Source organism: Eulemur rufifrons, chromosome 4 (assembly GCF_041146395.1).
Source record: "Eulemur rufifrons isolate Redbay chromosome 4, OSU_ERuf_1, whole genome shotgun sequence".
Classification (NCBI taxonomy): Eukaryota; Metazoa; Chordata; class Mammalia; order Primates; family Lemuridae; genus Eulemur; species Eulemur rufifrons.
This window is the reverse complement of record NC_090986.1, coordinates 64314479-64458657: the sequence shown is the minus strand read 5'-3', so window position 1 is coordinate 64458657 and position 144179 is coordinate 64314479. Positions and strand designations below refer to the sequence as shown.

Here is a 144179-nt window from a genome sequence, read left to right as displayed (position 1 = left end):
AATCTGCCAGGGGATTCTGGGAAAGATTTTGCTTCCTGATAAAAAAGAAAAGAAAGAGCTCCTTTTCCCTTCCTGTCTTTGGATAGGTGAGAAGACATGAGGCCCGGGGCTGTGGCAGCCATCTTATAACCATGAGGAAAAATCCAAGAGAACTGAAGCAAGGATACGCCAGTGTCTTGACATCATCAAGCTGCTAAACCAACCCTGGAAATACCTCCCTCCAGATTTTTTATTATGAGAAGAGGAGACCAAAGTCTTAATATCTGAATTATTTTTAGTCAAGAATTACGCTGTTTTCAACCAAAACAAGTTCTGATATAGCCTATATCTCATGCTAAGAATTTGGGATTTTAGGTGCCTGGGGACCCAGGAGAAGATTTTAAGCAGCAGAATAGCCTCTCTCTGACAACCATTTGGAGAAAGGCAAGAATGAAGGCAGGGGACCAGTTGTAACCACATGGCATTATAACCCTACCTTTACACAGCTTTCACTGAAATCTGTTGCATTCTCTAACAATAAGGGGTGCATATTTTTAACATTTTAATCACCTGCTATCTTAGTTCAAGAACAGACCGTGCTGCTCTGCCAAACACTACTGCCCATAGGTGAATGGTCTGGGACAAATGAGGGGGTGTGGGGCAGCTCCATTGCCCTCGGCACAGGGCTTGCAAGGTTGCTCCAGACTTTGCCTTTCCCCAGGTGGTGGGAAGAGGAACGAGAGAAGCCAGAACAAACATCTTTAAGTGGAAACCTGGAAGTTAAACACCTTATGTCCACTTACATCCCATTAGCCCAAATTTAGTCACATGGCCATTTATAGCTGCAAGGGAGTCTGGGAATCGTGGTTTGGGGCTGGAGGCCAGGCGCCTAACTGAAACTCACATAGCTCTATTTCTAAAAGGGAGAAGGCAAAAGTGGATATTGGGAGATATATTGTTTTACCACTAATCACAAGTATAGTTTAAAGTAGTTTTTTTTTTTTTTAGATTGGGCATCAGATTTCCTTAAAATTAGTCAGTTCTTTCAAAAGTAGAACAGATGATGTAAGACTTTGAAAAGTACATATTTGAAACAGTTCTCATTTCATTGCTTAAAGACTGTTATCACCGATTCAATGATACACAGATTGACTTGGGCTCGGAATGTAGAGCAGGTGTCAGGAAGAGAAAAACATACCCTGTTGCAGGGTCAAACATCTCCAATAAGCAGCAGAGGGGGCTGAGGAATGTGACCTGGCATCGGACGGTGCTGTCAATGTCTACAGAATCATGATAACATAGAAAAGAAATGCTGAGAGAAGACATAACTTACCTCTCAGGAAAATTGAGCTCCCAAAATATAATTGAATTCTGAGTGTAAGGGATCCCATGGTGGGCACATCCCTGCACCAGGCCTGCAGACTCGCCGAGCACTCACTGGTGTCTGAAGTGAATGGCCATTAACCTGTGGCTTGGAAAGGAGAAAAAGAAGAATAAGAAATCTGGGCAGGAAATCCAGGCAGAGCAATGACGGCTTACTAAAGAGCTATTGCATTAAGTTCCATTCTCGCAGCTGCAAGAAATCACGAGCTCATCAAGAGAAAACTAGGAAAGAGTTGATCAGGTGGCTTGCACTAGCAGAGTAACGCCATCCTTCCCGATACAGATCAGTGGTCCCCAGTCCCTGCAGTGAGGCTGCAAGTCTGCTGGTGTCCAACTTTAAGTAAAGGATCTAATTTAACAGAGGAAGCAATCCCGGTGCCATTAAGCCCAATTTAATATTTATTTATACCCAAGGGAGCAGGGGCACTAAGTAGTTTCCTCTCCTTGAGTGGATACATTTGTAAGAGCGTTTTGTAAATTATAAATCATCATGCAAATGCCACAGAGATGTATGCATACATACCACATACATATTAATATGGATTAATACTCTCCAGGAGCACCGGGGAGTTTCCTCCACTTGAAAGGTTCTATGAGATATTAGATTATAATGGTGCTTTGTGAATCCTGAAGCTCAACACACATATAACAAGCTGGTGTATTTGATTTGGCTTTTGTAATTGAGAAAGGCAGCATATCCTACACTGAGCCTCGGCGTCACCGTGCAAGAAACACCAGGGCCCCAGCAGAAGCCAACGCCCACAAAGCAAGGACTCTGAGCCCCCGATGGAAACCAGGCTCTTTTATCATTCTGATACATTACACTCTTAAAAGTAGCCCAAGAAGCTATGATTCATTCCTTCTTGTGTTCTGACAGTGTTCTGACAGTCCAAAGGAAAAGATAGTAAGGTTTTCCTTACCTTTCCATTTAGTGAGGTATTACACGTACCCCCAAATTTAAATTAATGATTAATAACATTGAGATCAAAGGCAAACCGAACAATCCAAGAGAATCAAGTCTGACAACATATTGACTATTATTGTCTCTTTCCATGTATAACCCAGGGACTCCCCTCTCCCACTGCCAAAGCAGTGAGATAAAAGGAAAGAAGTCTAGAAGACAAGCAATAAAAGTGCTTACAGCACACTGTCACCAGACTGTCTCAGAAGTGACAGAGATATCGAAATAAAAAAAAAAAAAAAAAAAGAAGTGTAGGTGCAAAGCATCACTGTAAACAGTCTTTTCCACAAAAATAATCACAATAAAACTCTCCAAGTAGCAAAGAAAGATCAACCCTGGCCAGCAGTCCATTCATGTCAAGCAATATTAAATGCAGTCAAGTTTGGGTGTCACAAGACCACAAACCACTCCTTAGAGTTCACTATTACAGCGCTTGGTCCTGAACTTTCTTAGGCTTCACTGTTACGCACTCTGTTTTCAAGGACTCCACCACAGTGGCCGCTTTGGGAGGCTGACTGAAGCCAGCTGGTCCCTTCACGCTGCCTGACTACATGTGCCCTAATCGCCAAAGGGTCTGGCCTCTCCTCCTTCCTTCCAGAATCGCTGAGACCCAGCAACTCCACCAGGCATCTGGGGCCAGGCCCTCAACTTCCGTGTGTGACTTTCGTCCAACACCAAACTCCCTCGCGCTGTACAGAGACTCCTCAACCCCCTTCTCAGGCCTGAGGTGGCCTTTTGTCCACCAGAGCTCATACCAGCAATTCTGAACCACCACCAATTAATTCAGCCAGAATGTCACCTTAGCTCATTAGTGATCATGCAATTATTTGACATGTTATTGCATTCTACCTTTCACTCTTAAAAAACTACTGGAAAGTAAGGATTACACTGTTGCTATTAGCGCCCTAGCAATGATCTTCACCAAACTGATGTTGGGGCTTTTCTTCAGCACCATTGCCTCCACTGTCCCTGGTCGCTAAGGGTGCTATCCTCTGTTTAGGGGTGCTGACAAGTGTCCTGGGCCATTAGACAAGGGGTACCCATATATGGAAGTCCAGATAGAGTCCAGGTCTCAGGGCCAGAGCAGGCACCACCTCTACATTGACAGGAAGAACAGTCACTGCTCCCTCAGCTCAGGGCAGGCAGGGCTCCCTCAAAAGTCAGTGGAGGGTCTAAGGCGTTGGCTTGGCCACGTGTGGCTGTCTGGTACCCACAGTGCACCAGGCCTGGGCCATCCCCAGATATCGGCCACCTCCTTTCCTCTTCACGTGGTTCCTTCAGGTTTGCTGCAGAAAAATGGCCCCAAAGACGTTCTCATCCTAATCCCTGGGGCCCCTGAACATGCTAGGGTACATGCAGTGGGGGAGTAAGGCTGTGGGTGGAGGTAAGGGTGCCAATCAGCTGACCCTTATATGGAGGGGAGCCCAGTGGAGTCACAGCAGGTCCTTTAAAGTGGCAGAAGGAGGCAGAAGAGAGTCAGAGAAATCAACTCCCTAACAGAAGCAGGGTCAGAAAGATGTCGTGTTGCCGGCTTTGAAGATGGAGGAAGGTGCCATGAGTCAAAAAAACAGGGACAGCATCTATTAATAGAAGGTGGAAGTCTCCAGAAAGAAACACAGCCCCGCCAGTGCCTGGATTTTAGCTCAGTGAGACCCATTTCGGAATTACCGTAAGATCATAAATGTCTGTGTTTTAAGCCACTAAGTTGTGGTAATTTGTTACAGCAGAAATCGAAAACTAATAGACCATCAATCAGCCATTTCTTTCCTTTGTTCCTCTGTGACAATATCCTTCTCCCTGAGCATGTGCGTGTGTGTCACCCGATGGCAGGGGAGGCAAGTGAGGCACAGTGGGTAATACGCCAAGGGGTCCTCTTGGTTCTGTAGCAACATGAAGTACAGGCATCATAAGTTTTATATGCTTGGAAGATTTGACATACCAAAACTGGCCAGTGAAGATTCACTTCAAATCGGAGGTCTTAATCAAAACCTTAATCTAACACACAGCCAGGCTATTTCATCAATGTTTATTATTGATATAAACTTTTATTCTTTTTGAGACAGGGTCTTGCTCTGTCACCTGGGCTGGAGTGCAGTGGCATTATCATAGCTCACTGTGACCTTGAGCTCCTGGGTTCAAGCTATCCTCCTGTCTCAGCCTCTGGAATCGCTAGGACTACAGACACACACCACCGCACTCAGCCAATTTAAAAAATTGTTAGTACATAGTATAATAGATTTTTACAAAATAGTGTACATTTTTAAGTACATCTAATTGAAATTTGTTGAATTCGGCCTTATTTGATTACAGCTAAATTAATGCAGACTTCCAACATGAAAAGGTTCCACACTCCTGTGCTAGGATTACAGGTGTTAGCCACCATGACCAGCTACTGATATAAACTCTTAATTAAAGAAACAGATGTGTATACTTCTTTAAGATAATAAAATAACTTCCTCTCTCCCCCTCATCCCAAACGCCAGCCGAATGAGTAAATACAAGGAACATTCCCATGTAGGCCAGAAACAAGACGTGAAGACCTTCCATCTTCAATTACTTAACATCATTCTGGGGTACCAGTCAATGCGATAAACCCGTAAAAAGAAACTGGAGGAATAAAAATTGGAAGGAAGAAAACAAAATTGTAATTATTTGCAGATTATAAGATTGTTCACATGACAAAACTAAGAGATCAAAATGAAAAACTATTATAAACAAAAAGGACTCAGTAAGGGGGCTAGCTATAATTTTAATGTATAGAAATCAATAATCTTCATGTATACAACCAAGCAATAATTAGAAGGAAAAATGAAAGAAACGACCCTATTTACAATGGCAACAATTAAAAATTCCCAGAAATAAACTTAACCAAAAAAAATGACAAAATGATATGGAAAGAAAACGTTAAATTACTACTTAAATCACTAGCAATTCCAATTCAAAGAATTTATCCCATGGACATACTTGCATATATGAGAAATAACACATGCATTGAAACACTGTTTATAGTAGGAAAACTCAGGACAGAACAGAGGACTCGAAGAAACAGAAAGGCCGTCTGTTCTTAGCTAAGAAGTTTCCACACCATAAACATATCATCGGTTCTCCTGAAGTTGGTCTATAAACCTAACATGATTCCAAGTAAATAACAATAGAATTTTTTTCAATGGACGAGTTGATTCTAAAGTTCATATGGAAATGCAAATAAGAATAGCCAGGAAAATAATGAGGAAGAAATGTCCCTACCAGATATTTAAACATAAAGCTCCTAAACAGCATGGTACTAGTACAGAAATAAATGGACAGATCAAAGACACTGGACTCAAATAAAACCAGATACATAGAGGAAATTATTACATCATAATAAAGATGAAATTTCAAGTCAATGTGGAAAAGATAATGTCAGATTAACTGGATAGTCATCTGAAAAAAAATAGAGCCACACTTCATATCTTACACCGAAATAAATTCCAAGTGTTTCAAATATTTAAATATAAAAAATAAAGTGAAACCATAAAAGCTGAAGAAATCACAAGAGAATTCTTTTATAACCCAAGAGTAAGGAAACCCCAACTATGACATGAAAACCCAAAACAAACAAACAAAAAAAGCAGATAAGTTCTCTCACATAAAATTTAAGATTTTAAGATTTTTCAAGACAAGAATCATCACAAGCAAAGTCAATTCAAATGGCAAACTTGAGGGGACAGCAGGGAGCACTTGTAATTTCACATCTCAAAGGGCTAATTTTCCTAATATACAAAGAACTCCCACAAATCAATAACAAAAATCAATAGAACAAAAGAAAAATAGGCCACTCAGAGGTAAAAAAAAAAAAAAAAAGACATGAAAATGTGCCCAATTAAAGATGAAATTAATGTTGCCGATCAGCTGACCTTAAAATTGGCGTGAACCTGACATAATCACAAAAGTCCTTAAAAGTGGCAGAAGGAAGCAGAAGAAAAGAGTCAAAAAAGAGCTGTGGTGACAGACACAGGGTCAGATAGGTGCATTCACAATGAAAGAAATGCACATGAAAAAGCACACTTAAATGCCATTTTTCTAATCTCTTAGACTGGAAAAGATCAAAAGTTTTAAGACAGACTTTGTTGGCAAGAATATAAGGAAAGAACACTGTCATACACTGCAGGGCAAAATGAGCTAGGACAAACTCTACAGATGCCAGCTTAGCAGTATCTAATAAAAGTCACATGTACCCTTTCCATATCAATTCCAATTCAAAGAATTTACCCCACAGGCATACCTGCACAGAGGAGAAATAAGGCATGCATTGAAGCCTTGTTTTGTAAACTAGGAAAACTCACAGATGAACCAAATGTCTGTTAATAGAGTACTTAGTTATGAATTCTGACAACAAGATTGTTATGCAACTATAAAAACGATGAGAAAGATTTTTATGATGAAGAACGATTTCTGAGATATATTATTAAATGAGAAGAGTGAGGAGCAGAATAATGCCTGTAGCATGCTTGCATTTATTTTTTAAAGGGGAAAAAAGACCATAACACATATAAATAGTAAATAATTTAAATACAAATATGAATATGACCACATACATCCATAATTGTTTGCATGGGTAGAATTGAAATACAAGAAACCAATACTATAGGTGTCTCGGGATAACAGAACGGGGTGTTGGAGACACAGGTATGGCACAGAGTCTTTTCCATGTGTGTGCTTTTGTGTCCTTTTAATTTTGCAAGCTTATGAATATAATACTTTTTCTAAAAATAAAATATAAAGATTGTGCCTAAAAAAGAGAACATATTAATTAGGTTTTTATTATTTTTGAGCCCTCTAAAATCAGAGCACCTCCTCTGCCCAAAGGTCTCCTAAGTCTACTCTTTCATTTTCTCACAATCTTTTAGCAAGTTTTCGGGAACATTTTGTACGAAGAGGGAACAGCCTGCACATCAGTGTCTCAGATTTCAGTCTCACTCCCAAATACAAGTATCTCCCCCTTCCACGGAGCAGTTTCCCTTGGACCCTCACCAGAGGTGGCTTTACTGAGAAAGACCCCTCACATGCATGGGGCCTTTCCTGGCAACATGTTCATGTGGTCAGATACTTTGGTAAACTTGCAAAAGTGAGATATTTTAGCCATAAGTTGTTAACACTAATGACGCCTCTTTCAGCTCCAATTTCCCCTTCGTTCATTTCCCCTTATTGGAATGTGGAGAGTCTGCAAGCATTTTGGGGATCCCACTAAGATGGAACAAAACTGGGGATACTCTTAATTTGGGTCTAGGAGATACGCTTATGTGTCCTTTCGCAGTCTGCCCCAAGTTAAGTCGTGGCTGGGGTCACAGTGCTAAGAATGGCTTCCAGGAGAGCCCCCACCAGACTACACTGATCACTCGGCTGCTGGCACGAAGACACAGGGCGAGGGGGAATCCTGGCGCTGCAAAGTATCCTCTGGCACCTGGCACTGCAAATACCTGGGTGGTGGAGGAGAAGCAAGGTGTGAAGGTCTCAAGCCAGAAGCTTGTCTGGAGAAAATCTTTTCAATTCCCAAACATGTAAAAATGTAAGCAGAGCATTCAGTTCAGTTAAAGAAAAATTAAAATGGAGGCCACAGTTGAGGTATACCCCAAGGCTGATGGGCCATAACCACATAACCAAAACTGAAGTCATTCTGATTTCCTTGAAACGCTATTTCTAATCATAAACACAAAACATATGCTTTCTATCCTTCTCAGCACGACTTAGTGAAATTAAACCAGTCAGCTATAGACAAATCAGTTTAAATAGCTCTATTTGCCCCGAATAAAAAGTTAATATACAACAGCCAATCACAAAAAAGATCAAAATACTTCCTCCTTTATGCTTTATAAACTGTGCTTTAACTGTTGTAAGGTGAGCTTCTCACTACTTGGTTTCAAGTCCACTGGATAGAGATATGTACTTTTTTGTATAACAATAAACTTTCAAATTTTTCCTAACTTGATCTGATTTTATGTCTGACACTTCTTCTTTGATGCCTAGTCAAAATAGAAGCTCTCTTGTTAGGAATATACTCAGTGACAAAACATACACAATTATAAACATCATTCATTAATCTTTCTTTTTCTATGGTAATTACATTAAATAGAATTTATTAGAATTCCTGTGTCTGTAACACACAAACCTATAGCTAATACCACAAATGGTTTGTACTTCAGTATATGAAGTTACATATTTTATGTATCCTGACTATCAACCATGCTTGAGAAAGTCTGAGTTATCTTTCTAGTCTCTCTAGAGAAAATAATATTACAAAATCATTGTTTATAAGAAGTGGACAAAAAACCAAAAAAATTAAGCAAAAAGTATTATGGAGTTGTGTCAGGTGCTTAGTTCATTAAAGTATTAGGTTATTTTTCTAAATTTTGTGATTTTTGCACTACTTGGCAGATATTTCCTGTCTGTAACTTGTTGTGATGTCTTTACTCATTCTCAGTATTAATATTTTCCTACCTAATTTATTTTAATATTTTCTATCCTTCTTCTAAAAGATGTCCCCCAAATTATGTAAACCTGGACCCATACCAGGTACTATCAATTTAAAATTTGAACTTGTCAGTCTCCCATATAAAGATTAGAACTAGCAGAGCAGGGTGATTTTTATACTATACAGGTTCTTTACACTAAAAAAAACTATACAGGTTTTTTGTTTTTTTTTTTTTTTGAGACAGAGTCTTGCTTTGTCGCCCGGCTAGAGTGCAGTGGTGTCATCATAGCTCACTGCAACCTCAAATTCCTGGGCTCAACTGATCCTTCTGCCTCAGCCTCCTGAGTAGCTGGGACTACAGGTGTGCCCCACCAAACCCAGCTAATTTTTCCATTTTTAGTAGAGACAGGGTCTCGCTCAGGTTGGTATACAGGCTTTTTATGCTAAAATTTAAAAAAAAAATCCTACTTTTTTTTATACTAAAGACTCTGACATCCAAATCAGACCAGTAACCTGAGCCAGAGAAAATGCTGGAAACAAAGCCCTGTCTCTAAATCCCCCATTAACTCTCTTTTAAACCTTTGTCTCTTTGGGGCATGGAAAACAATAATAGGTTTTCCCCCAAAAAATCTTCCCAAACCTCAGTCTGTTAATCCTCAAGCGCTATCATTCTCCCAACATGCTCAAGGCCTCAGTGAACATCTCATTTCACATCTTAAAAGTGGGGAATTAATTATCAGACTTCATTCAGTCAGTGATAGAACCTCTGCTAGTGACACTTTGCAGTCTCATCTGGAGGACTTGAAATTAACCCAGCAGGTGCCAGGCAGCTCCTGAATTCTCAGGCAGCGGATGCTGTGCTGCTTTGAGTTTGATTATGTGGGAGGCCTTTCCACCTACTGGCTGTGTTGCAAAACCCAATCTGTCTTAGCAGGGCTTTTCACTTGGTAGCTTTTTTCAGCTCTTGAAGGTTTGGCTTTTAGCTGTAAGCTGAAATCTATGAGAAAACCTCAACAGACAGTAATAGTAGAGGTGACTGTTGCTTTTCTGTGCATTTGAGGAAAAACTTTCCTCTTATATTCTGGCAACTACGGGACTGCATGGTTCAATGCTCTCTTGCAGAGGCAACCTGCTGCAGGCAGCATAGCTGGCTGTCAGCCTCTGCCCCTGCAGGGTGCAAAACAGCTCACAATAGGCCATGATTTCCCCGGGCTACTCCCAGTGACTGGGCACAGTGGGACTTTAGAGCCAGGGCATTCCTACCCAATGTAGGACCCTCTAATGGGCAGTCTTCGCTCTGGGGCTTGCCATTGGCTGGCCAAGACTTTCTCACAGCTGCAAACTCTCAAGCTCTTCCTACCCACTCTTCCCTCCATCCCTCTCCTCTCCCAGGTATTAGACCAGCATCACAGTCTGATGGTTCCCTGCTCTTTCTCCCCGTGTTCTTCCCAGGCACTTCCCCCGTGAATCTCCTGCACATCTAACTTCATCTTAGCATCTGCATCTCAGAGGACTCAAACTGATGCACCACCCTAGGACAGTTGAGTCATGTGAATAAAAGGGAAAAAAGTTAATGCTATTGTTTTTGCAGATAAAGAAAGAAAATAAGATTTACAGGGCATCTTTTAAGTGTCAGGTATTGCTAGGCATTTTTAAATACATTGTCTCATTTAATTCATAAAGATAAGCATTATTATTCCCAGGTTTTTGAAAATATAAGTGAAATTCTGGTTAGCAAAGGGGCTGTGGACGCCCGTCATTTACAGAGCTGCCAGCTTGGCTTAGCTTTTAGAGATTCTAGATTTGGAGTCAAGAGGCAATTTATATACAGTTTTCATGAGCTTAGGGGAAGGAATAATAAATGCATTATTTTGAAGGTTGTATGGGAGGAAAACTATTACCTTCAGTGATCTTATGTCTTTCCGTCATCCCAGCCCCTCGAAGACAGGAAACCTGCCAGGGGGCCTTTTCCTGACTGACACGTCTGCTACTCTGGTTCTGAGAATTCTCTGTCAAAGTCCAGACTGAGCCTGAATCTACTTGGAATCTCAGTCTTTTCACTGTAGCTTCAAATCTGACAGCAAAAGTTGTATCAAATTGTGGCTGTAGAACATCACAGAATGGTTAAAACAATGTGTATGGTAGAGCTCCCTGGCCTTTCTCTTATAAAAAGAATATGCAATCAAAATAGTAAAAAATGGCTTCAAAGGCTGGATATATTAATTATAATATTAATTATAATTATGATAGCACCAGCTGCTGGAACAGATAGACCTTGACATCTCACTGGTTTAAGCCCATAGAAGCTTGTTTCTTGTTTCGTGAAGGCCCATGGCAGTGGTGGCAGGGCAGATGGTGGGGTCCTTGGCCACACGCAGCCCAGACTCTGCCATCTGGATGTCAGCCTTGGCTGTCGACATCCAGGTCACACGGGAGGAGGAGGCAGAGAAGAGAAGAGAAGAGCTTGCATCTGCGTCTCTGCTCACAGCACAGCCATCGATGAGAGACAGGTGCACGTAGACGCAAGGGGGGCTGGGCAAGGATGCAGCACAGTGTGTGGGGGACACTGGCCATCTCCGCCACCGCAGGCAGTGTCACCTAGTGTGACTATAAGCTTGGTTTGCCCAGAATGCTCCAGTTTGGGCACCAAAAGTCCCATGTCCTGGGAAACCTCCTTGGTCCCAGGCAAACTGGGACAGTTGTTATCTGATTAATTGAAAATGAATTAATGATTAAAAACAATGATTTAGAAAGTGGACAAAACTGCTTTTACATGCAATTAAGTTTTATAGATGGTACAAAAACCTGAGCAGGTGATCAGAAACATTCATTTTCAACCAATTTTTTCCAGGCAGAGAATTCACTAACAGCGAAATGGAAAATTTTAAGAATTCATGAAAACATCCACCAGCAAGTGAAAGAGTCTGAAATTGGCTAAAAGTAAATTGCAAATAAAATAGTATCAAAACAATAAAATCTGAAACTATTAAAAATCTTCAATATTCTAAAAAATGAGCAAAAATGCTTAGGAACACACAAAAGAAAAGATTGCTGAACTTCCCATCTGGCAAAATAAAATTATCAGTATCTGGAAACATGGTAATAATTCGTTTTGACCAGGTCACCGTTTTGGCCAGTGTGTTATTTTAAGTGAGGTGCTTTGGCCAGTGTCCCCACGCATTTGTTTTGTACCACTTCGCCAGCCGGTTCTGTGTTACTCAAAGGGTGGGTGCTGAGGCTCTGAAGAGAGAAGCTCTCCCGACCCACCCACAGGTGTCCCTGCCTTATCTTGTCCCCAGCTCTTTGCCATGGTAACCTCTTCGTGCAACTCTGCCTCAGGAGGTCTCGTTTCCACCCATATCATCATTTCTCTCAAGCACTAAGACCACGGGTTCCCTTTGGGTCTCTGCTCCCACACTCCGAAATCTCTCACTCCAAAAGGTAACTCAAAGCAAAGCAAACCTCAGAAGCACCAGCTCCCATGTTCTCTCCAGACGGAGAAGATGCTGCGTTGATTACCCCCCCCACCCCCCATACACACCACTACTAATCTCTCCCTCCCATCTGCTGACATCGTACTTCCTTAGGGCTGCTTCTGTGAGTGGCTTTCACGTGACTTCCCTTTTGCTCCTCTGTGAACTCCTTCAGGAATTCCACGTTGCACTTTCCTCCTCTCAGGAGCTCAAAAACTGCATTGCACTGAATGGAAGTTTGACTTCAAAATGTTGGATGAGGAATGGATCCGCAAACCTCAGTCTCCTGATAAAATCAAATTACCTAGGGAGACTGGAACAGCTATAGCATTTGCATTTAAACAATTTGGCAGTTTCTGCGAGAAATTTGAGCTCTAGAAGGCTACACGGACAAATCCATAAATTCTGCCTCTCAGCTTCAGCTGTTGGGAACCATAAAATTTTCCTTCTTTCTCCGTGGCCTTTCGGTGTTCAGAACACGGACTCCCGCTCCATTTCCCGGGCATCGGGGTTCGTTTGCGTAGGTCATTGCTGAGTTAAAGAAAGCGAGTGGGGCTGAACCAGCTTTTGCTTTTCACAGCTGTGAATCACAGCTGTGAGTCCCCGGAGAGCTGAAATAACAGTACGGTGCACTAATCCAATCTGTGCGTTTCCCGGGGGCTGGCATTACTGCAAATGAGGTGAACACCGTGGATGAAAAGCTCCGAGGCGGCTACAGCACTGTGGCATGAGAAGTGATACAAAACCACGTCTAGGGCGTAATGAGGGGTTGTGAGTAGAGGGGAAGGTAGCCAGAGACTCAGCGACTGTACTACTATAGCCACTATATATACTACTGCATATATACCATGTATACACACATAGAAAATAGGTCTGTTATAGCCACTATATATACTACTGCATATATACCATGTTTACACACATAGAAAATAGGTCTACTATAGCCATTATATACACACACATGTATTATATACTATAGCCTTTATACATCCTAATATGCATGGTGTATACAGTGTATGTGTGTGCATAAATAACTACTCCAGCCATGACTACAGCTGCTCCCTGCTATCCTGAAAAATCTACCCAGTGTTCAGCTCCCTGCTCTCACCACACTGGCCTCTTTCAGCACCTTGAGTGTGTCACGCTGTGTCTAAGCTGAATTTTACAGACAAGCCCCTTTCTTACAGCCTACCCAGCCATGACGGGAGGCAAGCTCCTCTTGCAATACCAAATGTTAAAGCGGTCGCTGGAGTGGTATATTCAGGATAAGCCCTTTTTAGTATATCAGTAAGTTTTGCTGTTATGGGCTAAATTGTGTCGCTCTAAAATTCATATGCTGACGTCCTTACCCTCAGTACCTCAGAACTTGACTGTATTTGGAGATAGAGCCTTCAAAAAGATAAGGAAGTTAAATGAGGTCGTTAAGGCAGACCCTGATCCAATATGACGGGTGTCCTTATAAGAAGAGGAGATTAGGATGGAGACTGGTACAGAGGGAAGACCATGTGAGGACCCATTGAGGAATGTGGCCATCTGCAAGCCAAGAAGAGAGGCCTCAGAAGAAACCAATACTTCCAACACCTTGATCTTGAACTTCTAGCCTCTGGAACTGTGAGAAAATACATTTATGTGGTTTAAGCCACCCAGTCTGTGGTTCTTTGTGATGGCAGCCCAGGCAGACTAAGACGCTCAGACAACACATCAAACACAAGTCTCTCAAGACCTCTACCTTGCACAGAATGTTCCATTGCCCTGACCTAGACTTGGCTCTACTCGGCTGAGGGACACTCAGCTGCTCCATCTTGGGCCAGCTAATCTGCCCTGGCAGATAATCCAGACTGGTTAATCTCCGGTACCTGGCAGCCCACTTCTGTGCAGTGACCAAATATTAAGAGGTAGGGGTTACTTGGGGCTCCCTTAATCCATGCTGACTGCCTGTTTCTGTGTATACAGGGCATGGAAGGTTGAAAAGTATTAAGAACCTTAACCATGAACTTGACTCATGCTCACTGTTACTGGCACAGCAGGTTTCCACGGTTACAGACTGGATGCCCAATCCTATCCTCAAACATAATACTTGCTTTCATCCCTGTGTCCTGGAGCCAACTCGTGGATCTGCAGTTTCTCAGAGAGAAAAGCTTCTCATGAGACTGGTCAGCTGTCCGATATCAAGGCCTTTCATGGGGATCAATCAACAATTATTTATCAGTTACTGCTGGCACCGTGGGAATTTCAAAGAAACATTCTACTCAGTTCCTGCCCTCCAATGGTGACTGCATGGTTGGGATGGGTGCCATTTAAGATCTTCCAAAGTTAAATAAAAATAAAAGAGCTAAGTAACAGAACCTATTCCCGAGTCTGTCTCTGGTTAGCTGTGTGATCTAAGCAAATTCAGGGACCTCTGAGTCTCAGGGGCGTCCTTGGCCCAGTGAGGGTAGGAGTATCTTCCTCACAGGGTTACTGAGAGAATGAAACAAAATAGTATACGTGTCCAACTAAGGACTTGGTACCTAGTAGGGGCTCCTTTTTAAAAAAAGGGAAATCAACAAGTGCAGGCCACACATGCAACAGCAGTGAGTGGGAGGTGGTCACAGAACCTTGTTCCTACATTTGTCCCATATTTACTGAGCACCTAGTTTGTGCCAGAAACCTATAATAGCTCCCTGTTGGGAACACAAGAAAGACCAGGTCATAAGAGGCTCCCCGTCAGGTGGAAGCAGACAGGTAAACGAGCAGTTGGAGACCAGTGCTGAGAAGGGCAAGAGGCTTCTAGAACCCTGACTCATCAGGCCATTCACTGAACAGACCAAAATGATGCCATCAGGCTGGGGTCATTTTGACACACACACACACTCAAAAGGATTTATTGACGTTCCCACTTCACTTTGCAATGAGATGTTTTGCCCATAATGGCACCAAGAGACCCAGGTAGATTTAGATCCATTTTCAGGTTTCCAGAATGTGATAGATTTTTGCTTTCTATTTCCTTTTCTACAGAAAATAAAAAAAAATATGAATGTCTATGATGATTCAAAATATAAAATAGTTACAGGTGAGTAGTCTGTTTTCCCTAAAGTCCTAATGTTTATCATGTGCCGATGTTCTCACGCAGGTATGGCTGCACGTTGAAACCTCGGCAGCTGACCTGGGGGGTGAAGAGGAAGGAAGTAGATCTGAGCAAGGCTGGGATGGAGTCTGGGCAGACACCTGTCTGCACGAACCAAAGCAGGTGGAGAATTGGGTCCCATCTGCCACTGTCATTCTTCTCGGGGGAGGGGGTCTCTCTGGGCAGGAACAAGACCTGAAGTCATATGGGGATAACACTGTAGTTCTCTGTGGTCTGTCTGAATTCAGGTAGGGCCCCAAGCAGATACAAAGCATTTCTGGGGGTTCTCCAGAGAAACAAAACCAATGGGAGATAAATACCCACCCCCCCCACACACACATGTACATACATATTGAGGGAGATTTATTATAAGCTGATGGCTCACATAGTTATGGAGGTCAAGAAGTTGCCCAATCTGCTGTCTGCAAGTTGGAGACCAGGAAAACCAGCGGTATAGTTTTAAGGCCTGAGAGTTGAAGAGCCAATGGCATAGGTTTTGGTCCAAATCTGAAGGCCCAAGAAACAGGAACACCAAGGGCAGGAGAAGATCCATGTCCTAGCAGGTAGAGAGCGAATTCAAGCTTCCTCAGTCTTTTTGTTCTAGTCAGGCCCTCAGTGCATTAGCTGAGGCCCACCCATGTTGGGCCACCCAGTCTCCCAATTCAAATGCTCACCTCTTGAGGAAACACTCCGAGAGACACACCCAGAAATAACGTGTAACCAGGTATCTGGGCATCCCATGGCCCAGGCAAGTTGACACATAAAATTAGTCATCACAGCTAGGTACATGGTCATCACTCAGACCAAGCACAGCCAGAATCCAGGGTTGGCCACTGGTCTCAGGGGTTGGGGATGGACCTGTACCTGCTGTGGAAGCACCAGGACTTCTAGGAACAGGGAGCACATAGCAGAAGTGGGGGGGGGGGGTATTAAAGATAGCAGTAGCTACTGTTAGTTGAGAACTTATTCTATGCCACTTTCTGTGTGTCATCTCCCCTGAGCCTCACAGCAACTCTTACAGGGCAGATCTTTATTACCCTGGTTCTACAGATGTGGAATTGGAGGCTTGGAGAAGTGAAGAAGCAGTTCTCATAGCAGTAAGAGACCGGCAACAAGCCCAGGTCAGACTCCAAAGTGCATGTCTTTAACCTCTGCTGTCTACAGGGGAAGCCCTTGGGCGTTCAGCAAACCCTCTCAGGCTCCCAATAGCACAATTAACTCCAGGCCTCCCTCACTGAAGGGGAGAGATTCTTCCTGTCTTTACTGCCCTGGGCAGCACTGGCGTAAGAGCCACGTGGGGCAGAGTCCACAGGTGCCTCCCTCGGTGCCGTCACTGAGAAGGGCTGGGGCAGGCAGCCCCAGGAGGAATGGAGAACCTATTCCATGCCTCTCTCCTAGCTGCCCGTGGTATGCCAGCAATCCTTTGTGTTCCTTGCTTTATAGAACTTCACCCTGATCTCTGCCTTTATCTTCACGTGGCCTTCTTCCTGTGTGTGCTGTCTCTGAATTTCCCCTGTTTATACGGATGCCAATTGTACTGGGTTAGGGCCCACCCCAGTGACCTCATCTTAACTTGACTATTAATACATTTGCAAAGTCCCTGTCTTCAAATAAGGGCAACAGCAGGTCCTAGGGCTTAGGACCTCAATATATCTTTTGGTGGCAATGCAATTTAACCCACAACACCCCTCTTCACCATGCCTTTGAGCAGTTGGTGCTCCTCAAACCCAGCTGCCCATTAAGTATTAAAAAATACTAACATCTAGACCCCATCTGCAAGAATTCTGATTACACCGGGAGGGGGCCTAGGTATCAGTAGTTTCTAAAAGTTCCCTCAGCTGGGCGTGGTGGCTCAGGCCTGTAATCCGAGCACTTTGGGGGGCTAAGGTGGGAGGATTGCTTGAGGACAGGAGTTCAAGAAGCAACATAGCAAGACCCCATCTCTACAGAAAATAAAAAATTAGCCGGGGGCATGATGGCGCATGCCTGTAGTCCCAATTAGTTAGGAGGCTAAAGCAGGAGGATTGTTGGAGCCCAGGAGTTTGAGGTTACAGTGAGCTATGATGGAGCCCTGCACTCCAGCCTGGGTGACAAAGCAAGACCCAGTCTCTATTTAAAAAAATAATAAAAAATAAAAGTTCCCCCAGGTGATCCAAAAGCATAGCTAGGTTTCAGCACCTCCGTCCTGGGAGTAAAACAAGGTAAGTGGCCAGGGACTGCCAGGTAGTGCCCTCAATGGGAGCGCTGTGCCCCCCGTTATCATCCTGGGGAGGGGCTGAGTGGCCTCAAGGAGGGCACTGGATTAAAACACCTGCTCTTTGGAGCAGTATTAAATGATGGCCCCCAGTGTCCTAGCATGAGGGATTCCAGGGTTTTGTGCTTTTCAACAACTAAATTAAAAAAAATCATAACAAATCTTTCTGTCCATGAAGATACATTTGCCTCGGCCAGCCCCAGGGAGAGTCCTGATGACTTTTTAGAGCATGCAATTGCCTGCCAAGCCAAAAAGCCAAGGGTTTGAAGCCACATTGAATATTACGGAGAAGACGGAGGCTGACTAACCTTGCTGCAAGGTAAGACGGGCGATCCCAGCCATGTCTCATCCAAGGCAAGAGAAAAGCAGTGAAAATCCACACTGTTGTGGCAAACTCCTTAAACATGTAGAGGCCTGATTGCGAGCCAGTCAAAATAATTTTGCTCTATTTTTAAACACTGTTGAAATGAAAACTGAATTAACATGGGCTCAAGTTTGAAGGGGGGGAAGAAAAGTCACCAAAATCCATAATGAACTGACAGGCTAATTAATGTATCTGAACAGAGGAAGGAAACCATAGAAACAGATTAGAAATCATGTGAGTTTCATTCATATGAGGGAGAAAGCAATTGAAATATTCTTACGCAAATTAATTAAATTTCTAATGCACCCAGAATGCGTGTTGTTCTAGCTTCCTGCTGAGTCCCATGGGAGAGGCTAGCATTGCCTCCTGACCAATAAGAATTTCTATTCTGAAAATGTGTTTTAGAGGCAAGAAAGAAAAGACCAGCCCAGCGTGCAACAGGATCATTGTCACTGGGCCTCCTTGGGCTTGAGCTAACAGGACACTCAAATTCAGGTCCCAGCAGAGTGCATCACACTCACGGAGGGGTGGGCGCCATGGTGAGGCTCAGCCCACCCTGGCATTTTCTTTCTTCCTAGACCCTGTATCCCCTACTCCAGCCTGGGCAGGCTCATATGATACCCCGGGAATGCCCACACTCCACGGGATGCCAAAGCCGGGATGCCCAGCCCATGTCAGAGCAGGGGGGTGGCAGAGCCTTTTAGCTTCCCTTCCATCATACCCCAGAGGCAGTTGCCTGCCTGGCCCGTGCTGAAAGCTTAGCCCCGTGTCCGAGCTGAAGTGAGCAGGGGGCCTTGGAAGAATCATAATTTTTTTTTTTTTTTTTTTTTTGAGACAGAGTCTCACTCTGTTGCCCAGGCTAGAGTGAGTGCCGTGGCGTCAGCCTAGCTCACAGCAACCTCAAACTCCTGGGCTCAAGTGATCCTCCTGTCTCAGCCTCCCGAGTAGCTGGGACTACAGGCATGCACCACCATGCCCAGCTAATTTTTTCTATATATATATTTTAGCTGTCCATATAATTTCTTTTATATTTTTAGTAGAGATGGGGTCTCACTCTTGCTCAGGCTGGTCTCGAACTCCTGAGCTCAAACGATCCGCCCACCTCGGCCTCCCAGAGTGCTAGGATTACAGGCGTGAGCCACCGCGCCTGGCCTAAATTTTTTTAATTTTTAATTCTTATGAATACATAATAGTTGCACATATTTATGGGGTGCATGTGGTATTTTGAGACAAGCATTCAGTGTGTAATGATGAAATCAGGGCAACTGGGATATCCATCACCTTAAATATTTATCAATTCTCTGTGTTAGGAACATCCCAATTTCACTCCCCTAGTTATTTTGAAATATACAGTCAATTATTGTTAACCATAGTCCCCCTATTGTGCTACCAAATACTAGATCCTATTCCTTCTATGTAACTGTATTTTTTGTACCCATTAACCATCCTCTTTATCCCCCTCTCTCTGCTACCCTTCCCAGCCTCCTGTAACCATCCTTCTACCTCTGTCTCCATGAGTTTAATTTTTTTTTAGCTCACACATATAAATGAGAACATAAGATATTTGTCTTTCTGTGCCTGTCTTATTTTACTTAATATGATGTCCTCTAGTTCCATCTATGTTGTTGCAAATGACAGAATTTCATTCTTTTTATGGCCGAATACTATTCCATTGTGTATCTATATACACCACATTTTCTTTACCCATCCATCCACTGATGGACACTTAGGCTGACTCCATATCCTGGCTGTTGTGAACAATGCTGCCTCCTTTCCTTTGAATATATACCCAGCAGTGGGATTGCTGGATCATATGGTAGCTCTATTTTTAGTTTTTTATGGAACCTCCATGCTGTTTTCCATAGTGGCTATACTAATTTACATTCCCACCAACAGGGTACGAGGGTCCCCCTTTCCACATCCTCACCAGCAACTGTTATCGTCTGTCTTCTTCATGATAGCCATTTTAACTTGGGTCAGGTAATAATCTCATTGTGGTTTTGCTTTGCATTTCTCTAATGATTAGTGGTGTTGAGCATTTTTTAATATACCTGTTGGCCATTTGTATGTCTTCTTTTGAGAAACATCTACTCAGATCTTTTGCCCATTTTTCAACTCAGATTATTTGGGTGTTTGCTACTGAGTTGTCTGAGCTCCTTATATATTCTGGGTATTGACCCCTTGTCAGACAGGTGGTTTGCAAATATTTTCTCCCATTCTGTGGGTTGCCTCTTCACTTTGTTGGTTGTTTCATTTTCGGGACACAAGCTTCTTAGCTTGATGTGATCCATCCAAGTCAGAAGCAAGCACTCCTCCTCAGGGCTCTGCAGGCCTGCTTCTGCCCACCTCTGGGCTCCAAGTACAGCCCGTCTCAGCCCCTATGTTGTCTCCTGCAGACTGTCTTGTCTGTTCAGGTCCATCCCCACCCAGTTTCCACGTGCTCCATCCCACAAGCAGGTCTGACAAGGCCACTCTACTGCTCAGACACTTCAGGGATGGAATGCCTGTCTCTGTAAGGAAACGAGACCCTCATCCAATCAACCCCCTGCCTTGTCTAACATCGCCTCTCCTCCTGGAAACCTTTCTGCCTGACACTCAGCCCCCATCAGGCGCCCTTGCCATTGTACTCCTGGAGGGCCCCAGGCGTAACTCAGCACATGATAGAAGTGCAATGTATGTGCTGCCACCCTCACCCTCAGACTCGAAGCTACTACAATGTCTTGATTTTTTTTTTTTTATGTCTTGATCTTTGTTAACTTCTAGCACCTCGCCTAATGTCTTAGCCTGAAATTCTTGCTCCAGAAACAATAGTTTTGGAGGAATGAATGAATGAATGAATGAATATATGCATGAGTAAATTCATAGTTTTTGTTACACTTAGCTAATTTCAGGTCTATCTTCTCCACAAAAATTCTAAGTTTTTGAGATGAGAGATGGTGTCCTAGTCAAATTCATTTCAGCTTATATGTGCCAAGGAGTGCAGCAATGCCTGTCCCATTCCACTTCCACACGATTCCCGTTGCTGTGCCTTGCAGTCCTGGAGCACTCAACAAATATTAGATGAAATGACACACTGTCTTGAGATACTGTGATTGGTACAGATGTGGCTGGTGTCCTTGAGGACCCTGTCTGGGCTGGGAGTCCCTTGCCTAATGCCAATTATTATAGAAACAGCCCACATTCTAGTATTAAAACTCCACTGCTATTCATCTGGGGATTTTTCCCCGAAGTCACAGTCATAGGCCCAGTTCCTGATCACAATTTACCCAGAGAGCTATTCAAATCAGCCCTCCCTTACTGCATAGCAAGCAAGACCCAAGACTCACAGGGGGACTGAGTCTCACCAGCTGGGTGACCTTGGTCAACACCTCTAGTTAACGTTCTCCTTGCACCTTTACTTTTCTGCCATGACAGTAATTATATTGCTTTTTATGCTATTATTTGTGTGCTGATTATACTCCCAGGACTGCAACTCCCTAGGAGGACTGGCACTATGTGTATCTTTTTCCCTGCTAACTCCCAGCACCTGGCATGGGGCCTGGCACATGGGAGTTGCTCAGTAAATATTTGGTTAATGAAAAAAAGAAAATGGGAGGGAAAGAAAGAAAGAAAGGTGCATTGGGGAGGAGGAGGAACAGACAGACAGAGAAAGACAGAGAGACAGAGGGAGAGACAGAGAGAAGACAGGCAAGAAGGAAGGAAGGGAGGAAATTTTTCTTACCTCTGTTTCCTCATCCATAAAAATGGGCCAATAATTCCTATCTCCCTGAGTTGTTGCAATGATTAAATATGTTAACTATTTGCTCCTTTTTTTGTCTTCCCATAGCCTCTATACACACTATTATTACAGAACTTAACATACATATTTATTTGCATGTCTGTCTGCACCTTAAACTGTGAGCTTCTCTAGGGTAGGGGCTGTTTCTTCTTTCACCTGGGTAATCCCTGCACCAGCCCCCTGGCACCTGGAATGTAGTAAGCACGTTGCACCTGCCTACGTGCTTCCTGCCCTCTCCGGAGAGCTGAGGCCTGCGGGGCACCCACCAGTAGGGCAGCTGGCAGACGGCAGCACCAGCACCTCCCGGTGGAGGTGCCCAGCCTGGCTAGCCCCAGCTGCTTCCCTTAACAAGACAGAATGAATACTCTGCCCAGGCCTGCGGAGGGGAGCACATGGGGACAAGCAAAATATAAGGACCAGTGGGGAATCAGAACAGTGTTGCCGTTGTGTTAAGAAAAAAATGCCAAGATTCATTAGCCCACCTGCTAGTTTGCATAAATTTGCATCCCAGACTCAACCCATCCTCGTCTCAAGTGCATTGTTGTGTGGTCAAAGCTCCCCTATTTGGTGGGCCTGGCCCACTTCACTCTCACCCAGGGTCCTGTCGCACCAGAGGGTCCTGTCGCTGCAACCGGGGCTTAGTTTGCTCAGCCCTGACCCTCAGTGCTGTGATTGCGGCTGTCCCTAGTGGATGGAGGAATTCCTAGTACCTGCACTGGGTTCTTTTTCTCCCATATCTTGCCTGTTCAAACCAGTTTGCATTCCCAGCTTCTACAATAAATAACAGGAGGGTCAGCTGGTCCCCCAGGCCTTACTGGCAGGTGGAAGGACCTGGAGGTTTCAGAAACTGAGATTCACCACCTGCACCATCCCTTGCTGTGACGGTTAATTTTATGTGTCAACTTGGCTGGGCCACAGGGTGCCCAGATATTTGGTCAAAGACTATTCTGGGTGTGTCTGTGAGGGCACTTCTGGATGAGATTAACATTTGAATCAGTAGATTGTGAAAAGCGGATTGCCCTCCCCAGTGCAGGGGGCAGGGGGTCATCTAATTAGTCAAAGACCTGAATAGAATAAATGGCTGAGTATGAGGGAACTTCTGCTTGATCGCCTTGAGCTGGGACATTGGTCTTTTCCTGCCTTTGGACTCAAACTGAAACGCTGGCTCTTCTAGGGTCTTGAGACGGGCAGCCTTCAGACTGGAACTTACACCATTGGCTCTCCTGGGTCTCCAGCTTCCAACTGCAGGTCTCGTGACTTCTCAGCCTCCAAAATCATGTGAGTCAATTTCTTCTGTGTTTGTGTGTGTGTGTGCGCGTGTGTGTGCATGTGTGTGTATACGCACACATGTGTGTGTTGGTTCTGTTTCTCTGCAGAAACTAATGCACTCGCCAGTGACAATACAGTTGGACAACGGACCCAGGCCCTCCATCCTGCCTTTCTGTACCCCCTTGACGGCGAGATAGGGAACCAGCAGGCCCTGCTTGATAAGGAGTCATAAGACCCAAACCAAGGTCTCCGATAAACAGGAGGTGGTGGAAAAACCGGCCAAAACCAGCTAGAACCAAGATGGCCACAAAAAAAAACATCCTTGGGTTACCCTCACTTCTTATTATACTTCTTATTTAGCATACTAAAAGAAACTCCCACCAGCACCATGACAGTTTCATTTAGATACAACTTGAAGTGCATTTGTTATTTGTGTTTTACAGATTGGGAAACTGAGGCTCAAAGACATTAAAAAAAACTGGGCCCCAGGCCATTCAGTGAGTAGCAATGTGGCGGAGCCCGGAGTGAGTCGTGGAAGGGTGGCAGAGCTCCTGCTCGCTGACTGTCCTTGCAGCCTTGCACAGTTCGAACGTCCTGCTTGCAGGGCCGTGGCTCTTGCCCGCCTAGTGGCCCCACAGCTCACACCTGGGTCTCTCGGAGAAGAAGCCCAGCGTAGCCGGCACCTATCCCTGACTCTGGGCTCCCAGCTAACTCCTGAGTTTAGAAACCAGGCATTAGTCTCCTAATCCCCACAAACCCCTCCCGCTCTGTGGAATCTGGATAAACCCCAGGCCTGAGAGATACAGGGCGGAGGCCAGTTTCCCCAACGTGATGGGCAGGACGCAGAGCCCCAGGGCCAGCGAGGGACAAGAGGCTGCCTCTGGCAGGCAGGCGGGCAGGCAGGCGGCCCATAGCTGCCCACCATACCCCAGCTGCTGGGCCAGTCCCCTGGAGCCTGGAATGAGAAGCCAGAAGATCCCACTTTACCATGAATCCACCTGGGCAACCGAGGGCAAAGCTTCTAAATTATTCTAAATTATTCGCTTTTTCTTATTTGTTTAATGGTTGAAGTACCTGCTCTTTTCTTATCTCATAGGGAAGAAGTTTTTGAGTAAAAAGATCTATGTAGTACTTTCAATTTTGGGGCACGGAGAGTGGAGTGATAAAGTGTCTGTTAAAAAAGTCATTCTCCCTCTGTTTCATTCTTTAATCTATTCATTTGTTCCATAGGTATGTATTGAGCACCTTCTGTATGCCAGACTCTATTCTCAGAATTGGGAATACAATTGCAAACAAGAAAAACTTCCCCCATCCTCATGGAGTGTAGTGTCCAGAAAATTCAAACCCAAACCACCAGTAGTCAATACGGTGAGACCCCCATTGTTCTTCTGAGTGTTTTTTGTAGCTTTTTTTAATGGGAATGCTCCCAAACGAAAGCAGCAGGACCTTGTTTCTAGGATGGCAAGCCTAGTGTATTGGAAAATACAAACTCACCAAATACACATTGAAGCAAACAATAGGTGCCAAGGGGTAAGCCACTGTCTCGTCTGGGACATGAATAAAACCTGTTTGCTGTGCTTGAGACTGGTAAACAAGCTTTTCCACCAAAAATGTTCTTTTGCTTGTCAACATGTTTTTCTCAAAAGTAAGGAAGTAAACATGTTTACCCCATTACCGATAAGCACATGGCTACCTCCTTCCAAGGATGAAAACAGCTGTACCCCAAAATCACAAACATATTTTGGACTGTGCAGAAAAATCGTGGCATATATTGGTAAGTTGTGGTGTAACTGGGAAACAGCTTTTACAGCCAATGACATGACAGCTTGGGTAATTTGGGGGACAACCGATACAGAAGAGGCAACCACACACCATCAGCCTGCGAGGCCAGCCAGGGGGCCCGGCCTCCCCGCTCAGCAGGGTCCCGGGGTGTGTTGGTGACGCCCTATACCTCCTCAGGGTGTCCTGAGCGGGCTGCGGTTCCCCATGCGTTGTCCACGAGGGACTCCTGCCCCGGGGGAGGTGGAGACCACTGGATGGAGATGGAGTGGCAGCCAAAGCTGTGAGGGAGGCTGGCCGGTCCCCGACAGGTGGCACACGCCCTCCACAACCACCCCCTCTTGCTGCACCCAGGTGCCCCTTCACTTGTTGAAGGAAATAAATGCAGGAACCTCATTTGAACTAAGTGGTGCTCATGTGTGACAGCTCCCACTCCTTGATATCCTGAATCTAGGTTCTTGTTTTGACTCAAGGTGTAATTCCTCAGAATTAAAAAAAAAAAAAAAAAAAAAGCAGTTGCATCATTACATGCATTGCCAATCCCAACAAAGAGGTTCTGGGGCGCCCGCCATGCTTGAAAGTTCCCATGTTTTCATGACTCATCAGCTTTAGGCTCTGTTGGGGTGGGGCTGCTCCAAGGGGAAATGCAGTGAGCCTTGAGGGTGGGACATTCTCCCCAAGGCGATAACCTTGTGAGAGGCCCTGACTTGCCTACCAGGGCCTCCTTCCCTCACGCCCTCATCCAGGAGGCCAGAGGAACTGACTGGCTTCATCATCCAAAGGGCCAACCTGCCAGCCTTCTGGGGAGGCCTCGCCAGGGTTGGCCTTCTGTCTGCAGCCCAGCACCAGCGCTCCCCTTCCCGACTGGCTTGCTGGATTCAGAGCACTGGAGCACTGAATCTGTGTTTTTTTTTGTCATCGCTATTTACATAGGCATTGTGTCTCTGGCTTGTGCATCCAGAACATTCCAGAATGGTGCTAGCCTTTGTGGTTTCTCTGTGCGGCCTCTCCCGCAGCACTCATACTCTCTTCCCTCCCCCATTCTGCCACCAACCGAACTGTATCGCTGTCACCGTCACTATCACTGTTGTGTTGAACATAGAAATATAAATAAAATTTAAAAATCTGGACACCCTCCCTTGCCTCCTCCCACTTCCTGGTCTCCTGTAGGGTATGTTCACAGAATGTGCACTCTGGAATCCTACGCCTGCTTGTAAAATACCCCTCACCTGTCACTTCTGCCCGCTGTGCTGTCCCAGCTGCAGCCTGGAAGATGGATGTGTGTCCTCACTGGTACCTGAGGGCAGGACATTAACCCTGACGTCACAGAGCCAAGGGCCTGCGTTCGAACTTTGAGCTTTTGCAAAGTGTTCTAAACCCGCTTTAATTGTTGCTCTCCCCATCTCTCTCTTTCCTTGTTTCCCTCTTCTCCCCACCAAAAAAAAAAAAAAGAAAAGAAAAGAAAAGAAAATAGTGATCTCTTGCTTGTAGAGCTTGAACATAGAATTAGAATTGATTGTGTTGATGTATGGACAAGGCATCCTGCCCCCAGGCCTTCCCGGACGTCCTCAGGGGCTGCCCAGGGACCTCTCCCCAATCCCTCCCTTGGGCAGAATTGTTTAATGCCAGGAAGGGAACAATTCCCCAGCCTTCCTCTGCTCACTCCCACTCACAACCCCCTGCACAGCTTCTTAGTGCTCGTGATTTTTTTCTCAGATTGTGGCCTCCGTGTGACCAGTAGCAGACCCTTCTAATGTGGTTGGCTTGGGCCACAAGGACAGTGTGTGGGAAATGAAAAGGACACCCAGGAATGACAGCCGAGGCAGCAGCCAGCCACTGCCCATGGCACTGGCTAGGAGCTCCTTCTCCAGGCTTCAGGGCTTCAGGCTGCCTGGGTATGTCTGTGAGCGTCAGTCTCTCCTCCGTGTATCAATTCCACCTGGTGGTTTGCCCACATCCTGTAACCAGAGGACTCCTGTGCTTGGTGGATTCACAGGAGATTCTGGAGTTTCCAGAGCTGAGCCAGAGAGCCCTTTTGAGACAGTTCAGGCTACTTCAGGGATGGCAAATACATTTCTGCTCATGAACCAACTTCAATACATTGGAAGGGGCTCCCTAGGGTCTTACTCTGAGAAGCCCTGTAGGTCACGGCCACGCTCATTGGGAATGGCTATTGTAATAAATCAGTGATGCCCATGATGGCATGGCGAGGAAGGAGAAGCATGTGCCCCGTGCCTGCAGCCCCTGGGATGGTTTCCTACTAACCACGCCTGCTAATGCTGCAACGTGAGGCTGGCTTAGTGAGGAACTGCCTCACCTGTCTAGTTATCCAGCCTGGATGCCAGAGAGGAAAAATATGGGACAACCCAACTCTCTTTTTTTTTTTTTTTTTTGATTGTTTAAATCCAACTGTATAGAAGTGCTAACTATACAGAAATATATGAGAAAATGATACGGAAAGCAAGATTTAAAGAACCAGAACATCCAAACACAGCTTAGTACCTTTTTTCTATTCTCAATCTTAGTTACTTCTGTTTAGTTTTCTCTGTTTTTAGGATTATTTTTCAAGCTAAGTAATAATTTCTTTGAACTCCTCCCAAAGTCTTGGAGCCGGAAGACTTTTGAGGCAGAAGTGCTATTCGCACTGGTTCTGGTACCAAACCGGACTACAGAGCAGCTGAACTGGGCATCAGAGCTCATTAGTGCAAACAAACCTGCAATAGGTCCTAGTCTTTGCAATGTCCCCAAAGCACCTCTGCTATGGCCTGAACGTGCCCCCCAAATTCATATGTTGAAACTTGTCAATGTGATAGTATTATATTAAGATGTGGGGCCTTTATAGAAAGTGATTAAGAAATGAGAGCAGAGCCCTTATAAGTGGGATTCGTGCCCTTATAAAAGGGCTCAAGGGAACTAGCTGACCTCTTCCATCTCTTCTGCCCTGTGAAAACACCAAGATGGCGCCATGTATGAGGCATACACGCATCCTCACCAGACACGAAACCTGCCAATGCCTTGATCTTAGACTTCCCAGCCTCCAGAACTGTGAGCAATAAATTTCTGCTGTTTATACTAGCCTAAGGTATTTTGCTATAGCAGCAGGAGTAATCTAAGATACCTTCCATCTCTTTGCCTTATCACTTAGTCTCTTAATTCTAGTTCACAGCACATGTGAGCTTCTCATACCATATCTATATTTTACACTTCTCATATCCACAAATCCACTCTTCCCAATCAGAACAAAAATGGTTCATGGTGGCACCATGCACACAGACTCCTGTGAGTTCCCCCAGGGTCTTAGAGGACTACTTTGCCTTTCATACCAGAGAGTTGAAAAATTCAATAAAGAATGGCCCTTGTGGATAAGCACAAAGACAGCAACTGAACGGAACTTGCCCAGGCATCCACTTCCATGTCCCTACTAGCCCCGGGTGTACGCTGGATGGTGGAGACTGTGCCGGGGGGATGGTGATCCTGGAGGGCCTGGCCGCCTGGCCTTCTGCGACACCCTGTCCACTCAGGAGAGCCGCGGGAAGGTGTTGAACAAGGCTGGGGGTGCCACAGCATACCACACCTTCACCCTCACCAGGAGGGCCTGGAGAAGTTCAAGGCCCGGAGAATGGTCGTGCGGGTGGCCTGGTCGACGAGAAAGCCTCAGCCCAGGCCCTCAAAGAGGGCAGAATGCGAGGGGCAGCCCTCCATGTACAAGAATCAGAGCCCTTTAGCTTTGCTCAAGATCCACTGAAAGATGCGCCAATCTCATCTGTGCTCCCCACGCAGCTTGGTATAGTGAGCAGGCATCACTAGAGATGAGGGAGACAGCTGCCACTCAGATCCACCCAGCAACCAGGTTGCATCCCAGAAAGCTTGAGAAACTGTGTCAACAAGGAATTCCTTGTCACATCCACGCCTTGGTCAGTAATAGACCGGCAAGCAATTCATCCCGAGCTCAAAGGTGCCACATACAGATACCCACCAGGCATCACGGCTGTGGCTCTGGGAGGCCTTCCGGCAGCCACGGAAGAGATCACCCATGAGGCATCCCAGTGACACAACCTGCCTACAGTGGCACAAGCTTCTCAGGCTCCCTCTCCCAACTGGCCCCCAAAACAAGGGGATAAGCGAGAGCACTTCAACCAGCAATAGCAGAGAATGCCAAAAGGTAATAACAAACTTCGGACCGAGAGATGGTAAAAACTAGATGAACTAAGACAAAAGGAATTCGATGGTCTTTTTAACTGATTCTGGACATATGCATTATTGATGTTGCAGTGTTAAAACTACAAAAGCTAGAAAAACTGAAGATGTCCTTTGCCTACGGAAGCACTGAAAGACTAGGACATGATTTATTAATGACCAACTTCTGTTACTGTGTGTTGAGTTTTTCTTCTGTGCATCGAATCACAATGAATAAATAGAGCTTTTTCCTTTCTCAGTCCCTTGGACACGGCAGGTCCTGAGCACCCTGCTCTAGAATGTTGTATTCAAAAGTTCCAAATATCAAAATAAAAAATATTAAAAGGAAATCCCCATCCTATGACTCTAGTCCTTTTGATCTACAAGGGCTGGTTACCTCTTTCTGCCAACGGAAAGATTAAATTACTACAAAATGAGGAGCAAACGCTTTGCCTGTGTTAGACATCCGCGTGCGTAGGGCTGAAGACAGTACAGGCTCCTGCACAGGGAAGCGTCTCTCACATCTGAACTGCATCCCGAGTTGGTTGTAGGCTCAGGAATACCCTCCGGTGATGCAAAAATATGTTTATGTATTAGGTTTGACAAACTGTACTCAGGTACATTTTCTCAGTTTCAGATCCTCAGCTATTTTGAGTGGGAAGTTTTGAACTAAAAGGCCTCAAGAAGAATTCATGCCCCATTTCTGTTATGTCTCAGGAAGCACTTTTTATGGTAACTTGTCAGATTGTCTATGAACAAATCCACTGTTTCAGACATTGATAAAGTCTTCTTTTTTTTCACAAAATATTTTATACAAGAACATTTCAGACATACTAGATTGGCTGATTTTAACAAATCCTGTTAGGTTTATATTACATGTCCCATTCATAGTCTTTTATGAATCATTGCCTTTTTGTTTAAAAAGACAGCCTATAGCTTATTTTGAGTCTATGTATAGGTACATTCCTGTTATTGTGACCAAAAAAAAAAAAAATTAAAACTGTCCCAAACAGAAAAATAATGTCTATCAGAACAATGTTTTGTTTTAGTGTAAGTTACTTACTGTATTTGTTTATTGTAAAGGTGGACACTTAGTATTCAGTGCAATTTTCAATAAAAAGTAATTAAAACTTCTGTTAAAAAGACATAGTGTTTATGAAAAGACATTAGGGAACATAATGAAATACATAACATAAAATATGTATGTAAATCTAAAATGCACGCACACAAAGCAATATATAATTTTCAAAGCATATTCCTAAGGGGAAACAAAATAACAAACAAGGGTGGGGCGAGTGGCCCGGTGTGACAATGGCGCATGACCTGAGAAGGACTAACTCAACACTCTGCCCCTGAGGTAACAACAACGGGTTACAAGTTAGGTTAAAAATTCACTCTGAATTCAAACCCAGAAACCTTTGTTACGGTTTCCAACCTCTTTCTTGCAAGTCATCTAAAAAGGTACTTTTGGATAAAAGAGCACAGATTCACATTCCAGCCAGTCACATAGTGAGTCCTGAGGCCCCTTCCTATGCGAGCATGAAAGGGACCTCAGTGGTCCTTTCTAGAGATGAGGAGTGAGAAGCTGAAGTCTTCAACCTTTCCTCCCTATCCGATGCCATGCCGGGTGTTTTATGGAGGCTGCCTCCTTTCATCTTCACTCTGACAGGCAGGTATCATATGCCCATTTTGCTGAACAGGTAACTAAAGCTCAGAGCAGTTGAGCAACTTGCCCGAGATATACAGTTATTAAGAAGCAGTTATTTTAAGCCAGGCCTATGTGCTGTGTCCAGCACGCCATGCTGAAAGGTACTGGAAGGTAGAGAGGCCCAGCGGCTCATCTAGAGCCTGTGCCCCGGGTACCTATGAAGAACTTGAGGGCCATGTTGCACCAGTCAGCTGTGACAGCTGGAAGCCCGGAGGTGGCTCTCTCTACCTTTTCCTTTCCAGAAGGACAGGTGGAGGCCCACCTGCACCATTTCCCGTGAAGGACTTGCCGGCTTTGCCCAACTGTGTGGCACCATGTGCTGGGCTTTCTTGAGATGCTCTCTGGCTTTCTCCAGTGGTACCTGGGGACTTCCTTCGATGGCAACCATGTTCCATCAGTGGGCATGCTCTCTTCCCACAGCAACACCTCAAGGGCAGAGCTACAATTGGAGACTCTCTGTACCACCTGAGACAAGCAGCCTATATAACAAAGAGAAAATGCCTATGTATTAATTATGTTCTAACTGAATTAAAATGCAATGCTTCTGTCCGTAATATTAGTTTGGTATACCTCTGGGTCTGAGTGATTTGTTTATGCCTCTAAGAAATCAGCAAAGGAAAAATTAAAAATCATAAATTAAAAATGTGCTGTGCCTCCTAGCAGTCTGTCTACAGGTGATTCATCAGAGCATCCATCCCTGGCACATGTGGGCAGAGAGAGTGGACACACACCATGAGCCAACAGTCTGGGCTGGCCACCAGATGCCTTGGAATCCCACAGCCAAGAGAGTTTTCAAGAGACCCAATACCCCAGCTCCTAACAGACACCACCAAGATTGTGATGAAGAGCATGAGCCTTGGAGTCAAAGTGACCCTGTGTTCAAACCCCAGCTCCACCTGGTGGAACCTTAGGCAAGATGTTAAGTCCTTCAGCCTTAGTTTCTTCACCAGCAAAATGGGAATAATAATACATTCCTCATAGGATCATTTGGAGGACTCATTGCAGTTGTGAATGGAAAGTGTCTAATGGAGAAGCTGGAACATGGTAAGTGCTTGATAATGTTCACTATTTTTGTTGTTATAATTATGAATAAGTATGTCCAAGAATAGAGCCTCCCTTAGCAGTATAACCAATTTCCATCCTAGCAAGGTAGAAACAAACATGACGATCTCTGCTTGAATCATCAGAGACCCAGGTTCACAGCTGACTACACAAAAGAAAAATCAGTTGCAGTTCATCTTTCATTCATTCACACTTTGAAACCTATATAGAATATATTTCTTGCATGTTAAGTTCCCTTAGCATTTTTCCTTGAGAATGTTTCTGAGAAGCAGTTTAGAATGGTACACACTTAAAAAGGAATGTTTGTAGAAGTCATACAGACAGCCCTTTCTACCATCTGGGAAACCTTTTTGACAAGCATCTCTCTGCCCCCACCACTGACAAGGACTGAATTGGCTTCTGATCAAATAATTCCGGCCACAGGGAACTCACAACATTGCAAGACAACCCTCACAAGTTACTTTCTTCTTAACGTCATCAGCACTGACATCTAAGGCATGTACTCAGTGGACAAGACTCTTAGGTCCTGTAAGATCTGAGCCCAGCTTGCTGGTTCACTGCCATGTCCCCAGGACCTAGCAGAGTGACTTGTAACCCAGCAGGCAATCACGAGGTATTTGTTGGATGAATGTATGAATGGAAGGATGGATGGATGGATGGATGGATGAATAATATGCCCTCTCGGGTGCTATAGAATAATTTAAACATATTGATTCCCCAAATACACTTTGGCTTCAAGTCCAAGACATTAAATAATGCACTTACATCTAAATTAAAGATTTGGGGAGATCTCATGTGAGACAGTTGTAGAATTATAGAACTGTAACTATCCTAAGACCTATAAACTATCTCAGTCCTGTGTGTTAGCAACAAAACTCTTTAAAGGGCAGTTGTCAGGTGAAAAACAGCCCATTAATTTTCAAATATTAACATTAACAGGTACCTGAGAGATAAATACGGAAAATTGCATTCATTTCCAAATGTCTTCTTCTTTTCTTTAATCTTTAGCAACATATAAGCTACTGGCTATTTTGAACTTCATACAGGCCTAAGACCTTAACAGAAATGTATGTCATTCTGAATTGGTCACAAGGACAGACCTTTGACAACCTACTCACACTTTGCAAAAATGTGCCTTTACTCGTTGACGACATGGTCTCTTTCTCAAATTAGTCATTGAGCTTATTAACTGTTGTGTCTGAGAACAAGATTATTAATGGTGCTCATATTCCATATAAATAAATGAGTACATTCACTTTTATTAATAATAAATACGGCAAGTCGCCCTGCTCCAAACTAAATGTGCCGTATCTTGTATTGCTTTCTTTCTCTTTGGAAGAATTTCGTTTGCTGCAAGTTTCAAGTCATGCCCAATGACTGATTTATTGTTTTCTTCACAGGAGGAGGGGGAAGCATTAGGTACCTGGTACCCAGCAAAAGCCCGATAAGCGGAGTTATCAGTGGAATTCCTCACTGTGACAAAGGGCTGGATGAGGGGTTCCTTGCTGGTACAACCAGGTCACAAGCCTAAGAAGGCTTGACGGGTGTGGCTGGCTCCCTCCCCAGGCCCCTGCTCTGTTCCTGATCTGGGCTTTGCTGCCCTGGGCCCGGCTGCTTCTCCTGGCTCTCCGCAGGACCTCCAGGCTGCAGGAATTTGGACCGGGTGGTAGAGACATCGCCGGCAGAGACGGCGATCGCCAGCTTCCTCTCTGCGCTGTCTTGTGATTCAAAGCAGATTCTGCTCCACTTTTTTAAAAGGGGGGCACATTACTGCTGGAGACCCACAAGAACAGGAGCGAGCAAGGAAACGTGCCACAGTCAGATACGACAGCCTGTGAGTGAGAAGCCCATCCGAGGTGAGCCGTCGGGGATTTGGTTGTGGGAGCCCAGGGGCGTCAAGGTCTGATTGCGAGAGGTTACAGGAGCTGCCAGAGCACTGGGACTTGAGGCTTTCACAAATGGCCCTGGCCTGGGACCTGCTAACCCCAAGCACACACACAGACACACACACACACACACACACACACACCATGTATCAGATCATCCAAGCACTGCATTTGTGTTCAGCTGCAGGGAGGAAGGGTTGGAAAAAGAGGATGCTTTGCTTTTCCGTCTTAGGTCTGTATCCAAAAATAAGCACCGTCAAGCCCAGTGGCCTTGCTTACAAACTCTTTAGGAAGTGACTTTGGACTAGGCCTCTCTCACATCAATCTGGTGTGATACCACAGTCCGACCACTTAGCAAAAATTGCCACTGGCTGCGTGTGTGGCATAGTCACTGCAGACACGTTTTATTTTGCCTTTCTCTTCTTGCCTTCCTTTTTAGCTAATGCTCTCTTCCTTGGAAGGGTACATTTCTGTGGTAGGAGCTGTCTTTGTGAAGAGGCCCTTTTTCATGAGAATAATTCACATCACAAGAAGTCTGATATCCTAGGTACGATCAGCTCGTATCAATATTTTAATGCACATAGGTGTTCTCAATATCTTATCTACCACTCATGCAAGACCGGGACTCAAGTCGCAGCCCTGTTTCTTTCCCCATGTGAAGGAGTCACTGGGCCTCTCAATCATCATCTCTGTAGCTGAAAGATAATAACAGTGACCCAGTGATATTGTTGGAATGATTAACGGACAACGTATGAAATTCTTTTTAACATGGTAGATAATTATTTTTTATTATTATTATTCCTGATAGACATGGCACAGCTATAAGCTAGCTAAATACTAAGAAAGATGAGTAGGATTACTTCTTACATTTTTCCCCCCCAACATAATGGTTTACTTCTGATCTGACCAGGGCCTTGCCAAAGTCACACATCTAATAAGTGACAGACGCCAGTCCTCCAGCCCACAGTTTGGCTTTCAAAAGGATCACAGTGAGTATTTCGAATGCTGACACAGGAAACAGCAATGTGGCCTGGGCAGGTGGGACTGGGAGTGGGTAACCAAGACAGCTCAGCCCTGTCCAGCCCCTGAAAACAGAGCCGGGCATCCTGGGCATCTCAGTCCTCCGGGGGATGCAACCCTCTCACACCGGGCACCGGCATCCCACCTCACCTGCATCCCTCCCCTCTGAACTGCAGGAACATGCCAGCCTCCATGCCGCCCCTCCTGGTCACCCTCTTCCTCTTTCATTGCTGCTTCCTCCGAGGAGACGGCCACCTCCGGGAAGGCCTGACATTGCTGAAGACTGAGTTTGCACTTCGCCTCTACCAGAGCGTGGCAGCAGGTAGAAATGGGACGAACTTTGTCATCTCTCCTGCTGGCGTGTCTCTCCCCCTGGAGATCCTGCAGTTTGGAGCTGAAGGGAGCACTGGCCGGCAGCTGGCAGATGTCCTGGGGTACACCGTGCAAGGTAAGGGCCTGCTCACACTCACACTCACACTCGCACTTGAACTCACTTTCCTGCTCAGGCTCCCTGGGAGGTGGGGAGCTCCCAGTAGCATGCACAGGGAAGGGTGACCACCTGGTAGGGCTGCCACAGAAGGCATTCAGACTTCGGAATGGTGGTTACCCTTGATTTGTAAGGTTCCCTTCTAACCTCACGGGTTCCCTGGCAATGTTTCAGTTTCAGGCTGGAGTGCGATGGTGTGATCATAGCTCACTGCAGCTTCAAACTCCTGGGCTCAGGCGATCCTCCCGCCTCAGCCTCTCAAAGTGCTGGGACTATAGGCACACAACACCACACCTGGCTAACTTTTTTATTTCTTAAAGAGACAGGGTCTTGCTTTGTTGCTCAGGCTGATCTCGAATGCCTGGCCTCAACTATCCTCCTGCCTCGGCCTCCCAGAGTGCTGGGATTACAAGTGTGAGCCACTACGCCCAGCCTCACACACCCTTTTATAATAGTGCTTCCTAGCTGCCAGGCGGTAGTTGAAGCACCTGCCAAACATGAATTGAATTAATTGTCACAACTACCCTATTGGGGCTGCTAATTTTATTATCATCCCTATTTTGAGATAAGCCAACAGGCTTGCAGAGTTCAGGCAACTTGCTCGGGGTTCCACAGTCCGTGAATGCCAGGGCCAGGGCTCAGCCCAGGCTGCCTGGCTCCAGAGCCCATGCTTTTGACCAACCTGCTTTTGTAAATCTGTGACTTCTAGCTACTGCCAGATCTGCCAGCTTACTTCTATGGATTATGTATTTTACAACAGCTCTGCCAGCAGCAGCCAGAGTCTCTCGAATGCCAGGGGAAGCACACGGGGCATCAGCTCAATGCCTGGCTGTAGTACCAACCTACCAGCTCCAGGCTGAGACAGACACTCACACATGTAATTTTTACCTTTGTAGACAAGAATCTATGAACCCAGAAAATTCAGCAAAAAAGGAGGCTATGAGCTCCACGGCCCCATGTTCATTCCAAGAATGAAGCTGTCCCGAGCAGGGTCTTCCCACCCTGTGGGCAGGCAGGGCAGTGAAGCCCCACTACCTACAACTGGGTGACACTGAGCGAGGTTCCTGATTTGTCTGGGCCTCTGCCCCACATCTATTAAATGGGACAACAACAGCACTGAATTCTCAGGGCTGTAGAAAGCACTGGAGAGCACTGAGTGCAATGTCTGTGAATGCAGTCAATTTCAGTACTGTTCATTCTGGCAATGCACACTCTGGAGGGTCTAGGAAAGCTCTTCCCGTGTGCAAATGGGCATGGCCAAGCTAGGCTCAGATGAAAGATTTCACACAAAAATTTACTTCAAGCCAGTTTACTCTGCTGTTTTAATGTTTCCAGCTGAAAGAATGCTGGTCCCCCTGGTGCAGAGAGAGTGGCAAGATAGAGAGGGGAGCTCTGTGACCATTCCTAAGGTCATGCTACACTATGAACCAGGAAAATATGTCAATTCTCTTCTGCAGACAGTCAACATTCTACAAGAATGTGATCCTAGAAATACATATGACCTTCCTCAATAGAGTAAAACCTGATTATGTTTTTCATTCATTTCTTTTCTCACTACAATAAGAAATACAAGCATTTAAGTTAGGTTGTACTTTGGGAGATCTATATTCTGAGTTAGTTTTTTGCAGTTGTGGATTTTAGGGGCCAGCTGAACCAGTTTTGGCAGTAGAACATTTGTGGACAAGTGACATGTGCCTGATACTGTGGTCTGCAGCCTGGTGGCTGGGGGCCCTGGCTGGGGTGCATTCTGCGTTCCCCTGCCCCTGCCAGAGGACATTAGTGAGGTAACGCGGGGGTCTGCTGCTGCCTCCTGGCTTGGCCTCTGCAACATGAAGGGTGTCAGAGTGGACAGATTCCGAAGCAAGTGACAGATTCATCCCAATGAGAGCGGGCTGGGGCCAGAAGGCACAGGAAGAGGTATCCAGCATTGTGTCTCACAGGGAGGGTTTATGGGCAGCCGCAGGGCTGAGCCTAAGAGGGAGGAGAGGTGAGGAGGAGGAGGGAAGGCCGAATTCCAGAGACAGCCTGCACGGCAAGAGGATGTCACTTCTGGAAACACCCAGCTTGCATGTGTCAGGGGTGGGAGGCTTGGAGTACTCAACTGTGTCCAGACTCGCCAGTGGTCAGGAGGCCTTGTTCCAGCTACGGGATGCCGGTGGGAGGATGGAGGGTCTAGCTTGTGAATAACAGCTGAAAACAAAATCCACGATTGATTATGGAGAGAAGGAAGCCAGCTCCTGTATAAATAGAGAGTAAATAAATAGAAGTCCCGCTGCCACCCAAGAAGGTGGAAGCTGTCGCCTCTCTCAAATGCTTATTATTTCCTCAAATTCTTGCAGTTCCTCACTGACATTAATGATGAGAGCTATCTGCTGGGTCTTAGGGAGCCAGGGATGGGAGGAGTTCTCACCTTTCCTCTGCATTTCTCAAACTGAAAACACAGTTCTGAAAGAGGCTGCATCCAAATGTCACTCGGGCTCATGACATGCAGTTGTGGGGATGGATTTAAGGCCCCTGTATAAAATATATTGACAGTGCAACATCCCGGCCACAGCCCATCATTGTCACTTACGACATTGCACATAAATCTCTTGACTTCATATTTGAAACCCCGTCACCATGCACATTGGACCTGCTGTTTTCCCAGCCCTAGAATCTTTACCCTAGAACTCGTCAGTGTTCCTGAATGAGGAAGTTAGCAAAGAATAGTCTCTAGTCATGTACAGGGTGTAGACTGGGTTTTTCTTTTCCTTTTTCTTTTGAGACAGAGTCTCACTCTGTTGCCCAGGCTAGAGTGCTGTGGCGTCAGCCTAGCTCACAGCAACCTCAAACTCCTGGGCTCAAGCGATCCTCCTGCCTCAGCCTCCCGAGTAGCTGGGACTACAGGCATGCGCCACTGTGCCCAGCTAATTTTTTCTATATATTTTTAGTTGTCCCGCTAATTTCTTTCTATTTTTAGTAGAGGTGGGATCTCGCTCTTGCTCAGGCTGGTCTCAGAACTCCTGAGCTCTAACGATCTACCTGCCTCGGCCTCCCAGAGTGCTAGGATTACAGGCATGAGCCACCACACCCGGCCTGGACTGTGATTTTCTGTTTGACTCCATCACAGCCTCATTTCTTTCAGATCTGGCATGGTTTCTTCCTGAGTTTTAGTCTGTGGATCCAGTCTGAATCCTGAGCAGATTAGCTATGACATTCCAGACTAAATGTGGTGGATGAACCTTGTGAAGCAAGAGTGGAGCTGCTGGGGTCCCTTTGCAATGCAATGAGCCGCCTTCTTACTCCCACCATCGTCAGCTTACCCCAATTCCTTTCTCACAGACCAAAAGGTAAAAGACTTCTTGCACACTGTGTATGCCACACTACCCAACTGCAGCCAGGGTGCCGAGATGGAGCTGGTCTGCAGCCTTTTTGTGCAAGTGGGAACGCCGCTGTCCCCCTGCTTTGTGGAGCAGGTCTCTTGGTGGGCCAACAGCAGCCTGGAGCCAGCCAACCTCAGCGAGCCCAACAGCACCGCCATCCCCGCCAACGCAGGGGCCTCCAGACAGACTGCAGGTAAAAGACAACCATCCACCTCCATGAGGCTAAGGTCAGAGGGCTGCAGAGGCAGAGTATCACCTGTCACATGTCAGAAGCCACAGGTGCTCGATAGCAGTGGCGGTTTGTTCTGCTGGGAGACTCCACCCTTGAGTGACATGTTCTGTGAAGCAGCCACAGCTGATCTGTGGCTCCCTTGTGCCTCTCCTCCCACCATGACCCTCCCACACACACGTATACACGAGCACGCGCACACACACACACACACACACACGAGCACACAGACACTCAGAGGTGGCTCCCCGAGCCTCCCGTCTCCAGGTGGACCGCGCAGGCTTTGTCCATGCAACTGTCCCCCCAGGTGACTTCCCACTGAGCTCTGCTCTCACCTGCGATGAACCCCTGGCAACGGCAAAATGCAGCGGGAGCCAAAAAAGCGGCTCCTCGGGAATTTAGGCCAAGGAAATAATTCAAGAGAAGAAAAAGTCATATGCAATGAGATGTTTAGCCCAGTGTTATTGAAGAAAAAGACTCATTATACAAACAGCCTAACTGTCCAGCAATTAGGGATGACTCAGGGATGCACAGCACCCGCATATTATGCGGTTGTGATTATTATCAAAGATGATGAAAATCGTTAATATTTACTGTGTTTAATTAATTTATTTAGCACTGCTCCAAGTTTATTATCTCAGTTCACCTTCACACTAATCCTAGGAGGTAGATACTAGTACTGTGCCCATTTTACAAATGGAGAAACTGAGGCACAGAGGGTTCAGCCTCCTGCCCAGGGTCCACAAAGCCAGGATTCTGCCCAGGTGGTCTGGCTCCAGCGTCCTTGATAATTACAAAAGCTACAAAGATATGGAGAATATTCAAGACCCAATGTGTTTAAAAAACAGAACAGAAAGTGATATGTATAGTATGATTGAACTGAAAATGATAAGCGTGGATAGGAGTGCAGAGTTAAGACCCTGAAATTAAGATTTTTTAAATAAGGTTCTCTTTCTTTCTCTGTTTTACCATATCTTTTTTATTTATTTATTTATTTATTTTTATTTTTTAGTTGTCCAGCTAATTTCTTTCTATTTTTTTAGTAGAGATGGGGGGTCTCACTCTTGCTGAGGCTGGTCTCGAACTCCTGACCTCGAGCTATCCAACCGCCTTGGCCTCCTAGAGTGCTAGGATTACAGGCGTGAGCCACTGTGCCCGGCCTACCATATCTTTTTAATTTTTTTTAAATGTTTAATTTCCTGTGTCAGCTTCTGGTGCCACTCAGAGCACAATGGGGAGCCAGGCTGCTGGGTTCAAACCCCGGGTTTCTATCTGGGGTAACTGGGTGGATGGTGGCTTCACTCCTCAGGAGTATGTGACCTTGGCCGACCTCTCTGAGCCTCAGTTCCCTCATCTGTGAAATGGGGAATAACAATAGAACTGCTGGGAGGAGGTGGTGGGGATTTGTTAAAGCATGTAGAGCAGAGCCTAGCACAAGGTATGTGCTTATTAAACACATAAAGGGCTGGGACATAAACTGTCCCTTTACGAGTGGATGGTCTGCTCCTCTTCCTGGTTATGCATGAAATTTTAACTGCAGCCCTCCAAACGCCATGCCCTGAACGTTGTGTAGCTAAAGGCTTAGCAAGAGATGCAGCTCAGCGGTAGGGCAGTGGGCAGGCTGGGGTGACACTCTGGCACCTTCCCCTCACAGCACCTGGTGGCTCCAGGGGTCTGCCTGGGGAGGGAATGTCTAATGATTCCTGGGAAATGGCCCCAGACAGAATCAGAGGAGCACCCAATCTGTTCAGGAAAGAATAAAAAGCGTGATCTTCAGCAGCAGCTGGTTATAAACACGTATCAATTCACATTAATAGACAGTAGTAAGCAGGCTACAAACCCGACTGCAGAGATACCTCCCTGCCCCCTAGAGTAAGTGTGCAGTGTCAGGGACCCAGTCTGACTTCTGAGTTCTCACTTTCCATTCTTCCCCTTATGCCCCCTCCAGCAGAGAGTTGGGGGCAGCTCCTGTGGCTTTTGGTGCCCAGTAGCTGTTTAAAAATTAAACATATTTTTAAAAAAATTGCAAAGACATGGTAAAACAAAGAAAGAGAAACCACCTTATCAAAAAAGACGTTAATTTTTGCATTTTAACTCTGCTGTCCATGTCCACACACACAGGGCTCAGTTCGATCTGAGTGTACATTAACCCCCTTGCTCTCCCGCTTGCAGGTGACGGCCCAGCGGGCTCACTGGGGGAGCAGGCGGGCGCAGCCTCCGCACAGCTGGCGCTTGTGAGCACCATGTCCTTCCAAGGCACTTGGCGGAAGAGGTTCTCCCCCACAGACACAAAGCTCCTGCCTTTCACCTGTGCCCACGGCCTGGTCCTCCAGGTCCCCATGATGCACCAAATGGCCGAGGTCAACTATGGTGAGCCCCTCCTCACTGGCTGGTGGAAAGGAGAGGAAGCCTGGGCAGGAGGGCAGGAGAGAGGGGAGGCCAGTCCCTGCTCGTGAAGGTCGGGATGTGTTTCCACGGGGTCCATCTGCTAGATCCAGCCTGCGGTGGGAGGAAAGAAGCGGGGTGGGGCTGGGAGACATTAGGGACGGGCTTTGGACTGTGTGCTCCCACACGACAGTGAGGACGAGGACGGGGAGGAGAAACCCACGTCCACGCTTGACATTGACTTCTGCACCTAGGAGGGGTTCACAAGAATCCAAAACCGTGTGGACCAAACGGCCTGCTCTGACAGGCACATGGCCTGGGATTGGACTGGCTGCCCTTTGAGACAGGAGTCCCCCCTTATATGTATGAGGTGTCACTTTCCAGGGTCTCAGTTACCCATAAGTGAAAATAATAAAATTCCAGAAATAAGCATTTCTTAAGTTTTATATCGCACACTGTTCTGAATAGCATGATGAAATCTCTCACTGCCCTCTTCTGTTCCAACCCCACTGGGGACGTGAACCATCGCCTTGTCCAGAGTCTCCATGCTGTCTATGATACCCACTGTCTCTTATCAGATCGAAAAAACAGTATATATAGGGTTTGGTCCACCGGGGGTCTTGGAACATGTCCCCTGAGGCAAGAGGGGACCATATATATGGTTCTCCCAAGTGCCATTGTCCCCACCATGCCCAGCCAACTGCAGGGCCTCTGACATGGGCCCTCAGATTCTAGGTCTTAGGATCAGAAAAAGTGAGCATATCACCCAACAGATTTTGGCTTCGAACTGCCTCCCGAGGGCGAGGTGCAAGCCCCGTTCTGTTGTTTCCAGCTCCGAGCGCCAGCCTCTCCTGGGGCTGGCGCTGTGCGGCTGCCCTGGCTCCTGAGAGAGCTCATCCCTGACCCGCTGAACCCCCAGGTCAGTTCCAGGATGCCGCAGGCCATCAGGTGGGGGTGCTGGAGCTGCCCTACCTGGGAAGTGTGGCGAGTCTCTTCCTGGTGCTGCCCCGTGACAAAGACATCCCCCTGGGCCACATTGAGCCACACCTCACAGCCGGCATCATCCATCTCTGGACCACCAGCCTGAGGAGAGCCAGGATGGACGTGTTCCTCCCCAGGTGAGCAGCCGCATCCCCCTGCAGGGTGCTCTGTGGCTGGCAGTGAGAAGGGCTTGTATTGAACCCGGGTGGTCTGACATTAGGATCTGTCCTCAACCACTGGGCTGACTGGTCTAATGCACCCCTAGAGGGCAGGCCAAAGGGAAGTGACCCTAGAGTTTGAGTCCATGTCAGAGTCACTGCTGACTAGCTCACGGCACAGATTGAAGTGAACTAACTTCCTGGGGCCTTCGCTGGGCCAGACTGGAGCTCCCAGGCCCCCGGATCTGGCCTCAGGCAGGGGAGGGAGCGCAGTGAGGTTCCTTTGTAGAAATGTGCCCCAAATCTTATCCCATCCTAAGAGTATACAGCTGTCGTTTTTCCAAAACCAAGATGGCTTATGTAATTGAGCAAAGACAGTTATAATTCTGATCAGAAGCCAAATTAAGACATAAACATTTGAGACTTTAAGTCTGTGCAGAAGGTTCTCATTCTTTCTAAATGGAGGTAAATCCTCCTTTAAAAAACACCAATAAGTACAAATTTCCAAAAAGTTAAATGACGGCCCTTGATTTTGCTTTTCCAAAGCAAAATCTATTAGCTTAACTCGTTACTTTTAAACAGCATTTCTCTTAGGACTGCTTTAAGTGATGAGCTTCTCTGGTACCTTTGAAATCAGAGTAAATTTATAATCCATTTGTAGACCAGCATCAAGCAAGGAATGTTGTCCAGGGCTCATTTTCAGCATGTGAATTCTTCGTGCTGCTGCCCACTCACCGCCTTGGCCCTCCTCCACCGCCCGGGGCCTTGGCAGTGCTCCCTTGAGGAGTTAAAAATAAGTCCATGCACTGGAAGGAAACATACAAAGAGAGACCCAGCGAGTTAAGGGCCAAGGTCTATAGTGGGATCTGGCATATCCCAGAGCGGAAGGTGAACTTAATTGTAAGGTAAAGTCTGTCTCTCAAAACTAAAATCCCAAATCAAAGCACAAAGACTGGCTATTTCAACATAGCAGAAGCAACCATAATCTTTCTGTTATATTTGAGAGAAGCTCAGCACGGGAAGGGAGAGGAGCTTTCGATGTCAAAAGTAGAGAGAAAATGCAGGCTGTGCAGGCATTTGTCACGGTCTCTCTGGGTTTGGGAGGCATGGCTGGGCGTCTCCGGAGCGGCTGGTGTAGGAGGAAGCCCCAGGGAAACACCCAGCTCCACTGAGAACTCTCAGAGCCCCTGACTCTGTGTCAAACCCTGGGGCCGTAATCTGACAAACAGCAGAGGGCGGGGAAAGAGCAGAAAGGCAGGGATCTTAGTAACACAACTACTAGTTAACACTTAACCTTGTTCTGATTCTTTTATTTTTTTTTTAAATCTCTCTAAGACTATCAAGCCTGCTGTCCAATAAGGATAGACATTTTCAAGAACATGAGTCTATTTCACAAGCAAAACTTACCAAGCTAAAAAAAAAAAAAAAAAAAAAAAAAAAAGCTAGCTTTAAATCCACTAGATAGAAAACAAAAAGAAGTAAAAATTGTTCTAAGGTCTAGATTTAGGTATAAACTTTGGATCATGGTAGACACAAAGTCAGCTTTTGGGCAAAAATTTACCTCTAGTTCTCTCAAATCATTCATTCATCATTTGGTATTATCTGCTCTGTAGTCAGCTTGCACTTTTCATTTATGATGTCTAGCTTCCAAAGTAACCCTTTATTTATAAAGAAATAAAATAAAATGCATAGGGACTGTTAGTCTTCCTTAGGGACATTTAGCATACTAAAGAAATAATCAAGAAAACCAAGAATTGAGCGTTAACTGTCATTTATAGCCATAATCATATAATGTCCCACCAGAAAGACTAATAATGTCAAATACATATTTAATGAATAAAATACTTGGTTTTAGGTCAACATAGTAGGAAGCAGACCATGAGCACTTTCTATGTTGCATATGACATCTGTGTGTATTTTTAACCCACCCGAGCTCCCGTAAGCAGAATGCTTTGCCCTCCCTTCAAGGAGTTGCTGTTCATCACCTTGTGTGGTTTATGCTTTTCTGAGGGAGTTTTCTTTCTTTTTTTAAAAAGTTGAGATACAATTCACATACCATAAAATTCACTTTTTAAAGTACACAATTCACAAAGTTGTGCAACCGTCACCACTTATCTAATTCCAGAATATTTTTGTCACCTCAAAAAGAAACCTCGTACCCATTAGCAGGCACTCCCCAGTCCCCTCCCCCCGCACTAATCTGCTTTCTTTATGGACATTTCATGTAAACGAAATCCTACAATATGTGGCCTTTTGAGTCTGGCTTCTTAGAATAATGCTCTCACAGTTCATAATAGCATGAATCATTACTTCAATTCTTTTTACGGCTGAATAATATTCCACTGTATGGATATACTACGGTTTGCTTACCCGTTCATCAATTTATAGCTATTTGGGTGCCAAGAAATTTTTGGGCTCATGTGCACATTTTCGTGTGCATATATATTTTCAATTATCTTGGGTGTATACCTAAGGATAGAATTACTGGGTCATGTGGTAACCCTACATTTTACATTTTGAGTAACTGCCAGACTGTTTTCCAAGTGACTGCGCCATTTTACATTCCCACCAGCAACGTGTGTGGAGTCCAATTTCTCCACATCCTTGCCAACACTTGTTATTGTCCATCTTTTTAATTATAGCCACTCTCATTCGTGTGAAGTGGTATCTCACTGTGGTTTTCATTTGCATTTCTGTAATGACTAATGATGTAAAGCATCTCTCCATGTGCTTCTTAGCTATTTATATATTCTTTTTGGAGAAATGCCTACTTCAGATCCTTTGCCTATTTCTAAATTGGTTGTCTTTTTATTGTTGAATTGTAATAGTTCTTCATTTATTATGGATACTAGTCCCTTATCATATATGATTTGTAAATATCTTCTCCTATTATGTGGATTTTCTTTTCACTTTCTTTCTTTCTTTTTTTTTTTTTTTGAGACAGAGTCTCACTCTGTTGCCCGAGCTAGAGTGCCATGGCATCAGCCTAGCTCACAGCAACCTCAAACTCCTGGGCTCAAGCAATCCTCCTGCCTCAGCCTCCTGAGTAGCTGGGACTACAGGCATGTGCCACCATGCCCAGCTAATTTTTTCTATATATATTTTTAGTTGGCCAGATAATTTCTTTCTATTTTTAGCAGAGACAGGGTCTCGCTCTTGCTCAGGCTGGTCTCGAACTCCTGACCTCGAGTGATCCACCCGCCTCGGCCTCCCAGGGTGCTAGGATTACAGGCGTGAGCCACCGCACCTGGCCTCTTTTCACTTTCTTGATGGTGTCTTTTGAAGCACAAAAGTTGTTAATTTTGATGAAGTTCAATGAATCTATTTTTTCTTTTGTTTCTTGTAGTTTTGATGTCATGTCTATGAAACCATTGCCCAACCAAGGTCACAAAGATTCATGTCTATGCTTTTTATATGCGTTTTCTAGGTTTAACTCTTATATTTAGATCTTTAATCCATTGAATTAATTATTGTATATGGTGTAAGGTAGAGGGCCAACCTCATTCTTTTGCATGTGTCTATCCATTTGTCCCAATAACATTTGTTATAAAGACTATTCTTTCCCCCATTGAATTTTCTTGGCATACTTGTCAAAATCAATTGCCCATAAATGTATGAGTTTATTTATGGACTCTCAGTTCTATTCTGTAGGCATAAATGTCTGTACTTTTGCCAGCACCACACCGTCTTGGTTACTGTAGCTTCATAGTGAGTTTAGAAATCTGAAAGTGTGAGTCCTTCAACTTTGTTCTTCTTTTTCAAGATTGTTTTAGCTATCCTGGACCCCTTGCATTTCCATATGAATTTTAGGATCAGCTTGTCAATTTCTGCCAAAAAGGCAGGAGGGATTTAAACAGGGATTGTGTTGAATCTGTAGATCAATTTGGGGAGCATTGCTTTCTAACAACATTAATTGTTTCTAGTCATGAACTCAGGATGTCTTTCCTTTTATGTAGGTCTTTGTTTCTTTCAACCATGTTTTGTAGTTTTCAATGTACAAGTCTTGCACTTCTTTTGTTAAATTTATTTCTAAGTATTTTATTCCATTTGATGCTATTGTAAATGGAATTGTTTTCCCAATTTCATTTTCAAATCGTTCATTGCTAGTGTATAGAAACACAATTGATTTTTGTATCTTGATCTTGTATGCTGCCACCTTGATTAATTCATTTATTAGCTCTAATGGATTCTTTAGGACTTTTCATATATAATAAGACCAAGTTATCTGTGAGTAGAGATGGATTTACTTCCTGGTTTCTAATCTAGATGCCTTCTCTTTCTCTTTCTCACGTTATTGCCCTGCCCACCCTTTTGTACAATGTGAAATAGACGTTCTCAGAGGGGACATCCTTGTCTTGTTCCTGAAAGTAGGGAGAAAGCTTTCAGTTTTTCACTGTAAAGTATGCTGCTAACTGTGGTTTTTTTGTAGACAACCTTCATCAAATTGGCAAAGTTTGGTATTTGGTGTTTGGTATTTGTCTGTTTTTCATCATGAAAGGGTGTTGGATTTTGTCAAATGCTTTTTCTGCACCTATTGAGATGGTCATATGGCCTTTGTCCTTTATTCTATTAATATGGTGTATTATATTAATTGATTTTCATATGTTAAACCCATCTTGCATTCCTGGGATAAACCCTACTTGGTCATGGTAGAATTAATATGGTGCTGGATTCAATTTAGTAGTATTTTGTTGAAGATTTTGCATCTATATTTACAAGGGATATTGGTCTGTAGTTTTTTTTTGTTTTTTTTTTTTTCTTTTCTTGTACTATCCTTGTCTGGTTTTCATAAACGGTGGGTTTTTTTTTTTTCCCACTCAAGCTATTTTGTGGAATTTCTTCTGCATCTGCCTTTATAGCTATACAAGACAATCACTCTAATCTTTATAGTCATACCTCACTTTTACTGCTGTTTTTAGCTTACTAAAAATAATATTATCCAGTTTTATCACCACCATAATCACCATATTTGGTTTCAAGCAGCCCTTAACTCTTTCTCAATATCATGGAGAAACAACAGTAAAATTACAGTGTAAGAGCATCGGCTGTGCTGGGATTACTCTGAGCACTTTGCAAGGATTATTTCATCTGATCTTCACAGCCCTGTGAACAAGCACAGTTGCTATGCTCGTTTCACAAATGAGTACACTGAGGCAAAAAGAGGTAAAGGAACTTGCCCCAGAAGTGAAGTAACTAGTTCCTCAGCTAAGTAAGAGGCTGAGCCAGGATTCAAACTCAGGCACTGGAGTCCCAAGTTCACACTCTTAACCACTGTTTCATCATTTTGAGGTTTCAAAAAAGATGTATGTTCAGTACTTAAGAAAATTTCATAAGAGATGGTCCAAAAAGTTTTTGAGAAATGTCAGCATCCTTGGAGAAAGCACATTTCTTTCTTGGAAACTATTCTGAAGATTCAAAAGATACCTTCATGAGAAAGTCTGATACTTTTGTTTAAAATATTGGTCACATCATCTTGTGTAGCAGTGAGACCTTTGATATTAAATGGTCTTGTTGGGTATTTTTACTCTCCTGCAAATGCTGAGTTATTTATAGAAAAAGACCGTCTAAATTCCATTTTGAACTTTTTTTATTTTCAAAGAAAAATAATAGCAGCCGCCCTTTTAAAGGATCCTTCAACAGTAAAATTTTAAATGCCTTGCCCTTGGGGAAATCTTATAAAATTGGTGTGCTGATTCTTTTTGCTCACAAGGCTTACGAGGAAAACCAAGGTTTTAAGTTGCATTTCTTCCTGCTGTGCAGCAAAGGCACACATCGCGCACAGCCAAATGTGAGAATGTACCTTACTCAATATAAACACTCTATTGAGAATTAGTCAGCAACTCCTTTTCTGCACCTACTACGTGTGAGATGCCACATGAGATGGAAAGCAGCAAAGTGTAGATCAGCAGTCCCCAACCTTTTTGGCAACCACGGAAGACAATTTTTCCATGGACAGATCGGGCAGTGGGGGGCGGGGGGACTGGGGGGGGGGGTTGGAGGCGGTGCTTGCTCACCTGTCACTCACCTCCTGCTATGGCTCAGTTCCTAAGTGTCATGGAAGACAATTTTTCCATGGGATGGGGAGGCAGAGCTCGGGCGGTGATGCATGGCCCAGTTCCTGACAGGCACCGACCGGTACCAGGCCACGGCCCAGGGGTTGGGGACCGCAGGTGTAGATGATCAGAGCACGGGTTTGATTTGAGTTGAAGTCCATCACGCACTCATTATGTCATCTTGGGCAAGGTTATTAAACTCTTTTAAGTCTCAATTTTTCCATCTGTAAAATGAGGATAATTATAACATGAAAATGAAATAAGATAATCCACATAAAGCTCTTATCATAGTGCCTCGCACAATATAAGCATTCATTAAATATTAATTATTGTTAAGAAATAAAATGAATTGGGATCGCCTCTCTTCTTAGGAAGTTTACAATATCATAATGGTAATAGGAAGCAGAATGTTCTATACATCATAAGAGTAGAACGAAGTGTTAAGGGGGCTTTGGGAACCAAAGTTCACAAAACAGCTGGGAGAAGTGGAGGCTGTAACAATTGAAAAATGGATAATAACTAAAAGACAAAGGAAATGGGAGGGACCTGGAAGGAACAGTGTGAACAAAGGGACAGGGGGAGCAAAGAGCCATGGGTGGTCAGATTAGTCGGTGGGTGGGGTTTATAGGAAGGAGCAATGGAAGATCAAGCAGGAAGTGAACCTGCTGGACGCTGATGCCCAAGCTTGGGACTTTAGGAAAGTCTGTTGAGTGAGAATTTTAAATGAAAGTTGATGGTTTGTTTTTGCGTTTCAGATTTAGGATCCAAAATCAATTCAACTTAAAAAGTATTTTAAATTCTTGGGGAGTCACTGATCTTTTTGATCCACTCAAAGCCAACTTGAAAGGAATTTCAGGTAACAACAGTTCTTCTTCCAAACTTTTTGGCATTGTGTTTGGGGGTATTTTATCATACTTTGATTAAGGGGTTCTGATTGTTTTTACAGAGTCTTTAGTGGTAAACAGAGTTAACATTGTGTAAAAGCATAAAGAAATGCTTTGCTTCATCTAAGAGTGTGTTGCTGCTGATAAGTCAAATTTGGGTTGGACTTTGTGGGGAAGGGACGTTTTTGAGACCGTTAAGCATGGTTTTGGGAGACCACCTTCACAGTGTGGTCGATGGCCACAGGACACAGCAAAGTCAGCTCCCTCTGCCCATCATGACTAGGAAGGCATCAGAGACACGGGTGCCGCTATAGCACTCTTCGTCCTAACCCCCTGCTGTCCCCCCAGCCTCACGGTCACCCTTTGTTTCTACCTCCCTCCCTCCTTCCTTATACATCAGTCCTCTTCTAACACGCTAGCTTTGAAACGCTCCCTCATCTATCCACTTTCCTTTCTTCAATTACCCATGCTCCTGTAGCCTTGCCTTAAAAGGTTCTCCCTCCCAGCACCCATATTGAATTTCTTAGTTGACATGCTACTGCCGATCAATAGGAGCTGTGTTTGCCTGTGACCTGATAGGGGACTTATATCAAATATAAAAGGGGAGTGGAATGCCAGAATCTGTGTTCCAGAATCCTCTCAGGATGCCATTGGCTAAACTACTGCCAACGCAAAGGTTCGGGTTTGTTTCTACTCTGGATAGTGAATTATCTGTGCAAAGATGACACTATAGCTGGTATTTTCATTGGCCTTGACATTTCCCTAACCTGATGAGCTCGAAAATCATTATTTTGAATGTGAGAACATCATATTGCAGAGTTTTCTAAAGCATTGCTCAGAATCTTCCTTCTTAGGCAATCACAGAAAAAAAAAAAAATGAGATTTTGATCCACAAGAGAAGTCTTGGCTCGGGCTTCAGATGTGACCAGATTGACTGATAGAGTTTCTTATCAAATAAAACACAGGAGGAAAGATCTGTTCTAGGGTGTTTAAAATGCACCAGCTCTGTACTCATTGCTTAAGCAAGCAAAGAGATGAGCACAACAATAATGCCCATGACAATGCTTGGCATCCAGTTAGATATCCAATAAATGTTGTGGGCTTGGTGGAATGACTCAACAAGAAACTTTCCCTAGTGACACCGCAGGGAAAGGAGGAATACTGGAGTGAAAAGAGCAGAGGGCAAGGAAAGAGCAAGGGATAAAGAACTTAAGTGCATTCTATCTCTGATAACGTGCACAATCCAATAATAGCATCTTCTTGTGACTCCAGAGCTCAGCCATGACATCCCTGTTGTCAATGACACTTCTACTCGTCTTTTAATCATCTTAGTTCAGAACTTTAGGGCCATTCTTGACCTTTTCTTCCACACCACTCTATTCAATTAATCACTATGGCCTACTTCATAACCCTTAAATCTCTCTTCTTTTGTGTCCTAGAAATACATCCTAAAATGCCATCAATCCTGTGTCCTCAGACAGGACTGATCTGAACCCACACTGGGCAGCTCCCCTATTGGTAAAGACTTCCAAGGTCCATAAGCTCCTCTGACAAGACCTAATAAGCAAGTGCCTTTTTTGATACCTAATCTCTTTTTTTCTAATGCAGTTCAAGTCTCCTTATATTCGTTCAAACCAGCAGAAATATAGGCTCATGGATCTGGCTTATTCAATAATTACCAGGCAGTTACCACACGCCAAGTGTGCAGCTTGCACGGATGTTTCCTACTGACAAAACATGCTAGCCTTATAACCTTCTCCCGTGAAGTTTTGTTCCTCTAAAGCAGGGGTCCACAAACCATGGCCCACCGCCTGGTTTTATAAGTTTTATTATAACACAGCTACTCCCGTGCATTTACAAATTATCTGTGGCTGCTTTCCTGCCACAATAGCAGGGCTGAGTAGTTGGGACAGAAACCACATGGCCTGCAGTGGCTAAAATACTTAATATTTGGCCCTTTATAGAAAAAGTTTGCCAACTAAAGTATTGCTCTCCAGTGCTTTTCTTTAAACATAATCAAGAGACTAATCACTTCTGTGCCTAAGTGGGCTTTTGACATTATTCTAGAAACAGGGACACCGAATGTCTCCAAGAAATGGTTTCTTCATTCCTAAAATGGGGGTAGCCATCGTCCACCTCACACCTTAATTGTAGAAACGGTTTAAACGATTCAATACATAGCACAGCATCAGCTGAGACCTCGCCAGTGGTCAGAAAATGCTGGCCTCCCTTTCCCCAGTTACGAGGGGTTACCAAGCAGTTTTGTGCTTTTGATGGAAGCCCAACCACCACAGGAACCTTTGGCTTTGAGGTTCCGAAGCCCAGAATCATTTCACTCAAGTTCTCCTTTTCCATTTAAGAGTCATTTGTCTCTTCCTTGTTGACATCAAATCCTTTTTTGCTGCCTGAAGAACTTGCTCAATTGAAAAAAAAAAAAGGGAAAAAAAAAGAACTCCATGTCATTTCAAGGCCCAACTGAACTCAGGGTGATTTCTCTCCCAGACCCCGACCCTAGTTGTTATGAAGCTTCTAAGACTACGGCCATAGGACACAGCAAACTCACCCTTCCTCCCGCATCACAACTAAGAGTGTGAAATTTCAGTTTCACTCACACTGAAGATACCAGCTAAAGATGTATCAGCGGGCTTTGATACAGATCTTCAATCTCTAATCCAAGAAATATTTCTTGTGCACAGACTTGAAACTTTGAAGAAACTATCTTGTTGTTGGCTTTTATAAGTGGGTAATTAGTTCCAATCTCTGCTCTATGTAACTATGACTTAAATGAGCAAACCACCGGGAGTGGTTCGGTTGAGTATATAAATTTACGATACCACATCAGATGTCTGGTCAGAGCTGCAATAGAAAGAGGGGAGGAGTGGGCTAGGGGAGATGGATGGAGAAAGAAACTAACCACAGCCTAGTTTCAAAGGCCATCTCAGATGCTTCTTAGCACTTTCCCTCTAGGTCCCCGGCTGAGTGCTACTTCTCTCTCTCACGTGTGTGCATACACGTGCACACATACACACACCTCACCTCCCATCTTTTAGCAACTAAGTGACAAGAAGGTGTGTTTATCTTGCATTATGAGAAGCTGAGGATCAAATGTAGGGACATTGATTTATATTTCGTAAATCTTGTGTTCACACAATGTCATGGTATGAAGACACAAACCTTTTTAGGGTATGATCAACCACACACAAAGAATCATGGTCTCCACTAACAATGAGGAAGGAGGCACTGAAACAGTGATTTGGCTGAGACTTGCAGAAGACCCACTCTATGCTATGCTCTTATGGTTTTACAGACACCAATCAACATTTTCTTACAAGTGAAATCAGGTTAAAGACCGTTAGGTAGCTTCTTTTATGGGGAAAAGAAACAAATGGACAGTGTGAGGGCTGTCCATTACTAATTCATCCAACATTTACTAAACATAAATATGTACCAAGCATTATTATGCAAGTTGGGCAAAGAAACATTTAAAATGAACAAGACATCTTTTCTGCCTTCTAGGACATAACAGTCTAAAAAGGAAGTTAAACACCTATAGAAGATGTTAATGGAAGAGCAGAGATTATGCCAGGAGAGGGTTTAGGAAGAATCTTGCCCCTTTCCTTTGGATATTGAATGTAATGTAGGAGCAAATAAGTTTATGGTGGACTACAGTTTCCCAAAGTATGGCCCCCAGGATCCTAATCTGGTAAATTTGGGGACAGACGATGGTGTTGGTGGTTCCATGGTTAAGCACTATGTATTGTAATCCTCCTGTAGAGATTCACCACAAATGCTAGCAAATTGGCAGCTCTAAGAAGTTTCCTACTAAGAACAAAAGTGCAAAAATGTTTAACTTGCATCTCCCACATTGAATTAGTCATGGAACCCCTTTTACAGAATGCCACCTATAAACAATCTTGAGAACAAATTTTTGGGAACACAGCTTATATGCCCCTCAATGTCACTATGCAGCAGCCAACACTTCAGGGAAGGAGAAAAAAACCAGGAGAACACCTTTGTGCTTGACTTCTTTTAGGCTGATTTCATTAGTTGAATAACATTTCAATAGCTACTAAACAAAAAAGTAAGTCACTAGGAATCTGTAATATACGATTAAGAGGAAAAACACAAACCCAGAGATGACTTGCAAATTCTCATTTTTATCACACATGTTGGCCTTTTGAAATGTCAGCTCTTACCAGAGATAAAATTTAAGAGCTGCTGATGCTGAGTCATGCCAGCTGTGGGTCTTGGCTTAATGGCTGTGCAAACATATAAATGTCAATTATCAGACCACTTCTGTAGTCTGATGAGAAAAACTATTGAAACTCTTCGGTTGCAGTTTCAAAAAAATGAAATAGCCCAGCCCATCTAATTGAAGACCCATTCACATCAATTGGTCCCATTTCTCACACTGTGCCGAGGTGCCTAGACTCACACAGACATGTATAACCGTATTTTTGCTGATAAGGAGTTTCACAGTGAACGTCTGCTCATTTCCTCAACATTCGTTTAAAATGTTCAGACACCATCCTAAATGGTAACAAAGCCACAGAGATGAGTAGAACCTTTTCATGACTGTCAAAGCAGCATTCTTTATCCATAACCTTCTCTTTGTAATTTTGGCACTGCATTTCGGTTTGTTCAATGAACTAGTAAGAGAGGCTAATTACTGATAGAGAATTTTTTTCTTTTCTCAAAGATCCTACAGAAAAAGACCAACTGCTAAAACAAATCAGATTCTTCACTGGTTTTAGGACAAGTGATGCCAAGTAAATGTTTCTATTGATTTTTCCCTTCCTCCGGTCCTCACCTGTCCCTTCACTGATGCTGAAAAATAACCATTCCTTACAGTGAATATAGTTTCTTCTGGTTCTAAACATTATGTCTTTCACTCTATACTGTGTCATCAAGTACCATTTCGTCTTTGGAGAGTTGTTTAACAATGGTTAATAGTTAAATTACAAACATCTGTCAATTCCTCTAAGCTGTCACTCATAGTCCTATTTGTTAAGCTTTTATCTTTGAAACTGTTAGCACACAGATAATTATACTAACCTCTCATTCACTTTGCAGATTCTAGCCCATACAGAATGCAGTCATGCAGTATTACGCTCATTTTTAATACACTGAATTGTGCCTCTTAATAAAGCCCATATAAAGGAAATCAACTCAGAAGCTTGCTGAAAATAATACCTGGGCTACAAGAATCTGTATTTTACCACCCACCTGGGCAATTTTTATGACCACTGAGGTTTTAGAAATACTGGCTGAAGAAGAGTTTTTAAGTAGATATCATTTCTGAAAATTAACCATTGAAAAGATGAGGCAGTACTCTGAATATTACTTTGGGAGAGATTACATAAATTTAACAAATTAAGGTTTTGAAAGTTGTGTAAAATATTGAACCTTAAGAATTTTCCAAGCAAATAATTTCTCCCTAGCTATATAATAAGCAGCATTGGATACTCAAGTTTTGTAAGGACATTCTTTTAAAACATACTCAAGTCCTTAGCTAAATGTATTGAGAAATGTAAATAAGCAATTCACATTTTTGTCATTTCCTGGGGTTAGGCCAAGATGGCTTTTATGTTTCTGAAGCGATCCACAATGCCAAGATTGAGGTTTTAGAGGAAGGCACCAAAGCATCTGCAACTACAGGTATGTTCATAAAGGGAAGTATCCAGTCACACCACCCGTATATACCTTTGTTAAATTTATCCAGTTGAATCTTCACACTTCTAAATCTTTCCATTTAAAACCCCAAGTTCAGCTGTGGCACGGAATTTTTTAAAAAAGGAATACTAACAGAAGGCAAAAAGTTTTTGGAAAGTAATGGGAGAAAAGAGATACCCATTTTGAAAAGGATTTGTATCATCATCCCATAAACAAGGAATAGAGTCATTCTGAAAATTAACTTTAATAAAACATTTATTCCATGGAGTATGTTCAAAATAGGAGACAGGCTTGGCTAAGTGGCATCTTCTCTTCAATCTTCCCATGTGCACCCCCATCACAACAGTAAACAAATGTCATTAGGATGCTTTGATTTCTTCAAAAATTATGGGATATAACTGACTTCGTATCCAATTTAAAGAGATTTTAAAAAATTAATTAAAAATGCAATGAGATTCTTCTTTTATCTTTCCTGCAGCTCTGTTGTTACTGAAAAGGTCTCGGATTCCCATTTTTAAAGCAGATCGGCCATTCATGTTTTTCCTGAGAGAACCCAATACAGGTACTACAGTATTTCATGACAGGATTCAGATAAGTATTTATCAGTGTCTCTCTAACAACAAGGGCTCATTTCTCCACTACAGACTAAAACAAGCATTCCTTCTAGCTGTTTCTATGGTGCTTCAGAAGCTTCCCAGTTGCTGTGTCTAGTGTGCTGAGAAAGGGGACTACTTCATAATTTCCAAGAAAACTATTATCCTCCATGCTTTTTGCCTTCTTGTTCTCTCAGCTCATTTGTAGTTAATGTAGATTTTTTAAAAATTCAGATTTCTACTTCTGGAGAGACTTAGAAAAAGTGCAAAAGTATTATAAAATAAATGATAAACATTGTCCCTTTTTTTTTTTTTTTTCAGTTGTCCCTTAGCTTTTGTTGTCATTTTGGAAATTAGGTAGGTTCTTCCAGTCACTAGAATATAACAGAGTAGTCCTCTAGTGACTCTACGATGCTAGTGAATGCATCTGGATTTCTATACTGTTCTTCTGTTGATCTTTCTCAAAAATCAAATGTTTAAGCCCCACTATACAATCTTATCTTAATCCAAAGATGGTATGGTACAGGCAAGGCCTTAGTACACCATAAGGACATGCAGATGTCCTTTAAGCTTCAACACAACATTGAAAAAGGTCTTTAAACTATTCCCCTTAATGTTCATCCTCCCCCTCTGACAATTACATATCAGCTAGGAAGGAAAAGAGATTCTCAGTAAATAGTTGTTGGCAAGTCTAAACAGTGTATTAAAGAGAAATAGGATGGAGCAAGGCTAATAAAATCAAGCAAAGGTGGATCTACTTTAACTAAACATCAGGCATTACTTTTATTTATGGAGAGAAAAAAATGTCAAAAGTTAGAATAATGAAAATTACGCATAGTTTTACACAAATTGTTAAGGAAATACTGTCAACATCATTTTATCTGAGAATCAGTTGCATACTGCTGTAACTTTTGCTAGAAATCAAAGGAACATTTTTTTTGTGACAAAAAAAGATGAAAATCATTCACTAGAAAATAATCTATTTGGGGATTATTTGGGGAGAAAAAAGTCCATCAACAGAATATATCCTCCTCATATTTCACCATGATCATCCCATATTGATTAGATGAAAATGTCACTTATCACTCAGAACAAGTAGCAAAGAGTCCTCTCTTAGGAAGGATACATGTCAAAAAAAAATGAAAGATAAAACAAGGACAGGTTCTCTTCCCTCAAGAAACAGAGAGACAGGACTAAATGAGCAGAAAGGTCATTGCCAAAAGCTGGTAGCCAATAAAGGTTGGTAACTGCATAAAAGTGATGAAAATCCTCGAGCTAGGAAAAGACACACCACTATTTCAATGGTATGAGTTTTCAGAACTGCCTTAGTAATTAGAGTGAAAATATAAGAGTAACCCAAAACCAGTTCCACAATCCATCGCAAATCGAAGCAGAGTTGTGAATTTATTTACCTTTCTGGGAAGCACTTGCCCACATCACATGGCAAAGTGGCTACCTTCTGGTGACAGTTACCGGAAGAGATTAGAATTGAATCTCAGCCTTCACTTTTCCAAACTAACAAATTTTACTGATAAGAGCAACTGACGAATCAGTCAACAAATGAGACACATAGGGGAACATTAAGTGATCTAAAAACCTCAAGATTAAACTTTCCAAGAATGTTTGTCCAGCCTAAAGTCATTCAATGATCTAAGGGGCCTAATAGACATGATATTCCATTCCCCCCTGCCACCACAGATATATTCTCTTTCCTTTTCCTGACAAGAATTCTACAATAAGTATTTCACTAATTTAACTATTTGCATTTTAAAAAACTGAGGGAGATGGGATATTACGCTTTAGTTTTGATGGTTTTCAAATCTCGTGACTAGGTCCTGAGATGAGGGTGTAAAGAGTATAGTGGCGGAGAGACAAAGGACAAAAAGAGGAGACAGAACAAACTGCTACTTCCCAACTCCTTCTAGGGTTCATTCTGGAAAATGTATTAAAAGGTCAAGGATCTAAAGGATTTTTACCTCATGAGCAACCTGTGAAATGGAAATAAGAACTTTCTGATAAGGAAAGCTGCTAAATACTGGAATAGACTCAGTCTCTTTCCTAGATACTTAAGTATGATTTTTATCTGAATGACTTCTAATCCCTCCTATTAATCTCAGAATCTAAATATATATTAATTTAAGAGCAGATAATATATTCTGGGTTTTGTGTAACTTGTTGAATTTAGCAACATGACTATAGGCAGTTACCTTAACAATTCCATTTATTAAATGATATCCTGCTTTATTGAAAGGTATCTTTGTAGAGGTAAGCAAGTTTTAAAGAATTGCATATGAAAATACCATATAACATTATGTTAAATTTTTCTTTTTCTTGACAGGGTTTGTCTTCAGTATCGGGAGAGTTTCAAATCCCCTAGACTAAATTAGCAGATCTCAAGTATGTTCTCCACTTTCATTGCTGCTTTTCTTCATAAAAAGCTGTAACTTCATTTTGTTACTCTTAAAATTTAAAAAAAAGTTCTGATAAAGTGTAAAAAGATAAGGGTATATGATTTTCAATATTATAAACCTAAAAATACTTCTATTTTATTAAGTTTCTGTTGCCCTCTCTTAATCCAAATCTATTTTAACCTTCTTTTCTACTGGCTACCCCACCCCCACCCCCTAAAAGGCACAGCAGTGATCTATGAATGGTGAGTGAGTCAGGCCATAGGATCACTTCCTCAGTAAGGATACACTAGACCATGGTGGATTGAGGGTGGAGAACGAATAGTATTGGTTTTCCTTATCCTATGTAACTCAAAGGGGATGCAAATTAAAGTCTTCTTAAATGTTTCCTTTCCATTTAGCTTCTAAATGAAATTGAGAGTTTAAGTGTGAGAACAGAACAAAACAAGGAGATCCTTTTGAACCCTCAATTTGTTGTAGACGTTTGGGGCATGGTATCAAGCTGCTAAAGGCTAGACATTTCAGAGTATACAGTGTACCCCAAACTTACCACTCCCTAACAGCTTCAATTTAGTGCCATCCACAATCTTAGTGAGAAAGGAAAAGGGATTGAAGGGAAGTAAGGAAACCAATAATGTCCAAAGTTGTCTGCTTTTTAACAGCTTTTAAAGTGTCTGCCTATCTGCCACAGACATAGTAATTCCCATTACCTAGGCAGAAATGGGAATATGTTTGCGTGGCCAACAAAAACTACAAACATATAGTAAAAAGACAATGCAGATTATGTAACATGTAATTACAGTTAGGTTTAACAAATATGAACTTCAAGTGGTGTATTTTTCCAATGCTAAAAAGCAAGGCCTTTAAAATTCCATTATTTTAGGATTTTTTTAAATGATTACTTTAAATGTGATTATTTCCTAAACCACACAAGAGTAAAATAGAGCATTTATTGATGGAATAACAAAAGTGCTTTTCTTAAATATTCTTCAAAATACATTTGTACAACTTACAATAATATATCCAAAATAACTGTATATACAAAACATTACCTAGTTTTAATGTATGTGCTTTTTTCCCCAAAAATTACAAAGTAACTTCTTTTTAATTTTTTTTGGCAAAGTTCAACCTTAACAGAGGTGACAATTTTAAAGGTTGGTTTAAGAAAATAGAACCTGAGGGAAATTGACACGCAAGAGTCAATGACAAGCAAGAGATTTGGAGGAATATTTTTAGTTTGTTAAATAAAAATGTTTTTTAGAGTGATAGTTTTCACATTACAAAAATAAACCAAAATGAAGAAAAGGTCACTGTAAAATGATGGAAAAACGATCTGTAGATTTGCTTTTAGTATTTCAAATAGCCAACAACGCATGTCAAAAAAAACGAATCCAAGATCACAACAGTCTTGTATTTACTTTGTATTTGGAGAAGATAGTGAAATAAGTGGCCACATTCTATTTTCTTTTAATTGCTATTAATATGGTTGATCTGATTGGCTCTTCGATGAATTTCATCCAAGAAGTTCTCCAGCTGTTCTATTAGCATTCGCTTTTTAAACCTGTATGAAAAAATAATAGCACTCTTAATTGCTTTTTAAAGGACACCAGTGTAATTTTTTAAAAATGAGAGAAAAATTGCTTTGGGAAGATTTTTCTCAGTGAAATGAAAATGGAAAAAAAAAAAAATCAACATTCTATGACATATAAAATCTGCTGCAAGATTAGTAAATTGTACCAGTACGGTATTCTAGTTTGTCCCTAAAACACATACTCTAGGCCTAGACAATGGGAAAGAGGTTGTTCCTTCCACAACCAAAAAAAAATATTAACATATGCACAGGTTGTACATACTCTAGCAAAATTTGGACTTCTAAATCATTACTCCAATAGCTTCTTCTCATGCTCTTTGAAAGTTGAATTTTGAAAAGAATGTGGGCAAAGTATAAATATTAAATACAATCCCCCACAAAATGGAAGGACAAATAAGCTAGCAAATCAAAGATAATTAGACATCTATACTATAGGATATAGCAAGCAGTTGAAGTTCAAGTAGCAATTTTTAAAAATTTTCATTAATATAGGTAGACTAAAACTGTATTCATCAACAGAAAGATTAATATCACTGATGCTTTTTAGAATATCCAAAAATACTGTACATTCTATTCCTACTTCCTCTCTACTTGAAAGCTAATATGAATAGCCACCACCATAGTATTATACAACTCTCAAAAAGGTGGCTGAAGTGGAGTGCAGGTTATCAGGAATATAGTTAAATCCATGAGGAGGTTTGAGCTGACAGAACATTATCATAAAGAGCAGAACAGGTTAAATACTCAAAATTAATATGAAAAGTTATGGCCTTGTCTTCATCTTTCAAAGTGGTCTATGTTCTAGCCACCCCCTTCCTCCAAAATTAACTGCTTTATTTAAAACCTTTATTTGTAGCATGGAAGAGAGAGGGGGACCAATTAAAGGGTGGGTTTAGTTTACATTTGGATAGTCAGATAAGATAAACCCTAAGTTTTCTTATAATATCAAAATTCTAATCTTGAAGGAAAAATTAAAAAAGCTTTTAAGCTCATACAACTATGCTTTCCAGCTGATTGCACTTTATAGTTATCACTTACAACCTAGGCCATGTTGGATTCTTTATATAGTTGTCCCTCGGTGTCCATGGGGGTCTGGTTCCAGGACCACCCCCAACAGATACCAAAAATCCACGGATGTTCCATCTCTTATAAAAAAATGGCATAGTATTTGCATATAACCTACCCATATCCTCCCATAGTCTTTAATCTCTAGATTACTTATAAAACCTAATACAGTATAAATGCTACATAAATAATTGTTACACTGTATTGTTTAGGGAATAATGACAAGAAAAACAAGTCTGTACATGTACAGTACAGATACAACCATCCAACCATTTTTCTCTCTTGAATATGTTCAATCTGCAGTTGGCTGAATCACAGATGTGGAACCCAAAAATACAGAAGGGCAGTCATCAGATTAAGGCCTATTTGTTTAACTCTGGTCCTCTTAATTACATGTCATTACATGTAAAAATGAACTACATTTAAATATTGCCTTTCTAAGTTATTTCTAATCACCAATTAAAATTAATATATAAAAAGAAAAATTAAAGGCTGTAAAATATAAAGTCCCCAAAAAACTACAGAGAAGATGAAACAAGAGTTATGCAAGTATATAGTAATTTGCAGGGAGAAAAGGTCCGTAATTTCTGAAGATGTGTATGGGGCTATTTTCTTTCTAAGTGAACTTTTGATAAACTAAAAAATAGTAAGTACTTATCTGTATGTCGGTGTGTCATATACATGTATAAACAACACAAGTGCAAAACCGTTAAAATATTGCCTATATAAATAAACTGGGGACTCGTTTCATCACCATTTCATAATGCGCAATACTTACCTTGATGCTTCTTTAATGACATTTTGTAAAAATATTAGTCTTGTTTGTAAACTGCCTTGCACATGCTTCAGTAAAGTGAAGATCCTTTCATATTCTTAAAATAAAAGAAAAATTAAGTGGCTTTCATTTGTACTTATTCAATATTTTTCTACTATAGTTTAGATTAAGATGTAGAGACAACATTCTACATAAAAATTTCACCACTCATATTTATAATGAAATTTGATAATTCATTTTAACATATATATATAAAACAAAATATATATCAACAAAGATAAAACAACTTGTTCAATATTGCTTTTTTGTTAAAAGTTCCCATTGAGGTATCAAATGTAAAGCTTAGAAAGATGAGTAAATAGCTTTTTGGTAATACCATTGAACAGTAAGAGGCAAGTGGCCTTTACAAAAATCCATCCTTACAATTTAAATTCTAAACTATAGCTAACATGGGGGATAAACGGAAGAGGAAAAAAGAAAAATCAAATAGGTTAAGTGTGCTATTTCAGTTGAAAGTTTTCATATAAAACTTTGCCAAGGACTGATTCTTACCCACTTCTGGCCCACCCAGGTCGTTGTACTACCATTACAGCAGGTGATCTGTTAACATCTTCTGAACAAATGCCAGTAGTATTAAATTTTTTTTTTTTTTTTACTTCTTTTGTGGTCATATAAATAGCTTTCATAACTTTAGTTTTTTGGCCTAAACATATCCTGCTCATTATCGTAGTTTAAATCCTAAACACAGTGATAGGCACTATTACAAGAACTTTAGAGACATAAAGTCATTTAATTTTCAATATATCTTTTTGAGTTAGCTGCTATATTAAAATTCTTTTGCTGGCCAGGCAGGATGGCTCACACCTGTAATCCCAGCACTTTGGAAGGCTGAGGCAGGAGGATCGCTTGAGGCTAGGAGTTTGAGACCAGCCTGGGCGACACAGCCAGACCCCACTCTACAAACACTTAAAAAAAAAATTAGCCAGGTGTGGTCGTGACCACCTGTAGCCTCAGCTACCTGGGAAGCTGAGCAGAAGAATCCCTCAAGCCCAGGAATGAGGTTGCAGTGAGCCATGATCACACCACTGTATGCACTCCAACCTGGGCAACAGAGTGAGACCCTGTTTCTAAATAAAATAAAATAAAATAAAAAAATTAAATAAAATTCTGCTGCTAGTTAGACAAATACTATGGGTTCCTTTCACGTGAGAAACTAGGAGCTACGTGTAACTTATCTGTGTGGTCCTCCTCCACTCTTAGTCTCTGCTGCCTACCTTATCTAATACCTTGGACATAGCAGATATTCAGTGTTTGTCAGCTGAATAAAGAATCAAATCTTTTAAAGCTCAGATGTTGTTCAAGAGTGATCTTGAATCATGTCTATGCTTTCAGTTATTTGACTTTGGGGGAGGAGGGGTAAGTATACACAGAAATCAAATCTGAGGTTTATCTCTGATTATACATACTTCTTCCTGGCTTTCGGATCTCTTTCATTATTTGTGCTTTTAGTTCAGTATTGACTTCTTCATGGCTTCTGCAATGCATCAATTTCTTTCCTTTGTTGAGTGAAGATGCTGGTATATTCTCTTCAGCACATTGTTCTTTACCTCTTGGCTCCTCATGATTTTCTAAAAATCCACCAACATGGAGGTCATTAGTTCCTAAATGGTCATGACCAAGAGCCTCTGCATGATTGGTTGGCCGTTCCAATAAATTGGCTGGAGAAGATGTTGAAAATTCAGTATCCATAGCATTTGGTGTAATGTCTGATGAAAGTTGGTCTGCAACATGATTTTCCACCACATCATCTATTACTGTCGAATCATTAGTGGTCTCTGAAACTAAAAACAAAGATAAGGGGAAAAAATTATGAGATCTAATCTCAAAGCACAGAGTAAACAAAGCCACAAAAGAATATCATTATAGCAAGTCACAACTGATTTTCTTGATTAATCCAAATTAACAAACAATGTGATATGGTTCTTAAGCTTTGCCTAAGATATGGTGGATTTCAAAGTGAAACATTCACAATATTTATAAAATCTGTGCAATTTTTCCCCTGGGGAAAAAAAATAAAGCCAATTTCAACCAGTTTTTAGTTCTCTGCTTTATTCTATAGCAATTTTATTTGCAAAGTAGGTTTTTGATACTTTAGTGAAATATATATGATCAAAATTATCATGGTCATCTCTACCTTAGAGAGCTCTAACTCATTCCAACTTACCTCTGACTTATCATTGCAGAGACAAAAGTAAACACTGAGCAGTTTATACTGTCCCAAATTCTGCAGGGAACATAGCACTAAACAGGTCATGTTTCACCGTGCACCTTTTTCTTATAACCATTCATTTAGTCATCATTAACTGAGCGATGCTGAGCAACCTGGTGCCTACTTTCAGTGCATTAGACCACTAGACCCCAAGAGTTCAAGCTTGCCACTTAACACCAGATTATTAGACTTGTTCCCACTGAAACAACTGAATTTCAAGTTCTCTGATTGCTCACCAGCCTCCAACATACCTGCTAAATTCTCTCTACTGTCCTCATTTATCACCTAAAAGGTAAGCTCCTGTTTACTCACATGCCCCTGTACACTCATCCCCACAAATCCCCCAAATTCCTGACTCTCTCCTAAATCTCATTCTATTATTTACAAACTCATCTTTACTGAATATTCCCTATAACAACTTATGCTTTAACTGAAACCCACTTTTCCTATAATAAACTGCTCTCCTTTTCAGACCAGAAGTAGAAATTACTTTCTCTCACATACTTTCCATTGGCCTAAAATCAGGACATGGAATCACTGATTCCCTCACCTGCCAGTGCCATTTCAAGATTTCTCCTATGCACTCTTGTAAATCTCTTGCTCTTTTAAGACTCCACTATGCCACCGACACTCTCTCCTCATCACTATCTCATATTGAATGCCAGGGCACGTGCCTGTAAGTCATTGATGTCTCCGGCACCCAGTTCACAGCCTTCCTTCCACCTTCAAGTCCCTCCGGACTTCGTTCTTGGTCCTTACTACTCAAAGTGTAGTCTGTGGACAAGCAGCATTAGCACCATCAGAGAGCCTGCTAGAAATGCTCCTCCTTAAGCCCAAGCCCAGACAGAATGAATGGGAATCTGTAATTTAACTAGACCCCCCCGGTGATTCACATGCACACTCAAGTTTGAGAAGTGCTGTGGTGACTCTAAGCAGATCATCTGTCAAGAACATGGCCTCCCTCCACAACTTCTTATCTCCAAAGAACTTTCCACTTATACTTCTGCCTCTCACATCCAGCACAAATTCAGGAATGGGGGCGTGTAATCCATATCTTTGCAGTACTCCTGCTACTGTTCTTTAACTCAGCCAGACTTTTCCTCCAGCATTTCCTCTATTTTCTCCCTCCTATTAATCAGATCCCTTCTGGATAGCCACTTTCTTATATATCAGGCTTATAGCCCAAGATATATCATTTTTTACCCATGTCCTAATTTCTCTTGTTCTATTGTCTTCCCATGACACCTGCCAGGCAAAACCCCAGATTTGAAGACTCACTCTATCTGCCTCCTCCAGACCTGCATTTGAAATGAAGAGCACTGCTGGAGAAATAGGGCCCAGCTCTACAGAGTGGTCACAGCCACCACCTCTACTTGGACTCTCTGCCCTATCTTACAATCACAACCTTTTCTCCCTTTCCCACAAAGATTATTTAAACCTCCAACTTTCCCAATCTCCCCTTCCCTCTGAGCAGTTATATATCACCTCCCGCTTCACAGAGGAAAGAAAAGCAGAGCTGTGGGCCAGGAATTTCTTCTACTTCTTCCCCAACTAAACTGGACCTCCACTTGTTCTGCTTCATTGGAGGTAGCATTCTTTCATCTGTGCGCTGGACCATTCCCTCTTGCCTTCCACTGATACTGTGCCAATTATGCCTTCTCTCATTCTCATTTTCAAACTCTTCCTCTCTACTGGTTCTATCACCAGCATTTAAACTCACTCAAGTGTCTTTGATTTTAAAAACAAAGCAAAATCACCATTTTCAACGGTGTGAACTCTTCTGGCTACCACTCTTTTCCCACCTTCCTTTTACAGCTAAATTTCTTAAACTGGTTGTTTACACTCATTGTCTCCATTTTCTCACTTCTCAACTCCTCCCTCCCTTAATGCCTTTTTAGGCTTCTGTCCCCTTTGCTCCACAGAAATTGCTCTTGCTAAGATAGCTGAAGACCAACTGGATCTTTCCATTCCTCTTAATTGAGCTGTTTAAGTATCTGAGACCACTAACCACTCAATTATCTTTTGCTTTAGCTTCCATGACATTAAATTCTTCCCCATTTTCTCCTACTTCTAGGATTCCTCCTTCTCAATCTCCTTTTCTGTTCTTTCTCCTCTTAACTTTGGCACTTTTGAGGTTCTGGTTCTGGACTTTTTTCCTTCACCCAAATTCCCTTGGTGAGATTTTATTCACTCCAATGGGCAGTTAGCTGCCTCTCATACCTTCCCCTCTGGCCCAGTACTCTTTTCCTGAGTCCCAAACTCAATACTCATCTTCTAACTTAGGATCTCTACTTGACTATCTAATATGTAATTCTAAACTCAACTTATTTATCATCTATTCTTCGACCCCACCCTGTGTCTCTCAGGACAGAAGCCTTACTCATCCCTTGCCATGGCCCCAAGACCCAGTCACCAAGTCCTTTGCTGATATGTCCAAGTATTTCTCAAATACAAAGTCTTCTCGCAATCCCATTGCCAGGTCACCGGCATCTTGTTCCCTGGGTTTCTTCCTAACTGGTCCTTGTGCATGTACAATAATTATTTAATAACAACAAATATCTGGTCAGTATCCATATTCTCCAATTACCTTATACATTTTCTGTTTGTGGAAAAGTTTTTGTTTGATTCTAGGTCAATTAAAGCCTTTACATTACAATTAACTACCTTTGAATCTATAAAATCCTTCTGTACCTCTCTTCTTACTAGGCATTTTTTTTCCTGGGGAAAAAACCCAACAGATTCTTGGTCCTGCTGAGTTTTCTACAATCTGAATTTTGCTAATTGTATCTCTGTTTTGTCATTTAACATGTTTCTCTATCCCCTGTATTTCCTATAAATTGGTTTGATCACTTTCATGTTCAGTTGGGGCTGTTTTGGTTAAGACTGCTTTAGAGGTGGTATTGTATGCTTCCATCAGGACGTATATACTATTTGGTTTCTCTGCAGTTAGGATGCTATAAGCTATGTATGATCTCTATAACTGGTAAGTTCACTAATTCATCATGAGTTTCCCTACATTCATTTCTCCTCCTCCCTGATAATATTCCACACATTACAATCAGCCTGGTCTTTACGAAATGCTAATCAGGGCTATTGGGGAGGCTGAAGTGGGAGGATCACTTGAGCCCAGGAATTCAAGGCTGCAGTGAGCTGTGACTGTGCCACTGCACTCTAGCCTGGGCAACACAGTGAGACTCTATCTCAAAAAAAAAAAAAAAAAAAAGGGCAGCTAATCAGGTCACCATCTTTTAAAAACCATGCTCACTGTCCTTAGAATAAAGTTGAGAATATTGACAATAGCTTTCAAGGCCCTCCATGATCTGGCTCCCGTCTTTCAGTTCTTTCTTTACCTCATGCCCAACACTCTTGCTATAATGAATTCTTTCTGTTCCCTCAATGTCCTTCTCTTTACTTTGTACCTCTAACATACCTTTATACCTACTTTATACACATACTCTTTTTAGGCTACTATTCTAGCATAGGCAAATGCACAGCTTTTGCCTCAAACATAACTCCTTCAGTAAAGTGCCTTGACCTCATAGACTATGTTAAATCCTTCTGCCAAATGCTTTCACAATGTACTTCACTTCTCTTTTGTAACATTCATCATACTTTTAATTATCTGTTCAATGACTTTGTTTCCTTGCTGACTATAAATGAGGTCAGAGATCACTACTATCTTCTTCAGTGCTAGACCTCAAAATCTAGCATTGTCCAAAATAGCATGTGTATTTAATATTTAGTTGTCGAATTAAAACCTGCAGCCTCAAGGCCACATGTAGCCTTCCAGATCCCCAAGTGCAGCCCCTCAAACAAATCCAACACTAAAATTTTGATTCACTCAAAAGGCAGCACTCAAGGATCCAGAAGGCCACATGTGGTCCCAAGGCTGCAGGTTCCCCATCCCTGAATTAAAATGAAGCTGAAAATCATCTTTCTGTGCATAGTGATAATGGCCTTTTCAAAACTATTATTTGGAAATACTTAAGATTTACAAATGATATTTTAGAGCATGACTGTTAATAAAGCATCATAAATATATGAAATGTTCAACAAATGTTCATTAAAAAGACATACAAAAATGATTACATGCTATTTTAGAATAAACAAATGCCTTCTCTAGGTACTCACTGGACTCTACTGATCAGTTTTTTTCTATAATCTATGACAAAAATATGTCTTCTCTGAAAAGGAACCAAAAAGCAACAAATAATATTTAAAATAAACAAACAAACAAAATAACTCTTACTTTTATGAAGAGGAAAGGATTTAATAAGATCTGGCTGTGCTGGAGCCATAGGTGCAGGTGGTCCTTTTCCCCCAATATGATTGTTCACAACAGGATTCTGCTGTCTGCCCCTTAGTAGTGGAGACATACACCGACGTCTTTTAGGGATCCCTTGCATATTTGGTTCTCCAGGTCGTTTATGTTTATTCTGAGGTCCAGCTACAAATTCATCTGCTTCATCTATCATCATACCCTATAACAAAAAAAGAATAGAATTTTCTTAGATTTACATATAATGTTTAAACCGCACAACCAATCCCAATTCCAATTAAAACAACTATCTTCCAACTATGTTGACATTTATTACTCTAACAGGAAAACAGCTTCGGCTTACTTCAGAGTTAACTGTTAAATTGACAATGTCTGCCACAAACAAATTATGTCCCAGAACATTTCAAAAATTACCTTTTTATCCAGCTTAAAGGGATTTCCAAATGTATGCAACCTTCGAGGCTGATCAGGATCAAGTTCTCTTAGTGGAGAAGGTACTTGCTTGAGGTATTCCTGGTAATTCCCCATTTGTGCTATAGGAACACTATGTACTTGATCTTTCAAACAGAATACAACAACAAAAGTTAACCTCATTAAAACTACACTCCATGTCATTATCAAATAATGTCTTCTGAAATATGAATGCTACCTAGTGTTACCCAATAAGAGTTCTCCCCTACCACATATTCTAAATTAGTTTGGTGCAATTATAAATACTATGGCATACTCTTTTAGACTTTTAAAATAAAATTTAAAATATTTATTTCATCTTCTAAACAAAACAAAAATACTGCAGTTAATTTCAGTACACAGAATAATATATGTGATTTTACCATGAAAAGGTTTATCTCTTCTACTCTATTCCAAATTAATAGAATTTAATTATAGTAGAATTTGTAGAAAACAGAAGTATAGAAGAGTAGAAAAGAGAAGTCACACAGATAACCCTTTTTATATAAAGTTACTGTTAGAATGCTTAAATCAGAGATGGCAAGGGTTAAAGCCTCGCGTGACTTGATTTATGGTAGGTGCCATGGATACAGCTGAGGGAAATAATCAGAACATGCCATGTTACTGGTCATCCAGAGTTGAACCATCAGATACTAGTATATCTCAAGAAAATGACATGGGGGTGTGTGTGTGTGTGTGTGTGTGTGTGTGTTGTGTCTGTGTGTGTGTGTAGGGGGGTGTCTCTGTGCACAAACACATGAGGAAAGCTAAAAAGAAAACTAAACTATAGCAAAGATTGTTACTTCTGGGGAAGAAAATTTGGGGCAACAATAACAATAGGAAGGAGGATAGAGAATCAGGAATGACTAACCTTTTAATTCACCTGTTTGAATTTCCAATGAGAATATAAACACTACTGTAATAATTCTTCAAAATTTACATTACCTTACTATGCTTTTTCAGACTATAAAGAAAAAAATATTAAAAATACAAATACTAAAACCATGATCTAACCTTCATCCTGTCCTTTAAGAAACCTGCGGGTGCTCTTCAAAAGATTAGATCTCATTCTTGTTAAGTGATCCAAAAGATTTCGTCTCGGTATGTCATAAGCATTTCTAAATGTTTGTGGCTTCAAATCCTATTGAAAAACATTAAAGGACAAAATTCATTGTCAAACATAGAATTAAAAGAGACTAAAATCTTTCACCTGCGGCATTTATTTGGAAATAAGATCTGTAAGTAGTTAGCTTTAAAGAGTAAAATAAGACTTATGATACAATCTTAATGGACAGTTTTACGGCCAAAAGATGAAAATTTGACAGTGAGTTCAACAAAACAATCTCAAATTCACATCTAACTCTAAAGATTTTGTTAAATATTCTGGATAATAGAAGTAAACTCATTTAAGTAAAAGCAAATTTCCAAATTTTAAAAACTGAAGATTTTTAGAAAACAGCTTTGGTATAAAATTTACACAGCATAAAATCACCCATTTTAAGCATACAGTTAGTAAAGGTATAGTTGTGAAACCATCACTACAATCCCACTATCCAAAGGGCTGGGTATGGTGGCTCATGCCTGTAATCCCAGCATTTTGAGAGGCCAAGGCAGATTGCTTGAGTCAAGGAGTTCAAGACCAGCCTGGGCAACATAGTGTGACTCCCACTCCCAATCTCTATTTAAAACACTTCCACCATTCCAAAAAGTTCCTTGGATCCATTTGTAGTCAATCACTATTCCTATTCCCAGGCAACCTCTGGATCTGCTTTCTGTCTGTCTATATTCCATTTTATAAATGCAATTTTGCAATATTTGATTTTTTTGTATGACTTCTTTCACTTAGCATGTTTTTGGGATTCAGTAATATTGTTTTTGTATCAGCAGTCTGTTCCTTTTTATTCCAGAGTCGTATTCCATTATATAGTTATACCACATTTGTTATACCAGTTGATGGACGCTTGGATTGTTTCCAGTTTTTTGTCTAGTTTATGAATAATGCTGCTATGAACATTTGTATACTAAACCTTTATACAGACATATATTTTCATTTCTCTTGGGTAGATACCTACAATAGAATTGCTGGTTGTAAGAAAATATATGTTTAACTTCATAAGAAAATACAAACTATTTTCTATCAGTAACGTATAAAGAGTTCCAGTTGCTCCACATCCTCATCAACACCTGGTATTTTTCAGGCTTTTAAAAATTTTAGCCATTCTGGTTACACAGTGGTATCTCATTATGGTTTTAATTTGCATTTCCCTATTAACTGATAAGGTTGAGCATTTCTTCATATTCCTATATGCATTTGTATATTTTCTTTTGTCAAGCATCTGTTCAAATATTTTGCCCATTTTTATTGGGATGTTTGTCTTTTTATTATTGAGTTGTATGAGCTCTTTATATATGTTTTGGTACAAGTCCTTTATTCAATATATGATTTTCTCCCAAGCTGTACCTTGCCTGTTGAAAAAATAGTTTCTTTTAAAGAACCAATTTTTTTTTTAACTTTAGTCATGTTCAACTTATGGACATTTTTTGTTTTGTGCTTGTGTGTTGTATTTTAGAAATCTTTGCTAACCCAACAATACAAGGATTTTCTCCAATATTTTCTTCTAGAAGTTTACAGTTTTAGTTCTTAACATTTAAGATCATGACCACTTCAAGTAATGTGAGTTAAAGGATCAAATTCATTATTTTGCATATGGATGTCCAATTGTTCTAGCACCATTTATTATTTTAGCACCTTTATTAAAAATTAATTGATATGTGTGAGGACCTACATCTAGATTCAGTTCCACTCATTTATGTTTATCCTTATGACAACACCATACTGTGTCGATCACTGTAATTTTACAGTAAGTTTTAAAATCAGATGATGTAAATCCTCCAACTTTATTCTTCTTTTCCAAAATTGGTTTAGCTATTCTAGGACCTTTACATTTCCATATAAATTTCAGAATCAGCTTGCCTATTTCTACAAAAAGGCTGCTGGAATGAAGATATTTGCATTTTAGAATCATGCTGTGGGCCTAAGGTCATCAGTATAAAGTCCCAAACTACAGTGAATTCTACCATCAGCTATTGTCTTTAGGCAATCTCTCTAAGTCTCTGTTTTCTCATCTATAAAATGAATGGTTAGTTTATTCTTCATCAATCCATCCATTCATTCACATGCCATGTACAAAGTTTGTTTTAATTCTAAAATCTGATGCTTCAACAATAGTATAATGATCATTCTGTGGTGGTATTAGAAGTACTTTTTAAAGTTTGGACAACGTCAGTTAACAAAAAATGTGATTTATTCAACGACACAACAGAATGTAACTAGAGTAGTACTAAATTACTATGACTATTACCTTATTCAGCAAAGCAACTTGGAACCCAGTGTATTCCTTCATATTAAGGTCTAGCAGTCTGTGAGGGACATCCTCTGAAATTCCCTGGAGCAGTTGTTGAAAATCTTTCCTATATGCCATTGATAAACCATGTGATCGGCTTCGGACTTTAATTCCCGTTTCCTGTACTACTTTTTTGCCTACAGAACCGATGACTCGATCAGACTCTATTTTGGCCTAAAGTAAAAATAAACAAAAATTATCTTGATATAATCTAAATTGATAAACCAGATATTAATGGTTATGCTCTTCTATAAATTAAATATTTATTATATTTTTAGAAGTATATAAGAAATTAAAAACAATTAGCATAGTTTATATCAAGTACTGGGTAAACTAAATATAGCTTAAACAATAATATCTTATGATATTAAATCATTACAACTTTAAGTTTTTGAAGCAAGACAAATAATTTCAACTGTTATTTTATTTATTAATACCCATTACACTTAAACCATGAAATATAAATGTACCTAAATGCAAATGTATATTCCCAATTCAGGTTACTAAAAATTAGGAAAAAAAATCATCAATTTTTACTTAAAAACATTGTTATTAGCACTTAACTAAATGTTCATATATATGGCAAATAATGAAACAGTTTCCTTTACTAGAAAGCAAATAGTATTTTGACTCCTTCCAAAGTGTATCCTGATTAGTAGTTACAGATGTCAGAGGAACTGGAAAAATAATATATTTCATAACGCAGTAATAATTTGGCAATCAGTTAAGTTGTATACTGCTTGACTACCATAGTATTTATAAATGTGATTTATGGCAAGAAGGACAAAATTCAGTATTTTTATAAACATTTCAAAAGAACTCCCATTTTATCCAGAATAATTGCCTTTAACTTAAAATAAAAAAGAAAAAAGAAAAAAAAAAAACCCTCCCATTTTGAAAGAAAAATCTGGTTTTAAAACATAAAGCAAAACTAATTTTTTTTTTTTTAGTAAAAACAATTTTATATCTAAATTTCTCAAAAAGTAACATAAATAATGTTCACATATAGCAAGTCTAGGGGCACATCAAACAAAGCCATTTTCATAAATCAGGAATGATTATAAAACTTTAAAATTAACATTTCAAAACAGTACAGCCATGGACTTGAGACAGAATTACATTAATATGATATAAATGGCTTTAAAGTGTAATACATTAATATAATGGAATTCCATTAGAACCACCAAGAACTAGCTTCTAGCGTGTTAAGCATCTTAACCACCATCACTCAAAATACTTGCTGGCTCGCTCTACTTCTGGACATTACCTGTTGACTCAGTTTTTTGAGGTATGAAATGACACTGTAACTAAGTCCATATTCCATACTGTCTGCTATTAGGTTAGGTGCTCCCATCATTCTAACAGCTTTCTTCAAGGGCTATTGGAAAAAAAAGGAAACATCATTCAATATTAAACTTGTTAAAGATGGATGGTTCCATGTATAGAGTTTGTTTTAAAATTTTTTCCAAAAATATTATTTCTACTTCTTTTCCTCAGCAAGGAAATAATATAATCATAATTATATTTCAATATTATGGTTGTCAGTGGCATGAAAAGCAGTTTGAAATAGCTGAACAGGATTAGAGGCTGTAATAATTCCTAGGGCAAGAAGGGTGAAGTGCTGGACACCTTAGTACCACCGGGATATACTAAATTTGGAAGAAATGAAAAGGAGACACATTGTGCTAGAGCTGATAAAGCTTAGGTAGTAAGTAAAAAGGACTCAAAGAAAATACAAGATTTCTACTACTGTAGTAATAGGCTGAGCTGAAAATCAAACAAGGAAAACATAAGCAGGAGGAAAATACAGTCTAATATTTATTATAGATGTGGCATAGTAAAAAAAAAAAAACTTTCAATTTTAAGGAGGGATTTAGAACCACTTTGTGCAATAAAAAATATTACTAGCAGGAGCGTCTAGCATATGTGAATGGGACAGAGCCAGAAAAAGGATGATAACCACTGACATTAGAAAGTATATATAAGCACTGGTGTCAAACTGGAATCAGATCCCAGCTCTGATATTTAATATCTATCTACCTTCGGCTAAGTCCTCGGGGTTGCTACAAAACATAAATGAGTCAACATATGTAACAGCTCCTATTCAAAGTATGTTTTTTCCTTTTCACCCTTTTACATGGCAGGCACTGTGTGCTAGACATTCAATACAACTTATCTCTTACAATTATAAAATGTCATGATTTTCAAAGCTCAGGAAATTGATCCTCTAATCATATTAGTGACCATTTAGAAAGATGAGTTATAGCCAAGTGTTGTAATAATAGTGCATGAATAGAAGTAATAAAGGTGGTTTTAGTTTAGGTCTTCTTGTTAAAAAGTTATTTTTCACAAAAAAATTATTTAACAAAATATGTTATTGGTCTTACCTACTGTGACATACTAGTTTTAAAGTAATCAAGTTTGCTAAAAGCATGTGATTCTATGAAAATATACATTTATCTACCTAAAAAGGTATTTTTGGAGATTTGAGAAATAATACAACAAAAACCATTTTGTACCCTTAAAAAGAAACATAGTCAACCCTGTGTCCGTGAATTTCACATTCCATGAATTCAATCAACTACAGATCGAAAATATTTGGCAAAAATAAAAATGGATTGTTGCATCTGCACTGAACATGTATAAACTGTTTTTTCCTTGACATTATTCCCTAAACAATACAGTATAACAACTATTTACACATAACATTCACACTGTATTAGATCTAATAAGTAATCTAAAAGTGATTCAAAGTATATAGGAGGATGTGCATAAGTTCTGTGCAAATACTATGCCATTTTATATAAGGGACTTCAGCAGCCGTGGATTCTGGCATCCACAGGAGGGTTCTGGAACCAGTCCCTCACAGATACCGAGGGATGACTGTAATCACAAAACTGCCATTTGAAAAGGTAGTACAACAGTAAAGATTAAAAGCCTAAATTCTTAAAGCCAGACTGAATTCCAGTCCCCCTCATAACCACCATGTATTAGCTATGTAGCCTTGGACATGTTACTTAATGTTTTAGTACCTTAGTTTTTTCATCTATTAAACAGCAGCATTTCTACCTCATAGGGTAACTATATGAATTAAATGATGTTAACACGTATAAAGTGCTTAGGACAGTACCTGGCCTAGAGTAAGCAGTATATAAATGTTCTCATGATCATCACCATCATCATTTCTCCAAATCACTGAAACCTATCTTTACCATTACATCTGTATTGGTCATTTGTACACTCAATTTTCATACCATATAATCTATACTAGCAATAAATAAAAGTTTACAATACCTATAATAAACTATAAGCCTATTAAAAAATTTTATAACAAGTTCTACTTTTAACAATAACATTCTTACCCCAAGATAGTAGGGAGGCATTGTCTTCAAATAACTTTCAAATGACTGTCTCCATTTCAATGTTGGTTTTGCTTTATGCACTTTAAACAGGTCATCTAGAAATGTATAATACAAATGAACTATCATCACTCATTGTTTTTACACACAAATCAAGTCAAAGTTTCCTTTTGAAAGTTTGCTTTGTTATGTGTGAGAGATAACAAAAGACATAAGACTTTTTTTTTTGAGACAGAGTCTCCACTCTGTTGCCCAGGTTAGAGTGTCGCGGCCTCATCAATCACATCTCACTTCATTTCAACCTCAAACTCCTAGGGTCAAGCAATCTTCCTGCCTCAGTCTCCAGAGTACCTGGGATTACAGGTGCACGCTACCATGCCCAGCTAATTTTTCTATTTTTTGTAGAGACAGGATCTGGCTCTTGCTAAGGCTGGTCTCAAACTCCTGACCTCAAGCGATCCTCCTGCCTCAGTCTCCCAAACTGCTGGGGCTACAGGGATGAGCTACTGTGCCCGGCCAAACATACATTATTAACAAAATTAAACATAGTAAAATTTCTGCTCTGGCATTTTCTATTTGTAATACCATTTCAAAAATAAAAAGGTGCCAATTATGGTCTGAAATTACATGTAATAATGAAGGCAGAATCAGAAAATGTACAAGGAAAATCTATGCCCTGCCTAGATCTAAACACAAAATAGATCTGAGGAAAGAAACAAAAGTATGCACGTTTTCTATAAAATATATCTACTAATATTTTGACTGTAACTTTTAACTTTAGGCTTTTATCATATTACTCTGGAATAAATTTCTTCATTTAAAAAAATTGCCAAATGAAAATTACAGACAAATTCTTAGAATATGCACTCAGATCTTGTGACTACAAAATGCCTTATGTACCAAACAGAAAGCCTACATTACCAATTCTAAGACTGTTAGAAATCTAACTTGCAAAAAAAATAGAATCTTTAATTTTAAAATTTAAAATATAATAACATTATTAATCTGGAGACTAAAAGGTGTTTCAATACCAACTTTCAATTTACCACAAACATGAACCAGTTGTTATAATTATTTCTTTAGTAGGTTTAACATTTCAGAATATTCAAAATATTTTCCTTAATTTCCAGAAGACAAGAAAAATGAGGAAGAAATGTTTCCAACATTTGTGTTTAGGAGAATTTTTATATATGCTGAGTCACAGAGAATGTGACAAGAACAACTTACCTAAGAGGGGAAGAAGGACTGGATAATTGTAAGGCATCACAAATAAATTGACACAGTTTAGTGCTGTACTGGCTTTCAAGTAACCAAAAGGATGACCAAGTTCACTATATTTTGCACTATTGCTCACATATACCTGTTAAAGAAGGAGTGGTTAAAGCTTTATATTTAGCAACCTTTAAAGAATGTTATATAAACCATTGGTTCAATTTAGCATTTTAAGAAACACCTCACTTAAATTTTAAATCACTATTGTTGTTCAGCTCACCTGCCAACATGTTTGAGGAGATTTCCTTTCCAGAATAAATTGAGTCAGTGGTGAAGGTTCCAACTCGTATTTGTCAAAAGGAAGTTTGTCAATAACCATTGGTTCACAGTCTGTACAGGAAAACTTCACTATAGGATGAGATGTACGAGGTGGCTAGAGGAAAAAGTCTTATTATTACTACTTACACAAAATGCCAGAAGCACTCACTTTTAAGTATCTCTCACTATCAAAATTTACCCAGTTCCTCAGTTTTGCTAGTAAAGTTTGATTTACTGCTAAAAGCACCAATAAACTGAAAGAAAATACTTGAAAATGCAATGCCTAAATTACATAACATTCACAAGAAAAAGACAAACACTTCAAAATCGATACAAAATGAAATCTTTTTAGGGCTTAAAATCAAATTTATCAGAAGTTAAATGCAAAATTTTGGAATCAAATGAGTATTCATTAATTTTTACATCTAAGAAATGATAAATGTATAGAAACTTCCATAAGTCTTCATTTGTAGCAATTTAATTACTTATACAGAGTAATGGCCTCCAAACTAATCATATACCTTGATCAGTTTTGAATATGCATTCAAATATATATTCTAGATTATTTATAATATTACATATATAACTAAAATCTATACCAAAATATTAAAATAGGAGAAAAACACACAAATAGAAGTTCTAATGTTTCATTCCCTATTCCAGCAATTGGTTTCGGTAATCCCTATGGTATACACACTCTACTTTGGAGATCCCTGTTCTAGAGGTATAAAAAACTTAATATTGTTTTTTAAAAAAGATATATTACTCCCTTATTTGCCCCTTAGCAGTCTCCCTTCCTAAAATGTCACTAATTGTGAACAAGATATGAGCCTTGAGGAAATAATTTGAAATTTCATAGCTATAACGGACTCTATTGGCCCCACTTACTTTATATCCTGGTGGCTCCCAAATCTATTGTGTTAGAACTAGATTTTTCTCATTTTCCTTATGTATCCAACTACCTACTGGACATAACCATAATCTTCCACAGGTCCCTCACATACATTACGTCCAATTCATTATTTGTCCCCCAAACCACAATACCTGTTCTAAAAACCAAGATGTTATCCTTGATATCTCCCCCCCTCATCCTCCATGTTTAACTGTCACAAAGACCTAGCTAAAATGATGCCACAAATTCTAAGGAACTTACCAGAACACAAAAACAAAGCAGGTACTCTGTACTAGTTGCTGCCTTACGTCAACACTAAATTCTCATCTCTCTAGAAATGTATCATTTATTTCTTACCACTTTAATTCAGGCCTTCATCATTTCTCATATTAGACTAGTACAACTGCTTTTTAATTATTCTCTCTAACTAGTCAACCCTTCTCCAATCAGTCCTATGGCCGTGAAACAGAAGTATCATCTTATAATTTCCCTATCTAACATTATTTGGTACTGGTAGTAGCCAATCACCTAAAAATAGGGCCCAGACCCTTAGTATCACATACAAAGATCTGCCTTTCCACCACCACACCTTACAGACTCTATGCTCTAGCCACACCAACTACTTACAATTGCCCCAGTGGGTCATCATCTTTCACGTCTCTGTGTTTCACATGTCAACCAACCTGACTGCTTTATTATTTTCTCCCTTGCATGTTGCAAACAAATTAAGTATTGAAGGATGAGTTGGCAAGTATCAACCTCCAAGACACTTATTCCCTGACATCCCCTCCCCATGCTGTACCCCAAACATACACCAGAGAATTCAGGCTCCACCTCTGTTGGCTCTGCTCCGCCCTTATTATAGTCAGCACACACTGTACTCTATATGTGCATGTCTGACATTCAAGAGGGTAAGCACTATTTCACTCATCTTGTGCTCCTGTGCCTAACATGCACCTGACCACATAGCTTATTGAATCAGTCCATGAAATGCACTTATCTTTTGGATAAAAATATTGAGATCCAAGATGAAAAGTTGAAGGACATATCTCTGGAACTTGGAAAGAAAATTTTGCATAAAATTTTGTTTAATCTCCAAAACAATCCTATGAAATAGGAGCTATTGTCTCCATTTCACAAATGGGAAACTGAAGCTTAGAGAAGATAATTAACCAAAGGCACACAGCTAATAACTGGTAGAGTTATGCTCAAATTCACAACCAGTCTCTAATAAATCACATTTCATTTCAGTAGCAATACTTCTTGTTTGAAATACTATTATAATTTATAAAAATTTCATTTCCCCTCTAATAGCCTTCAGTTACTAAATTTTGCCAGTTCTTTCCAATATTATCTCTTTCTTATGATTCCTCTTCCATCATTTTAATTCAAACTCTTAATATCTCTTATGTGAGCTGTATCAATAGCCCTCCAGGTAATGTACCTGCCCTTCCAACTCATCTCCTTCTGATTTACTGCATACAACCACCACCCAATTTTTCTGAAGAAGCACTCTGTTAAAAAACATCTTCAATTGTTCCTTGAACTCCACTGGAAAAAAGCTCGTATTCCTTAACCTCGCACTTAAAGTTATAAGCAATTTGATTTCTTTAAAAGCAGTCTCAGTGTCCTACATATGGTATGATCCACCCATACTCAGCTACTTGTTACTACTCTAAACACATCTTGTTCTTTTTCACTTTCAAACTTTTTTCTCATACTGCTTCCTCCTCCAACTGAAATCCTACCCACCTTCTATGGCTTGTAACAATTTGCAATAGACAAATAAAGCAATATTGATAGGTAAGGCTTGTGATACTGGCTTTGGATTTCTTTCCATTAGGACTTAAGTACTACATGTAACTGCAGTAGATGTTAAATAAATACAATAGAATGAATAACCCGACATGACAATATATCATACAAAATATGGTATCTGTTCTGTTAAGAGTCAAAAGAGCTCTAGAAGAGAAAGTAAAATTACCAAAGAAATTGGTAAAAAGTTTCTCTATAAGGCCAGACTAAAAAAATATGATAGATCAATCAGAAAAAACAAAGTTATAAAGAAGATACCTCAATAAAATTTACAAAACCTTAATTTCATGCACTACTACATTAAATTCCTAATAAAGGAAATATCATTTTATAGACCTCGTATAGACTCAAAGTAAAACTATCCTGAAAAGTTGATATAGATTTAAAGTACAAAAGGTTTCAAGAAAGGTTCAGTTTAATTTATAAATGATAGTTGCATGAAACATTATTAAAGACTGCTTAACAATCTTTGAAATACACTTATCTTCTAAGGGTTAATATCAAAGAGAACCACTATCATGCTCTCCCACAAAATATTCCTTAATGTCCTCAGACATTAGGGAAAAAAAATTAATCTGAAAAAAACAATGCACTAACAAGACTGAATAGATACTTATTTGTATAATTTTACCCTTTTAAGACTCATACAATGAATACTGATAATTCACCATGATCATTCAACAAGTTTCACTGTTCCTAAAAATTCATGTAAACAAAACCACAAAATATTTTCTAGCTTAAACCTCCAGCCTTTAACACTGAATATAACTAAAACCATGCAAGTCAACATGAATTTCTAAAACCACATTCTAAAAGACTATCGGCAAACTATCAGAATTATTACCTAAACCTTCACTTAAATTCTAAATTGGGTCCCAGAGACAAACCCTCATTCTACATTATATTTAAAGAGGAAATTTTGCTACATTTATGATTCTGGACCCAGATGCCAAGAATTAAAAATAAGCATTGTATTAAGATTCTAAAGGAAAATGTCTTTTTTCTATTAATTCATAATGAACAATACAGTATATTAAAGCAAGAAATAGCTTATCATAGCACTTTGAACATCTGTCTAATTCCCATAAAAATTAGCCACACCTTTAACTGACAATAGTACTTAAAACTAATATAAAAGACAGGTAAATGGTTACTACTAGATAGTTACAATCTCTCTGGTACTTACTAGTGTTGGAGAATTTTGATCTGGCCAAAAAGATTCTGGAACAGGCCAATGACCTATAGGAACCCCAGTTTTAGGATTTGGTCTTACATATATGAGTTTGTGACAGCTATGCCAAGGCTGAGATCCAAAAGGCCTTGATATATCTGGCTGCCCATCTATAGCAAAGAAATTAAGACAAAAAAAGCATGTATCATTAGGGGGGAAAAAAAAAAACATAGAAAGTTAAACCATATCCATTATTACCAAAGTTAATAAAAACGTCCTAATACTTGTACGTTTCTGTATTTTCCTTTTTTTCTTAAATGGCAGAATACTACGATTGCTTAACATTGAGACTACATTATAATTTATTAGACAGTAAAGTCTGCAAATTCCAACCATGAGTTCACCAGTTGAAAGGAGATCCCACAGCATTCTTTGCTCTCCCAATCAGAACATGTAAAACATACTTTATGGTGAATATCTGTTTAACAATGACATGTTTTCTCCACTATATGACTATATGATATGGGTAATCACATTGGTGCCTTCTTTATCATCATATCTTCAATGTTAAAAACAGTGCCAGGCACACAGTAAATACTAGGTTAAGTATTGCTAATTGAGTATTTCTTAGAAATCCTTTTAACTAAAGCCTAAGAACTTAAAAAAAAAAAAAAACTCAATATACAAATCTAGATTCAAACACCTACCTTTAATCTAAAATAATTTTAGCAAATAAAATAGCAACTCTCTTCAACAATTCAGTGAACATTTACTCAGTGCCTAACTCTAAGCTAAGCATTAAAATAATTTAAAAATACATTCCATGTCTACGAATTCAATTAAAAAAAATTTTTTTAAGTTTGCTTGGTTTTTTAAACCAGACATTATACAACTTAGTCTTATCTGCTTCTTTCCTATAGTACCCATTCTTTTATCTCTATGACCTTTCTCTTCTCACAATTACCCACTCAAGTGGATCACCTCTGCCAAGGGTCATTAATGACTTTCTAAATCTTGAAATAAGTTACATACAATGCAGAGGGTCACAGCTATAAACATTGGTTCCAGTGGAACACCTTATACCCACTGGCTATTGGAAATAGTCCATGATCACAGAAGCTGAGAATATAGGGGGTGGGGTGGGGTGGTGGTGGTGTGTGTGTGTAAGGGTAGGCTTAGCTAGATTTAAAAGAATCAAGATTAACTAATGGAAAAAGCTGGTTCCTCATATTTGGATCCACACAAACGATGTGGTTCCAATCAGTTTGATCCTGTAAACAAAAGTAGCTAAGGAATTAAATAAACACCTATGGTTGAACACCCTGGGAATTAAGGTACATGGGAGAAATATATACTGGAAAGATGAAATGGTATAATACGACCAAGGAATTACGAGGTTCCCTATCTGTAAATGCTTAAAATGGTTTTTGCCTCTTGTTAAAATTTCAGGTAATGAACAATCATTAATATAAAAAGGTAATGCTGGCCGGGCGCGGTGGCTCACGCCTGTAATCCTAGCACTCTGGGAGGCCGAGGCGGGTGGATGGTTCCAGCTCAGGAGTTCAAGACCAGCCTGAGCAAGAGCCAGACCCCGTCTCTACTAAAAATAGAAAGAAATTATACGGACATCTAAAAATATATATAGAAAAATTAGCCGGGCATGGTGGCGCATGCCTGTAGTCCCAGCTACTCGGGAGGCTGAGGCAGGAGGATCGCTTGAGCCCAGGAGTTTGAGGTTGCTGTGAGCTAGGCTGACGCCACGGCACTCTAGCCCGGGCAACAGAGTAAGACTCCGTCTCAAAAAAAAAAAAAAAAAAAGTAATGCTACTGACACCAGTTTACTTTGACTTTCCTATTTAATCTTTCTTCTTTACCAATAGCAGTCTTGCCATATTAATAATTTGGCCTTGCCAATCTCAGCCAAAATCATAGTAATTTTTCAATTCTAGCCTAGTAAATGATAAAGCAAGTTTAGAATGTTGTTAAGAAAAGTGCAATACCTTCTACGGGGGAAGGATCTGGTCCTGCTTTTTCAAAGTTTATTACCACCCCACTTTGTACTTTCTGCACCAAGGACTCCAGACACTGATTAAGCATTCTTGGAGAACAAACAGAGTATGAGCGGCCTGAGATTAAAAAAAAAAGAAAAGAATAAAAAGAATAAAAACTAGTTAGCTGCAAGAAAGAACCATGGCAGGGTTTCTGACAGTACTAATTAACAAAAGTTCAATGATGAAGATTGACTTATTTCATTATCTTATGGAAGAATGAACAAAAATAGTTATTTCCAACCAAAAATCTCATTTTGTGAGAATATGTAAATTTTTTATTTTAATTACAGGTAATTGGAACACAGAACTCTTGGTCTGAACAAACCACAATGGAAAAAAAGTCACATATATGTATACAAATTACATATATTAAAAAAACACTATCTCTGTTATCCAATATAATTTATCTTTAACACACACACGCATATAACATCTAGTAATTATCTCCCCAATATCTTATTCCTGCGAAAGTACTATCTCTAAGATATACACTAAGCACACAGCAGATATTTAATAATTATTTAACTGGTCTGCTGGCAGTTTTTACATATGTTAAATATTTGCATTTTAATATACAGATAGTAACATGTGCTTTTCTAATTTCATCTGGCTTATTATATACTTGAGACTCATCACCTATTTTAAATGACTTCCTCTTTTGTATATTTTAACCTACAATAGTTTCAGTTCAGAAGCATTAAAATACTAGTGATTTTTTTTTAAAAAAGATATCATCAGGGAAAAGGTCTATTAAACAGGATTTTAAACAAAAATATCTAGACCTTTGTTGTCCAATACTGTGGACACTAGCCATATACGGCTATTGAGAGCTTGAAATATGGCTAGTCTGAATGAAGATGTATGGTAAGCATAAAATATACACCCAATTTTATAGATTTGGCATGCAAAAATGTACAACATCTCAAAATATTAATTTCATATTGAAATAATATTTTGGATATATTGATTTAAAGAAAATATACTGTTAAAATTAATCATGCCTGTTTCTTTTTAAAGTGGCTACTATGAAACTTATAATACATATGGAAATTCAATCATTTCTATAATACAAGTGCTGATCCCAACTAACACTAAAAACCTTGACAGCTAAAACTCAATTTTCAACCAAACATCTTACAATGTTATTTGTAATAAGCTCAATATGAAGTCCTACTCTTTCACAAATTCAACCAATTGTTTCAGAACACAAGCCACATCATATTTGACACATCGAATTATTCATATCAACTTATATTTAACATGATTTGCTAAAGGCTACTCAGAAAAGAGAACATTAGGCAGTAGTGATTCAACTTCCCAAAGTCAGCTTTACTTAGAAAAACAAGTATCTTTTAATAAACAACTTACCTGTAAACAATAATGATGATCATAGTCTTAAAAATACCTACCTACCAATTACTGAGTATCTATGTGTGTGGCACTGTTCTAATCATTTTATCATACTAATTTACTTAATCCTAGCAACAACTGTATGGGCTATTTTCCCCATTTTACCAATGAGAAAACTAAGGCACAGAGAGGTTAACTAACTTTTCCAAGTTAGTATAGTAGTATGTAGCCACAATTCAAACCCTTACAGGGCATTAGAAACTATTCTGGGTATACTTTGTCCCCCAAAATCATGTGTTAATTTGAAATCAATATTTAAAACAGAGCATCCATATGGAATCATGCTTATTTGAAACAACTGGTAAAATTAAATTTTTTTCTTAATTAATTTAAACATATACATAAAACAATACATAAAAAGGCTGACCATCTTTACATGGAAAGTATTTAGAAGCTTATATAAAGGTTGAATATCTTATTTCATGAGATTCAAGCATTCCCAAGCTGTCATTAAAAAACAAAAATTTTAGAAGTACATAATTATGGCAATTCTCTACTTTCCTAATCAATTAAATGACTAGGAAAATATAAGCAAATCAGTTATAGTCAACATGAAATAAAATTACTAAGATAGTTTATGAAAATTAGAGAAAAATTGAATGGACATGAGCCATTTGGCAAATAATAAAAATCCATTAATTCTTTTGAAAGTTAAAGAGAAATACCAAATTTTGCTATCTTTATAAAGTGAGCCTATATCCTATGTAATGTTCCTCTCTATGCTTATTTATTACCTATGTCAAAACTCACTCCTTGGAATATATAACACTTTGTGCTGAAGCACAAAGTTTCTAGGATCACTAATCATAACTGTGAAAAAACTATATTAGCAAACTCCTTCAAGGCAAGAAGCTGCCTCACTTTGGGTTACATAGAGTCCACACAAAAAAACCCAAAAAACAAACTAAATATACTGAGTGTGAAGGTAGTATTAAGCATCTTAGTAAAACAAAAGAAGCAAAAGAATATTTTTAAGTTGCATAACAATCCTTAAAGAAGCTAAGAAAATTTAATGTATTTAATCTAGAAAAGTCTGTAACTAATTTTTATAAAATACTTTTTTTATCCTTGATATTTTCACCATGTCTTATTAGACACTTTTTAATTTAATTTGCTATTATTCCTGTACCTCCCGAAACTTGCTTCTCCCCTGTGTACCCATCTCAGTTCATGGCACAGCCATTCACCCTTGTGGTTCAACTGAATCACTGGGGAACCATTCTTGATTCCTTTCTCCCTCACTGCTCTTGTCCTTGGTTCTCCCCTTTGCAACAGACCACCTCTCACTACCTCCAAACCTAGCACTCTAGACCAAAGTACTATCATCTCTTACTTATCTCCCTGCTTCCATTCTTGCCACACTAGAATATATTCTCATCTAACAGTTAAAATAATCTTTCAGAAATAGAAATCAGATGTCAACCCCTCTAAAAGACCCTCCTCCAAAGGCTTCCCATCACACTTAGAAAATAAAAAATATTGTAGCCCAAAAGACTATTCGATATTTGGCTCCTGCTTATCTCTCTAAACCTCGCTGTTACTCTTTGCTCCTCTGTGTAAGCTCCAGCCATGAGCCTTCCTGTTGCTTCCAAATATATAGCGCGTGTCCCTCCCCTTACCATTTCCTTTGCCTGGATCTTCACGTAATTAACTCCATTATTCAGGTCTCTGCTCAAATGTTACCTCTTCAGAAGAAAGCTTACCTAGAATACTCATTCTCTGTCTCAAATTATTCTCTACTCCCTTACCCTAATTGTTTTTTCTTCATAGTAGGTAGCACTCCCTAAAATAATATTATTTATTCGTTTTACATGATTATCTGTTGCCCAGCCCAAAGATATAAGCTTTCTGCCTATTGTTTCTGCTATAGTCCCAGCATCTAGAACAGTTATTTGGCATAGAGTGGGCATTCATTAATTACTTGGTATCAAAAGAAAAATCCTACAATGACTATAATTATACAATTCTTTAAAAAAGCATACATAGAAAGAAATATAATAAAATATTATTTTGGCAATATAGGTGATTGTTTTCCAATTTTTCCTTAGTGAACATGAATTGTTCTATAATGGGAAAAATAAATGTACATACACAATTCTTAACACTAAGTTTAAAAATGCACAGGAATTGTTAGCAGTGATTACATATTTGGATAGTGCAATACCAGTAGGAATTAGCTTTTCTGCTCATTATACTTTTCTGGTGTTTTATTCTCTAAAACTTTAAGTGAACATTTTTCCTTTTAAATTAAAAAAAGAAACATTATTCAGAGATATGAAAAGGTGAGTGGCACTTGGGCAGCTTTTCATTATTGCCGGCAAGAGCATGGAAAGAGGCAAATGAACTGATGCATCAGGAAGGATTCAGGATATATCCTGAAGAAAGACTTCCTAATTTCTTGACTAAGATTTTTGGGTCATTGAAAGGTGTTATCAAGGGTAACTTCGGAATCTTCTCCTCTGGAGATGTTCCTTTCAAAGAATAACCAAAATAGCTTTAGTATATTACTGCCCAAAGGGAAGGATAGTAACTACTACATGATGTCTCAAGGTTCTTTTCAAACTCTGATTATACCACTCACTTCATTTCATACTCCTAATATTCCTGATCCTAGAAGACAAAAGTTATAGTACATAGAGTCCCAAAACTTCATCATAATTCTAAGTTCAAACTAAGTAATTCACAGTAAGGAATTTCCAATGTGAGATGTTTAAATTACAGCCCCAACGTTCAAAGCCCTTCACAATCTGTTAAGTAAAAACCTTAGAGTTAAAAAAAAAAAAAAAAAAAAAATCAGGATTTTAATAAGTTGATCAGTTCAAAGGTGAAAACTAAAATTTCATGAATACAAATGTGCATCCTCCCACACAAACAATTAGGACTGTCACTGAAAAATATTATCTAATTGTTAGCAGTGAATCTTCAAATTTAGATGATAAATAAGTTGTCCTTTAAAAATTATACATATGCCTTTTCTCCTCTGTAAATTAAATTGTGAAGGCATTACGAAAGTTCACAAAAGCATTTTTCTATAAAATGGGAACATTTAATAATGTGAATAACAGTTCCTAATTTATCTACTTCACATACCTGTGTAAGTCAATCACTTTTTGTCTGTGAATTCTGCAGATTTCCAAAAGTCATAGAATTTTGGAAGAAAGGCACCTAAAATATTAATTAGGACTCGTATTTTCTCTTGTGGAGCAGGCTATGATGGAATCTCATTAGAGCACCATTGACAGCGTCTGGAGACTATGTCACAACCTCTTATCACAGGTGAAAATAGTGGAATGCTAGTCTTGGACCTTAATTTAATACCAAATTCCTTAGGTGAGAACTAAAATGTGCCATCAAAGCAAAAACACCGTGTCTGTTTTATTTACTACTGAAAGCCGAAAGCATGGAGCAATACTTGGTAAACAGCAGGCATGCAATACACATCTATATGAAATTAATACACCTGTTAACCAATTCCACATTGTAGAAGTTTTAAGTTTATTACATATTTTATTCCAAGATTTTCATTAATGTTCACTTAGCATAGTGGCTATCTGATTTGATTTATAAGCGAAATATGAGCTGGATAAGACTTCATTACCTGTTTCCTTTAACCTATCAACCTACCTGCTTGCCTCTGGGAAAAACTGTACTTAATCAAAGCATACTCCATCAAATGTATGCTGAGATCATTCTCAAAACATTTTTCACAGAAAATATTACTATGGTATTTCTAAATCATTGATAATCTTTGTAGATAAAAAAATTAGTTTAACAACTTCAAATACCAGCGTTTTCTATAGAAAAAAATTACCATTTATCATATCCAAGAGTAACCATATTCTGTTCAAATCAAGATCATAGACCTTCATCAATAAATGTAGTTTTAAAACCATGTCTATTAATTCCTAATGTTAACTTGTTAAATAAAAACAAACATGGAGTTTTTGAAATGTACATTTTAAAACATTCAGATAACATCTGCTTTAAGTCACTGAATTATTGCCAACAAAACACTTACCGCCTGTCACTTCACACATTGGTGTGATTGCAGAGTCATCTAAAGGCACACCTGTCAACTGCTCTGATTCTACTGACATGGTGCCAGGCAACCGCAACACTAGTGCAAAAAGTCTCTGATCCCAGCGAAAAGGTTCCTTGGTCAATTCACTTCCAGGCAAAGGAGAATTAAGAGGTAAATGGAGCTGAAAGTAGAGCAGGGGAAAAATCAGTAAGACTTTTTTGAAAAGCCTACTTTAATTACACTTATATTAAAACTGCACTGAGTCTCCTATCCCTCCAAAAACAAGTTCAAATATAAGTTCAGATATAGCTAAAATAGCAAAAGATGTTATTTTAATTTTTCTTAAACTTTACTCCGAAGACATAAATTGAAAAAAATCTGTATTATTGTAATGTATTTCAGATTTAGACTCAACTACCAGGTACTAGATGGCTTCCAAAGAAATAATTTCATTTAATCATTAAAACAATCCTATGATAAACGTTATTATTCCTATGTTCTAGATATACAAAAATAAATAGGTCTCAGAAAAATGATTTGGCCTCCTATGTCCAAGTAAGTATTTTTTCTATTACACCAGAGCAGCCTCAAACATCTCTTCAGTTCTTAACAATTTTAAATGTGCTTCATTTTACACAAGACAAACATTCCCAAAGCATTTGCATAAAAGTAAATTTTGTCACTCTAGTTACATATTAAATGTATTAAAGGCAATGATTCTTACCATATCTGAGTAAATGTAGGGAGGTTTGGGGTTTTCTTTATGTGTGTGCGCGCGTGTGCATATTTTAACAGACGTTTCTCCCTGGGCCTGCTAAATTAGAATCTCCTCTAAGATTCTTAAGAATCTTATAAAGCTTTAAAGCAATTCTAATGGCCCCCTCTGTACTAACAAGAGTAACATATATGAACAGAATCCACCTGTTGATCTTAGTGTCACTAAATGAAGACAACCAAATAATGACATGCAACAAGACGTTCACAACATCAACTACAAAGATTCTTACTAACAAAAAAAAAAGAGGAAGAAAGAAAGAAAAGAAAAGGTTGAACCTGAATTGAATCAAGCCTTCAGTTCTAACTACTAGTTTACAGGGAATACTGGGGATATAGGAACAAGTCAACCACCACCACCACAAGAGAGCAATCTGACAAATCCAGAAGGTGGGACATTACACACGACAAATGACCTGTTTTCTCCAATAAATCAATGGCATGAAAAAGCAAAGGAAGGAGACTATAAAGGGGTTGGAACTGTTACAGAATAAGAGACAAAATAAAAGCAAAGACTTTTGAAATAATAGGAAATTTTGAAATATATGTTACTGGAATTAATATTTAAGTATGATAATGGTATAATGCTTAGGAAAACAAAAATCCTTATCACTTATGACATTTAAAAAATAAAGTCCAAAATCAGTTCAGGACTAATTTCTATAAATACTGGAGTGGTTTTTTAAAGTATAGAACACAGCATAAAATTATCACATCTAAATTAATTGTCAGAGTTTATAATAACTTCTTCATAAAGCAAGACCTAATTGTATCACGTACAGCCTTTCTAAATCTCACACAAAGAAGGCTTCTAAACTTCATGGGGGTTGAAGTCATTCTACACTGATTTACAATTCAAGTTTCTTCATTGACTTACACCATTAAAAAAAGAAATCCAATTCTATTCTAGGAAGAGAAATCCTAGTGAAGCTGTGTTGGCACCTCCCTACAAAAGATTCATGCCATGAGAATACGCTACATGATTCCTTCATCAAGATCAGCCAAGATTTTGTGACTGTGGACAGGAGTCATGAGCTCTTTTTCTGGCACTGATCTTAAGGCAGAAGGCAGAAGCAATAGGGAAAGAATGCTGAAGAAATCTGGGCCAGGATGTACTCTGAGGAAGGTTCCCCAACCTCAAAGGCTCTGTAACAACTGTAAACAGCTCAGGAACATTACCACACTCTACTAGAAGATAAATGAGAAAGTACTGTTTACATCGTCTCCTTTTCCACAGACCAACCAACCACCTTTGCACTTGGGAAATACAAGTACCAAGTGCTTAGTCATTTTCTCTCTAAGATCACAGAAATGTCAAAGCATCAGTGGCAATGAGTAAAGAGGGTTTTAACTGTTAACGCAATTGCTCTGCAGAATAACAGATATGTGGAACTGTCTCAAGAATCAGGGGATAGGCCGGGCGCGGTGGCTCACGCCTGTAATCCTAGCACTCTGGGAGGCCGAGGCGGGTGGATCGCTCGAGGTCAAGAGTTCGAGACCAGCCTGAGCAAGAGCGAGACCCCGTCTCTACTAAAAATAGAAAGAAATTGTATGGCCAACTAAAAATATATAGAGAAAAAATTAGCCGGGCATGGTGGTGCATGTCTGTAGTCCCAGCCACTCGGGAGGCTGAGGCAGTAGGATCGCTTAAGCCCAGGAGTTTGAGGTTGCTGTGAGCTAGGCTGATGCCACGGCACTCACTCTAGCCAGGGCAACAAAGTGAGACTCTGTCTCAAAAAAAAAAAAAAAAAAAAGAATCAGGGGATAGCAGGCACTGCACAGAACACACACAAACACAACTAATCATGTAATGATGAGCATCTGCAATGCAGACAACGTAAAATGAAATGTATTTCAACTAAAAACAAAAACCAACAAGGGTCACAAGCGTATTTCCAAGCATTTTTCATATAGTTCTATCAATTTTATAAACTTTTGGCAAATTTTTATTCACTTTTCTAGTTCTTATTTCCCCCTCCCCAAGTCACCACCAATCTCTCAAAACCAACAAAGGGAGAAAAGTCTGTGATAATAGCTAAAATGTATTAGTAAAATAAGGAGTAATGGCAGGCAAACACAACAGAAAAAAAAGATAAAAACCTGAAGCAAAAATATTCTTAGAAGGATTTAATTATTCCAAATCTAACTTTTACAGTTGAAATTCTAATAATGTGTTAAAATCACAAAGGCGGGATATGTCTACCTGAATATATGGACTTTGAGAATCCAGGCAAAGTACACATAAATCAAAAATAAAAATACAAAACCAACCATCAGAAAAATGTGCAATAAAAATGAATAGATAATTCCCAAAAGAGAAAAATGGGCAAAAGATAAAAATACCCAAGAAGAAATCCATATAGCCTATAAACATGTGGAAAGGTGCACAAATACACTAATTATCAGATAATACAAATTAAAATACTGACGAGATACCATTTCGCAACCATAAAATTAGCAAACATTTTAAAAGTTTGACAATAACAAGTGATGACAAGAACACAAAGCAATGGGAACTCTCCAATATTCCTGGTGGGCCCATAAACATATGACCATTTGGAGAACAACTTGATATCATCTAGTAAAGCTGAAGATGAGCACATCCTGTAACCCAGCAATGCCAATGCCACTTCCTAGAGAAACTCTCATATATTCTCATAAGAAGTCATGTAAAAAAAATATTGACTACAGCATTATTTGAAACAGGAAAACTGGAAACAACCTAGAAGTCCAGTAAGGTAATCAATAAACTGGTCTGTTCACATGCCAGTTGCAATGAATAACTAGATCTCTAAAATCCAACATGAACACATCTCAAAATAATTTGGCAGGGGGTACTATAACACACATATATAAAAGAACATAAATCTGGAATGTATAGTTTAATGAATTTTCACAAGTTGAATGCAATTATGTAACTGAAATTTATATTAAGAAAGAGATTCCCTTCTTCAGAGGACTCTAGGTTAAAAAAAAAAAGAAAGATTTTTACTAACAACTTACGTCCCCTCTAGTCACTATCCCTCCCCAAATTAATTTTGCCTGAATTTGAATTTTATATAAATAACAATTATAAAGTATGGTTTCTGTAGCTTATAGTTTCTTTCATCATTATAGGGGTGACAGTCCTTTATACCGTTACAGAGCTGTAGATCATTCATTCCTGTTGCTGAATCGTATGCACATGCACATACTATAACTTACTTACCCATTTTTTTGTTGATAGACCTTTGGGTTGTTTGGGTATGTTACGCATAATACAACTTGAAAGTACATGTCTTCGTGGAAAACACATGTATTCATTTCTGCTGGGGACACACTTAGGAGTGGAATTGGTGGGTATGAATACATTATAATATTTACTTTTACCAGATACTGCCAAACAGTTCTGCAAAGTAGTTATACACCAATTTATACTCCCACCAGCAGTGTATGAGAAAACCTGTTGCTCCATACCTCCTTCATCAACACTTATTACTGTCTTTTCCATTTTAGCCATTTTGGTGTGTGTGTATAGTGGTAATTCCGTGGGGTTTGAAGTTCCTTGGTGTCTATGAAACTTGAATACCTTTTTATACACTTACTGACCATTTCAATGTGCTCTTCTGTGAAGTGTCTGTTAAAGTCGTCTGCTTTCTTTTTTTTTTTTTAAATCTGGGTTGCCTATTTCTTATTGATTTGGATGATTACTAATATATTCTGGATATGAGTTCTTTGTTGGATATAATATTGCAAATATCTTCTCTTACTTTGTGACCTTATGTCATTACTTTAATGGTATCTTTTGATAAAGAGAATTTATCTTATTTTTTCCTTTCACGGTGCTTTTTGTGTCCTCCAAGATCATGAAGATGCTTTCCTATGTTTTCTTCTAAAAGCTTTATTATTTTGCCACTTACAATTAAACCTGAAATACATCTAGAATAAAGTTTGGTATATGGCATGAGATAGGGGTAAAGATTCATATTTTCCCATCCCAAATGCATATCCAACATAGTACCATTTATTGAAAAGACCATCCTTTCTATGCTGTGGTACTTCTAATATTGAGTGACTATATATGTGTAAGTCTATTTCTGGGTCAAAACTATAGTAGATGGAAAAAAAGATGCAACATGATATACACAAAATAGCATCTATACACACTATTATAAGTAAACAATATTTAGTATAGTGACTAGAAGACTGTACATCAAATTCACAGTAGTTGCTTCTGCGAAGGGGAAGAAAAGAGGAAAGTGACACCAGTAGGAGAACAAAGGAGACACACCTCTATCTGCAATGTTCTGTTTCATTTACTAAATTTTTGAAAGTCCAAAATAAAAAAAAAAAAAACAGGCAAATATGGCAGAAATTTTTATACCACTTATTCTTATCCAGAATATTAGAACATATTAATACAAAGATAATTGTCAAAGTAAATTATTCATTCAAGTAGTTATCTACACCTCTTTTATAACGTCATTATTTTATACAAAACTAAGGACGAGAAAACTTCATATATGCCTGAACACAAAAAGAAGTACATTAGATATAGTAATTACTAACCCCAAAGCTCAGACATTTGTAAAGACCCTAACAAGGAGTTCTTCTTAACCAGCTGTTAATACTGCAAGAGGGTAAAATAGTCCCTGAAAATTATGCATGTATTCATTCATTCATCATTTTTTATGTACCTACCAAATATCAGGCATGTTTAGGTTCCGAGAATTTAAAGGTAAATAATAAAATACTGTTCTAGTACTTCAAGAGTTCTGACGCATGGGATCACATTCCTAAAGGAATCTGTTTCAGAGATGTGTTTAAAGATAAGCCAATAGAAAGAAGAAAATTAAAAATCACAGTACTAGTTATCAAGGTATTTAGTAGGATTTTTGTTTCTGAACACTGGGTGGGAAAATACTTTTATAAGAGCTGTTTTCTGAGACTTAATCCCAGGAAACTTTAGAGTCTTCTAATTTGAGTGTTTAAACTATTGATGCTAAAAAAAATTAGCCATTAATAACAATACTTTATAGTTGTTACTACATATCAGACATTGTTCTACACCCTCTATATATATGTATGTGTATATATAAATTCATTTACTCTACAAAACAAATGAAACAGGCATTATTATAATCTTCATTTACAAATGATAAAAAGTGAAGTAAAAACTTCAGCAACTTGTCATAGGTATACATATAGTAAGTGGTGGGGAGATAGAATTCAAACCCAGGAGTCTGGCCCCTGATTCTATATGCTCTTAAACACACCATTATACTGCCTAACTGTGATTGAAGAAATAATTTTAATCTGCATTTAAAAAAATCAAATGTTGAGATATTAGTATAAAAAACCTAATTTTATTAAAGGAAAAAAGAAAACTTTAATTATAAAAAGAACCACTTTTAGAAAAAAAAAAAATTTAAATCACTGATTTCTGAATCTAGTAATTTTAAGCCACAAACTAATACATCTTATCAACACTTTAGATTGATTGCTTTTATAATGCACGGTCCTATGCTTTTCCCCCAGTTACTCTCTTATCCAATGGAAAGGAGTCGCAAGGAGTCTCCCCCTTGCTTTTCTCTTCCAATTCTTAATATATAGGTAACAACAACAATAAAAATAAACAATAGCTAGCATATTTTGAGCACTCACTATGTGCCAAGCACACTATTCTATGAGCTTTACATATGTTATTTATAACAAGTAAATGGGGTAGATACTATTATTATCCTTGTTTTAAAGATGAATTGTAAAATAAGATTGTACATTAGGAGACATCTGTTTGGAGAACACACTGAAGTAACCCCTGCTATATAATCAAGCCTAGAACATCTAAGGAGGACTGCAAATGTTAAGAAATGAATAAATCATGTATAATTCAATAATGCTATAATTTTCCCATAACCATGATATTACTGGCCTTTATTAGGGTCTTTATAAGATTATACTTGGCAAAGCTTCAGTCTAATCTACTAATAAGCAAAGAAAATTATTGCTTATACTTATAAAGTTTTTTTACTTGAATACAATTGAGATTTTCCATATTGTTATTTTAAATGATTAATTTTAGTGATATTATCAACCCAAATATCTTACGTAATTATTGTGGTAGCTGACAGAAAAGAAAAATTTTAATTTAGGAATTGTCTTTTTTTTTTCCTTTCCTTTGGAGATCTCACTGCTCCCCTTAACTTTAGAGTACTTCCCTCAATTTCTTGCCTAAGAAAGGAATAAAACTTACTTCTCCATTGGTCTGAAAAGCAAATGGCAGATTATTTAGGTGACAGCTTATCATTAGGCATGCGCAAACTTTATATACTTATAGGTATAATTTCCTCTTTATATGATCTTTTGTATTTGATTATGGTTGATACCCTAATTGTGACTTTGCTTAAATTAGACAAAAACTTATCTTAAATTTTAATGATTTAGTTATTCATACAGCATTTCCAATAAGAATGGCACTATATCAGGATTTAACAAGGATATACCAAGCCAAATAAACAAGATTTGAGATAACGTTTTAGCTAGCTCTCTTAAAAAAAAAAAAAAAAAAAACATTAAGACCTCAGATAGCCAGAATTCTCATACATTATTATTTGTTAAACTGCAGAATGTAAAAAAAAAAATTAAACAGAAGTCAACAAACAGTAAAGATAAAAGAAATTTATTTTTAAAATATCTTTAATTCAGAACTCTAAGCAGATGTTTCCTGGTGTACAACCTAACTGGCTCCTGGGTGAGGATCATACCAGAGCCCACCATAGTCAGGGCTGATGTGTACCAACACTTAAGGTTTCCCCTTGAACTTGGGTGTTCTGCCAACTGGTTCTACCATGGAAGCAATTCAAATTATATGTACTTTTTATAATCATACTTCTCACTTAAATTTAAATGATCTATTTACTTGGCTGCCTATACCCATAGTTTGGGAGAGGGCAGGGAGAAGGATCTGATTCTTTTTATTTCCGAATGGTATTTGTCAAATGAAAGAATAAACGAGGTCCCACTCCCACAGTCTAAGAAGAGTTCAAGAGTAAGGTACAAAGTGACAGTTATAAATCAGAGTACAAGCATCTCTCAGTATCCTGCCAATTAGAATTGTGCTCCCTCCATCTCAACATACATGCACATATCTATCAAAATAGTTTCCATGGTAACATGTGTGCTGGGTCACAGAACCAGGTAGTCTTCTCTCCAAGAGCTGAGAGTGTTATTTTCTCCCTGTGTAACTAGCTTGTCTGCATGGCCCTTGTATGTATCCGTATGTAGAGGATACAAAGATATGAAATGCAAAACCTGCCTGACACCTTGGGCAGGAGGTGAAAAAAACAAATATTCCCTATGCTGGTGCCATAGCAACTATTCTATTCAGCTCAATGTACAATACTCATAAGAATTTAAATATGAACATACCTTCACTGAGGGCCACTTGGAACATAACTTCATAAATTCTTGCTTTATTAAGAGATATAAAGAACTTGACCATATATTATTTCTTATAATTTTTTACCTCACACATACTATAACTTTTCTTTATAGTTTATTTCAATGATCTAGTACCAATGAACTTTGGCACAGCATCAAAGAAGTAATTAGGTCATTATAAATATACAAATTTTATTGTTACCATGTGAGGCCTTTTTAAAAAAATAAGAATGTTTATCATAAATCAAGCCATAACTCAGGAGTTATTTAATAAAAGGTAACACATTAGACATTGTAATTTCCTACCTTCAAGAATATGTAAGTAAATAATCATAATGTATTATGACATGTACAACAGTAAAAGTATACATAAGGTACTGAGAATAAATGACTGTCTTAGGGATGAACCAGGGAAGACTTCACAGAAGAAGGAATGTCTGAGCAAGTCTGAAGAATAAAAAGTTTACTGAGAATCTAGAATCTCACCAGGTTGGGGGACAATGCTGAGTGAAGATCATGATCAAAAACTTAAGAGGCAAATTTGCAACAAGGGTGGAACTGGAGAATATTATGTTAAGTGAAATAAGCCAGGCACAGAAAGATAAATCTCCCACGTTCTCACTCGTATGTGAGAGCTAAATATTAAAAACGATTGTTCTCACTGAGATAGGGTAGAATGATGATTACTAGAGGCCGAGAAGAGCAGGAGGAAGCAGAGGATAAACAGGGGATCATTAATGAATACAAAAATACAGTTAGGTGAAAAATGTTGATAGCACAATGAAGTGACTATATATAATCAACAATAAGTTATGGTACACTTTAAAATAACTGGGAGAGTGGCACTGGAACTTTCTTAACACAAAGAAATGATAAATGACTGAGGTGACGGATACCCAATTACCCTGATTTGATTATTTCACATTGTATGCCTGTATCAAAACATCACATATACCCTATAAACATATAAAACTATTATGTACTCCTAATATATAATTAAAAATAAAAACATTTTAAAAACATAGGAGGCAAGAAATAATAAAAAATAAATATTGAGATAAAACCTAAATTAAACTTCAAAACTGCTGGAGAGTAAAGTGCAAAGGAGGAGAAAAATTGAAGATTTTAAGAAAGCCTTTAACACTTTAAGAATGGGTAGGCTTTTAATATAGAGAGATAGAGGAATAACATTCAGGAAAAGAAAGCATGTGAGGAAAGAAACAGCGAGCATTCAAGAAATTGGCAGTCTAGTTTAGGTCAAGTTTAGAGGAAAGATAGAGGAATATCGGGAATTTTTCTTCATCTTCTAGTTGTTCCCCAGTCCTCCCTCTAACGCTACTAAAACAAGTCACAAAGTCATCAATGGCCTTTTTTTGATCACTGTGGTAGATGGGACAGTACAGGAAAGTGTTCTGGGCCTAGGTTTTACCCAGCCTTGCAGTTTTGTTTTTGCATGCCTCCTCCCACCTCCCCCAAAGCCAGTCACCATGTAAAGAATCTTGAACTAGATTACTGACTGATGGAAAGATAGAAGCCACAGGAACAAGAAAATGTCCTTGCCAACAGTTAGCTTAGCACCAAAGCCCTAGTCATATAATCATATAAATAAAGATCATCTTGTATATTGCAGCCCCATCTAAGCCCCCAGCTGAATGTAGCTAACCCACAGAATCATAAGAAATAATAAACTACTGTTTGTAAGTTTCCAGATAATCTGTTACACAGCAATAGATAACTAAAGGATTCATTAAATCTAGCGGAGATTTTCAGATTTGGCTTCCAAGTAGCATTCAAAACTACTTCCCATTCTTTTAAACACATCTTCCTTTGGCTTTCACACTGAAATGAAATATTCTTATGGTTTTCCTTCTTCTCTGGCTGCTCCTCTAAATTTTCCATCCTCACCCCCAACCCAGCCTCAATCTCTAATACATAACCATTAAGTGCTACAGATCCCCAAAGATCAGTCTTAGGCCTTGGCCAGTTTATACTCTCAACCCTCAACCTACCAACTCATAGCTTCAATTGCTATTTATACTCAGATAATATTCAAAAATTGTGTATGTCCATTCTATATCTCTCTTCTGAGTGTGAAATATCTTCTGTCTACTTGACATTCCCTCTAGAATGACTCAAAGGTACCTCAAACTAAACATGTTCAAAACTGAACTTATGATTTTCCTCCACCAAAACAGTCCTCTTCCAACATTCCCTAGCTCAGTAAATGGCATTATAATCTATCCAGTTTTGCAAGAAGCCACTTCTCTGTTCCTTATGTCCCCAAATGTAATACATACCTGCAAATTTTATTGATTTAACTTCCTAAATGTCTCCTGAAACTGTTGCTTCTTTCCATCTCTTCTATCATCACCAAACTCCTTGTCCAATCTATTGTCAGAACTAACACAACAGTGCTCCAACAACCACTTTTGTCTCTCCCTCCTCCACCCTCTACCTCTAAATAAAACCCTTGAATGGTTTCCTACTGCTTTTATATTAATTAAAAACATTACTTAGCATGGCCTCAAAGCCCTTTGTATGATCAACTCCAACCACCTTTTCCATCTTGTACTCATCCTTCTTTTATACTCTAAGCCACATTAGTCTTGTTTCAGTTCTTCACTCTCAACACATACTCCCTTCAGGAAAAAAGCCTACAAGCTAGTCCCTCTGCCTGGCATAAACATCCTTTGCACTTTTTGGGTCGTAAATCCTTCTCTCTCTTCAAATCTTAGCCTTCCATGACCTTATTGACTAGATCTAATGCCTTTCTTGAAAGCTCTCACAGCACACATTCCTCCCTCTTGTAATTTTTTTTTTTTTTAAATAATGATAAAAACAGCCAGCTCTTGTTGCCTAGGCTGCAACGCCTAGGCTCAAGGGATCCTCTTGCCTCAGCCTCCCAAATAGCTGGGACTACAGGTGCAAGTGACTACAACTTAGCTAATTTTAAAATTTTTTTGTAGAGACAGGGTCTCACTATGTTGCCCAGGCTGGTCTCAAACTCCTGGCCTCAAGTGATCCTCCTACCTCAGCCTCTAAAAATGCTGGGATTTACAGGTGTGAGCCAACGCTCCTGACACCTCGTAGTAGAGTGTAAGACAAGTGCAAATTTACTTTCATCTATATGATATTTATCTTCTCCAGACCCCTATAGGGCAGGGCTCCTGTTTGTTTTTGCTCATCATTTTATCCTCAGAACCTAGCATACTGTCTGGTTCATAGAAAAACTTCCATAAATATGGCTTAATGAATAAATGAGTGGATTGATAAATAAGGTGACTGGCTAAAGTGTGAAGGACAATGAGGAATCTAGTGGACAATGGAAAGCAATGAAACATTTTGAGCAGCAGAATAATGTACTTAAGTGGTATGCTTTAGAATAATTCTGCCACATGTAAGACAGACTGAAGACAGCCAAGACAAGTTAGGGAGCTAATGCAATAATTTTAAGAAGCACCAGGGTGACCAATAACAAAAGGAGTACGAATGAAAGGAAGAAACAGACCAATGAAAGCAAAAAGCAAAGGACTTGAGACCAAAGACAAATACAAAGGAGAAAATACAGAATAGAACATGGTAGGCCCTAATGCTTTGTCTACCTCTACTATTACAGTAATGATTTCACATGTTCAAAATGTTAACAAAGTACTGTAATATATATGGCATGATTTAAGAAAGAAACTACAAAACTAAGTTCCAAACAGACACCTGCACACCAGAAGAGTATGTTTCTCAGAAAATGTACACTAAAATTATCAACTCCAAAGTAAAACCATACGTAATTGTTAAATAATACCCCAAATTATTCAGCATCTAGCATAAAACATTTAGACTAGAATAAATGAAAAGCACATAAGAAACTTAAAAAGTAAAAATAAAAGTCTTGTGAATCATTTTGGAGAGCCATTATTTTCTAGGTACCTGAGAGCACTTAATTCCTCAAGCACAAAAGCTTATCAACAGAAACTCTCTGTAGCATGTTATGTATGCATGTCCCTAACTTGTGAAAACAAGTTGTATAAAAAATAACCTTTTATTGATAACTCAGAGAAATGGGAGAGGAAAAAAGCTTAAAGACCTCTTGTCCATACCAACTATTGCCCCAAGATAACAGACTGATAATTCATCATTTAAGGAACTCCTATAATGGGGCAGGGCTTCAATTAGATACCTTGCTTGAATCATCTTATTAAATCCTCCAACAAACACATGACCTATAACTTAGATTCTAAGCTGTACTGTCAATTTAATACATTTGCTTCCCCAAAATTTAACAGTACATATACATAAAATTTTTTCAACAATAGCATGTAACTGCCCATGCAGTTGCATATCCCTTTCTTCTCCCACATCAGAGTTTTATGGAGTTTGAGTATGATAGACTTTGAGTCTAAGTCTACTCCAGACTGAGTCTAGAGGTTCTCTTATGTGCCTTTTGCCATTATTACAAGTTAAGCAGACATCAGGGTCATATTTCACAACCTGTGCTTATGATCTTGACCTCTTTAGCACCTTCAAACAGTATAATTTCAAGGTATACTAAAGACTGTAAGTACTTCATTTGCATTTCCTATCTGATTAACCTTAGAATAATTTCATAATTTCTCCTTATTTCAATTATAAATTACCAAGTAATATAATGCTTCTCTTTGAAAGGTTGGACAATGAAAACATAAACAGACTGCAGCACCAGCAAATTCATTCATTTATTCACTTTCAGTAAAAATTTAAACTTTGTTTCTATTTAACTTTTATCAGTAATGAAAGTTACTGATTTGAAAGAAACTAGGTCTATCAGTAGATAACACTCATAATTGTAGAATAATAATTTATATATATATGATAAATGCTAAATTTTGTGGTATTTATAAATGCTGTAAAATTTTGTTCACGGTATAAACATCAACTGAATGACTACTACATGCCAGGCACTAAGGTTACAATGGTAAACAAAAGAAATATAGGATGATCTTTGTCCTTGTGGGGCAGAAGACAGCTGACAGTAAGTAAATAAGTACACAGATCCCTGTGTAATTACATACTATCATAAATGCTATAAGGAAGAAGATTATTTTCTCTTTTTTTAAAGGGTCAACATAGAATCCTATGACCCAGCCTTGACTAATGTAGATCACAGCCGCTGGTGAGTCCCTTGCCCAGAATAGTTCTTCTAACCAAACCTCTACATCCCACTTAAAACCCAATTCTCTCTGATGGCTCAAATGTTACCTTCAAGGGCAAGTCTTCTCTAACTCCTACAAGAATTAGGAGTCTCTCCTTTTTGTACTGTGATAGAAAATAATAAAATCACTAAATTTTTCTGAGTACTTATTATCTCATTGCATCTTAACAACCATGAGATGAAGTAATGATTGTACCTATTTCATAGATGAGGAAACTGAAACTTAGAACAAGACAGAAAAAATTATACCTCTAAAGTAGTTGCAGAACCAGGAATCAAATCTTGGTCTTATTGGACATAAATACATTCTTCAATCTGTATGTTTTAAATATCTACCTTAAATTTGAATAGGAAATACTAGCATGAATCCATGACTTATTTTCTTTTAGAAAAAAAAATTTCCTAGTTCTACTGGAAAGTCTTGAAAATAATGACCAACTCAATGGTAATGAGGTTATGGGCTCCCCTAAAACCCAGGTTATGGTCCCCATATACCATTTCCTAATACATGGAACCCGACTGATTTCAGATCTGAGGCAAAAATGTACAAGATAACCTTAGAACAAGCTGTCACACTAGAAAGGAAAACAGCTTTCAAACTTATAAAATATAATTAATTTCTTTGCCACCCTTTTAATTTCAGAAACTGATAAATGCCCCTCAAATCTAATCCCTCCTTCTTTCTACTAATCAAAATGCCCAAATTTTAGCTGGATGTATAGCCAACCAAGCAGAGATTACAGTTTCACTCTGCCTTACAGCTAAGTGTGGCCAAATTCTAGCTGATGGACTCTAATAGGAACTGTCACGTATGTTTTAGGTCATGTTCATATTAGGAAACTGCCTGCCCTCTACACTTTTTACTCTTTCCCACAGGCTGAAATTTTAGTCGTAGAATATGTTATAAAACCAGCACGAACCACTCCGATGAAAGCAAAGGCAGAGAAACAAAACAGAAGGAACCTGGGGCCCTAGACAATAGCTTGGAGCACAACCACCCTACCTCCCCAACTACTGCCTAGTTCTGTCCTTAATGTGAAAGGAAAAGCTTTCTATCTTTTAAAGTCTATCTTTTAACTAAAGATGTCCAAGAGCTTTTCATTATTTTTGTACCAATTAAAGCAGCTGAACCAATATCCTAAAAAATATACCTTGTCAGAAGCTTTTCAGAATCCTTGAAGGTTCAACCAGATGCTTGTCAATTTGTTTTTCTTTTTGCAGAAAATATGCATTCAAAGTGGCACTGCATTTGTGTTATGGGCAGGAAAGCATACATTCTAATGAAACTAATGCTAAATGCCTTTGTGATTTAATAAATAGAAAGCTGACACCTCTGACCTCAAGTCCCACTCTAGTCCCAATTATTTAGATTTGCTTGGATAATGTAGTTGGGGGGAGCTTCATAAAGGCTTTAAAAAAAAGCAAATAAAATTTAACATTTTTGGTGAAACTGAGAAATCTTTTTTTATTTCAGCATATTACGGAGGCACAAACGTTTAGGTTACATATATTGCCTTTGCCCCGCCCCAGTCAGAGCTTCAAGTGTGTTCATCCCTCAGAAGGTGTGCACCACACCCATTAGGTGTGAATACCCATCCCCTCCTCCCCGTGAAACTGAGGATTCTTAAATCCTCAAATATAATACAGCCTTAGGTCCTACTCATAACATAAAAAATAATACCAAGAAAACATGTAAGTAGTATCAGCCCCTTACAGATTCATTTCGGTTTCCTCCTTTCCAATATACATAGGAACAGTTCTAAGACTCAAGATTGAGTCCCTCAACTTTCTTTCTCTCCCTAAGGTTTTACCCTCCAATAATCCCAATCCCTAGTTCTTTCCCTAATTATTTCCAAGAAGAACAAGTCAAGGATATCCCAAGTGAAACAATCTAGTCAACGAAAAGTATATGAAAAAAATCTGCCTATCCTAGAATCTGCTGCTTAGGAAACTCACAATTAAAGAACCACTGTACTCTGTGTTACAGCATCTTAATACTCTGCCAAGTGTGACAGTTTTATTAAAAAGGAAGAGATGTACTAAATGCCAAAGAACTGTTCACTTAAAAATGATTTTTGTTATGTGAATTTCACCTCAATTAAAAAACATACAACCCTTAGCAAAGGCAAGCACTTTAACATAGTTAAGGAAAACTCTAAGGAAGAACAAAGAAGTGGAAGAGAAATGATAAAAAACAGCAGCAACAACAATAATAATGCACAATTGATTCAGAAGTCTGATGTCCAGAAAGAAAGAATAGAGGTCTAGGAGGGGGTAAAACTGTCAAAGAAATAATAGCATTTCTGGAACTTAAAGGATATGAGTTTCCAAATTGAAAGGGCCTTCCAGGAGCCCAGCACAATAAATGAAGAAATATCTACACCAAAGATCATCATCTCTTCCTCTTTGGTAAAAATAAAAATCCTAAAAACTTCAAGAGAAAAAAACAAACAAAAAACCTGCAGGTCACTAACAGAAATAAGAATGGTATTAGAGTTTTCAACAGCAACACTTGAAGGTATAAGTCAATGGAATGTCTTCCTTTTGAAGGACATTTCCTTCCTCTTGAAGCAAAACTATTTCCAAATTAAAAATCAAACCCACAATAACCAAATATCAATCAAGGTAAGGGTAGGACAGAGATATTAGCAGTCCAACAATGTCTTAATTTACCTCCCATGAACCATTTCTTAGGAAGCTACTGGAGAATATGAACCATCAAAAGGCGGATGTTTAAAAAAAAAAAAAAAAAATCAAGAAATATGATAACATGGGATCTAGAAAATAGAAGACTTATCAGAAGAAGTAAAAGGAATTCCCACGATTATGTGAAGAGAAATCCTAGCAAGATTACTCTCCACAGGCCTAGAGAACAACCCTACAAATTGGAGCAGGTAGCTAGAGATCTCCAGGAGAGATGTATCTGAGGAAAAAAAAAAGATGGAAATGATAAATTCCCTTATACATTTGACCAGATAGAGAGGCATTTTATTATTCCAGCAAAGAATTTGACTAGTGATAATTACTTAGTTTTCTTAGAAAAAATAAAATGAACTGAAAAATACTATATACTGAAACAATCAAATTATTATATAACCACAATGGGAAGATGCGGAAAGAGAAGTGAAGAAAACTAATTCCTCATCTTCTATCAGGAAGTTAACCAACAATGTCTGCGAAATAATGTTTAAGCATTATAATCATGATTTCTGGAAACAGAAACTCAAACAGCTAAAACAGTTAAAAGCAGAAGTAGAGGGTGGTGAGGAGTAGATAAGTGTCTGCTATTTCTCACAAAAGTAGGCTATGATCAATCATTCCCATTTGCCTGGGATAATCTCAGTGTAATTCTTAGCAGCGTCTCTTTTAACTTTCAAAAATGTCAAGTTCACATGATCAAATTATATGATCTACTTACAATCCTGATAGCATAATTTTTAAAATTATTTTATGTAACTTATAAAACATAATTTAAAAAATTACTTTAAAAATATTATAATTTTAAAAAGGAAAAGTATTTAAAAGATATTCATCCCGTAATATGCTGAAATTAAAAAAAAAATTTTAAATAAATAAATAAAAGATGTTCATGAAGTAAAAGCTACAGGATTAAGTGATAGATGATATATCTGAGTCGGAAAGAGAAGTCAAGAGTGATTAGCTAGGGCAACTAGGTGAATATTACTCCCATAAAGAAGAAAGGAAAGATTGCAAGTTCACGTTTGGATACGTTGAGTTTGAGGTACCAAAACATCCAAGTAGAAGTATCCAGTACCCAGTTGGCTATGTGGGACTGAAATGAAGGAAAAATATGTAGGCTTTGTAAATTATCAGCCTATGGATAATAAATGAAGCCATGGAAGTGTATGATGGCACTCAGAGAAGTTATAAGAGACAGTGGCCAGCTCACTCCCTCTCCCCACTCTCTCAAAAAGAGAGAGAGAGGCCAAAAGCAAAAGTCTGAAAAGAATCCAACATTTATTAAAAATGCTTAAATAAAAACTTTAAACGTTTAACCTTCCTTAGTATTCAAATAACATGACTTCAATGGGTTCAAATTACTCTATGACACATCCTATTTGGACATTCCAGAAGATGTCATTCATTTATTTTCCATTCCACAGTATTTATAAAAGGCTCATATCCAGGAATTCAAAGAGGCATAGGAAATAGCTCTTGCTATCCAGGAGCTCAAAGCCCATTGCCAGTAAGAAAGTAAACAAGTAACATAATTAATATAAAAACTGTAGTAACAGTAACAAGAACTAAGCCCTAGAGGTACAGAGAAGACAGTACAACTAAATGCTTAAAAGCTTAAGCTTCATAGGAGGTATCATTTGACCCCGTCTCGACAAATATTTAAAATGAGTAGGCTTGTGGGATACAAAGATGGGGAGAAATAGGAAGCATTCTAGAATTACGGAACAGGCACTGATAAGTAAAAGAGAATGATGTACTCAAGGAACAATGGGGACAGTTCAGTGTTGATAAAGTACTTAGAAGCAGTATAAAGCAAATAAACCAGGAAAAAAGTTGGAATCAAATCATAATGGGCCTTTTATGCCCTGCTAGGGAGTAGAGATAGCCCAAGGTAGGAAAAAGAAGGCAAGAATGCCTAAATAGCATCAAAATTCAACTAGAAAGGGCTAGCAAAACAAATCTTGGACATCTGTTTATAGACGGAAATCCATACATACTGATGGATACAGTTGTGGGAATGAATGAAATTGCCCAAGGGTATGTCAGTAAAAAGGCAAGAATATCTAAGATTAAACCAGTAACACTTGAGGACAGGCAAATAAAAACTAAGGTCAAGGATGCGGATTAAAACAAAACAGAAAGCCAAAAGCAAGTCAAAAGAGTGTAAACACAGAAGTAAAGAGAAGCTTTAAGAAAGAATGTTTAGGCCAGGCATGGTGGCTCATGCCTCTAATCCTAGCACTTTGGAAGGCTAAGGCAGAAGGATCACTTGGGCCCAGGAGTTCAAGACCAGCCTCAGCAACATAGCAAGACCCCATCTGTACATTAAAAAAAAAAATTAGCTGGGCATGATGACATGTGCCTTGTAGTCCCAGCTACTTGGGAAGCTAAGCCAGGAGGATTGCTTGAACCGAGGAGCTGGAGGTTGCAGTGAGCTATGATCATGCCACTGCACTCCAGCCTGGGCAAAAGAGGGAGACTCTGTCTCTAAAAATAAAATTTTAAAAAATAAAAGAATGTTCAATAGTGCTGGCAAACAGGATGAAAGATAGAAATTAGAAAGCAAATTTGGATTTGGAAGATAAGGAAGTTATTAGTGACCTTATTAAGAAACGTAGACTCAAAAGCCAGATTGTAATAGATGAAGGACTAAAAGGCAGGTAGGAAAGTCGAGGAGATATCAGAAATGATCTCTAAATTTGCTACAAAAGGAAATAAGATAGTCACTAGAGAGAAAAATAGGGTGTGGGAGTAAATACACGGTTTTTCCATTTGTTTTATTTCATTTCTTTGGAGTGGATGAACCAGGGAGGCAGAATTGCGCAACCATCACTACTGTCTAACTTCAGAACATTTCATCACCTGAAAAGGGAAACCCATATGCATTATCATCCCTCCCCTCCCCTTACCCCAAGCCTCTGGCAACCATTTATTTGTTTCTGTGGATTTGTTTATTCTGGACACTTCCCACAAATGGGATCCCAGGGTAAGTGGCCTTTTATGTCTGGCTTCTTTCACTTGGCATGTTTTCAGGGTTCACCCATGGTGCAGTATGTGTTAGAAATTTATTCCTAAGGCCAAATAATATTCCATTGTATGGATATATCACATTTTGTTTATCCATTCATCAGGTGATGGATATTTGGGTTATTTCACCTTTTAGCTATTGAGAATAACACTGCTATGGCATTCATTTATAGGATTTTGTATAGATATATGTTTTTATTTCTGTTAGGTATATATCCTGGAGTAGAATTATTGGGCCACACAGTAACTGCACGTTTAACCTTTTGAGGAACAGCCAAATTATTTTCCAAAGCAGCTGCATCATTTTACATTCTCACCAGCAATGTATGAGGGTTCCAGTTTCTCCATAGCCTCACTAACATTTGTTATTGTCCATCTTTTTAGTATAGCCATTATAGTAGGTGTTAAGTAGTATCTCACGGTGGTGCTTTGCATTTCCCTAATGACTAATGAAGGTGTAAGCATCTTTTCATGTGCTTACTGGCTATTTGTGTATCTTCTTTGGAAATATCTAATCAAATCCTTGACCATTTTATTGTTATTTGTCTTTTTATTTTTGTGTTATAATAGTTCTTTACATACTCTGAATACTGGGCCCTTAATGGATAAATGATTTGCAAATATTTCCTCTCATTCTGTTACTATCTTTTCATTTTCTTGACAATATCCTTTGAAGCACAGAAGTTTCTCTCTTTTTTCTTCTGTTGTGTTTCCAGTGTCACATCTATAACTTGCCTAATCCTAGGTCATGAAGATATACGCCTATATTTTCTTCTAAGAACTTTAATTCTTACATTTAGGTCTTCAACTGATTTTGATCTGATTTCTGTATATGGTGTCACGTGGCGGGTTCAATTTCTCTTCTCTTGCATGTGAATATTCAGTTGTCCCAGTACTGTTTGTTGAGAAAATTATTCTTTTCTCATTAAACTGTCTTGACTCCCTTTTCAAAAATCAACTGACCATAAATGAATGGGTTTATTTCTGGACTCTGAATTCTATTCCACTGAGCTATAACTATGCTTATGCAGTACAGTACCATTTTGTTTTCTTTTCTTTTAATCCCACACTAGAGTGTACAGAGCAATGGACTTGAAGTAAAAAGGAAAAAAGCAATGGTCAGGTCCTCGCTGTGCCTCGTATGTGAGAATCAGCCTTAAGGCTCATTTTCCTCACTCCCACACAGTTGAGAATTAAGTGAGATATGCAATTATCCTGTAAACAATAAAAAGTTAACTTTATAAATATTTTCTTAATGATTAAGCTCAACCTCATACATTATTTTGACAACCAGGAATAAAAGAAAGTAACATCATAAAAATCCTTCACAACGTGTTTCTAACAAACAGTGCCTAGCACATAGTGGGCCCTCAATACATATTTATTGAATGAAATTAAGCATTTTTCAGTTTGTTTTGTATTCTTTTTATTCATTCTCTATGACTGTTAAGATTATGAGGAAACAATTTGCAAATTTAAAAGCATCATATTTGGCCAGGCGCGGTGGCTCACGCCTGTAATCCTAGCACTCTGGGAGGCCGAGGCGGGAGGATCGCTCGAGGTCAGGAGTTCGAGACCAGCCTGAGCAAGAGCAAGACCCCGTCACTACTAAAAATAGAAAGAAATTATATGGACAGCTAAAAATATACATAGAAAAATTAGCCGGGCATGGTGGCACATGCCTGTAGTCCCAGCTACTCGGGAGGCTGAGGCAGGAGGATCGCTTGAGCCCAGGAGTTTGAGGTTGCTGTGAGCTAGGCTGACGCCATGACACTCTAGCCTGGGCAACAGAGTGAGACTCTGTCTCAAAAGAAAAAAATTAAAAAAAAAAAATAGAAGCATCGTATTTAAGGTTCTCTCTTTAGCAATTATTATTTCCCTTAGGCTATTTCTAACTTTAATAATATTATCCAACATAAACACTGAATAAGGTTCTCCTCATATCATATTTAATAAGGAAAGAAAAAAATCAAGAAATTATTAAAGGCACAGTGAATTCTATAAAATTTAATAACAACCTGATTATTTATTGGTAGTTCCTATAGTTACACTCTACAGTTACCAAAAAAATCCACTTTTTTTCAGTTCTAGTAGTTTAAGGTCAATATTTGTTCAGAGGAAAGAGCAATTTCTTGGCAACCAGCAATATGGAAATAGTTTTTTTAAACAAAGTTTTATTGCAACAAATTGCAAAGGTAAAGTCTTTCTAATTTTTTAACAACTTTATTGAGGTATAATTACCTAATGTAAAATTTATCCATTTTAAGTCTCCAATTCAATAATATTTAGTACATGTACAGAATTGTACAGCCATCACCACCATGCAGTTTTAATACATTTCCAACACTCTAAAAAGATCTCTTGTGCCATCTGTAGTCAGTCCCCCAACTACCTCCATGTAACCACTGATCTACTTTATGGATGGTCCATATAAATGGATTCACACAGTATGTGGCCTTTTGCATGTAGTATGTTGCAGCATTTAAGCAATTCATTCTTTTTTATTTCTAAATAGTATTCCAAGTTTCTTTATGCCTGGTATAAATCAACTCACAAACAACTGTGTCCTCTTTTATACGGAGGCAAAAATAGGTGAGGTACCAAAAATATCAACACCTTATATGTTTTACATTTATTCCACACTGTTTCCAGTATCTCTCTAAAATGCAAACCTGATCACTTTCTCCTCTACTAAAATTTCTTCAGTGGTTCCCCCATCAACCTGTAAGGCAAAGAAGTCCAAGCTCCCTGGCAGAGCATACAGGATAAGCCATGCCATTCTGTCCAGTCTTATTTACAGCTGCATTTTTCTTGAACACTTTCCCAACTATTAATGCTGAAGTACATATGGTTTCCCCAAGCTTTTTTCTATCACCTTTATGCCTTTGTACCCATCTACTTCACAAACTTGACTTAACCTTTCAAAATCCAACTCAAGACATTTTCCAGAGCCAGCTCCTGCCTCACTTTCTCAACTGTACCATTTTATCAGCTTATGCTTTAATCATTTTACTTCTTACACCATGTCATTACTTTACCAAACTCATGATCCAGCAACTAACCTTGTGTCTGAACCTCACTGCTACTCAGTAAGCATCTGTTCAATTAAACTGATTACATTCTGACTACTAGTGTTCTCCCCATTTCATTAAGGAAGATCAATTGCATGGATAAAGTCCACTCTGAAACTTATATGAACGGGACCTAACAGAAGTAGCACAACACAACTCCAAGCTCCAGGGGCAGTGGTCTACAAAACAGGGTAGACTCTAGCAGTCAGCAAACTATAGCCCACCAGCCAAATCCAGCCCACAGCCTATTTTTTTAAATAAAATTTTATTAAGCACAGTCATATTTATTCATTAAACTTATTGTCTATGGGATGCTTTTGCCCTCCAACAGCAGAGTTGAGTATTCCAATAGAGACTATATGGGCTGCAAAAGCCTAAAATGTTCACTATCCAGCCCTTTAAAGAAAAAGTTTGCCAACCCCTGGTATAAACATAATCCATATTACACAGGAAGAAAATATCAGAACTTGCTTTGTATTCTTTCGTCTTATCTTTTCAAACTTCTATTTTTGTATATGTAGTCTAATAAAATAACATGAATACAGTGGTGATATATATAATATCTAAATTTAAAAACGTACATATATTGGAGATGGTAAATGCCCCATACTATATTTTTACTAATACAGGTGGCTCAATTAAAAAAAACAGTTAAGTGCTAGGACAAGCTTTAGCTTTCCTAAATTTACTTGAATTTAGCAATCAAGGTTATTAGCAATCAAAGTTATTCACATGAATGACTGAGTTCTGTTTAAGTACTTCAAATCAAAGAAAGAGGCCTAGAATTAAACTTTTTCCAAACTGAAATGCTCAGAACATTTCTAAAGATTCTTTTTATGGTGCTAAAAAATGTTATTCAAATGATACAGGTAGTACTAATATCCTTCAAGTTAGATGCAATAAAATATGAGCTATATGAATCCAGACTGCTTCAAAGGTGGCTATGTTTTTTAAAAAGTTTATTATGACAGTCAAATCAAAGGCAAACCTCCTTCCAACCCCTAAAGCTCAAATGCCTGATAAATAATTGGTATATAATAAATATACAAACTAAGAGAATATCTTGCTAGCTAAATTCTTTAAAATAATCTAGCTGTACTTAACAACTTAATGTAATTTTGTAACCAAAGTGTTCCTTAGTTATGATAGCAAGGCTATTTCTGTTTAACACAACAGATACTAACCTAAGGCTCTGAAGAGCCCAGGAAATACAAAACTTCCCTCTTTATAGATTTTAAGCTTAGAAAAGGTGGTTTCTAGTAACTCAAAAGTTGGGGTCTGATCTATCATCATCAACAAATTTATAAACTCAAGGTTAATTTACCAATTAAACCTCGATTTATCAGATTAGGGTTGTCATTCTATGTTGAATCAGATTCTCCAACAAATAGTCACAGCCCCCAGAGAGATCTACACTCTACTCTGCTCACCTTTAAGGCTTTTTCTGAGGCCTTCCGAGATGACTAGTATCAGACTTTTGAGGAAGGCTAGTCATTAGACAAGGCTTTTCCCCACGATCTGACTGCTTGAAGTGACATCCAGGATCAGGTCGATCCTGTATCCAGGAATCATGACCCTCCCTGAGGCACCAGTCATCATGAGACAGTCAGTGCACTTTGGCACTTCTTGAAAACCACTGGGCTGCTCCTTTAGCTGAAAGGAAAAAAAACATCAAAACCACAACAAACAAAACAAAGGGGAAAAATCAGTAATTCAATCTGAAAAGACAGAGCGTGGGGAAAAATATACCAAAACAGCCTTGTCTAGATCAAAATGTAGCCTTGCCTTGATGTAAAGTGCATAGTTTCAATATCTTTTTAGTGACTGCACAAAGTTTATTCCCAATATATAAATCTAAAAGATTTAAAACCTACTGTATTACATCTGAAAAGAACAATTGAAAGGGAAAGTTAAATTAAATGACTATGGGAATACAGCTAAATAAGTATAATCAAAGTATTTATGAATGACTAGCAGCCGAAGGCTTATGTGAGTACACCCCATCAGGAGACCAAATGCTCAACATCTTTATTCCCTCAAGCTATAATCTGACATGGAGAGGCATGAACTACCAAAACAGGCCAAGTTTAACAGAAAACTGTCAATGCACATTTCAAGCCAATCTACTAGTATTCTTACATAAAAAATTAGGCTTCCATCCTCTTTAACTGGTTTTACACTAGTACAAGGTGTACCCTTATCCATATACAATGCTCTTGACCTTGCATTCTATTGAATTTCAATGTTAAGCCTTGCTTGAAATAAGCAATTTTAAATGTTCGTATCATTATGTCCTTAAATTTAAAAAAAAAACGTAAAAAGCTGATAAATAAATAATAGAATAATTTAAGGCTTTAAAATAAAAATCTGCCTCAAAATAAAAATATTAACTATCAGAATCTAGAGATAAAATTTTGCTTATTTCAGGCTAGGCACAGTGGTTCACACCTGTAATCCCAGCTACCTAGGAAACCAAGGCAGGAGGATTGCTTGAGCCCAGGAGTTTGAGACCAACCCAGGCAACACAGCAAAACTCTACAAAAAATAAAAGACCAAAAACTGGCCAAGCGTGCTCTGTGTCTCTTGTCCTAGCTACTCAGGAGGCCAAGGCAAGAGGATCGCTTGGGCCCAGGAGTTTGAGGCTGCAGTGAGCTTTGATCGTCTCACTATACTCCAGCCTGGGTGACAGAGCAAGACCCTATCTCAAAAAAAAAAAAAAACAAAAAACAAAAAACCTGCTCATTTCTGTTTTCAAATACAAAATACTTTCCTAAGACATAATGATAAAAGGCAAGAAAAAGTCTTTGAACTAAATTGTTTTAAAAGCTGGACCATGACTCCTTTAAAACATCCTTACCCTGAAGGTAATGGTACTTTGTCTATCAATTATTTTGCCTTTTCTTCTCCTACTTTATCCTGTATCAACCATATCTCAGTTTAAGACTACCAACACCCACATAGATGCCGAAGTTGAAAACCTGAAAACAACACCATACCAGTGTATCTTTACTTGTTTGAGAGCTATGGCTCTCTCTCCCCAGAAAAATGTGCACGCACAGTTGAACAATGCTTAGATATGATTTCAGGGAATTCACTGAACTCTCGGAAGCCCAAGCATGAACCCCAGGTTCAGAATCCCTGTCATATACTTTGCTTTTTTCCTCCTACCTTACATATCATCTTTGAAAACCTGTCTAGCATACCTATCAAACCTTCCTGTCCAGTACTAGCTTAGTTTTGGCACTCCCCACGTTTTTCCTGGGTTGTTACAAGTAGTTTGCTAATTCTTCCCATCTTATCATCCATCCTTCAATCCATCTTCTTTCACCTTGCTGGCAGAGAGTAACCTTACTAAAATTTGAATCTGATCATGTGACTCATCTGCTTAAAATCTTCAATACCTCCCCTGCAAATGTTAACGGAATGAGGTCCTAAAACTCCTTAGCATTGTATCATTTGTCCTCTATCTACATTTCAAACATCTACTCCTCCTACCCATTCTTTCCATACTCCAGTCATACAATTTATAATCTCCTTATCCACTGTTTTTATGTCTTCATACTCTCACATACTGTTCCCTCTTCCTGAAATGTCATGGCTCAATTCCTTACTCTTCCCTCAAAACTTATGTCCTTTCTTTATGCTCTCTCAGAACGTTCTGTTTATTTCTGTCATGAGATTTATCTTAATGTATTACAAATGCTTATTTACTTGCCTGTTTTCAAAGACAATACGTTTTCTAGGGCAAGAGCCTTGCTTAAATCCATCTGTGTGTCCCCAGTACCTAGAACATAAATACAGAACTAAATATAAATGTATGGAGCTGCCACTATTTTTGAACACAGCCAAAGTTACTATGTATCACAGGGAAAACTGTTGAGGAATTAATCTAAAATATACTCTTAACAATTCAAAATCTAAAGAATTCATTCTGGAAGGATATTTTAGCAGTAACTCTCTAGAAAATTAAGTGTAACTATCACCAATTCTTTATAAATTGCCTTTATCTGAGTCAGATATATATATTTTTTAAATGATGCTAGTTCACAGACATCCAAAACAGGAATTATAGCTTAGTAAAGATATCAGAATACTAGGTAGGTAATCCTTTGGATAAAAACTCCTAAGCCAGCAAATACTCGGCAGATAATATAAGTTAACTACTCCTCTCTTCTTAGCCTCTCTTCTCTTCTACATCATCTCATACTTAGGGTCCAAGAACAGTCCTCCTCAATACAGCACATTTTAAGCTGTAACTGCAGATTGACTGCAGTCGGCACAGAAGTTAATTTTTCAAGATAATTCAATAATCTATTCTAAACTATATCAAACAGGTTAGGAATTATCCTATTAAATATATTCACAGAATGTCAATTCCATATGCCCTGGAAACCTATCCCCAAGTTTAACAATTCTAAAGGTCAAGAATTAATTATTTTTATTTCAAACAAAATACTTTTTGCTGGCCTTGTAAGTCAAAAACGTTTCTAACCTATTTTGTCAAAGTTGTTCATTTTCACATGCTTTTTGTGTAATTTTCTTTTCTTTTTTTTTTTTTTTTTGAGACAGAGTCTCACTCTGTTGCCCAGGCTAGAGTGAGTGCCATGGCGTCAGCCTAGCTCACAGCAACCTCAAACTCCTGAGCTCAAGCGATCCTCCTGTCTCAGCCTCCCGAGTAGCTGGGACTACAGGCATGCACCACCATGCCCGGCTAATTTTTTTCTATATATATTTTTAGCTGTCCATATAATTTCTTTCTATTTTTAGTAGAGATGGGGTCTCGCTCTTGCTCAGGCTGGTCTCGAACTCCTGAGCTCAAACGATCCACCCACCTTGGCCTCCCAGAGTGCTAGGATTACAGGCGTGAGCCACTGCGCCCGGCCATGTGTAATTTTCTAAAAGAACAATTGCAGTTACTAGGTTCCAAGACTATGTTTTCCAAATTTGACTGTACGTCAGAATCAACTGGGGCATTTTAAAAAAATACAGATTCCCAGGTCCCTAGCCAGATCAACTGAAACAAAATTTCCAGAATTATAGCCAAGGCATATATATTTTATAAAGCACACTAGGTGATTCTGATGCAGCCATTTCAAAGCTACTATTCTCATTATCACAGTAGTTTCGACATGGAAGAGCTAGAATCAGAGAGTAATACAAACATCTCTAAATGAAATTTTCCTTACATGTGTACAGTCTCTTATTGCTTATTGGTTCTGACAAGCTAACAAACGCTGGGCGAAATTTCTTCACCCTCTGAATAGAAACTATTTTGATGTATCTTACCACAGAATTCTAGATAATAGATTAGTTACTGTAGCCACACATCTTCATCAGAACAATCAAACAGCATTTCTTTTTAATTACTCTATTGTATTTGTTTCTTCCTTAAGAGTGTTTCTTACCACATGACTTCGTAAAAAGGCATATTCAGTAAGAGTATTACAAATGCGAATTGCTGAAAATTCACCATAAATACTAAATTGAAATATTCCATCAACTCCTTTAAATTATGCATTTTATTATAAATATATTTTCATTATACTAATAATTGCAGATATATACATCTCTATAGCACACAAGCAATAATAAATCCAGGGGTTGAGAGAATAGAGCCAAACATATAGGTAGAAAAAGAAAATGCAAATGATCTGCATCCAATGAATTCTTATTATATGTTCTTGGAAAGTCGAACTGACAGAGACTAACATATACAGTAATGTTATACATATGTTAAAAACATTTGAATCGCAAATCAGAAAGACACAAACTAATCTTGAGATTGTTACTAAGTCCTTAGTAACATCAGTATTACGAGGCTACTACAGGAAAAACAAGAAAGCTCAGAAACGTATCTATAAACAGATAAAATATCTGATAATCTGTAGCATCCCTCAAGAATCCTTATACAAGTATTTCTAAAAAAGAGAAGGCTCCCCAAAATTCTAGGTGTCCTCAAAAAAAGCACCTATTTTAAGTTTGTGTTTAAAAGTCTTTACCTACACGATTAAATCTGAGTTTTGACAGTTGTTGGCACACATTTTTAGCAATTTTAGTGAATAAAAACATTTTATAGGGGGAAAGGGGAACTGTGGCTTCTGAATCATCTCAGATACTAGAAACAGATCTCAAAAAATCCTGGACTGTCTTTTAATCATCAAGAATTAGAAGCAAGCCATAATTATAGATCCTTACCAGTTAAAGTAAAACCATTTACACTGCCTAAAATAATCCCTATCTCAAACACTGATAGATTTTTGCATCAACTTTTGAGAACTGACAAGTGAGACGATAAGACCCCAACCTATAGCCATCTGAATATAGAACTGATGTTACTCTGACATTCTCTTTCTATAAATACATGCCCTTACTGAACATCTGCCCCAAGAAGTTATAAAAGTAGGTGTCCCAGTTGGTCTTAGCAAAGCTGGGACAGCTAGTAAAAGAAAGCAAAACTCTTGAATGTCAAAAACCACAGGATTATTCTGACTGCAAATATCTTCTTCAAAATGTTAGCTTCCAGGGCAAGCATAACATCAATAAAGAGATGCAGAAGAACTCTTCAGCATATAGAAATCTCAAAATTTGAAAGATACTACTACTATTAGCACTTGCAAGGAAGAGAAAAATAACTGCTACACTATCCTGGAATGTCATTCATCACTAAGAAGGTACTGGCAGGATTTCTTCTGGGCTCCTTTATTGAGCAATATAGTTAGCCACATGTTCCTGGAATCATAGTACGGAATAGTTTTCCATTGCAAAATAGTACTAGAGAGGATCTTTGCAGAAGATAAAATTCAGAAAAATCTTTTCCAATAACTCTAATTATAATTTGTTGATTCTACCAAAACATTTGATACATCAGTAATATAACATAACAAATGGAACTATGAGTATTTGGCCACAGGTATGTTTATCAACATCAAAGATAACTACTACGAGGGTAAGCAATACAGTTTTCTTGTGTGTCAGAATTCAAAGTCATATCTGACTCACTCCCCATAACTGAAAATATCACAAACAACAAATTAACTGAAAATACTGCAAACAACCAATTTTATCAAATAGCTGCATTAAAAAAAAAAAAAAGGCAAAAAATACACACATACAATTCAATCCAAGCAGTCATCAAAAGTCCTAAACAGAGTTATGCAAACATACTACACTCATGATACCTCAGACAATGGCCTGGACTTTTATTAAATAAGGCCCAAGAAGATAAGTAAATACATGAACTAATGTAAAATGATCATATACAGCTCAAGATTTTCACCAATAACACAGCCACCATTACTCTTCTCTCCTAACTCATAACACATCACTAAGTGATGAGCTGTCACAGATGACATGATATTCCTATATTCTTTTTACAAACAAGTTATAAGAAATGGGGTCATTTGTACATACTTAGCCAGGTCAATAGACAATATGGCACCAAGTTTTTCTATTAACTATTTCTGGACTCAAACAACTTTATACTGGCTTCTTTATAAACTTCACAGATATAAACTATGAGCCACACCCTATATCAAATCATTCATAAGATCCTTGAATTTAGTCATTCAAAAATGAAATTATACCATAAAAATTCATATTATGTAACATTTGACACATGCCCAAGTAATATTAACCCTTCCCCCCCTTTAGTGCTTCCATACACTTAGTATGTATCTCTATTTTATTTATCGCCCATGAAACTATTTAATAGGCAATCTCCCCCATAAGACTGAACTTAAGAACCAGAAATACATCCTGTTCATCTTTGTTATCCTCACTGTCTAGATATGTTCTGATGATAATAGTCACTCATGGAACACTGAATGAATAAGACCAAAATACCTATGTTACACTTGCACAGAAAGCTGAAATAGACAAACAAGAAATCAGGTAAACAGAGGTAAATTTTAAGAACACACAAAACCAGAATCAAACAGAAAGGCAGTAAGTGTATCAGGAAAAAAGCATTGGTCTGTAGGGGCTGGGATGTCTTTGGAATCTAAATAAATTCTAGTCTAGATGTTGGCAATAACAAATGCTACAATCTAATCACTTTTCCTCCCTGGATCTCAATTTCCTCATTTTTTAAAAAAAGATAAGACCAAATGAGCTTTATACTTCCTCATATGCTATAAGGATGATCTTAAAGCAGCAAGAACACTTACTCCTGAAAAATAGCATTAACAGAACAGATATAACATACCATATCTTAGAGACATGACTCTTAAGCAAAGGATATCATACAGGTGGAACACACAACTCCGTAAGTAACAGGTCACACAACAGCAGGCACAGCCAATCAAGAATCATAAACACATATTCCTAATGTGGAAATTACTGACACATTTACTCACTCAATAAATCTAAAAAACAATCAAGTTTTACCAAAGGCAAAGGTTAGGAGATTTGAAGAGAGATATAAAGGCAAAACTCTGTTTATTATTCCCTAGTAGGAACTACAATATAGAATATCTAGCATGCATGCACATGCACATATACACACACACAAGAACAATACAAAAGGCATCTTTATGGCATAGAAAATGGTTCCTTAAAATGACTCATAATTTAAATATGCAAGCTAGAATATTTCAGCAAAAATTAATCTGGAATACATTTCCTCTCTGCCTCAACAAGGTCAATCTTGTTGAGACAGTACCATACAGGGGATCAAAGACATTCCTAAACTTGAATACTGAAACAACTCACAGGCCTATGTTCCAATTTCATAATCAAAATAAAACCTTTGCCTTAAGAACAAATGAACCTTCCATCTTAGATAAGCAGCAGCAACAGTAATCAATTTTGAACTTGACTACCAGATTCAACATAATGCTTATATCAATTTTTTAAAAATATAAGCTCTGTTGTCAGTACTATGTTAAGTATTATATAAAATAAAAGCAAACTAAAAGCCAAGATCCCTGCCACCAGGAAAATCTTCCCAACCTTACTAGCGAGGTAGTTTAAGGTTATTGTAAACACATAGCCGTATTTCCCAAGGAAGGATCTAGAAAGAAAGGTGAGCAATTCCAATATCTATGTACATATTTCAAGATTTTTTAAACTAGAAGAGGACCCCACAAAACAAATTTTACAAACAAAACAGATCCAGATATATGGAAACAAGATATATTGTACACCAAAGGGCATTTCTACAAAGACAGTAGACAGAGCACCTTGAATGGATAATTTCACATATAGAAATATTTCACAATAGAAAACAAGAATAACTTTTCAACCAAAATCATTAGAAATAAAAACAAAACAAACAAAAGACTTCTAGTTTATACAAAATAAAGGTGAATGAAGATGTTAATTATTATAGGTCCTATCAAGAGGGAAAAATCAATTTGAGAGTTTAAAATTTTAAAGTGTCTTTTATTGCTTGTTTATGTACATAATCAATGTCTACCTGTTTCTGATCACAGCAGGAACATAATTGGTATATGTGTCACATGTCAACTAATTACGGATTATAATCTACCAAAAATTTTCAGCTCTATCTCCATGAATTATAACCTAAATCCCCTTTAATATCAATCGCTCAAACAAAATTCTAGCTCTCTTCCCCGAAATCAGGATCATGCAATCATAATTCTTTACTGGTTCCAAACCTTCATGATCGAACAATACAATGTACCTTTCTTCAAGCCTACCAAGTACTTTCACATACATTATTTCATTTCAAACTTCCAACAACCCTATAAAGTAAGGCAAGTAATGTTTTCTTTATTTCATGGATATTAAGGATAGAGATTTAGGGAAATCAGGTCACTGGTACAAAGTTCGCTGCTAGAAAGTAACTGAACCAAAACTAGAACCCACATGTTCTGACTCCATGTCCAATTTATATTCCACATCATCACACAAAGGAAAGTAATTTTAAAAGTTACCGAACTTAAAATCTATACTTTTGTTGCTTAATAAAACCCTTATAAATACCACAGGAATTAAAATTAAGACTCTAAAGCAAATGCAAACAGTAAAGAGAATAGTCTAAAATATCACCTTTCTATATTAGCATATGTTAAAAAACAATAATGTTCAAGAGCAATTCAAATGCTATAGTAAAAATATCTTAAATTTAAAAAAAATAATGTATTGTATTCACTTTACCATACCACACACAATAACTCTGCATAATGCACGTTGGCAGAGAATAGAGAAGGTTAGCTATAAACTAGTTATACGGTACTTGACTTAAAAACATAAAAATGTCCAAAAACCTTCACTTTTCCTAGTCTTAACCTCCTCTTGGCTTTGCTGTCCTCTAGCCTAGGGGTCTCCAGTGGAGTGCAAACAACAATTCACTGAAATACGGGGAGAAATTATTAGAATGCTGTCTCCATTTTTTTAAACCTGAAAAAAAATTCATTTTACTAATATTTATGATATAGACTGACATTGTCATCCTCACATAAATTCATATATAATTGAGGTTCAGGGAATGGGTATGCTCAAAAATTTTTCACAGAAGGGATTTCTATTCAAGAAAATATGAAGACCACTGCTATCAACAACAAAGGTAGGCCCTAGGAAACACCTAGATGATTCTAGACTGCAGCAAATAATCAAAGAGAACCTACTGTAGGTGTTCAATATTCTACAGATAAAGATTTTCTATACACTGGCTCAAGTCTGAGAGAAAAAAAAAAAAGATTTTCAACTGCATTTGCATAACCTATGTGATATAAGCACAACTTACCTCATCCTGGACTCCACTGGTGGTAGTCAACTTGCTCCCATCAGTAATTGTAATAATTATTGCTGGCTCCAAGAAAAAAGGATTTCTTCCCTAAAGTCAAAAAAACATATAGACCATATTAAGATTGAGACTTTGGCTTAATTTTTTTGAGTAAAAAGGGTCTATTCTCAGAACAGAGTTCACACAATCCGCTTTTCTTGTTAATAAGTTTCACATCTACATAGTATATACCTGTTTGTACATTTTTTTAAAAGATTTAGAAGGACGCAAACTAAACAGTGGGTTAACACTGAAAAAATCGGAGTAGGCAGAGAAAAAGGCAGATTTTTCACTTTTTTAGACATGTCTGTATTGTTTTAATTTTTACAACGAGAATTTATATTTATGCAAATAAAAGTACTTAATTTCTTAAAAGGGACCCTAAGTAGTTCGGTTCTAATAATTTAACTTTTTTAGATATTATGAATTACAATAATAAAAAGAACTGCATTTCCTTCAAGACTTTCTTAAAGAGGAAGACAACACATTTATGGAAACATTACCATCATCTATGCATGTAATCAAAATGTCTAAACTAATGTGTAGGTATATGGCTTTAAGTACCATAAGAGGTAGTTCCTCTGAAATACTAGAGCTACTCTGAGCTAGGCAAAATTTAACAAAAATCCAGCATGAAAAGTTAAAATTAAGGATGTTTACCTAAAGAAAATGCTTGGAGAAAGGAGTACAAAAACAAAGTAGCAGAGGTAATGAACACAGTGGCACAAGGCTTTCAAATGCTCTAAATAAAAGGCAAAAATAACTTTAATAACTTCCCCTCGAATCTCTGGCCAACCCATTCTATCAATACTATGATCAGTTCTAGGTGAAATTATTTGGTGAGGAACTCAAACGTAAGAGTGCCTTTTACATATAAATGGCACTCATTTGAGATATTAAGCACATTCTGTATAACTCTCTAAGACAAAACTAAGACCAAAGTGCAGAAGTTTTAAGAGAATAAACCTTGTGTTTGAAATCAAAGGTATCAAATTTTCTGCTACTAATGGTATCAAATTTTTGGCTACTAATGGTAGCAAGAAGTTTTGTTGGATATGATGTAGAACAGTGTATGACAAATTTTAATGTGCCTATGAATCACTTGGGAGTTCTTGAAAAAAATGCAGCTTCTGATTCAGTAGGTCTGGGATGGAGACTAAGAGCCTGCATTTCTTTTTTTTTTTTTTTTTTTTTTTTTTGAGACAGAGTCTCACTCTGTTGCCCGGGCTAGAGTGAGTGCCGTGGCGTCAAGCCTAGCTCACAGCAACCTCAAACTCCTGGGCTCAAGCGATCCTCCTGCCTCAGCCTCCCGAGTAGCTGGGACTACAGGCATGCACCACTATGCCCGGCTAATTTTTTCTCTATATATTTTTAGCTGTCCACATAATTTCTTTCTATTTTTAGTAGAGATGGGGTCTCGCTCTTGCTCAGGCTGGTCTCGAACTCCTGAGCTCAAACGATCCGCCCACCTCGGCCTCCCAGAGTGCTAGGATTACAGGCGTGAGCCACCGCGCCCGGCCTGAGCCTGCATTTCTAACAAGACAGCAGGCTAATAGATGCTGATGTCCACACTTAGAAAAACAAGAATATCGAAGGGTTATGTGCATATGATATTCTATGGTTCTATATATCCTTTCCCTTACATTTACATAACTCAATTCCTCATATATTACAATATATACTCAATATTTGTTACATGAATTTATAGTTACAGTAATTATGTGATAACCTAATCATCATAAAGTTGGGAGGAAGACCTCACAGATTAAATGTCTTGAACAAGTCATACAATTTGTAACTGACATGTGCACTTTTCTAATTGGTGCCTAAGGAAAAAAATGCTTCCAGAAGGAGACAGCTTCCTCTGGTTAAATAAAAACTTAAAATATGTTGGATATAACCTCTAGAAGATGCTGAATACATAGCAGCATTAAAACGTCACAGGAGTCTTGCAGGAAGAAAACATCCATTAATTTACCCTTCCTTCCTCCTCTACAACATTCACGTTAAAAGGAACACATTTGGGGAAACATTACATTATATTGCCTCTTACACCATTCACCCTCAAAATGAATAATAAATTCTAATAATGCAAGTCTTCTCAGGAAAAGTTCATTCCTACCTCTTAGTTTTGATTGTTTCCCTCAAGCAGAATGCTTTCCTTTCCCCTGTTCACAACCTATCTAACTCCTCCTCATTCTTTAAGGCCCAGTTTAAGTCTTTTCTTATTAAATAAGAAGATAAATGTTTCTTCAAATAAATCTGGATTGAATGATTTCATGGAGCACATTTTGAATACCACTTCCCTATATAGCATTTATCCTCTCCTTTTCAAATAATTTTTAATTTAAATATAAGTTTAAATATACATCACCTTGCACAACAATGTGAATATATACTAACACTGAACTATGCACTTAAAAATGATAAAGACAGTAAACTTTATGTTTTGTACAATTTTTGAAAAATATACCATCTTGTATTGTTTGTTATTGTGTCATGTGTTTAAATACACAGAGGGCAAGGAGCATGTCTTATTCCTTCCATACACTAAGTACTGAGCACAATACATTTGAACACTTAAAATATTCATTGATTCACTGATTATAGCTTAATACCAACCTGTCCAAGGTCACAGAATCATTTAGAATTACTCAAGCTACAACAAGCTTCAGAAAGTACAGATATGTTACCTTTACCTCAATATAAATGAGTACTCCCCAAACTCAACACATAACTCATGAATTTGCTGGGTTACAAGGGTATAAAAAGGAGCACTACCTCCCTCCTATGTCTGTCCAACCATCCACCGTCTACTCATTCATGATAGTCATTCAAACATTTATTGAGTGGCTATTATACATCAGGCATAGTGTTACATACATGATACATAATCTCGGCTTTTATACATAATATGTGTATATATACACATAAAAATTACTCTCCTCTCTTTCTTGGTCTCTGCCAATAGCATTTCAGCTCAAAAACTGGCAAAGAAAGGTAAAACCAAGATGTCCTATTATCTAACTGTTGTATCTTGCTACTACCCTCAAACTATTTTTATTGACTTGCTGCCTTTCAAAAACAAATCAGCAAAGCTCTGAAAGCCACCCTAGCACAGATCAAATACTTACAGTAGGGTCTTTTGTATCACTTCTACATTTTAACATGAGTCAAAGTCAGATTTTTCTGACCAGAAGTCTGACACCCATACATTCTTATTCCTATACAAGCACACTGAGAATTAACTTTCAGAGGCCAAAAAATTAGTCATATTTGTAATTAAAGAATAACAATCTACCGTGTATCAGACTCTTATAGATGATGGTGTCCATCCAAAAACGAATACACACTTTTTAAGGCTCATAAATCAAGTTAAAATGTATTAAAACTTATCAGAAAGTCTGAGTTACGAAATTTATTTAAGCAAACACTAAAATCAAAGTTACTTTTTCTTAGACAACAAAACAAAGCTTTTAGTCAAAACTTTAGTTACTAGTCTCATAATATACAAAATACTCTCCACAAGGGCCATGCCTGAAATTACTATAACCAGGCTCTTGATGATAACAATAAGACACTGTTATTATTTCACTTGATCCAAAAAACTTGAGTGAGGTAACATATTTAGGGAGATTAAATTATGTAACTCTAAGTGGCCTACTTGGTAAGTGGCAAAGACAGAATCTTAATAAGACGTTCCAACTCTAAATCACACGGTCTTTCTGCAGCACCTGGAGGTCCTATTGGTAGCTGCTAAATTCTCTTGGACACAATTCCATACCAACCTGGATTGTGCCATATTCAACCAACAATGAATGGTGTTATAATCAGGTTGTTTATTTTGTTTTTAATATATTCTATCTGCAGTAAAATTAACTACAGTAGGACCATTCCTTTATTTGGATTTGCTATTGTTCTGTGATTTCTTACCCATCAATTTTTTTATGTATAATACCTTCCCCCAACACAAACACACTGAAATAAAACACACCGTACAGCAATGTTCACTTTTAAAAAATATGTAACTTAAGCCAACTTTCAGAGTATATATATGAACACAAGATAAAATAATACATCCTTCTGACTTTAAATTTTGGAAAAGTCAGATTCATTTTCTATTACAAATGAGAATAACGACGTTTAACACATTAACTGCCACCTGGGTTGTATTTAACTCACACTAGTTTTGAGCCTGGGGCCTCATGAAGCATATGTAACTCACACGTACCTTTACCTTGGGAGCCACATGAACTATTTCTCAAGTTGCATATAACTCACGCACAGAAAACAGTAAAAAATAACAAATTTTTCATTAAATTAGAAGGAATCATTTTGCTTTGGAAGTTTTTATTCTATTTTCATAATAAAACCCAAGTGGTCCCAAGAAAAAAAATTTTTTTTCGGGTGTGGCAGTCAATGTGTTAAATGAATATAATCTACACAAACAAGGAGGTTTTTGATTTCTTCAGGAAAAAAGTATCCCTGCCTCTATTATATAAATGTTTGACATGAGCACATTTATTTAAGCATGAATTTCTAAATCACTAGCAGAAAGTGACCAGAACGTGTTGCTCAAGAAAGTTTTCTTATATACAGGTTTGCACTTTTTTTCCTCTGCCTTTTACAGTAAGTACACTTATTCTTGGCAGTTGCATAATAAATTGGCATCTTTCTCTGTCAACATTATTGTTTACCCAGCAAATTAAAACATGATTTTAGTTGTCTGCCAGTCTTACAAGATTTTTTCATGTTTAAAGAAAATAATTTAAAATTTTAACATTTCAAAAGTCTAAATTAGAGTTATGATTTAATTACTGCCATATAATGTTATTAGTTATCTGGTGCCAAGCCTATGTAGCTTAATAATTCTCAAATCCTCATTTAAGGTCAATTATTTTACATTTTTATTCTTAATAAGTATGTTTATAAAGGCACTCAACTGAGATAATCCATTAGGAATTTCCCTCAATATTTACCTTGGTCATAAAGTTACAAATAGCCTTTTTCATAATTATAAGGTATAAAAAAAATTAAATTCTGCTACGACAAAGGCAGCCAGTAGAGGGACTAAAAGTTTACTTTTGCCATTAAGCAGAATAAATTCACATGTTTTACTGTCAGAGCAGTGGTTATTAACATAAACAAATACAGACGTATCACTAGAAAATACAATGCAAAGTATAATGTTCTGCCTAGAGCGCTATTTACTAATGGGAATCTTTTTGTAATTTAAAAATTTTGATTTTGGTCAAAACCCTTAAGTAAAAGGGTTTTGCCACAAGATATTTTAAATAAAAATTTTCACTTCACTTAAAATTTCTTATTATAGGTTCTCTCAACAATTGATTATCATGGTGTTAAACAATTCAGTTAAGGCATAAAATCTCAATAACAAGAAAATTTAAAGACTGCACTTAAGGTAAACAAATATTATCCACTAAAGCCTATTTTTGCAAAGAAAATGCTTTTGAAAATGTTAAAGTTATTTTGAAAAGAAAATTCCCCCAAACATAAACTAACTGGGATCTCAGAACCAGAATTCTTTCTATTTTTACCCAAGAAACTGAAACTGTAGTAGGGGGAGAAGCACAAGAATTTTACTGTATCCTTAAACAGGTCATAACCCATCTTGTGAAGCAAAAGTAAGGCAGCCCTGAGCATTCAGTAAAAACTGTAAGTGCTAGCTTTGGTGTAGTACCAAAAGCCCAAGTTTTCTTCCAGTGTCATCACATTGCACCATGTGTGCTAGTCCTTCAAACAATCCCACAAAAGATAGCCAAATGCCTTTCTGTGCTACAATTTTCCCATGGTATTAGGCTTTTCTACTGAAGGAAAAATGTGCACCAATGGTTAGCTCTCTGGCTCTTCTGTGACAGTATCTTTAGTTAACCCACAGCTATCACACTAACTAGATGTTTTGCTAAGCCAGGAAAAGTAATGGCCTGTAGAATACAACAAATGAGATGTTAAGATGTATATCCCTAAGACATAGCTTATCACTATCAGAAATTTCCAGAAATAGCCTGTGCTTTTTTCAGTCTAAAACTTCTCTTTCAAGTGAACAATAGCAACAAGCAAAAATGTTAAAAGCTGGAAAGGGCTGCCTTGAGACATAAGTACTATGTCACTAAAGGTTTTAATACATATACTGGACAAGTATTTCACAGGATTGTCGTTAAAATTTTTGTAATGGTTAAATTGCTAGACAAGATGATCTCTAGGTTCCCCTTATTTACATCTCTGTAGAATCTATAGTGACAGTAAAAATATATTTAAAAAATCTGCATTATCTATCCTACTATTTCCTCTATTACCATAGATCAGAGAGGTGACAAAGTATGTTCACCTAAAATTAGAAACCACCTCATAGTCATTTAGAAAATTTTTCTGATATTTGGCTATATGAATTTGTCAAAATTCAGATTCTATAAAGCAAATGTTAAAATATAGAAACATTAATATAAACATAATATTATTCTATTTTAAGCTTATTTTTAAAATTGCATCTTAGGATTCAATTCACATCCAAAAACGTATCAGTAATATCACCAATAAAAATAAACATTGTTAAAACTGTATAAACTGAGGAAAGATTCTTTTAATACATACTTTGCAAAGCAAGTCAACTAGAATAAATAACCTTCTTTAGATCAGCAGTGCTTAAACCTCAAACATGTGTATACCACAATCAGAACTTTTTTCATGTCTATTTCCTGTATTAATATTTATATACTTAATATTTTTCTGTAAATCAGTTCCACTTTTAGCTTCTAATTATAGCAATATAATCTATGAAATCATAGTTTTTGTGCTAATTATATTTGTCAATTCAATAATTCATTGTCATTAATGTTAATTTTTTTAAAAGGTAGGGAGGTTCATTAAATTATGATATGAATATACAAATGGAAAATTACACATTCCAAAGAAAATATAATTATTTAAGTCAATAAAGATTTGACAGGTGCTTGCCTCATTTCAGGGCAGGAAAAAAAAAAACAGACTTGACAGGCTTACATTTAAATCAATATTCCAAGGCCAGAATTATAAATTTTATGTTTGTTTTCGATTTCAGCAACATTATTACTTTTACTGTTAAAAATCTCAAGTGGTGGGCATAAATGAGTCTTGTGATGTCAAAGTCTAAAATATTCATCTTAAGAAATTAGTGCTTTTAAAAAAGTACCTTTGACTATATACAAAAGATCCCTGAAGGATAGATTAGAAACTGATTAACTGATTCCCTCTGAAAAATGGAAGTGAGCAACTCTATAACTTTTTATAATACTTCAACTTTTTTTAACCATATGCATTTATTACATATTCAAAACAAATACTCTTCAAAATTAAAATGTGCCTAGGATCCCAAAATAAAACTTTTAAAAAACCTGCTAGTGTATATAAATTTAGTAACTTAGAATACATTAAGGTCCATAACTACAGAAAAACATGTTCAAATTCTACATTAAAAAAATATTTTAGTTTCAAGTAATTCCATTATACAATTGTGTACCAATACAACTCTTTTATTCAACCACAAAATTCCTTATGTAAAAGTATAGCAGCATTAAAAACAGATGGAATAAGACGAGCAAAAGTAGGGGGGAATTGCATACATTTATTTTAATAAATGACTAAGGAACTCCACCTTGGAATTTGATTTAAATAATAAACCAAGCCATCATAACGTAACAAATAGTCACTACAATGACTGAAGAATTACTAAAGTTTGACTCTGTGAAAAAACTTAAGGCAACTCAATAATTAATAGAGGTAAGTATAATGGCAAAGGACAGTAATATAAATTCAATATGTCTGAAATATTAACATTAATAATTTAGTTTTTGAGCTTTACATTTGACCTGGAGCCTAAAGTTTGAATAAGATTACTCTAACAAATAAATTAGTTTTAGCAATACCTAAAAGGTAGTAATAGGCAAATAGTGCTTATGCCAGCACAGAAAGAGTAATGAGGGTATCAGAAATATAAATATAATTTTACTTAAGAAATACTAACATTCTGGATAAAGAACCTAATATGGGCCGGTTGCGGTGGCTCACGCCTATAATCCTAGCACTATGGGAGGCTGAGGCGAGTGGATTGTTTGAGCTCAGGAGTTCGAGACCAGCCTGAGCAATAGAAGACCCCGTCTCTACTAAAAATAGAAAGAAATTAGCTGGACAACTAAAAATATACATAGAAAAAATTAGCTGGGCATGGTGGTGCATGCCTGTAGTCCCAGCTACTCAGGAGACTGAGGCAGGAGGATTGCTTGAGCCCAGGAGTTTGAGGTTGCTGTGAGCTAGGCTGACACCACGGCACTGTAGCCCGGACAACAGAGCGAGACTCTGTCTCAAAAAAAAAAAAAAGAATCTAATACATCCATTATATTAAATGGATTGGGTAATGTTAACTTGCAAAGCATGTAATAATAAACATGGCAGAAATATTTTTAAGTAAAAAAAAAAAAAGCCAAGATGTAAACACATTTTCAAACACAGATGAATGAAGTTACATAGCAATAATGATAAAACTTAATTTGACCTCAGCAAATCTACCTATTCTCTCAAGATTAACAACTCATCCTGAGCAAGAGCGAGACCCCATCTCCACTAAAAATAGAAAAATTAGGCGGGCTTCGTGGAGCATGCCTATAGTCCCTGCCATTCGGGAGGCTGAGGCAAGAGGATCGCTTGAACCAAGAGTCTGAGGTTCCGGTGAGCTAGGCTGATGCCACCACACTCTGCCCAGGGCAGCACTCTACCCAGGGACTCTACCCAGAGCGAAACTCTGTTTCAAAAAAAAAAAGGATAAGAAATTAACTGTCTCCTTGGGTTGTTGATTTCCAAAAAAATCTACAGATAATATCTTTGCAAAAGTCTGGTTAAATCACATCTGGAACTCAGCACTGAACTCTATTTTAAACACTATAACAAGGAGTAGGACAAAGAAGTAGAGAAAGACCATTTTGGTTATTTCCTTCTAAACATCCACACTATACCGATATGCTCTCAAAAGACACAATTCCCATATACAACTGTCCTATAAGAAAGATAGACTTCTATGACAGCCTTCTACATAAATTGCTTAAAGACTACCAAATGAAAATGAAGAGGAACTGCCTAATAAAAGTTTCAGGTCAGGAAAGTTAGCAATAAAGCATTAAATTTTAAAAAGAAAAAAAATTCTTGACAATCTCTTGAAAAAACTCAGACAGTATATTATTTCCCATATGCTATGGCTGAAGGCCAACCTGAAAACAATTTAATCGGGTAAGACATAATATAACATTAGCTTTAAGGGGTCCTGCTTTATAAAAAATACGGATTTTTAGTTTTCGAGGAAAGAATCAGGACTAACGCAATTTCACTAAGATTTTTCCAGAGGAAATACTTCAATTTTTTCAATTTCTCCAAATACACTATATAAATACATGTACTTGAATAAGTGTTTCTATCTAGGCATCCATTCTTGCTAGATTCTGATTCATTTATTGATGATTGTGCCAAATATCTTCAAGTCTTTATGGATTTCAATTTTTCAAAATAGATGACATTTCTGAGAAATAAAAAATATAACTACATAATATTTGGGCCTATCCTTTCAAAAAATTCTTTGTAAGCCTTCATAATTATACATACAAATCCATCAATGGTTTTACCTTAGAAATGTGGCTCATGAAGAAGCAGATGTCACATATGGATGACTGCACAGATTGCTACATGTTTTAGAATGTTACTATAGTTCATTAAATGGAAACTCTCAGAACACAAAATAATCCATTTTACATTAGGATTTGCATTCAATATTATCTCACTTGGGATTATAAATTACCCATTCTGGGTTAACAATAAAATTTAGAATAAAGACCTTTTACTCTACTACATCATTTAGGCTCAATCTTCTGGATGCAATCTCTTGGTTTTTCTTTCTAACTTATTGGTTCGAGAAATGGGATTGCATGACTAAAATTCAAAATTTTACATTCATTCTTACCTGCTAAAGTATATAAATGATCAAGAACTATCACAACTGAGGAACTTCCAGAGGCCACCCAAGACATCATTTTGCTAATTCCTGATAATCCAAAAGCATACCTTATCATTATCTTGCAGACTAAGCCTTTGTAACATCACCTACTGTCATTTGCAGCCTAACCCTTCACAGTACACTGCATACTCAATCATCTTCCTTATTTAAAGTAATTGTTGTTTTCTATTCTTTCAGAATAATTCTGTTTGGACATTTCCAGTGCTGAAACCCCACAATAATCACAAGACTTTGTTGCTGTTTCCTACTATCTAACATGGTTCACTAGATTTAAGACAATAGGAAAGTTTTCCTTTAACATGCCAGTATCAAATCCTATCATTTACTAGTTACAAATTATATCACCTAATAGTTAATACCATAATGGCTTTCCTCACATACTCAGAACTGTTCTCATGTTCATAATAACATTTTGTAGATGACATAATCCTTCCAAGGACCTTCATCACGAGTCCCACAACTTATTTGGGCAAAACTAGTCAATGGAAAATATCGAAATACCATCTTCTTTTAAGGCATAAATAAAACAGGCAACAGTACTAGAAAAAATCTTGATAGATCCACTAAATTGACATAAACTTGTCCTTTGGTTACTACTAATCTCTTAATTATAAGATTTTTAAGTTGAAATCCTTTTTATGTACAACTATACCTCTCAATATACCAATAATTAAATGTCAAATCATATATGCTCTAAAAAAAACTTCATACCAAAAAATCCCACCAAAGTTTATCCTATTATGTTTTTTCCCACATAAATCTACATGACAAACAAAAGCATAATACATTTTACACTTACTATTTCTTCTGGACAAGAACATCCTTCCCTACACTCCATCCCAACCATCACCAACTTGAATTCTAAAACATGTAATTATGAACCCCTAGAAATGGATTCCACACTAAACTTCCTCAAAGAGGCTTAAAATCTTTCTTGCTTTTAAAGTTAAAAACATGTTTGTTTAAAAAAGAAAATAAAAGTACTCATTGTTATCAAACTTTTAGAAAATAAATTGAGATTCTGGGAAAAAGACTTCACTAACAGCAAGAGGGAAGTATTTTCAGAGCAATCTATAGAGTTGCAATCCAAAACCAAGAACCATCATTCTCTATGGCAAGAAATTTTACATTAGCAGGCTACACTGAATAGCTTCTCATGATGGATGTGCAGTCATGTACCACATAACAATGTTTCCATCAACCATGGGCCCCTTTTATATGACAGTGGTCCTGTAAGATTATAATGCAGCTGAAAAACTGCTACTGCCTAGTAATGTCTGAATGATCCTGGCTCTGTGTAGGTCTAGGCTAAAGTGTGTGTGTGTCTTAGTTTTTAACAATAAAAGCTTAAAAAGTAAAATTTTTTAAATGTTAAAAACAGAAAACAGCTTATAGAATATGGATAAAAAGATATTTTTGTATAGCTGTATGTGTTTGTATCTTAAGCTGTTACTACAAAAGACTCAAAAAGTTAAAAAATATATGTTTATAAAGTTATAGTAAGCTAAGGTTAATTTATTATAAAAGAAAAAAAAAAATTTTTTTTTTTTTTTTTTTTGAAACAGAGTCTCACTTTGTTGCCCAGGCTAGAGTGCTGGGGCGTCAGCCTAGCTCACAGCAACCTCAAACTCCTGGGCTCAAGCGATCCTCCTGCCTCAGGCTCCCCAATAGCTGGGACTACAGGCATGGGCCACCATGCCCAGCTAATATTTTCTATATATATTTTTAGTTGTCCATATAATTTTTTTCTATTTTTAGTAGAGATGGGGTCTCGCTCTTGTTCAGGCTGGTCTCAAACTCCTGAGCTCAAATGATCCACCCGCCTCAGCCTCCCGGAGTGCTAGGATTACAGGCGTGAGCCACTGAGCCTAGCCGAAAAATATTTTTTTTAATAAATTTACTGTAGCCTAAGAACACAGTGTTTATAGTCTCAGTAGTGTACAATAATGTCCGAGGCTTTCATATTCACTCAATACTCACTCACTGACTCACCTGAAGCAACTTTCAATCCCGTAAGCTCCATTCATGGTAAGTGCCCTATACAAGGTGTACCATTTTTTATCTTTTACATATTTTTACTGTACCTTTTGTTTAGATATGTTTAGATACACATATACTTACCATTGTGTTCCAAATGCCTATAGAATTCAATAGAGTAACATGCTGTACAGGTTCACATCTAGGAGCAAATGGCTATAGATACCATGTAGCCTAGGTGTGTAGTAGGCTGCACCATCTAGGTTTAAGTGTACTCTATGACATTCCCACAATGACAAAATCACCTAACAACACATTTCCCAGAATGTATCCCTGTTGTTAAACAATGCATGATTGTACACTGGATTATGGAACAATCTTAATTTTGTTTTTGTCAAACGTTTCAGATTAAAAAGCTTGTATCCTGTTAAGTGTTTACCATAATATTGGGGGTGATAATAATCATCAAATGAGTTCCTACCATGTGCCAGGCAGGCCCTTTACTAGGTGATTAACAATTATTTCTAATCCCCACAAAAATTTTCAAGATTGGTATTTTCAACACTTTCTGGATGAGAAACTTGATGCCCAGAGAGGTCAAGGGAATTGTCAATAGAACATAAACCAGTGAGTGGCAAAGTTAAGCACAGCCAGTTCTAATAAAGCAGTTCATTCCATATCACCACACTGTTTGTTCTGGAAAAAAGCAGGATTAAAAAAAAGGTCTAAGTATCCACAATTTCAATGTTTAAAATTCAAATAAAAAGAAATTCACAAAAATAACAGGTTGTGTTACAATAACAAATTATGCTGTATATCACTTAATCTTCATCACAATCCTGCAAGATAGCTCCTTTTATCCTATTTGTCTGGAAGGAACAATGAGGCTGAGAGGTTGTAACAAACTGACTTGCCAGGTCATGGGTGGAATGGGAATTCATAAACCAGTCCAGTCAGATTTTTCTGAACCATTAAGACACAATGTTAGGAATTTTCAAAATTACCTTCAGTCAAAGGAAAACACAGTAGTTAACTAGTTAAAAAACTGTCCAGGTAAGAAGTTATAAATGTAGCCCCTGATACTAGCTAGCATACTACAAAGTAGTATTACTACAGAGCTAACTATATCAGAAACTTAATAATGAAGTATAAAATCAAAAAGTGCCATTAAATATATATGTATATTATAATCTAGGCCTCATTATGGTATAAAATCCTGTCACCTATCCCTTATATGCATATTCTTACTTTTTTCCAAACAAGGGGGAGGAAGAACTCCAACTGAAGCCAATATTGTAACAAACAGTATTTAGATAGATACAGTGTTATAAGAAAAGCTAAATGTAACACAGTAGCAAAATGAAATTCCCAGTTTGCAAATAGTTCAAGAATTCATACTGCATCACAGAACTATAGGCAAAATCCAAAAAAGCAACTCAGATCTATTGGCTATAACTTTAAATAAAATCTTTTTAAATGACACACAAATTACTAATAAAAACTATGTAAACGGTTCTATCACCAATTATAATCTTTTAAAATATTTCATAAATGTAAAGAAATTAAGCATTTTAACCTTTCTGGGCCTTATGTTCTTCACCTATAAAATGAGAAAGATGGAGTAAACTTCTAAGATTACTTTCATTCTAAAGCCCTATATAACAGTAATCATAAAACACAGAAAGTCAAATGAAAAGTTGCTGACAGATGTAAAATCTCAATTTTTTTCAAGAGTGTAGATAGAAATTCACTAGGTTTCATACTTAGGATTTGTGTATTTAAGTTATATCCCAATAAAAATGTTGCGAGGGGGCGGAGAGATCAGGGAAAAAGACAAACCAAAACAAAGCCAAAAAAACTTCAGCATTTTGTTTACAATCTGACAACAATGCTTAAATTATATAGATTAATAAACTGGTCAGGCGAGGTGGCTCCCGCCTGTAATCTCAGCACTGTGGGAGGCCAAGGCGGGAGGATCCCTTGAGCCCAGGAGTATAAGACCAGCCTAGCCAACACAGTAAGACCTCATCTCTAAAAACAAATTTAAAATAATAAGTCCACCAAGATTTGAGTATGAATTTGAGTGAAGGTTATGATGGCCAAAAATAATTTTCAATATTTACAATACTTACTATATTTAATTATAAAATATTACAGAATCTCTTTGGAAAAACCCATAGACATGAATGTGGCTAAATAATCATTTTAGCTAATTCTGACCACAAATGACCTGAAATCAATTCAAAATACTTGAATAAGTAGAATTCTTTCATTCAAATATTAGATTGTTCCTGGTCTTTTAATTTCTAGTTGTATATAATGTATAATTATTGACATTCTTACATGAAAAGAAAATAAATTTCTCTAAAGGAGAAGTACAATGTATTATTATTGCCTTTTATACTTAAGATTTGTTTTGGAAAACTTCTAATTAAGAATTCAATGATGTCTTCAAGATATCGTTTTTCTTTCTTTTTTATAAGGATCATGACCAGGCAGTTTTTTGATTCTTTAGAAAACAAAGAGAGGATAAAAGTATAAAATTATGAAGAAATTGTGGGAAGTGTTTTGAAAGAAAACAAAATTTAGGTCTTGAAATATTTCTTTTCATCTGAATTACCACTATTAAATTAATGCTCAATAGGAAATAAATCATATGCATTTTATGCTACTTTGAGTTTAGTCAAATTTTATTAAAACATCCCTTGATTTACCCAACAGATGTGCTCCTCAAAGGTTCCTTGCAAATCAAATTTGTGTAAATCTCATCTTAAACGCACTAGGGGGAGCTCCCTAATTGAAAGAATCCTAAAGCATGTGCTTTTGTCACCTACAAAAGAATGTCTTTCCTACAAAAGAATGACTTTATGACTTTTCTGCTAAATTATTTACATCCAGCTTTCATTTAAGGTATTTCTATAAAAACACCATCGCTGTACTTTATCCCATGTTTTCATTTAACATCTTTCTTTAAAACCACCACCCTATGCTTATCAACTACCACTGAAACAACTTTGGGTACAATGGCTTCATTATTGCCAATTTGGAATAAGCAGCAGCAGAGGCACAGGGTGGTAATGTGACTGCCCAATGTTACATAGTAATTCATTGGCAAGGTCAAGATTGGGATTCCAATTCTCACATTTCTGGCCATTGCTTTTTGTATATAGAATAAAGATGGGAAAAAACACTGAAGCAAGTTTGACTGTAAAGTCCCTTCTCTACCAGTAACAATTATTGAAAATACATTTTAGGAGACTTAAAAGTTTAGACGCTTTCCAAGACCATTCAATGGGGAAAGGGTAGTCTCTTCAACAAATGGTGCTGTAGAAACTGGATATACACATGCAAAAAAATGAAGTTGGACCCTTAACTTACCATATACAAAAATTAACTCAAAATAGATTAAAGACCTAAACATAAGATCTAAAACTATAAAACTCTTAAAACATAGGAGAAAGCTTCAATGACATTAGATTTAGCAATGATTTTGTGGATGTGACAAACAAAAGTACAGGCAACAAAAGTAAAAACAGATAAACTGAATTATATTAAAATCTAAAACTATGCATCAAAGGACACAATTAACAGACTGAAAAAGCAATCCACAGAATGGGAAAAAATATTTGCAAATCGTGTATGTGATATGGGTTTAATATCTAGAATTATCGGCCGGGCGTGGTGGCTCACACCTGTAATCCTAGCACTCTGGGAGGCCAAAGCAGGAGGATCGCTTAAGGTCAGGAGTTCAAGACCAGCCTGACCAAGAGTAAGATCCGTTCTCTACTAAAAATAGAGAGAAATTATATGGACAACTAAAAATATATAGAAAAAATTAGCTGGGCATGGTGGCGCATGCCTGTAGTCCCAGCTACTCGGGAGGCTGAGGCAGAAGGATTACTTGAGCCCAGGAGTTTGAGGTTGCTGTGAGCTAGGCTGACGCCACAGCATTCTAGCCCAGGCCAGGCCACAGAGCAAGACTCTGTCTCAATAAAGAAAAAATAATATCCAGAATATATGAAGAACTACTAAAACTCAACAAAAAACCCAACTTAAAAATGGGCAAAGGACTTGAACAGACATTTCTCCAAAGACAATACACAAATGGCCAAGAAGCCTATGTTGATATTCAACGAAATGTAAACAGAAACCACAATGAGATATCACCTCACACCTACCAGGATGACTTAACGTCAAAAAAAAATAGCAAGTGTTGGTAAGGATATAGACAAAGTGTAACTCTTGTGCACTGTTGGTGCGAATATAAAATGGTCCAACTGCTATGGAAAACAGTATGGTACTTCCTCAAAAAATTAAAAATGGAATTACAATATGATCAACAATTTCACTTCAGGGTATATATCCAAAAGAAATGGAAGCAGGATCCTGAAGACATATTTGCACACCCATGTTCATTGCAGAATTATTCACAACAGCCAAGAAGAAACAACCCACATGACCACCAACAGATGAGTGGAGAAGCAATAAGGTGGTATACACACACAATGGAATATTATTCAGCCTTAAAAAGGAAGAAAATCCTGACATATACTACAATGAGTGAACCCTGAGAACATTATGCTAAAGTGAAATATATCAGTCACAAAAAGACCAACGTTGTATTATTATTCCACTTATATGAGGTAGCCATAGTCAAATTCATAAAAACAGAAAGTGGAATAGTGGTTGCCAGGGGCTGAGGAGGAAGAGGAAATGGGGAGTTACTGTTTACTGGATACAGAGTTTCAATTTTGCAACGTGAAAAAGTTATGCTGGTTGCACAACAATGTGAATATATTTAACACTACTAAACTGCACACTTAAAAATGGTTAAAATGGTAAATTTTGTTATGTGTTTTTTACCACAATTAAAAAAAATTTTTTTTAATTAAGGGACTTAAAAAATTTACAAAATACCATTCACCATTGTTTCCAGTTCACATTCAGCACAGTATGTTCACATATAGTAATGCACTTTCATTTGGAAATATTTCTATAGCTTAATATATACAAAACTATTATTAATACATTTGTTGACAGCTTAAGGGAAACGAAAACCCCAAATGGGAATCAAGTTTTCACTATTTCACCTGCCAACCTTCAAAGAGAAGCCTTTATCTTGTACTACCTGAGTACTAAATGGGTACTACTCCGGTAAAGGGAAAAAAGTAAGTAATTTACCTGGATTATCTGCTTAATTCATAAATAGACCTTTATATGCCAAAGAATAAAATTGGTCAAAATTCTCCATAAGAATCATTCAATTTGATCTTACCTAAAAAGCCACAATTTTTCAATGAGCTGCACTCACTCATTATTGAAGTCCTCAAAAAATTAAATACATATATTATCTCCTTTTAGGCTTATCTGTCAAGGATTGTCTTTACCAAGGGCACACAGTATGTCAGGTGCCATTCTAAGTTCTGGAACAATCTAATCAGTACTAATATATTGTGTAGTGAGGATGTGGAGTCAGGTCAGCAACAAAAATGATGAGTTACAGGCCAGAGGAAGATACAGCAGCTAATACTAACTGAAACCTAACTTAAAAAAAAAAAAAAAAAAAAAAGGAAAGACAATGTTGAAAACACTGATGGAAAACAGGCAATCTGAAATAGTATGAAAAAAACTGATCTACATATAAAACTTTAATCAGACTTCTAAAACTTTATACATTTCTTAATTTTAGATATTAAGGCTGGTTCAGATTTTCAGTGGCTCTGGGGACAGCATTATTTGAAACTGTTGAACACATGTGAAAGAAATGTTATCAAATTTATCTGCAAAGATAAGCAATTTATAAGGTCCTCTATAAAGAAGAGTGACTAGAGGCTACACATTGTTCCATGACTATCGAAATATCAGCAAATGGTACTGATTAGCAAAATTAAATATTTATAAGAACTTCTATACGCACAGAATTTCTTAGTAGGATATCCAAAGTGGTTGATGAAAATATTCAAAAGAATCATTCTTTTTTCTCAGCTGCTTTAACCTCATCGATGCTCTGCAAATTCTGATAGCATCCTAGCTAATAACTCAAAAGGTATTTTATTTGTAGGTATGCCAACTAAATTAACAAATGCAATATAGACATTAATATTCTTGCAATTGGTTATGGAAAAACATGTGCATGTGTGTGGGGAGATAGAGGATTATCTATGTAATATACAAATAAACAAATATATACACATTGACTCATATTTAGATATTTAAGAAAATAATTAGAAACTTATTATAAAGTTTTTTAGACGCTCTATAAAATAGTTATGTTCTGTCTTCCACCTAACTCATCTTTTCTCATTTCCTTCAACTACTGAGATTATATACAAGTATTCAGTACTGTGGGCTCCACAGATCCTAGTATAGAGCATGAAAAGGGAAGCACTTAGGTAAAAACACTGAGATTACAGCATAAAGGTATTCCACAGAACAGGCAGATACAAAGTACTTTTACAAAGAAGAAAACACATGAACGGTATTTGGTATTAAATATGTGAGACATCCAAAATCCCTAATAATTTATCCTTTTTATGAACACAAAATGTGTAATGTTTAAATCAGCAAGAATAGTTTTACGTTGAAAAAAATCTTCTGCAAAGATATTTTCTTCTAATTGAATACTCTTTACTCAAATAATCACTTTCATTTGGAAACTGTGGCTTCTTATTTTAATGCCAGTGTCATTTTCATGTGCCAATTCAAGACATAAGCATTAATATTATGCCTTGCATCCTTGCTTACTCATCAAAATAATTGAGAAGCATTATCCCTCCCTGTTGTTGAATTAATAAACAGTAACATGCAAAAAAACATCCCAATCTTCAGGCTCTTCTCTTGGTCAAAGTGTTAACAGCACAGCAGCACCACCTTGCCCTCAAACTTTTTCTAAGTTTTATAGACTAGAACTAAAGTGTTCTCTGGTGGAAGATGGCAACTGGGAAAAGGAAAATACAAGCTTAAGTTACAAATGTCCTCAGCTTCTCCATTAGAAGTAGTTCTTCTAAGGAAGCATCCTAAGAAATAGCTTCAATAGATAGTAGGAGGTGAATGTGTACAAATGCCTTGGCCACTTATGAAATGTGATGCAGAAAAACCGGAAATTAATAGTTCTGCTATACACTGACAACTGACAACCAAATCAGGTAACCACATAATGGTAAGTTTCAAACATCTTTGAATTCAAAGTCTGGATGAAAATCTTAAGCAATAAAATACTGTGCAGTACTACATATAACAAAGGAATATGAAAGAGAAGAAATCATTATTTTAAGAAACAAACCAAAAAGTTCAAGGCAAGTCTACCTAAAGTATGGAATTGCAAAATGAAGCACCACAGAGAAGGGGAAAAATAGAAATATTAATGTGGTAAGAAAATACATATTTACTTAATTAAATGACAGAAGTTCAATTTGGTAAAATGACTCTGAATTGTAATGTACACTCTAAATGTTATAGAACTAAATTCAACCATTTTGCAAACATTCTTAAGTGATGAATAATTATTCCTAAGAAGTGAAGCATAAAGATTTCTAAACAGGGGAACAGTTCAGTTTCTTTCTATATAAAGCAAATGAAAGTTGTAGTCACACAAATATGTGAAACTCATGACAATGGGGGACTATCAACTTGGGAAAAGAACACAACACGTACCTAAACATATCATTATGGCAATAGTATTTTGTACAGCATAATTGAACTCATTGAGAATAATATTCTTTTGTTATATGTAACATTACACATTCTTCAGTATCTTTTATTTCCAGGGTAGCAAAAAGTTATGAGGGACCACCTTGCGCTATTTCTTAGTGAACCATCCTATAATAAAGGTAAGTCTCCTTCTCAAATAGATGAAAGTAAGTGCAATAAAGGGACTTCTGGAAGGAAGGAAGGGTTCCTTCATATTTTCCAGTCTTTCTGCCAAGGGTTTGGAGTTTAAAACAAAACTCCAGACCTGCAATTCAGAATTTTTCCAGCAAGTTAACTGTGTATGCTTTCTAAAGAGAAACCTTAATGTACTCAGCCAGTGCACTCTAATGAAAATCTTCTTACCTTTCGGAATACATATACACTATGGTTAAATTAAACCCTGATGAAACAAACTGAATAATTTCCTCTAACACTTATACTAATATAGAGAGATCACTAATCAACTAGTGTCTGTAATCCCTTGAAATAGCTGCACAATTGCCTATGGGTACAGTATCAGAGCAACTGAGTTTGGTGAGGCAGGATGTTTTCCCTTTTAAGTCTTTAGTGAACTTCCAAGGGATTAAAACCAAATTCATGTCAACTTCATAGCAAAGAATTCAGATTCTAATTCTGAATACAAATGCATTCTAAAGAGGAAAAAAAGAGGGATGTAAACCATACACAACAGGATGAGAGTTTTATCTTTGTACTATGTGCACATTGTATTTTAATCTAAAATATTTTATATTTGTATTTCCTGTTATATAGTTTTTGGACTGGACTGTGTTTTTCCACAAAAATAAAAATTAACTATTTTGCCACCTTATTCAACCTACCTGCCCATAGTTGTCTATGCCAGTTACTAATCTATTTAAATTTAATAAATCAAAAGCTGTCCTTAGGGATTGGCCAAGAGTCGTAAGTCCTTCAGCCTGAAGGTTTTTCAGTTCATTCATAAACGTTGCATGGTTTTCTTTCCATCCAGCCTGAAAAGAAAAATGTAAGAATTTTTTTTTTTCATCTTTTAAAGCCCGGTACACATGGACAGCCGTTCTAACCTGACATGCACCAAGTAGCCGCTTCACTTTTGGTTGGTATAGCTTGGTCAATGTATTAATACCAGATCACGGCTGAGGAAACTCTCTTCCAAACGGTGACCAGGCATAAACCTACTTGCTCTATAGCTTTTGGTAGCTAACGGCCTTAGTACTTGATAACTTCACTGGCAAATTTACTACCTAACATAATGCCCCAAATGCGGACATGTGAAGGTGCTAGTGGAAAGCAGATGGGAACAGGACTTCCGAAGTTAACCTACAGCTGTCCCACCGGCACGCGGCCCCCTTAGGATGGCTCTGACAAGCCCGAGCCTCACAGCCCCCCATCCGGCTCCCTCCGCGGCCGGGCCGATACCCCTTTAATGCAAACCGGGGCTCTGCGCGGCCGGGCCCGGCTGTCACTCGGGCTAACTTGAATAAATATCCCCCACAGTTCATTGCTGCCGCTCACGCCGCGGAGGGGAAATGTCGGCCATGTTGATCGCAGCGCCGCCGCCGCCGCCGCGCGGGCCGGGCCAGGCCGGGCCGGGGAGGGGACGGCGGTGGCCCGGCGACTCCGTGCTGCGCCAGGACGCTCCCGAGCGGGGGAGGGGGTGGGAACCCGCAGGGGAAGAGACCTCGGCGCCCCGAACGCGGCGGGTGGGGGAGGGGAGCATAATGAAGGGTGAATGGGGGGGCGGGGAGGGCGAGCGAGGAAGGAACAGGGAAGGGAAGGGAGGAAAGGGGGAGGGCGAGGGCTGTTACCTTGATAGCATAGGGCGGCTCTTCGAAAGTGACCAGCATATACCTGTCTCCTCTGCTGGCAGGGTCCCGGGCACGGAGCTGCGGGACGGGAGGAGGAACAGGGCGGGCAAGAGGGAAGCACAGAGGCGAGGTTACCAGGCGGAGAAGGGGCGCCCAAGCGGCCCCGCCGCCCCCACAGTACCGCACACGCAGCGGCCACCCCTCCACGCCGCCCCCCACACACAGATCGCTCCCCACACACCAACCAGGGCCGGAGCTCGGGCCCGGGCCGAGCCCAGCTCGCAGCGCCCGCCCGCCCGCCCGCGCGGTGGGGGAGGGGGTCCCCGAGCCCGGCAGCTCCCGCAGTCAGGTCCCCGACACCCCCGCCCCGCCGCCCCCAGCCGCCCTCCCCCCACCCTGCCTCCAGCGGGCCGCCGGGCCGGGGTCGCCGCCCGGGCTCGGTCAGTCGGTACCTTCATGAAGGTCTCTACCGCGCCTTTGGCCGTGTCCAGGTAGGTGGTGCCCAGATGGCTGCGCTGGTTCATAGAGGCAGACGTGTCTATCAGGAACAGTAAGATGGGCATAGTGCTGGCCGGGGACACCGGGGCCCGAGGTGGTGGAGAAAGAGATGGTAGAGGTGGAGGCGCCGGTGGCGGCAGCGGCGACCGCCGCTACGCGGGGCGGGGGAGCGCGGCCCCCGGGAGGAAAACACCGTCTGGGTCTTTCCTCCGGCTGCGGGGAGTTTCTCCCCCGATAGTTGAGAGGAAACTCCCCAGACCCAGTCCTCCCCGTCGTACCCCCGCCTCCGCCTCCTCCTGCCTGCCTGCCCGCTCGGGCGGGCGCCCGGCCGTCTGTCTGTCGGTCCGTCCCCCCCGCCTCGGGGGTCCCGTCCCCGCTCCCGGCCCCTGTGTGTGTCCCAGCGGGAGACGGGCCTGGCTCCCCACCCCACCCCCGGTGCAGGGAGTGGGGACCTGGGAGCTGGCGAAGAGGGGAGTGGGCTGAGGGGAGATTGGCCCTGGGGCTGTTGGGAGAAGTTTCAGGGACTCCCTCCGCACCCCGACGGTGTCACCACTTTCTCAGCCCCTCTCGCTACTGAAGCGCTTTTCTCTCTCACACTCCGGTTTTAACTCGGGCAGGGGCTGCAGAGGCTCCGCCCCTGACACGTCCCCGAACCACGTGATGCACCGCCCCGCCGTTCTATTGGCTAGTCCGTAGCTTCTCATTAGCATATTCAAACAGCTCAGGGGCGGGGGAAGCTTGTAGGCCGGCTCCGGGGACAGTTACTGAGCACGCGCGGAGGCGGGGCGTCGGGTGCGCGCGAGAGCGAGCGTGAGGGGCGATCCAGCGGGCGGGCAGACGAGGAGGCGGGCTTCGGGAAGGGGCGGGGACGGGCAACGAAAGGACCGCGGGTGGGGGCGGGGGCCGCGTCGGCGCGCGCAGGGCGGCCGCGGCTGTGAGCGTGCGCGTCAGGGCGGTCGGCCTCTCCTTGGCTGTTGGAGGTGATAGGGGTCGGGGGAAGGGAAACGGGGGCTGGTGTCAGCTTCCCCCTGTGAGGTCGATATAGCGTGGACGAGTGAGGAAGGCTGAGTAGAGTGAGCAAACATCGGTTAGGAGAAGAGAGCACGCCCGCGGCCGCCCTCCTAAAGAGGGCTCGGGCCCTGCGGTCGCCGGAGGAGGGTCTTGGGCCTCGGAGGGGCCGGCCCTAGTGCGGGCGGGCCCGGGGCGGGGGAGGGGAAGTGAGAGGTTGTTTATGACCCGGGGACTGGTCTCTGCGAGTCAGTCCGCTCGTGCTGGGGAGTGGGGAAGAG

At 38.7% G+C, this 144179-nt stretch overlaps 2 protein-coding genes across 5 annotated transcripts; one reads left to right on the top strand and one right to left on the bottom strand.

Moving 5' to 3' along the window:
- Positions 1–33522: 33522 nt before the first annotated feature.
- SERPINE3 (serpin family E member 3) lies at positions 33523–58746 on the top strand. Of its 3 annotated transcripts, XM_069467258.1 has the most exons (12): positions 33523–33577; positions 34540–34618; positions 34826–35097; positions 38458–38691; positions 39776–39782; positions 40067–40071; positions 40900–41097; positions 42032–42230; positions 49060–49160; positions 54760–54846; positions 55340–55423; positions 57793–58746. In XM_069467258.1, exons 3-12 carry the CDS (start codon positions 34830–34832, stop codon positions 57834–57836), a joined length of 1227 nt encoding a protein of 408 aa, XP_069323359.1. In that variant the 5' UTR covers positions 33523–33577; positions 34540–34618; positions 34826–34829; the 3' UTR covers positions 57837–58746. The 3 variants fall into 3 exon arrangements, with proteins under 3 accessions (XP_069323359.1, XP_069323357.1, XP_069323358.1); XM_069467256.1 differs by lacking the exons at positions 33523–33577; positions 34540–34618; positions 57793–58746 and having other exon boundaries at positions 34783–35097; positions 55340–55638; XM_069467257.1 differs by lacking the exons at positions 33523–33577; positions 34540–34618; positions 39776–39782; positions 40067–40071 and adding an exon at positions 38968–38979 and having other exon boundaries at positions 34842–35097; positions 57793–57836.
- A 203-nt stretch (positions 58747–58949) lies between these two features.
- INTS6 (integrator complex subunit 6) lies at positions 58950–143427 on the bottom strand. 2 transcript variants are annotated; one of them, XM_069467700.1, is made up of 18 exons: positions 142845–143427; positions 142393–142470; positions 141427–141576; positions 120829–120918; positions 87942–88125; positions 82463–82588; positions 80478–80632; positions 76547–76699; positions 76282–76414; positions 75058–75152; positions 72963–73073; positions 71654–71869; positions 69306–69432; positions 68256–68398; positions 67812–68043; positions 62760–63134; positions 61297–61390; positions 58950–59423 (listed from the first exon to the last, which is right to left on the bottom strand). In XM_069467700.1, the coding sequence occupies exons 1-18, from the start codon at positions 142953–142955 to the stop codon at positions 59330–59332; spliced, it is 2667 nt and encodes an 888-aa protein (XP_069323801.1). In that variant the 5' UTR covers positions 142956–143427; the 3' UTR covers positions 58950–59329. The 2 variants fall into 2 exon arrangements, with proteins under 2 accessions (XP_069323801.1, XP_069323802.1); XM_069467701.1 differs by lacking the exon at positions 142845–143427 and adding an exon at positions 142634–142657.
- Positions 143428–144179: the final 752 nt, after the last annotated feature.

What these genes read in the sequence shown, in the direction of transcription:
- INTS6 (XM_069467700.1), bottom strand. Translation starts at nt 142,955, where the DNA reads ATGCCCATCTTACTGTTCCTGATAGACACGTCTGCCTCTATGAACCAG. An exon ending in ATCAAAATTCTCCAACACTA is followed by an intron (nt 76,700 to 80,477) that starts GTAAGTACCAGA and finishes TTTTTCCTCTAG; the next exon opens with CCACCTCGTACATCTCATCC. An exon ending in AGTCCTTCTTCCCCTCTTAG is followed by an intron (nt 75,153 to 76,281) that starts GTAAGTTGTTCT and finishes ATACATTTCTAG; the next exon opens with ATGACCTGTTTAAAGTGCAT.
- SERPINE3 (XM_069467256.1), top strand. Translation starts at nt 34,830, where the DNA reads ATGCCAGCCTCCATGCCGCCCCTCCTGGTCACCCTCTTCCTCTTTCAT. An exon ending in AATGGCCGAGGTCAACTATG is followed by an intron (nt 41,098 to 42,031) that starts GTGAGCCCCTCC and finishes CTGAACCCCCAG; the next exon opens with GTCAGTTCCAGGATGCCGCA. An exon ending in CAACTTGAAAGGAATTTCAG is followed by an intron (nt 49,161 to 54,759) that starts GTAACAACAGTT and finishes TCCTGGGGTTAG; the next exon opens with GCCAAGATGGCTTTTATGTT.